Below are 115,098 nucleotides of genomic sequence, written 5' to 3' on the forward strand. Positions count from 1 at the left end.
AAATATTTGATTATTCTTTAATTAGAGCAATCAGCAAAAAGCTATTTCAGTTTCTACCAAACTGAGGTTTAACATCCATAATTTTGAGTAGAAGTGTCTGCACATCTATTTTATATTTCAGGTTATTTATATGCATTAATAATAAAACCTTTATAAAATAATTTAAAACACTGAACAATTTCATAAGTAATGGTAACGTGCTTCCTAGTGATAATATATAAACTGCATCAAAATTAATACGGAAATTATTAATATATAGTTGTAAACAGATGTATACATCAAAGTTAACAGCTGATATACTAGAAATTATTGAATATCTAAAATTAAAATGCCAAAGCTGGATCAGCTAAACAATGAGAAACTGATTGCCTCAATTACCTCAGAGGAAATGAGTTCAGCAGTATAGAAATAAGCAACTGGGTCGATGGGTATCAAATAGAATATTTTATAGATTTTTTTTGAGAAAGAGCAGCCTTTCAGATGAGGGGTATATTGCAGAGCTCTGCATGGCCAATGAGATGAACACCTACAGCTGTGTTTCCTGAGATGAGTAAGCTAGAACTTCATTCAGAGTGACGTTTGTCCCATTTAATTAATTAATTGTACTTCAAAATCTTATCAGGTAGCTTAAAACAGGTCACAGACAAACTAATTCATAGAGATCAGGTTGATTTCCTCCATGGCCAATTTATGGCTGATAATTTGAGTAAATTATCTAATCTAATACGGCAAGTAAATAAATTAAACATCTCCCCTACAGCAATCCCTGTTGATACACAGAAAGTCTTTAAAAGGCAATTTACTCACATTCCCCAATGAACTGATTTCCCAAGATCTCTTACTAATATTTTACTACAGTATTTTAATGTCACTGCATCTCCTTTTTCTAGCATTTGCCTATGCATATGGAATAGGTGGGAGAAGAGTATTTGACACTCCATCCTTAGACATTCATCTTGCATATAGATGGGATCAGCACTGACAGAAGCAGTCCTTCTCCCCTGTAGCAACTGTTTATTCCCTGTGTAGTTAACGGGGATCATTAGATGCTTCTTAAAGCCTTACCAATGCTGGCTGCTTAGCCTGAGATACCTCAGGTTACCCTGCCTTTTGTGAGTGGAGTTTGAAAGCTCTGCAATGACTGCTGCTCATTATTTCACACACAGCAGTGTTGCTGGGGATGGAGCCATCCAACGCGCCAATCCTTGTCAAAACAAGCCAGCAAAACAATAGCCCTGAAAAATGTGCTGTCATCCTGACATTTGCTCTCTGGAGGAAAAAAAGGAAAAGGAAATGAAAACAAACGGCTGGGCTCACAGCCTGCTGAAGGAGAGGGCACGCTTTCTGCCCAGCAGCTCAGCAGCTACAGGACCCACGCACAGACTGTGTGGGTCCCACGTGAGGGACTGGCAGGAGAGCTTCCTAACAAGCAAGCCTCTGACCCTTCTTGATAGGGTCATAATCCCTCCTGTTGGGGCCTCTTTTCTTTTTGTAATATTCTGATGCTCAAAGCAGATCAAGAACGACTGCATTACTGGATACTTGGTAAGAGGGGAACTCAAACCCCAATCCCCTCTCTAAACCAGATCTTTCTTGGCTGATATGTACAAAGGTACCAGCATCAGCAGAATAGGCTGAGGCAACACTGTCAGATGGTCTTTGTGTTTATCCCACATTCCTGGGAAAGAAGAGAAATGATAATTTTTAGGTACTGGAAGAAGGTGAACATTTGTCTGCAGCAACCTGAGTGAGGCAGAGATGCAGAGAGGCCAGTCCTGCCTCTAGTGAGCTAATGTCTGCTCTGAGGCAGCAGGTGAATAAAAACAAAACAGTGACAGAGAGAAACAGTGCTAAATGGCTAGATAAAATACCTTCAGTACTTAAGGGGGCTTATAAAAAAAAAGATGGAGAGCACCTTTTTACTTGTGCAGATAATGATAGGACAAGGGAGAATGGTTTAGACTAAAATAGGGGAGATTTAGATTAGATGTTAGGAGGAAATTCTTTACTCAGAGGGTAGTGAGACACTGGCACAGGTTGCCCAGAGAAGCTGTGGATGCTCCATCCCTAAGTGCTCACAGCCAGGCTGGCCGGGGCTTTGGGCAACCTGGTCTGGTGGGAGGTTGATCTTCAATCAGCTGATCTCCTCATCTAGTGGCAGGTGTCCCTGCCCATGGCAGGGGGGTTGGGACTGGATGATCTTTAAGGTGCCTCCCAACCCAAACCATTCTGTGATTCTATGATCCTATGTACCACAGCCTTGGTGTACCAGCCAACTCAAAGACTAGGAGGCTTCTAATCAGGATCTGAAGGAGGATAAAGAGAATAAGGTTGAATGACTAGAAGAAGGCAAGCTGCAGATGTATGAGGAGAAGAGGCAGCATATTTTTTCTTCTCTGGCAGTGGTGACTGTCCCTTTTTGCTCCTGTCAATATGGGAACCCCACACAGTCAACAAGTGTGAGGAACAACCATTTTGAAAATGTCTGACTAAACTCCTTTGCCTTTCCTTTATAGCTTGCTGTCACTTTTACATAACCCAGTCTTTTGGCAAAACTGAGACAAATATCATGAATTATTTTCAGCCACCTTGAAACTGTAGGGCTTTTTGTAAATACGTTATTCAGAGAAAAACACTTTGCCTGAGTCTAATCAGAAACTAATTAGAATCAGCATATGCTTTTCTGCACAGTTACTGTGTCATCTGCAGCAGCTAGATATACAAACCCCAATCTAATCAAACTGAGATGCTTTGCATTAGGAGCATTATCAGCTGAAGAGTCTTCTACAGTTGACAGAAGAAGAAATAACAGCATGATTCAACTTACCTAGTATCTGAACCACCCTTTAAAATGATTATTGCTCCCCCTTGATTATAGAGGGGGGTCTCAGAGTGTGATTTAGCTGCCTGAGCACTGGTAGCCAGTGCTATTTTAGGTGCCCCAGAGTACCCACCTGGCCTCCACCTGCCCATTTGGAAGAGCACAGATCTCTCTTAAGTCCTGTGGTATACCTGCCAGGACTGTGCAGGTGTCTTGAGTGCCTTACAGAGTCCCGAATGGCACCAGATACCTATGAGCTACACCTAACAACTTCTGCATGATTCTGGTAGGGCCTGAAGTCATTAAAGGTGAGTCTGGGCCCCTGGGGCACTGCCATAGCCAAGAGTGAAGGGTAGCAGAAGTGACAAAACTAAGGCCATGACGAGGCTGAAATAGAGCTAAACAGTGAGGGAGCTATCACAAAGTGAGCCGTGAGAGCGGCTTTTCTGATCCTGAATGAGGATACTATACTATTAGGAGGTGATTGCTCAGATATTATGGTTATGTGTCAAATAATTTGCCTGAAATTACTCCCAATATATATAAAGACATAATGCCATCACACAAAAACAGGTCTCTGCAGCATTTTTTTTTCAGATTTATTCATATTGATACAGTTATACAAATTACACTTAATGGGAGGCATGCAACCAAAGCACAAGTCAGCATCTGCAAAACTGTAGTTTTAGTCACCATAAAATTCTTTTCTCAAATTTTCCTGCCTATCTGATGAACTTCCCACTTGTAATTTTGTTTTTTTTCTTGTGGATAGAGCTAAATGTTTTCCTGTAACGTAAAAAATTCTTCAGTTTTATCATTCATCATAGAACTAAGACATTCATATGAAACAATTCATTTTGTGGCAGCACACAAGGCTTTTAAAAAGAGGTGTGAGAGGTTTTTCATCTTATGAGGATCAATGTCGTTGTACAACCAAGAGCAATTTTAGTCCATTTTTCAAACTATCTGAAGCCCCATGTATTGAAGAAAAATCATTCAGCAAGTATAGTTTCAACTCAAGCGGTAATTTATGATTCTATCTGACTGCAATGACATTTGTAACAGTGGCCACCAAAGTTTATCACCAAGACTTTGCCAAGAAAAATGTAACAATCTGCCATTCTAATTGCAGGCTTTCATTTAAACAAATGTGCGAGATTAGACAGATTATTTTCATGATTGAAAACTGTTACACATTTAGAGTAGAAAATAACATATCATTAAACATGTTTAACAACTGAATAACTTCGAATCATACAGTGAACTGTCCTATTCTGCTGTAACAAAATCCAGCTTAAGGAACACAACGCAGGTTCCTGAGCTGGAAACCAAGGCTGCCTGCACAGAGAAGCAGCCTCTTAAGTCTTTCTGGGCTGCCTATGCTGATTCCTAACTTAGGCACTTACATTAAATATCTAGTTAGATCACGTTGTAACCTCTACCATCTGTAATTTTGAGGCTGAGAGAGAGGTGGATGGAGGTGTTGATATTGAAAGAGATGTAGGAAATGTCTGGAGGGCTACAAATAAGTAAGGATAACAATAATTTGAAATTATATACTATGTCACTTAAGGATGCCAAATTACAAAACCCCAAGATGCAGAGAGATGTGCTGATAACATTCAAACCTTTTTTCAAGACAAACCATGACTGACTGGGAAATAAGCAAACAGACAGAGAAGACTTTCATTCATTTACCTCATGCAAATATACTACCATTTCTGTCTTGCATGTTTGGCAATGCCAAAACAGCACCCAGGTATTACATGCAAATCAGTTCAATTAATCAACAAGTGCTCCAGCATGTTCTACTTGCTATGGCCAGTACACATCTGATGAAGATGAGTGTGCTTTCTTTGCAAGGTGCATGGAAGATCATTTGTGCATGGTATTAAGGAAGTGGAAGAAATATTGTTTGTGTGCAGGTGGTGTTTTCACCCAGCTGGACAGCTGAGGTACACCACAGCCATTCTCTCACTCCCCCTGGCTCGGCTCTGGCCAGCAGTGGGTCCCTTTTCAAGTCAGCTGGAGCTGTCTCTGATCTGACATGGGGCAGCTGCTGGGCTCTGATCACAGAGGCCACCCCTGCAGCCCCCCCACCACCAAAACCTTGCCGTGTAACCCAGTACAGCCTGATATTGAACAGGCACAATCTGAGGAATCAGCCAAAGAACAATGGGTCTGTAGAGGTCTGGTCACACCCATCAGCATGTGATAAGAGAAACAACTGCAGTGCATGACTGGTCTTAAACAACAGAGACACTACTGATAGGGCTAAGAAAGAGTGTCACCCTTGATAAGGATGAGGGAGAGAGACACTGCTGAGAAGTTTCAGAAAAAGCAGCACTGTTGGAAGCCAAAAAGGAAGGGGTTTTGATGGTGAACATGTTGCTGGATGTGCATCAACAGATCATCCAAGCACGTTGGACAGAAGCCCAGTTCCACAACCAAGGGCCTTGGCTGTCCACCAAGCAGCACTGTGGACAACCAGGTCAGGTTAACTGCTGAGACTAAGAGAAAGTATGAGTGAATGCATAATTATCTGCTCACAAAGAAATTTCAGCTAATGAGAACGCTGATGCTCTTCCCCTTGTAACAGACACACCTAAAAAAAGACAAACTAAATACTAATAACTAACATGTTGATATATACATATATATAACTGTATAACATACCTTAATTCTCCTGAAGTGGACTTTTGTGCACCATGAATGAGATAGTCTGAGTAGATTTAGTTTTGCCTTTATAAATGTTTATAAAGTTATTCTAAAACTTGCCCCTTAAACAAACAGAAACTTAAGGGGAAGAAAGCAAGATCAATCCAAAGCTAACAAGAGCAGGAAAAAGAAATTCCTTTGACTAGACCTTGAAGTTGAATGATATGTTAGAGCTACTTACCAGTGAGATATGCGGTGCCTGTACTTGATGGCAATAATAATGCTGCTATCTACTTGGAAATGCTGGATTTAAACTTAATCTTTTCCCTGATAAACTCTCCAGCCCGAGGATTTATAGCGTAGACATCTAAAAGCATTTCAGACTCAAACTTGGGGCTAAATTGTGCATCTGTTTGTCCCAATTTCTGTAGGGATTGGAAGACAAAATATTTTAAATGTAAATACTTAAATTCCAGAAGCTAGGAGCAGAGCCAAAGGAGCTGAGGAGGCCTCCTGGGAGCCCCACTGTCTGTGTGAACCAAGCACAGTGGCTGGGCTGAGATCAGGCCCAGGGCTGAGCAGGAAGCTCGGGCTAACGGAGCAGCAAAGGTAGGGGTAACAGCATCCACCTGGCTGCAGCAAAATAAGGGAAATAAAAGAAATGAACAGATACTTGGTGCTCTCACAATATCTATAAAACTGTAAGGAAAATTAAAGCCAATGTAACAATTCTGAAAATAGAGGCTTGTTTGTGTTTGTTTATTTTTTTTAGAAATATGAGTTTAACTTCTTCCCAATCCCCTCAGATTAACATTAATTTTGAAAATCATAGATAACATGGATATATTTATGTTTCAAATGTTTACAGTGTTGGGGACACTTTGGTTAAAGAATCAATAATTACTGTAAACATTTATAGAAAGGATATTTTGGTTTTGGTGGTACAGGATGCATTCAAAACAGCTGAAATCAAAAGTGTGATTTTTCTACATATCATTTTCAGGAGCTTTTCCATTATTTCAGGGTATTTTCCTGTGCTTACCAAAGTGACAGACTCTTGTGACCAAAAACAGTGATTGGCATGGTGTGACAAAAGCCTCAGAGGTAAGCCAGAGCTATGGCGGGAGACACAAGGACAGAGAAAACTCTGCTTTCTTCAGATGGAGAGTCAGTGATCAAAGAATCAGTTAACCTCATGCAATGGCCATTGAGGCCTCAGTATATGCTTTGCACATGAGGATAGAGCAAAATTCACATTTGGATGGTAAGAGCCAAAAGTGAAAATGGTCACTTGGGTTTTGTTGTTGATTTGGCAGTAGTAACATCTGGGTTGCAACATGGAGCTTTATGATACAATAAACTTTACTTCATATAATATCTTTTATTAAAAACTGCCTTCCAAGTTGCTTTACTAAGTAATGGACTAGTCTCAGTTAAACAATAAATACAGTAGCCGGAGTGGAGAGCAGTTCAGAGCTTTCGGCAAAGAAAACAGTATTTCAATGCAGTTTGAGCACAAGGGAGGGTTTTTACCCTTCATATATTATAAGTGAGGTCTCCTTTCAGTGCATTTGTACCCATTGGCAAGCAATTAGAATGTGTTCATAGGCATAAAAAGAGTTTTCCAAGGAGAATTTTGCTCTCTGTGACATGTAATTTGCTTTGTCTCAAAACAGCAGATGTCATGTGTCACCTTCCACATAACTCGGTGCAGGAGAGGCCAAGGGAATCGAGAAGGAATTCGGAACCCCCCCAGCAGAGGACAGCAAACCCTAGCCTTCACATCACCTGCCCAGAGTCCACAGACAACAGGGCAAAGGGGAAGGACTGGTGCCCTCATTTCATAGTGCTGTTTAGTGCTCTCATCATGTGTACAAGATCTGGGATATCTGGCCTTCAGGCCAAAGTGTTCAGATTTATATCTTCCCTGTTCTTCTAGCCAAAAGTGGAAAAGCTGATCATTATCCCACATTCATGCTTATGGAGAAAGCACTTTGTAGGAAGAGAGCCTAAGTAATGCCATGTCTCTTTAAAAAAGTCCCCTGAAGCACACGGTATAAATCTATACAAATAAAAAGTATTAAAAAGACTCATGGAGCTTTTATGGACAGGTCAACAGATGTATCCAGTCCCATATAAACCAAAGAGACTTTCACTGCTACTTTCAAATTTGTCAGTATACAGTGCCTCCAGATATACACATAAAATGTTCCCTATGCATTTTCATATACATGTAAAATATTCACTACGCATTTTCAATTTCAGACAGAATCCCTGCTGCATCCAGTGCCAGCCATCTCACTACTAATTGCTGTTACGCTGAGGCAGAAAACATCACATCTCCTTCTGCTTATGTGTGTAAGAAACACACACAAGAAGAGAGTCATTTCCACTAGGAGCTCTCCATCAAGGTAGCGAGAAGACAAAGGAGGTCTCCATCAAAGCAACAAATAGGTGGGACCAAGAAGCCCAACCAAAGAAAGAGGCCCTCTTTTGATAAGTGTAATGCTCTGCACCTAGAGTCTTAGAGTGATTTTTGCTCCAAAACCCCCAGCTGTCCAGGCGCTCTTCCTCTCCACAGTCTCCCTCAGGCAAAGGAGACCTTCCCCCCCAGCCTGTGCTTCCTTCTGAGGGCTCCCAGCCACGCACATGCTTGTAGCATGTTCTCCGAAGAGATTTGGCATCAAGGGTATTTTAAAAGGTAACCTTCACACGCAAAAAGAGGCAGCATGGGAGAAAAAGAAGTTTCTTAATGTCATGTTTGTCACAAAATGATACATTTTTAATAAGATTAGAAAAATATGGGCATAGTCTCCATTCAAACTGATTCTATTTAAGAGGTGGTAATATTTTTTGTTGCTGTTGTTGGTTGGTTGGTTTTCTCCCTGGGGACACAGCCAAGACAAAATTTAATAGAGCATAGTTTAATTTTATTTGCAGTGTGTAGTCTTAACAGAAGCCGATAACAAACATTTCTTGTTTCAGTTCCTCTTATGGGAATACCCTTGACACGCCCCATAGCAAGCATGTTAAAAACAAACTAGGTAATCAATATATATGTCATCAACAGAGCACTGTTTCCACTTTATAAAACATCAAGGAATTCTTTATGACAAAACTCGATATTTGAAACTGTTTATAAGGGTTCCTCGCTTTTCCCTTTTTATTAAAAAATAATATATTTTAATGCATACATTGGGACTGCTAAGGTGAATAAAATTAAGCATTTGCGCAAACAGTCAAAGAAAGCAAGACCTTAGACTGTGAAATCCTTGGACACATGCTGAGCTCTGGAAAGTCCAAAATTAGTGACTATCAAGTGGCTCATGGTGCTCCCGCTAAAGCTAGCCTTCGTTTTCTGATGCCAACTACAGAAAAATAAGAACTTATAAATGGCTAACTCTGGAGGATAGATTAATAGCTCTGTGGCACTTTGAAGTCTAGATCCAGGAGTGAAAATGAAGTGCAGTTAAACTCTGAGTATCATGGAAGTCACCAAACATAATTCTTTCCCAGTTGTCTTCAAAAGCAAGTTTAAAAGTTGAAATGGGGAATTAGCTTCAGACTGGAGGTCTGTATTTAGACCTAGCAAGAAATCACTGAAAAGAAAGAATGGCAACCCTGAGACACAAATGAAATGAACTGCCAAGCAGATTTTTCACAGTCACGATAATTATTTTTGAAATCTCGCAGCTTGCTTTTCTCCAAGCATAAATCAATTCTCCTCACCATTCTCTTTCATGACAACTTGGGCATCAGCTCTCTCAAAATTTATTTTCACTTGCAGTGGTATTGTTAATTATTATAATGAGGTATGTAAGAATCTATGGCTTTTTAAAAAAAAAAAACATACGGTGCCTTATTATCTATTTAATTAGAACACAATAAAGTGTAGAATTTATTCTTTTAAATGTTTTGCAGGCAATTTTCACACATGTAGTAAGTCTGTTCAAATTTTCATGCATAGTTAGCTTTAAAGCTTCCCTGATGTTTGTCAGATACAGCTGAAGCAGTGATTTTGTGTTGTAGATATAATTAGGTGGCATATTGCCATAAGCTTCCTTTTTTTCACTCTTGTTTTCACCACTCAGATGTCAAAGCAAATTATTGATCAACTGTGAGATGTGAAAGGGCCCAACTATAGGAAAGAAAAGTAAGGTTAAATTTTCTTCTGTTTTGCATTGAAACTTGAAAGTTTCTAAATTATATTCTTATCTAGATGGACTGCGTCCCCTACTCTGCCCTTGCTGCTCTTTATTTCTAAGGCAGCCTGTCATTGAAATGTCCTCACCTGTGAAATACTACTTGTTTCCATCAAGTTCTCAGTGACCGTGTGTCCTCCTCACAAGAACTATCACCCTGGTTGGGCTGTTTGGATTCTCTCAACAACAGAAAAGCCAAGAATTAAAAGAACAAGAAATATGCCTGTATCATTTTTGTGAGCTGGCCCACAACCACACTTTACAAAGAGCCAAAGTCCTTGCAGACAGAAGGTGAAGGGCACCCCGGTGAGGAGGACAGACCCACCTGGATATAGCTCAGCACCACGTCTCTGCCACGCAGAGGAGCTGCCTGCCATCTGTGGGCCAGAGAGCCAAGTGGACCAAGATTCTGGGCAGGCCAAGGAGTACCTCATGCTAGCAAATGCTCTCACAGCCACTCATCAGAGATTGCGTGGACCTGACTGGAGAAATTATCACAGCATCACAGGATGGCTGAGGCTGGAATGCACCTCAGGAGGCCATCTGGTCAAACCCCTGCTCAAGCAGGGCCACCCAGAGCAGGCTGCCCAGGGCCATGTCCAGGTATCTTTTGAAGATCTCCAAGGAGGAGACCCCATAGCCTCTCTGGGAAACCTGTGCCAGTGCTCCAATACCCGCACAGCACAGAAGTGCTGCCTGAAAAATTAAATTGCCCCTTCTTCCCTTCTACATATCTTTTAAAATCCAAGGGCTAGAGAAAGTGGTAGGGTACTGGGAGAAATGTTGCACTGTCCTTTCCAACTGTGCCCGCTGTGTGGGGACTCAGAAAACAGAAAGAATGGGTTCACTTGAGCTTGCTGCATGAATTCCCTTCGCTGTTGAGCAAAAGAAGCAGACACCTCTAGAACATGGTTCCCCTCATCCATAGGTGGACATTTATCACAGGACGGGTGAAACACATTTCCAAGCACCTATTTTAAGGAGCTCAGGAAGTCTGCTAGATAGCAGACAATGTAGAAAATGATAAGATAGGTGTCTGAAACTAAGCAAGATAAATCCCAGTCCAGGATCCACAGATAGTGACCTAACCCTTTCCTGCACACACCATGCAAGTGTTTTGGGAAAAATACGTTCATCAGGGCATGCCATAATGGCAGACATAAAATGGAAGTGAAAGATAATCTACCCTTGCTCTTGTTTTAAAATTTTAAAGGTTTTAAACCCCTTTCTTGTGCAGTTTAAATCTTTGGTTCTTTCAGGAAGATGAATTCCCCGATCGTATAACCAGTGTAATTCTTTAAACTGTAATTAACACTGGAATTTGGTATTTCTTTCAATGCCTAAATCTGAACATCTAAATGCTTCTTAATATCTAAATGATATTGCATCCTATAAAATATATATATTCCTATATTAAGATAATTACATATATAATGCTAAATAATAACAATTCACTTAATAATATGTACATTTCCAATTCCCTGCTCAGAGAACAAATCCTTAAACTATTTTTGTTGCACCTCAGTTGATTGGACAGCTCCAGTATGCATAATCTGAAGGTTTCAGCAGGGCTAAAGCAAGCCCTCAGAACCCTGAGACTTGTCTAAAAAAGTAAAACGGTGGCTCTTCTTGTTTCCTGCATTTGAGCATATTGACTTGGACTTGAGCTGTTTCAAGGTGCACTGCACCAGACTAATCCTAATGTCCTTGCAGTAACCTATCTCCTGGTGTAACAACATCATCCAAATGTTATGCCCATTTCTGCAAGGTGAAGAGCAGTGCTGAATAAATCCTACAGGAAAATCTAATCACTAGATTATGTGATGTTTAAGCAGTTGCAGTGTGACACCACTACCTCTCCGAGCCACAGCTATCATTCCCTGCTCTGAACACGAACAGGGTAATGATTTTTCTCTTTACCTATTTCTTCATACATCTGCGGCTTGCCAGTGAATCCCGTAACGTTTCTAATATTACAACCTTCTTGTTCTCAGTCTCCCGCTGAACAACATGTCAGTAGGTGGCAAGCCATGGCTCATTAAGGCAGTTCTGTGGTGCTAAATTCATAGCAGAGTCTGGATTTACAGCTTTTTCTGTGGACAATTCATTATTTTAATGCCTTTTTCCTCTGTCTGTTATATCGGGAATGATGGAGACTAGCAGTAATGTGTCTAAATCCAAATTTTACTGCAAATTGCCCAACTTTGTTCTCTAAAATGTGGCCCACAGTCAGACAGTGTTATTTACTGTGTACAATGTGCAGTAAAAGATAGGCTGTAGCACCTGCCATGGAGGAGAGAACAGCAGTCCAGAATACAGCCCTCAGCAATTTTTTAACAAAACGAGCAGGAATATTTCTTCCGTTTGTTTGGTTCTGAGAAAATAAAGCAAAAGATGAAATTCCCTTGTGACCTTTTAATTCCAAGAGAGGAGCTTTCAGAAGCACGTCCAAAATTGTGCGTATTGCAACCAAATTTCCAATAGCTAGAAGCAAGCCCTGCTAATTGCCCACTCTCTGTGACTTAAGCAGACACAACACCATAAGCAACCAGAGAAAATGTCTCCATTGCCCACACAAGACGAGCAAACCCAGGAAGAGAGCTTATACCAGAGCAATGAGCTAAGCACAACATAAGGACATGAATGATTGCAAGTTATGTGTCTGTCTGCACCCTCTTTCTGGGTCTTTGTACACTCACTGCCACATGGCTGAACCTTGTCAAGGTGAGGGGGTGTGAATGAAGCGTCCTAACTGGTGGTTAGCTCAGGTGTAACAGCTGTTCATTTGGAGGTGTTTTTTTTTTTGATTTAAAAGCAAATAAAATTGTTACTTTTAAAGATAAGAATGGGCAAATTGCAGTAGAGTATTGCCACATTTCTGAGCTCATGGAAGAAACAAGTTCCAGCAGAGCAAGATCCAAATGCAAAAGAGCATTTGGTGGCTGAGAAAAGGCCCAGAGCCTCAGAATAGCCCCAGCAGGAAGGGGAAAAGGGGAGAAAATGGAGTCTGTCAGTGTGTCCTGGCAGGTCTGTCCTGCAGAAAAGGAGCCAGCCTTGGAGGGCAGAAGCACTTTTCCTTCTCTGGGTTTGTACAGAGCTGCTCTGACAGAAAGTCAGGACAGTCCTTCCACCTCTGCACGAAGCACAGAAACAAGGCCACTCTTACCACAGAAGCACCCTGGCAAAGACCATTGCAATGTTCCTGCATTTTCTGGCAGCGCTTCAAGCATCTGCAGCAGCCATCGGATCAGGCTCACCTATTTTGACAAGAAGAGGACTTCACACAGCCTTGTGTCACTGACGTGCCTGTCACCTGGAGCTGAGCTGAGCTCTGACTATGACCTCTCCTAGAGAACAGTGAGACCCCCCACAACCTGCCTGTGTTTCAAGGTTATCCTGGTGGAGACAACATACTCCCAGAAAGTTAGAAAGGAATAAAAAGAAACTACAAATCAAATTCCACAGGACTGAGCCTACTAAAGGGGAAGAGAAAGCCAGAGACTGAATTGTTCCTTTGAAAGGAACCTGACATGAAGGAGCTAAGAAAGGACTTAGTGACACTGTAGGCATGGATTGAAACATCCAGTTTGCACTCTCTTATGTCTTATGACCCATAATAGCTCAAGCTTTTTGCCAAACTGGACTCGTGGGTGTATGCAAAGATGACTTATTCTAATCTGCTCGTCCTTATCAGCTAAAGATTGGGTAGAAGTTACAGCTACCACGTCATTAAGATCTGTACTGACAGAAAATGCAGGGAGAACATGAGCAGATTGAAGCTACATATGAACAGGTCTTGGTTATTGCTTTCAGATGTGCTACCATGGTGAACACGGGTCCATGTGAAACAGGAGGTGCCACTCATGGTTGCAGAGAGTGAGACACATTGTAGGCTACTCAGGGCGATCTACGAGGGAAGGCAGCTTATGCCACAGTTGTGTCAGATAACACACTCAAACATATGGCAACAGGTCAAGACGTGGTTCTGCAAAAACAGAGGGAGGGTGTACATCATAGAGCTCAACAGGAAAACAACATTTGACTTATTGGAAAACAGAGGCAGGAATGCAGAGGCTTGTTCAAAATCACTGTCAGTTACAAATAATTAGCAAAGCTGAGCTCCAGGTATATCGGTCTGCATTCGGTCCTGCTTCTCTTAGAGAAGATGATGTGGTGTTAGAGACAGACTGATGGATAATGTCTTTAAGGTGCCAGGTGTCCTGTCTGAAGCATGGCTGCTTTTTATAGAGGTGTCAGCCACACTTTCTAATCAGCAGCTAGAGAGGTGATTTTCCAAATTACACTGGAGGTCAGAATGAAATGTTAACTGTTCTAAAAAATTTCCCTTTAAGAATTCGTTCTACAGTGATTCCCTTGCAGTGAATCCCCTGGAAACTACATTCTCTTCCTCCAAAATCCTGTTCTCTTTCTGATATTCAAATTGTTTGGTAGAAAAAGGATGCAAAACACTCTGGGGGAAAAAAAACAAAAACAAACAACAAAAAAAAAAAAACGAGTTGTCTGATGAGTTGTTAAGTGCATGACTTTCATGTTCTCTCTGGAGAGGAGTGAAGGAGGCTCCTAAATACTGAGTAGGGGCACCAGCACCCACCTCTTCTCAGGACTCTCTCAAGTGCATGGTGCTGCCCTTCTGCTGCACCTGATGGCTTCTTTGTCCCTTTTTCTCCAGGTCTGTCCTGGAAACCCAAGTACAGCATGCAGGCTCAGCCCTCCAACTTCATCCAGCCCAGCCTCCTTTTCCTGACAGCCCTCCAAGCAAACCTGGTGTCACTGCCCTCTACTTGTCTCCGATGGGCATCAAACATAGGTTCACACAGTGGAAGGAAAATTGCAGCCCCCAAATAGGTTCCCACACTTGACTTTCAAAGGAACTAACTCGGAAGACTAGTAAATCAGATCAAACTTCAAAGTCAGCATTTAAACCTCTCCAGTTCCTGCCAGCTGGAAGCAGCAGAGTACATACCTTGACCCTCACGTAGTGCCCTTTGTACCAGCCTCTCCCTTCTGTCTATAATCCTGTCAGGACAAGCATTGTGGCAGGCAGGAATTTAGTAACTCCTTTGTGCCAAAGGATCCTTATGGGTTATGGTGCCATTGCCCAGCAGTGATACCAACCAGGAGCTCATTCCCGTGCTTTTCCATTTTCCCCTGATGCCTTCTCGGGCATTTTTACACTACCTTTTGTACATGATGGGACACATGCAATGAACTGTCCTGGAATAGCATTTCTCTATCCTCCTTCAAACTCTAGCTCAGTATTCAATTCTAACGATGTATTGATCTCATTTACATGCATAGGAAAATGAAATATGTCAATATTAATGTACTAACAGCTCCTTAGTTGAGGAAGACATACTGTGGGAGTCCATGAAGACACCAAACAACCCTAGCAGATAACTTCAGCCTTAAAAATATGTGGCCTACGTGGCAATAGTCTTAAGGGAGTGGTCAACAGGACACTCACAAAAGCCCCATTCGCAATCAATCTGAGCATATCTAACTGGAAACAAAGAGGCTTAGCCACTTTTTGGACATTCTCTCAACAGGCAATGCACCACCTGAAATGGAAATATTAAAATCATAAGCTCTTTCCAAATTCATGGCCTCTTTGTTGAGATATGCTGTGATGCAGACATAAAACAAGCGGCTGCAGAACAGTCACAGACAGATTACGTGCCTACCCCAGGTACATCGTAGGGCTGTTGTTCGCTGTGTGAGCCCATTACAAGTGTGATTCACACTGGCTGTATGCAGGCTAAGTATCTGTGCAGACAGATGAATCAACAGGTTTCAATTGTAGGATTTAGTTGTCTTTTACCTTAACCCACAACATGCTCATCTTCCAAGCGTATTAGCCACACTTGTATTATTGTTATTTCTCTTTATTAAGCTGGATTGCTATGACCTCCCTCAGGAAAAGATGAGGGACTGTGGCTTCTCTCTGAAATGCAGCACTATTGTGATCTTTCCTTCCATTGGTTTGCCCACACGCCTAATTTACGACAAGCCAGTTCCCAGTGGATGAGGCAGATTGCTTCAAGCCACATCCCTCATGCTGCTGATTGCACAGCTCGTGGTGCTCATCACTGGGCACGACTGTCACCTAAAGGTGAGTACTTCTGTACCAGCAAGGTGTCAGCCCTCACTCACTCCTACTTTCTTCTGCACAGTTCAAAGGAGACAGAGGAAGAGAATCCCCTTAGAGCTAAATTACAAAAGGAATCTGAGGCGACCAGGCTTGTAGCTTAGGCAGGCAGATGTTTTAGCAAATGTAGATCAGTAGATGTAGATGTAGGTAGGTCCCTCTGCATTTTTTCCTCACTTGTACTTTTCATATGCTATATGTCTTTAGCTGAAGGCTTTTTTTTGAGGCAAATCTGTGTCTTCCTGTGAAAGAGCTCCAAGGAGCAGCTATTAGAGTACAAGAAACAGGATGTTTCATAAGCACTCTGGTACAAGAACTTAACAGATTCTGCATCTTATAAAAAGTTTTTACATTCTCCAATTCTTATGCATCATTTGAAGTCAGGGACACAGCTATGCCTGAGCATGAGCATATGCTAAAGTGCTTTGCTGCAGGAAAGCACTTTGTGTATCACCGCCAAAATTTCAGCATTCCTGGGCTGGCTCTAAGCTGGCTGGCTCAACTGCTGATGGCAGGACTGCTGCTGCAGCAGGGAGCTCAGGGCAGGATGAAGGCCAGAAAGTCTAACCACCTTTTCAGATAGGTTTTGCAGCCTTCCAGGCTGCCCCTACGTGCAGCAGGTAACAAGGTTAAGTTAAGGCAGTTCAGTGACAGCATAGCTATAGCCAGTTACTGTCTTCCTTAAGCATCGGTGATCAAGAGTAACAAAAGCTGCTTTTGTGTCTTGCCCCAGGAGCCTGGGTGCTGCAGGGCTTGCTGTGGGCTGAGCATGTCAGATGCCTGCTGAAGGGTACATACTGCACTTTACTGTCTGCAGAGGACAGAGAAGGACAAATGTGAAATTTCAGGGAATCCTCCCAAAAAACAGTAATCTACATTTCCTACATCTTCAAGCATAGGTCTTCCAAAGAGAAAGGTGGCCAGCTAATAGAAGCAGAGGCTTCAGACAGGAGTTGCAATGAGGTGGAAATATTTATTGATAGGAAATTTCCTTCTCTATGCAAAGATGAGGGAATGGACACTAGCACAGACCCTCCTCTTGTACACTGAGCACTTGAAATCACTACAGCACAAAGGGGACTCCTACACTATTTGCTCAAAATAAACCCTAAAATATGCACAGTACTTTTTTAAGTGCCAAAATATGTCACGTTTTGCAGTAGGATTTTATTGTTTTTATCCCACTGATTTCACATCGTAAACATACAAAATCCCACAACACTCGATCTCCAAACCCTTTCCTTGTCAGTCGATAATAGCTCTCTCCTTTTTGCAGAGCTACAGTGACCTCCAGTGGCCACCGTGAGCTTTTCACGTTTCTAAACTAGGGAAAAACTGCCCCAGATTATTATCTACGCGTAACAGATGGGTCCGGAAATGAAGACAGAAATTGAATCCATCTACTCCTGGGTCAAAGCTGAAGACTAAATATGTTATCCCGAATTAAGTAGCAAGAAAGAAGTAAAAAAAAAAAAAAATATCTAGCCATTTCTTTAGCAGGTATGCCTTTAATTAAATAATATATATATTGTTGTAAACCTTATATACTGTTATTATATTGTTATAAATTCTTCCGGCAGCATATCTTCACTTAGAGTTTACTGACAGATTTCATGTCCCTTATCAAAGATGAAAAGCATCAAAAATGTTTAAAAATCATCAAATTGTAAAATAGGGAAAAGCAAAATTCAAGTTGAAGAATGTGCAGCTAATACATGGCAGAAGAATAATGCAGAAATGTGTACACTAAGCAGCTTAAGATGCTTTATGATACTACAGTTTAAAAAGTGTTTTGTGTTTCAGATTCTGATAAGTGCAACAGCTTTGTTCAGGTAATGAACCTTTTCCATGATATATTGAAGAGTTTTTTGTGGGAGAAGGAATCTAACTGTGTAGTCCATTATATAGACTGCTATGACAACCTTATTCTGTTAAGAGCCCCTGCCATTTAGAGTCACATAGGTGCACACACACCACAAAGCCAGTAGGTTCAACTTCCTCAGGTTTGGCTTGAGATGGGAGCTATCATCTTACACAACACACATTTTTTGAGGTGGCACTCACGATGGTTTCCAAGCTACTCAAATGCTATCATCAAGATACTGGTTTTCAAGATATATTGACACAGTCAGAAATCTGATTGTTGACAGGCATAAATGAAAAAAAAAAATAAAATGTAGTTTTAAGAAGAGATCGAGTCATAGATCACAATGTTCTTCTCTTTTGCTGTATCTGTAGGGACCTACACAGGCTCTCACACCCCTCCACAAAACTACATGCAGTCATAAAAGATTTGTTTCATGACCCTCCATCTCAATCCTAGATTTCCAGGAAGTCCTTCTAGGCCTCATCAGGACAGATAGGACAACTTGCAGGGTACCTACAGACAACACATCGTTAAAAGGGGTAAATATTCTTTCTTTCTGCTTCAAGAGCTGGCCTACAGGATCATTCACTGTGCAGGTGACTCCCAGCAGAGCACACACCTGAACATGAGGGAGTTCCTGACTGAATAAAGCACTGAAGGACAAATGTGACAGAGGCAGCATCAAACTGGGAAGTTTCAGCAATACCACAAAGCTCCAGGTAGCACCCTGTAAATACCCAAAGGCAGGTACTAAAGTTGCCCAAACTCTGACAGAGCCCACTATTCAGTGCATTGGTTCCCTGCGTGGCAGAGAAGCCTGCCTTCTGGGAGGGAAGGACTACAGACACTGCGGTGTTGCTGTGCATCTCTGTTGACACAAGGTGGCCCCGAACATGCAAAAGATGGCCCAATTCCCATTTCTTACTTCCCCACACTTCAGCATATTCACATGAGGATTGTATCTCATAGGAGATCAGAGGCCATTAGTGGGTTGGAAGTAAATTTCTGGCTGAAGAGAGAGGCACCTGCCACTGTCAACCTGGATGGCAAGGAGCAGCAGAAGAGAGACATGAAGTCCAAATAGACAAGATCAAGTGAGACTTCTTGCACACCAAGGCAGGCATTGCCCTTGTGTTGTAGAGAGTTCTCAGAAGAATCCATAGGGTAAAATGAGAATGGGGGAGAGAGTTTGGGATTCTGCAGAGACACAAATGGCACCGTGCAACCCTGAGATACTACATCAAGTGTAGCATTTGTCTGTGATAATTAGTTCTTAGGCATTGCACTCCAAAAAGTGTATCACAGAGGATTCTGTTGTCAGAAAGGAGAAAAGAAGATAGCGTTAACAGCTCTTGATATGTTAAAGTGCTTACTTGGATTGAGATTACTTGTTGCTCAGGCAACACACCAGTTTGAATGCCTGTGGGAACTTCATTTTGGGAAGACAAAGATAAGGAAACCTGAAAAAAAAATAAAACAAAACAAAAAAAGATGGTCGAGGGATCAGGACAGCTGAAGTGAAATAAGGATGTCTGGAGGTATAAACATTGAGAGAAAGTTTTCTGTGGAGCACACACCTCCTTTGTATGAAAATTAAACGAGTCACTTCCTGGAAAAAAGGAGTGGTTAGCTTCACACTTTCCCTTGAAGACCTGAAGTATCCAGCTAAGAAAATTTCTTAAGTATCACAGTAGGAGAAAATATGCAGACTGAAGTTACTGTCTGCATCTAATGGAGCTTGCAGCTCTGCATGTGATAGTAAGTTAATCAGCAATTGCCATATAACCAAAGCCTATATGTTATGCAGTGAAAGTCTCACAAACATTGCTTAGTAGTCAAAACACTTGTCTGTATGCTAGGGAAAAAAAAAAAAAAAAAAAAAAAAACATAGCTGTGTCGATATCAGGAGCATCAGCTGCCAAATGTATGTCAGGTTTCAAGGATGCTTTAACAACAGAGTTTTTGGTATCTGCATCTTTCTAGAACAGCCACAGCTCATAAGCATAAGCATAAGGAATTTGCATCTCCCGTGGTGGTCTGGTACTTGGCCAACCAACCCCAGCAGACTGAACTCTCTCTGATACCAAAGGCAGAAGTGCTGCACTGCCTGGAGATAAATCCTCTGGAAATAAATGCTAATTATCAGAATTGACCTGTGCAGTAAATTCTTCTAAGGACGAAGAGAGATCTAACAGAAACATATATATGTATAAGAAGTTCAGTTCTCCTATTTTAAATGCTTGACTTAGGCATTACCTCCCTGAAATATTAGGTGCTTGCCTGAAGGAGCAAGCATAAATCCAGACCCTTCAGTGTTATTACTGAGACACCCCAGACAATTAACAGAAAGGCAATGCCTCCAGCAATCTGCTGAATCTTCAGAAGCACTTCACATCAGTGCCTCCATCTCTTCATTTACATTACACAAAACTTCCACACCTCAGCAATGATTTAGTCTGCTTAAATTAGGTATCTGCTTCTCCCTCTGAAAGTAATGGAAAAATGTCTCTTGATTCAGACTGAAAGTGTTGGTGCACAATTTTAAGTAAGTGCCTAGCAGCTGCAGCACTTATTTGGGAAGATGGAGACTCAGGTTCAAGTTCTCTTCTCATCCTGGAGCTAGGAGGGAACAATTTCCATTTTGTTTTTGAGGCTGAACTGTTCCATATCCAGGAACAAAAGAGGCACAGGGCAGACCCCAAAGACCCAGGAGTAAGTTTAACCCTGAATAGATTAAGACAAAGTGGTTTCAGATGGGAAGACACAGCAAAGAGTCTCCAGACCACTCTTCAAGAGCATAAGCATTTTATATCAAACTATTATAAGACAGAGAAAAATGGATGATGCCATATTCATGAAAAAGAATCACAGACTTATTCTTTGCTCCTCTTTCTATACTCTGTCGTCCCTATTCCCCAACCACTACAGCCTGTGAGAAAGAAATAAAATAAATAAATAAATAAATAAATAATAGATAAATAAAAAGACAGTCTGTGGAGAAATGGTAGAAACATAATTTCTGTGTTTGGTGTTGATGTGAGAGCAACAATTACAGATCGTTGTACCAGATTGTTGTTCTTCCTGACAAAACTGCAGATACATCACAGATAACCTATATCTTTTCCATATAGGTAGTGTTGAGATTACAAATGGGGATCCTTATACACTCATTAAACGGCAGATTTCTCTTCACAGGCTGTGTTAGACACTTTTTCTTATATGATTTTTTTTTCCTACCTGTATTATTCAACTGCTATGGCTACTATAAGGACTACCTATTAGGAGCTCACTGAAAAATGGACACTAGACTGAAAAAAGTAGTGAATACTGCTGAGCTATTTTACATCATTCAGCCATAATTTCCATATAATTTCTTATTTCTGCATCCTTTTGCACAGCTTGTCCAACACATTTCTTCACACTGCATTTTCCTAATTAGAATTAGCTGGGAATCTTCTGACAAAGCTGGTTTGCCATAAAGAACACCACTTTTGCAGAATGTCTCGGTTTCAGTGAATGCACTTCGAATGAAATTACTCATTTACCTATTGTGCTGCTAGGAAAAACATATTCCAAAAGTTAAAGAGTACACCATGTCCAAAGTTTATCAGGTATCTATGCTACAGTACTGAGTATCACCGATCATGGAAGACAGGACAGGGCTCCTCAGACATTCACTGTCGTCACCCAAATCCCAAATGGCTAAGTGAACATGTGAGGCTTTTCATCTTAATTCAGACTAAAACACTTCCCAGAAGCTTCCTTCCTTTGATGAAGGACCCCAGTCTGGAAGGGAGCAGACTGTCCTTATGGCATGTAGTTTGGAATATTTTAAAGTCATCTATATCAGGCAGAAATGGACAAGAAATTACTCCTTAAGATTACAGTCATTGTGGTCCTCTAAATCAGATTTGCCATCTACCTCCTTCTGTGTCCTCAAATTGTAAATCAAAGCAGCACTGTCCAAGATTCAATAAACTGGCATGGAACCATGCAATTTTCTCACCTTTTACAGCAGCAGGATTTCACTCTCAGGGCATCAGGAGCATTTTCTGTGATTGCTCACTGTTGTTCCCCACTTGGGGAACACTGTTAATATTTTTCTTTTGAGAGATCAGTAAAAGAAATCATGAGAAATCATGTGTTCCTAATAAAGATGGTCTCATCCAGTGTCCATTCAGTAACCCAGATGTTGTCCATATACTTCTTCCAATTAATACAAGAGTGCTAACGCTACTATAAGCTGATGGACTGCTGGCAGGAACACAGCCAATATCTAGAGATCATTTTACTCCACTGCAAAGGCTGAGCACCTCAGAAAGAAACAGTCACTGCCACACACATGGGTGTAATAATCGCAGGCATAAAGAAAGCAACAGACTTGTAAGTGTTCATGAACTGTCTTCCAAACTGAAAGAAATGTGAGCAGAGTCAGTTGCACAATGGACAGACGACCAATAGCTGATTAATAATAATAATAATAATAATAATAATAACAACAACAAGCTGATAATATACAATCTGGATAATCCAATAATGCAATAATCTAACACTAGAGATTAATCACCTTTAACAATCAGTGAGTAATGTTCTGTAGAAAAGCCCTGTAGTTATGGACCTCTCAGACCATGAGAGCACAGGATTTCAGTGTGCTCAGACCTTATGTTTGGGTAGCTCCTAACAGTATGCAGGATCTCTTGTCTTGATTCACTTGTCTCTTAATTTCCAATTACTATTCTTCCCCAGAGACAGTAATTGAGTCATGCTGGCATATTTTAGAGCCTTTTCTCCCAGATAAACAGCACAAATGCAGTGTGGTGGTCAACGGGTCTTTAGGAAAGGCAGGAAGAGAGGACAAGGGAATAGTCTCAGTGTATGTGAAGAAGAGACCCAACACCCTTCTAGGCTGAGAGTGCTGGGTTTGTTCCGCCTGAGGGGGAGATTAGGGGTGCGTCTAAAGGCTATCCTGTACTACATAACAAGAATGTTATAGAGAAGGAGCCAGAGGTGCACTACAAAATGATCAGAGACAGCTGCCCAGCTGGAGTAGGAGTAATTCCAGTTATATATATATGGGGGGGGGGGGGGGGAAAGGAAAGAAGGAAGGAAGGAAGGAAGGAAGGAAGGAAGGAAGGAAGGAAGGAAGGAAGGGAGGAAGGAATCATCCAACCCGGATGATTCTGGAATTCCACTGTAACCACTACAGTCTGTGTTTGGTATTGTTGGCATAACTACATGAAAGGGAAATCTGAAATTTTCTATTAGCCTATTGCTGAGTGTTTATACTCACAGGGTTTTTTATTATTTATTTACAGAGTGGCATGGATATAATTTTTCAAGAAATAATAAAATGAATTTAAATTTGCTTTCATGTGAGTAAATCCTAACAAGAAAAAAGCAAAAGAAATATTTTCACTGTGAAAAAAATTTTTGTACTCTACTCTTCACTGTGACTGTGGTTAAATTACTTGACATTTAGCTCACTTCTCTCTTTGCTCTACACCTGTGTAGCAGTATTTCCCTTACGTCACAGAGCTATTATAAGAATGAACGTATCAGTTTCTGAAGTACATCTATGGAGCAATGACATTCTGACAGCCTCTATCTTCCTTTCTCACTGACCTTATTTCAGATCACCTCATAGTTACCAGGGTAATATCAGTGGCTATGAGTAGGGAAAAATATCCTGTGCCTTTCAGGTCTCCAAAGTTTGAAGGGTGTTAGCTGAATCTGGGTTTCTAAACCCATCCAGTTTTCAGGATCCTGCGTTGTTTGGTTACCCAATGCAGTATTTCTTCAGATGATTATGTCACATCTGCTGACATACTCGGCTGATCTTTAATACTGACCACCATTAAGGAGGACACCCATGGAAGCCACAGTCTTCTTTGCTCACCTAACACTGACCAGTGATTGTACAATAATTAATACAAACAGTTCATCAGTCAACTGCCAGTTACCCATGGGTAGTTATTAGAATGATTTGGTAGTTGTATTTCTTAGGCTGGGCCTCTATTACTGGCTTAAAAATGAAAGCAGGATTTGCCGTGCCGATCTACCTGTCCACCTGAATGCTTTTTCTAATGCTTTTTGTGTTGTTTTTTTTCAGTGTCTATAGCTTTTTCTTACAGCTATTGTAAGGGCAGAAGCCCAGATCAGTGGGTTTAATAGATAAAAATACAACGCAGAGCTGAAACATCACAATTCAACATGACAAAAACTCATGGAAAAAAATGTATGGAAAAAATACAATGTTGAAGATGTTTACTACTTTAATGATGAGAAGCAAAAGGCAGTGATTTGTAAGAGACCTTGATGGAGATGTTATATAATAAGCAGCAAATAAATCTCTTTAATGTTTGTTTGTTTGTTGGTGTAAATAAAAACACCGGTATGTGAAATTTGTAGAGTTAGCATATCATTTGTGGAAAACTTAACAAATACTATCAAGTGGATGAAAAGTAGTTTAAATGCATTGTTGGTATTGTTGCTCAATAAGTTACTGGTAGGTTGGAGTATGGAAAATCTGAGGAATTGATTGAACCCATCCAGTGCATCCCAATTTATATCTTCAATTAACATAATTACAACAACATTCTGTAATATACTGTAAAAGTGTCAGTTTACACAGCCTCTCTAGCATTCCTCATAGGTGGAGCTTTGACTCAAAATTTAACTGACTTGTTTTTTCATCAGTCTTTCAAAAATTACGGATGCAAATACCACGTGCATTAGCAACATAATGCACTGAATGACAACTTGATTCATTTGAATATTAGAACAAAGAGAAAATGATTATTAAAATTGTGACTGACTTCAGGAATCTGTAATACTTGACATTCAACCGAGAGCTCTGTTCTCAAAAAGCAGAAAAAACCTCCCCAGGCAAATGCCACGTATAACCTCTACCACCCATTGGTCATGGCTAATAACCTGCCCATCATAACAGAGGACAAAAGGCCTCCACACAATAGAGCAGCCAGGCTCTAAAGCTTTCCCAGGAAGCCTCACGCAGCGTTGCTAGACAGACTTGTGAGAAAGAGGAGTAGCGTTAGGTTACACTAAATATCATCACGCTGTTGGGCCTAAAGAGCCCAGTTCTGAATCTGCTTTACAAACACAGCCCCTGTTGGCTTCAGCAGGAGCTCAGCAGGGGACAACCTGCAGACCAAAGAGAAGGGCTCATTGGCAGAACAGCTCTTTAAAAAGTGATCTCTTTACTACTTTGCTCGAATCTCTCTTCTCCTCTTGGCCTGCATTGCTTTGTAGTTCACAAGCTATTTTCACCAGTGGATTTTGGTGCACGCAGAGCCTTCTTACTCCATTCAATCCTTATCCATTCAATCCTAGTGCCAAAACATTTATCTATGAAATATTTGCAAACAGAGATGCCTTTTGGGATGCAAGGATTATAGTTTCAATTGCAGTGGGTTTAATGGTTGCAAGTGAGTTGGGAGGGAGGGGTTTGGAGAAGAAATCTTGAAAAGGCAGATCCATGTTTGCTCATTATTCATGTAAATTCTGAACTATTGGTGTTACCCAAAGTATGAAAAATATTATTTCTGTACTGTAATTGTGTTCTTCTACAGCTATAATGAACTAAGGTCATAAGCAGAATAACATTTGTAAGTACAGGCAATACCTTACACCAGCTAATTCTTAGCTAATTCTTATACCAGCTAATTCTTATACCATCTAATTTTCTAGCTATACTGGTTAATCTAATAAAAATTCTGCCTCTACCTACAAACCTTGTCACATGAAATTAACAGAAAGGGACTGCAAAATTTCCATTAATAATTTCCAAGCCAAAATCTCAAACATGGTCTCCAAGAAGAAGAGCCAGAAAGTCAATGTTCTTTGCTTCCTTTCTTCTCGGTCTGCTGTCTTGTGCTCAGACACACCGATTGCTCCAGTACTATCGCAGAGTCATCCTCTGCTGGCTCACAGAGGATGCCCCCTTAGAGTCAGTGGGCCCAAACTTTTTGAAGTCAGTCTCACTGTTGCGATCTCTTCTCTTTCTCTTCGTGCATCTCACCTTCTTCCTACAGCTACCTTTTCTTCTCAGTTGTCCCTCCACCTCCAGATCCCTCCCACCACTTTCTCTTCACCACCTCCTTTCAGATGTAGGAGCTACCTTGGAGCTCACTGGGGCTACCTTGGAAGCTCAGACTCCTTTTTGTACCACCTCATGTCCAACAGTGGGAACCTTTGTCCCCGAAATCCAAATGTTAGGCTGGGAGTAAGAGCACATTCCAGTTGTCACTCATTTATCACAGTTCTGCCCAATAGTTTTCTCCAGGCTGCAAAGTAAATAAATGACAAGTATCGGTCACAGGAAGAGTTACAAACGCTAGTATGTTCTGGAAGCCACCATTAAGAAATGCTCACATTTAATATTAAAACACTTCAGGAGGAAGTACAAGGGGAGATAAAAAGGTAGACTGACTGCACACAGAGCCCTCATACTGCTGAAAGAACGCTTGTTGCAGCAGAGGTGGTAAAGCTCTGCATGGACATTACCACGCAAGCTGGGTTTGCCTCTCTAGCCAGCAAGGAAAAAAAACTTGAAGTTTTTCACAGAAAAACTGAATCTGAAATTTTATGATGTCCAAAGAATCATTTTATCAATCTTCCCAAAAGAAAGTTATCCGTCTGGCTTCAAGCTCATTAATCTGACCACTGAAAGCAGGAACACACAGTACTGAGTGGTGAGGAGAAAAAATTTTGTTTGACCTGACAAAAACCCCAAGTCTGCCTATGTCTCAGCCACACCATGTCAGGCTGGTTTGATTTTCTACCTCTACTCACCACCAGCCAGCACTGCAAAACACTTCTCTTGATGGCCACTGTTGTTTTTCCATTGTTCCCTGAGCTCCAGATAATGGTCTATTTTTGGAGGGGCAGACCTCCAAGAATTTCAGATGCTTGCAAAGGGGAGCTGTGGATACGACATACTATTCTTATTCAATACCTTTTCGCAAGCAACAAAACATTTAACTCCCTGTTGCCTCATGTGTGCAGCTGTCTGTTGAATAATCCCTGAATCTAAATGTAAAGTGGAAGGGGAGGAAAGCATAATCATTAAATCAGAGTAACCAATATATTCTCTCGTTTTATTATGACAGTATTTCTCCCATTTTTCCTTTCAGTTAACTTAATGTCCTGTAAAGGCTCTTTAAAGGAAGGATTTACACACTATAGTGGGAGTGAGGAAAGATGAGATTTAACACCACAACTTTTAAATACAAAACTTAAGACTGTGGTAAATCTTCAAATGATTGGTTGATCTTGTAAGACACCGTTCAAAGCTGCAATTGAAAGACATTGGAAATATTCATTACACATCCCACAGATATAATAGTGAGACTTGTGACGGTTATTACTGCTGACAATTTAGCACATAAAAGTCAAGAAAGCATCAGAAATACATTTCTTCTGTGTATAAAACTAACAACAAGATGAATTTAGCAATTCTTTAGGGATGAAATCTGATATTTTAACTTTCTCTAAAAATATCATTCATACAGGTACTGGCAGCTGCTAACATGGAAATTATTGAAAAGAGAACAAGCTACAGAGGAGCTGAGACTGTCGCCCCCATGTATCTCTTTTTCAGACGGACAGTTTGGAAGGTCTGACTTTCATCCTGCCTTTCCTCATTGCCTTATACAAGGTAATGTTCAAACTAGGAAAATTAGAAAGCACCTCTAAGTCAAACAGTGTCTGAAATCTGCCCACAAATTGGTTCTCCTTGTCCAACCTAAATTTCATAGCCCACAGAATAACAGTGTCATTCTTGCACAAGTGATCAAAAGTTAGGAGGAGCTCATCCAGGAAGGGATGATGGTAAACTACGTCAGCAGCCATAATGTAGTCAAAGTGACACGAAGCTCTGGGAAAGTTCTTTTCCAGATCAATGCCACAAGACAACTCCTTTATACAAGGCCGGTGCTTGCTTTTCAGTTTAGTATTTTGGAGAACATTGTGCTGAAGGTTTCCCAGCAGTTCTGGCAAATCAGTGGCAGTCACAAGTGCACCTGTGAAAGGGAGAAAACAAATGCAATCTTTGAATATACTCCAAGATTGAGTAAAGCCCATTCTCAAAACACACAGCACGAGGAACTGATTTTAGTTGGTAGCTCTCACTGGGGGGAACAGAACACTGTAAAAGCTCCCAATAGCTCTTAGTCATCATGCTTAAAATAAATACTTGGTTTACAGTAGTTATACTCTACAGCTTGCCATCTAAATGCAGCTGGCCATGGGTGTGGAGAAATCAAACACTATCTGTGCCTTGATATCATTTTGGTTAGAAGTACAGTGAGAGATTAGGGATTGAAGATTACCAGTTACTAACTCCAGAAAGTCAACAAGAGATTTAGGCATTGCCTCAGGTTCTTTCCCTTCAACATATAAAGAAGCTTTCTCAGACTACTGAAAGCTAAAATTCAGTTAAAATGCAGGACTTACTGATTTGGATTACTCTACAGAAAGATCAGGCTACCATGAGAGAAAATACAACAGTGTCTGTAGCAGAAAAATCAAGGATCAGTTGCTCAAAGGAAATGTTGAACACAAATGCAAAAGAAGTGAGCTGGCATCAAAGAGATGTTTGATCAATGGAAGATGATGCATTGGTCATGCCTGCATCTGGCTTCATCCTGTTGCCTCTGACATCTTGTCAGATCACTAATTTCTTATTTTGGTCCCCTCCTTAACATTGCTAATGGCAACATCATCTACAGGGACCTGCTTTTACTGCACCCATGAATTTACAGTTTTACAGATGAAAATAACAGAACAGGTTTCCAAGCAACCCTGCTGGAATTCACTTTTTCTTTCTCTTAGATTTCAAACAATTGTGCCTTAGAGGAACTGAGCCCTCCGGTATTCATCTTAGAGATGTTTCCAAGAGCACAGGAGCAATGGCATATACTCACCCAATAAACTGGCTACGATGGAGACCAACCCAGTTCCAGCTCCAATTTCAATAACATTTTTGTCAACCAAATTGTATTGTTTAGAATTGGTTTCCAAAAAATAACACAGAACAAGAGCCTGCAGGGGAGGGAATCCATGAATATACTGAACAAATAAATGAAATAAAAACCTTCGCTAAATATGCATAGTAATTTATAAGCATGCAAAAAATGTTTTGTAATTTCATGCCTGCTCAAATGAGCAATATTCATTCAAACCTTGTCCTGAAAGGATCACAACTCACTATGATCTTTGAGCTCTATCGGCTGACAAAATAAATGCTACTACATGCTTCAGTATAGGCTTGCAAAGCATTACAGCCAGAAGGAATGACTGCAATTATCTAATCTGTCACGCTGCATAACATGAGCTGTAAAATTCCAGTCAGCAATTCCTGCTTATAACTGCGCTTACTTCTGGTTGAGTTAAAACGTGTCCTTCACAAAGACTTCTTGATATAAGTACTGCTTGTGAGAGAAAATCCACAAGTCTTGATAGACTTTTTCAATAGTTAATTATTACTAACAATAATTAATTACCAAAATGATTCAAAAGGGGCCAATAGATTTACCCCTATACTTTCAGTTCAATTTCTTTTCAGTTTTAATGTGTGTGCTTGTTAAGCATAACAAACCTTTCTAGCAAACAAAACCACATAGCTCTCTACAACTGATTCCTTACATATGCATTCATAAACTGTGACTAAGAAGCTTCTCCAGCTTTTCTGTCCTGTCTCACACTGACCAGTGTAGAAATAACAATCACTACTTTCATTCCTCTCTCAAAGATAGTTTCCAGCTTCCCCCTTATTGTTTCCCACACTTAGAAAATTTCATAGTCTCCATTGACAAATATGTATTTTGGTTGCCACATCATCTGGCAATACAGATGACCACTTGGGAAGACAACTATTAGTGGTTCAGTTTGGCACTGCAAAATTAAGCTCTTGGTTTTACTTTAACAGATTAAGAAATAGAAGGAAAGGAGCAGAAGGAATATTGATTCAGTAAGCGATAGAAATTCAAACTTTTTGCTTTCTACCTCAACTCAGACCAAAAATCAATGTCTTTTATATGAACTTGCAGATCTCTTGTAACCAGCAAAGCTTTCAAATAGAAATAAGCTTGTGAGTACCAAGTTCCTAAAAATTGTGTCTGATATTTGCCTGACTTTCTAAAACACATCCTATTAAGATTTCTTGTTAGTTCCATATATTAGGAATATCGTTTCTTCTCTCAGTTTCTTGCTATATTCTGCTGTTACAGAACCTTTGTAACCCAGCTTCCTTTCCGTGAATCATGCAGAAGCTTTATTTTCCTTAAAGTTTCTGCATTCTTGACAAATCTGGTTGACATTTTTCAGATTTCAAATAGTTCAGTGTGGAAGAGGAAGGAAGAATCTGAAGAGACACAGAGGGATTGCCTTCCTTCCACAGCAAAACTAACTAAACTTTCAGAGAAAAAAAAAAAAAAAAAAAAAAAAACATGCTTTTCAGAACAGCCTTGATTTTGTGAGAATATTTGACAGTCAGCCAACCTTGCCTTGAAGACATGCACTGAGGCTGCTAAGAGATACTGTGTAAATGACTTGTCCAGTTCTGCTAAGAGAAGAAGTGTTTGGAATTCAAAGCAGCAGGTTTTGTTAACTCTCCTTGGATGACTTATGGTCATACTTCTCAAAAATAGTACAGTGTCAGAGGCTGATATTGTAGGGTCAGCAATGAAGCCTCTTGGGTTTTAGTCCCTTCCATCCTATAGGAGCTCCCAGAGATCCTTCCCATTTCAGAGAAGTTCTCTGACTGATACAAGTGTCAATAGTGCATCATGGCACCTCCCTGACTGCAACAGTTTTTTTCACTCTTACTTAATTCTTTTAAATTAGCTATTCAAAGACTATTAGCTGCATTGCACACGTTCAAAACCTTAAAGAATGTTCTTTCTATGGTGGATATGTTGATAGTTCTTATATCTTCAAGGTCCCCTCCAAACTAAATCATTCTATGATTCTATGATATCAAGAGCCAAGAGCCTGAAGACAAGGGTTCACTCCCACACAGATGTCTTGCTGTTCATGAAACTGGAAGCTCTAAGTGGATCTCTTCCCATGGCTGCCTATTTACAAGGTAAATTTGTTTCTCACATGAGTAGGTTGAATAGCTTCTATGAGTGTTAATACCTTGTGAGCTCACATTGCAACTGTTTCTGCAACCTAGATCTGCTTGCTATATAGCCAATTATTTAAGAAACGTTCAGAAATGTAATTATCTCAGGACCACCATATTTCCTTCAAAGTTTGCTTGTAATTGTCCAGTGGGATCAAAAGTTTTTGGCAGAAGAGGGAAGGGACATCAGAGCACACATCTAATGTGACAGAGGCACAACAAAGAAATAAATATCATTTAAGCTTTGAAAACCTAGAATACACAGGAAACCAGGAATACATAGGAAACAAGGCTAAATTCAGGTTTGGGGGTTGTAGAATGGAGACAGAGAAAGCTTAGAATCTTTTCCTTGGTTTCACGACATGCAACAAAACGTTTATCATGAAAAACAAATTAAAAGTACTAGAATACTCCAAAACTGAAAAATAACAATACAATGTAAATTTTGTACCGATGGCCAGACAACTGCCCCATAACAGTCAGTGGCTTCTGTAATCCTTATCTCACGGCCAGCAAAGTGAAAGCCTTCCCAAGCCTTATGAGTTATAACAGTAGGAAAAAAACGTCTTCTCATGATTTCTGCAACTATCTGTTCATCTTCTTTTTCCCCTGGAAGCACAAATACAAAAGGTCAAATGGACTGAGAGGGCTGATAATGAAACTACCAATTTATATTTAAAAGCTGATCTGGAAGCAGGAATTTGAATTATGTTTGTGAATAAAAATGCATTGTACCATTAATGTTTAACATGATACATGGGAAGTCTCCTGAATTCCAATTGAAGTTTACAGTTTATGACTACATAAAGCAATTTTTTTCCATTTTGCTGAAGAAGCCAAGTTCAGAAAAAGTGAAGAAAAGAAGTGGAATGTTACCATATATTGTTTTCCAATTCAGCAATCCAACAAAAATTCTTTTAACTTTTTTCCACTTTGAGAACAGCTGCCTTAATATTTATTCTCATGGTCTCATGTGCCTGGATTTTTTTATTATTATTATTATCCAGGTCCTTTCATTGTTCATTTTCCCCACATTATGGTTCTTTTTGACAGTAAACAAAAGGAACCGCAATATCATTTAAAAGTCTGTCACAAGATCCTAGCAACACAAATTATGACAGACAGGAGAGAAAGCACTACTGTTGTCAGGAAAGCTTATCCGCACACCCCGAATGGAGCCTTGTAAAAGGGATTATTTCCAGTTGGCTTGAAATCCCGAATGCCATCCTTGTTGCTATGTGAAGGATATTTATGATAGCTAACATAATCCAGGACAACTCTTTTACAGGAGAGGATTCATTCGTTTTTAGCTAAATACCAAGCCAGCTTCAGTTTTGCCATCATCCCACAAAGCTGCACCACCACAATGTTGCAAATAACATGTAAATGAAGCTCTCCAAAGCATTTTCTTAGCAAACTATAGAATCATTCCAAGTTTTCATAGTAAACTTGCTTTCACAGCCAAATAAGATCTCTTGGTAAATTAGCTAAAGCAAAACATGTTTACAAGCTGCATCTCCTAGAAAGCACGCTAGAGATTTGATCACTGGGTTACCATCTTTTCCAAAGCAGAGTTCCTTCATCAAGCCCCCAGTTACCATCCAAATCACAGATATCAACATCTGGATAACACAGCACAGAAACAGCAGACCCACTGGCTATTAAAATGAAAACATTTGATTTATCATCAGCATAAAAAACATTGGTCTGCCATCCTTCAGAAAATTTACAGAAACCATTCAGTATGGCAAGGATGGCAGCTGTTGGCAGTACAGAAGACTCTACTCATTCTCTTCCCCCTCAAATCACTGTAGTCACAAGACATAATGGCCTTCAGTGCTGTCATTTGCTCTGCCATATGCTTTGGTATCTTTATTGCCATAACCACTGAAGAGAGACAACTCTCACTCTCACCCCCTTCCCTGGAAGTTTTGGGGGGGTTTGTGTTTTGTTTGTTTGTTTGTATTTGTTTTTAATAAATAAATAAAGTGATGGTATTCCAAGAAATGACTGGGAAAAAAATACCAGTCATGGGATACAGCAAAATTTAAAATAAGATTATATCTATACTACTGGAAAGAAAGTTATACAATATAATTTTATAAAGGTAACATAAATAGTCTTAACATTGAAACTATGATATTTTAAGATGTCAGGAACTAAGTAGCATGTGGCCAGCACATTACATCTTCTGCAAGCCTTTAATGTTGAGAGAAAGTGCATATGTCATTGTGCCTGCCAGCAGGAAACTATACAAACGTGAGTGAAGTGCCAGAGAAATGCTGCTCTGGGGCCAAATTTATCTTTTCTTACGAAAAAATAATATGAGGTTTTCTTATTACAAATATCATAAGTGTATTTAATTTACCATCCTGTGTCCAGGCATATTAGATCTAGACTGCTTTTAATCTTCTCTGACTGCTTAGAGCAGCCTGATCTTGTTCTGCGATCAGCACTAGCTGTGAAAGTAAAAAGCTATTTCTTCTCTTACCTCTCAATTTTATTTTATTTTTTTATTCTTCTTCCTTTCACATCTGTTTTGGATTCAGTTTTGCTGAGAAGCCCTAACTTATTAAGCCTCAACTTACAAAGCTTCTGCCAAAAGATCTATAAAACTTTAGAATTATTACAGCTACCCCTCCAGTGTTCAATAAATATTTCCCATCTATTTTTTTTATACTGTCAGTAATCTTTCTACTTAAGGTTTGCACAGCACCTACACTATTAAGAGTTTGTAAGCAACTGCTCCCTACCCAGGATAAGCTGTCCACACTCCCAAAAGAAGACTCCCAAATCCACAAATTAATAGCACCACTTAAATCTTTGGTCATATTATTCCTTTGGTATTTCCACAGGTGGGATATCTGGAGAAGTTTATGTAACAGTCACAATTCCTTCTCCCCTATTCCCCATCTGCCCCCCCCTCCCCAACCTCCCCCCCACACACACTTTTTTTTATTTCCTTCCCTTCAGGAAGGTATTACAAGAATGGCTGGAAGGAGGACCCAGGAAACTATTGGCCTGTCAGTCTGACCTCAGTGCCAGGGAAGCTCATGGAGCAGATTATCCTGAATGCCATCATGCGGCACTTACAGGACAACCAGGCAATCAGGCCCAGTCAGCATGGGTTTATCAAAAGCAGATCCTGCTTGTTGAACCTAATCTCCTTCTGTGACAAGGTGACGTCTCAGTGGATGAGGGAAAGGCTGTGGATATGGTCTACCTTGACTTCAGTAAGGCTTTTGACACTTTTTCCCACAGCATTCTCCTGAAGAAGCTGGCTGCTCATGGCTTGGACCGGCATACACTTCAATTGGGTTAAAAAGTGGCTGGGTGGCCGGGCCCAAGGAGTTGTGGCGAATGGAGTTAAATCCAGTTGGAAGACGGTCACCAGTGGTGACCCCGGACTCATGTTTGAACCAGTTCTCTTCAATATCTTTATCAATGATCTGGACGAGTGGATCGAGTACACCCTCAATAAGCTTGCACATGACACCAAGTTAGGCACAAGTGTTGATCTGCTTGAGGGTAGAAGGGCTCTGCAGAGGGGTCTGGATGGGACTGATTGGCTGACGTCAACTGCATCAGGTTCAATAAGGCGAAGTGCTGGGTCCTGCACTTGGGGCACAACAACCCCAGGCAATGATGCAGGCTGGGGGAAGAGTGGTTGTAAAGCTGCCCAGCAGAAAGGGAGCCTGGGGGTCATTGGTCGATAGTCAGCTGAATATGAGCCAGCAGTGTGCTCAGGTGGCCAAGAAGACCAACAGCATCCTGGCTTGCGTAAGAAACAGTGTGGCCAGCAGGGCTAGGGAACTGATTGTCCTCCTGTACTCGGCTCTGGTGAGGCTGCACGTCGAGTACTGTGTTCAGTTTTGGGCCCCTCACTACAAGAAGGACATGGAGGTGCTCGAGGGAGTCCAGAGAAGGGCAACGAAGCTGGTGAGGGGTCTGGAGAACAAGTCTTACGAGGAGCGGCTGAGGGAGCTGGGATTGTTCAGCCTGGAAAAGAGAGGCTCAGGGGTGACTTTATCGCACTCTACAGGTACCTTAAAGGAGGCTGTAGCGAAGTGGGGATTGGTCTATTCTCCCATGTGCCTGGTGACAGGATGAGGGGGAATGGGCTTAAGTTGTGTCAGAGGAGGTTTAGGTTGGATATTAGGAAGAACTTCTTGATGGAAAGGGTTGTTAGGCATTGGAATGGGCTGCCCAGGGAAGTGGTTGAGTCACCATCCCTGGAGGTCTTTAAAAGACATTTAGGTGTAGAGCTTAGTGGTATGGTTTAGTGGAGGACTCCTTAGTGTTAGGTCAGAGGTTGGACTAGGTGATCTTGGAGGTCTCTTCCAACCTAGATGATTCTGTGATTCTGCGAAATTCTTCACTGCGAGGGTGATGAGGCACTGCAACAGGTTGCCCAGAGAAGTTGTGGATGCCCCATCCCTAGAGATGTTCAGAACCAGGTTAGAAGAGGCCCTGAGCAACTCGATCTAGTGGGTGGCATCCCTGCTTATGGCAGGAGGGTCAGAACTAGATGATCTTTAAGGTCCCTTCCAACCTGAGCCATTCTATGATTCTATGATGAGGGAAATGATTGTCCCCTGTACTCGGTCTGGTGAGGCCTTACCTCAAATACTGTATTTAGTTTTGGGCCCCTCACTATGAGAAGCACATCGAGGTGCGGGAGCGCATCTAAAGAAGGGCAATGAGGCTGGTGAAATGTCTGGAGAACGAGTCTTGTGAGGAGTGGCTGAGGGAGCTGGAGTTGTTTAGCTTGGATAAGAGAAGGCTCAGGGGATACATTATTGTACTCTACAGCTACCTTAAATGAAGTTGTAGAGAGGTGGGGACTGGGCTCTTCTCCCAAGCACCAAGTGATAAAATGAGAAGCAGTGTCTTCAAGTTGCACCAGGGAAGGTTTAGGTCGGATATTAGGAAAAATTTCTGTACTGAAATGGTTGTTGGGCATTGGAATAGGCTGCCCGGGGAAGTAGTTGAGTCACCGTCCCTGAAGGTCTTCAAGAAACTTAGATTTAGAATTTAGTGGCATCGTTTAATGGTGGAGTTTAGTACTAGGTTAAAGGTTGGACTACATCATCTTAGAGGCCTTTTCCAACCTGAATGATTCTACAGGACTATTCTGGAGAATAAGAGTATTTGTTTCATCAGAAACATATGGAAGACAGGCCCTCATGAGAAATTTAATCAGGACCAGGAGACTAATTACAAAATAGATACTCTAAAACCTTTCGTCAAGTTTGGTTACTTCCACATAAGTCTCCCTTCACACTCCAAAAAGAACTCTTCTATTTTCTGCATTTTTTGTATAAGTGTTTACCCAGCAGTCAGAAAAGAAAAATAACAAACTAGCAAAACATGTTTTGCAAGAAGAAAATTGTTATCAGTGCAAGCAAAATCCAATTGAAATGAAGTCTTTTAATACCCGTAAACATTGAGAAAGTTCTGCTGGTTCTACTTGGATCAAACTTGATACCAGATGTAAATAGCAGATAGGAAGTTACTCTCCTGGAATTGTTCATCTGTGTTAGTCCCTATTCACTTGTTCAGGAAGGTAACTACCTGGAGTTATGACTCAATGATTTTAAATGATGTTTAAAGATTGCAAGAGCTGAGTCATCAGTAGAAAAAGGTCAGATGAGACGAGGAACCTTCTCTGACCTGTCTCTCAATTCTTGTATATAATGGGCATTTCCAGCAATATTACTCGAGCACCCATAACAAAATATTGGAACATAAAAGTCAGCTAGGACTGGTTTCTTCCTTCTTCATTTACCTGGATTTGAGTGGATTGCCCTCACTCTTCCTTTGTGATTTTGAAAGGCATGAATGTGTCTCTATAAACATAGAATGATTTTCTTCAGTCTATTCATCTCTTTGCTTATGAATGTAAGCACAGAAACCACTGGAATTTCAGGTACTAGAACCTATTTATATTTAGAAGAGACAGTTAGACCCTATTAATTTAACATAGAGAGACTGAGATAATTTTTGTTAATAAAACAAATAGCACACCTCCGGCCTTGAATTGTTCAGTTGTTTTTGTTCACAGAGAAATTCCTGCTTGTTCACAGAGAAATTCCTGTCTATAGATGCCCCAAATCCTTCTTGAAACAGTATCTGAACTATGTAGTTTCATAAGACTTTCTGCCTAATAGGTTAATGACTTAGAGTCCTTTGAAATATTTCAGGTATGTTTATCATAAAAGTCTAATGTCTTTGGAGCATGTTCTTTGAACTCCCTTGATTTTCAGTTGATATGAGGGCAGAAGGAGAGTCTCATACTGTTGACATACAATCTTGCGCTACATCAAAGACACCATTAAGAAAACAGTGTAAACATTCTCAAAGGCAAAGCAATCATCATTATTATAACTGAAATGTGAACATAGTTTTCCAAAGAGACATAATAAATCATGTGGAAGACAGGAGTTCTGAAGTTAGTAGCATGTTGGTTACAGAAATGCGTGACAAGCCTCAGAATCTCGTGTAGGGAACCAGAGAATTTTGCTGATGCATTCAAATGTCAAACAAAATGTTTCATACTTGCAGAAAACCTAAAGAAAGAAAAGGACATGAATTTTGCTGAGACTGAGATGGAGAAGTGGGGAAGGGAATGCAGAGAGAGATAACAAAAGTGTAGTCTAGGTCAGAATGAAATGAGCTGCAAATTACAGCATCTTTTTCTTTATCAATGAAGGAAATTACAAGAATGGGCCTTAGGCTAACTTTATCTGCACACTGTTTGCTTGGAATGAGTTGAAATAGTACTTATTTAGAAATATGCTACATAATCATCTATTCTGTTTACACCACTTTTACATAAAAATTGTACTTGGGTAGTACACAGCTCCATTAGGAAAAGTAATCTTAAAATTCAGTTTACAGATGGTACACTCCATCAATTATTAGCATATGTTAAATCTCTGCATAAAGAATGATACTCCCTACATTAATGCATTCTGCACTGAATAAAAAGAAAGCAAAGACAACACCATTAAATGGTACTTAAAATGCAGGAAAAGCAGTAAAGACAAAGGGGCTGAATTAAAATTAAATATATATTGATACCATTTGTCTAGATATTTGAATTACAATGTGGTTTTAAAACAAATGGAAGTAAAATGACATTTAAATATGGAAGCTGTGAAGACTATACTAGCGGTCAATATCTCCATTTTCCAACTCACAAATAGCACATAGAGTAACAAAACATCCTCCGAGTACTTTGTTAATGGATTAGGACAGCATTAATCTGTAAAAGAATAGTTTCGCCCAGTGATTCACCAAAAACAATTTACAGAGGGGAAAAATCATAGATTAGTTTCTTTCAAGTGCTGGCCTGACCCTATTTACTTTCTTAAGGTCAAATGGTGTCACAGCCCAAGGTGGTAAGTGTGTATGCAAAGGAAATAAGACCCAACCATCTTCTGCTTCTCTCCTGCTTTGATGGATCTTCTCCAACTGGCAAAAGGAATGAAATCCAAGCCTTCAGCATGAACTTGACCTGACAAAGTTCAGCCCAATGGCAACACATTCTCCCCTTCTTCAGAAGCAATATACTCTCACCTGTAGAGTTTAGATTTAAGATTTACCATTTTGATCTGTATTTACAAGTATCTTGACAACCTTGTATCAACAGCTGTGAAGACATGGTTACTCTAAGACTTCTCAGCAATTGTCTCTGAGTTTGATAAACGCAGGAGGACACCTGCACTGGCATACCTGGTACAAAGTACCAGGAATTCATGGTAGCCAGGCCTCCTCAGAACTCTCCAGTATGGACACACACAGCTGGAGACATCCAAAGTAAAAATTCCAGATGTATTTTATATATGTAGCATATACATTACGTGTGTGTGTGTACATATATAGTTTATATAAAAATATAAAATAGCTATATGTATATCCCAGTGCCAAGAAGACACCCACAGAAAGATCAGTAAGAGCAGATCTGCAACTAGTTCCACAACTGTAAGAGACGACTGGAGAAGAGCAACCTCATTATAGTGATGGGAAACCTCAAACTGTAGCCCTGTGAATTCATTTGGGTATTTCCAATGGCTCAGAAGAACTTTACCCCAAATCTACATTAGCTCCCACATCTCAGGGGCTCTGAAGCCTCATATATTTTACTGAGCTGTCTCAGGATCAAAGCCCTGGTCTCATAAACATTACAGATAGCTCCATGGAAACATACACAGTCCTGAATCACAGAACAGTCCCCAAATTCCAGGTGACATCATTTTACTATCTTCATTTCCTTCCATCTATTTCACTCCATTCCATTGAAGCCTAAGGACCCTTAAAGGAAAGGGACAGGAGGGAAATTTAACCATGCCCTTGACTTTTCATAAGTCAGATGTAACCTTGACCTTTCTAAGAACATAAAGCAAAGTACTGTTCCAGAAGATTCACTTATCTAAACTACATTATTTTTTCCTGTTTTCATCCCTACTTACAAAGACAGAGATGATCAGGTATAGGCACTCCAGTACATTAATTCCATGCTCAACCTGCTGAAGTGATGGCAATGACAAGGTATATTACATCGATTAATCTGAGGTATTACGTCAGTGTAATATAATGCTTGAAACTTCATACTCTGAAATGCAGAAATACAAAACTGCCACCCATGGGCAGCCTCATCTCAGCCAAGAGAGAAAATGCACTTTGCACAAGGAGACAAGAACAGAAGCGGGGTATACTCTCTAGTAACCAGTCTACGTATTTATCCATGTTTGAGAGGTGCCTTTTCAACATGAAATTTACACCACTGATATCCCAGCCTCATGTAAGTCACAGGACATCTAAAGCCATTAGAAGGCTGAAAATAGAAGTACTGTAGGCAGACTCATGAACACGTAATTAATTCAAATGTGCTGAGTACTTCCCATATCACTTAACCATGTTTGTCCATCATCGAAAACATCTTCAGGTCTATGCTCAGCAGCTATTTAATTGCTAAAGATAAGTAAATGATTTCCCTTTGACTACAAAAGCAGGCTGTCTTCTTAAGTTGCATGGTTTAACATACATTATAAAAGGCTGACAATTTCCTAATAGGTAGGAAGGATCTGGATGAGTAATTTAGATACCACAAACTGTTGTCTAGCCTAACCTTCCACATCCCTTACCTTGCCTTTTCAAAAGGGCTTTGTGCAATTGGAGTTCCTATTTTCTTCTGAAAACATGCCAGAAGACTCCACATACCATGGCCAGTGGAAGAGAAAGGACTCCAACAAAATGCCTGCCAATTTTCCCTGGCAATAACTTTGGGTTTCTAAAAAATTTCTTTTAAGAAAGGACCTAAAAGTAACCTAAAAACACCAATCCATGAAAACATATGACCTTTTTGTGAGGTAGTTGAGAAATATTTATTGTTGATACGCAACTACTATAAAGGGGAAAGATGTGAAAACCAAAGAGGGGCACGTGGCTGAGAGGGAAGAATACATTACAGACTTCTCTAAACAGTTAATTCATGCTTTGATTACTTGAGTGTTGCCACCAACTTCTGTTCTACCCACAGACATGAAAGTTTCTGTTCAAGTTTACTAACGCCTTCATTAAAAGCTGGTTTACTTGCTGGGGGGAAGAAAACGAACAGAGAAGTTTTAAATCAAATTACTACAGCTCATGTTTACTGTACTACGTGAATGCTGCTACTTTCAGACAAAAGAACTTAGAACCAAGTTTCTGCAAGATAGCAAAAGTGTGAATTTAGTGAAAAGGTATTTTAACATCATAGAATTATTTAATCCCAAGTTGGAAGGGACCCACAAGGATCATTGAGTCCAACTCCTGAGTCCCCAAAGGACTACCCAAAAAATCAGACCATGTGTCTGAAAGCGTTGTCCAGACACCTCTTGAACTCCGGCAGGCTTGGTGCTGTGACCACTGCCCTGGAAAGCCTGTTTCAGTGCCCAACCACCCTCTTGGTGAAGAACCTTTTCTGATATACAGCCTGACCCTCCCCTGTCCCAGCTCCATGCCGTTCCCTCGGGTCCTGTCGCTGTCCCCAGAGAGCAGAGCTCAGCGCCTGCCCCTCTGCTCCCCTCGTGAGGGAGCTGCAGGCCGCCATGAGGCCTCCCCTCGGCCTGCTCTGCTCTGGGCTGAACAAACCAAGGGACTTCAGCTGCTCCTCATATGCCTTGCCCTCTAGACCCTTCACCATCTTTGTAGACCTTCTTTGGACACTCTCTAACAGTTTTATGTCTTTCTTATACCGGGGCACGCAAAACTGCACACCGTACTTGAGGTGAGACTGCACCAGCACAGAGCAGAGAAGGACAATTCCTTCCCTTGACAGGCTAGTAATGCTGTGCTTGATGCACCCCAGGATGTGGCTGGCCCTCCTGGCTGCCAGGGCACTCTGCTGTCTCATGTTCAGACTATTCTGATTTTCTGTGATGGTGCAATTTAACTCTAGTCACTTCTTATGTGGGTTATTCTCAAGTCTTACTTCACATTACCTCTTTTCGTCTTTATTTGTTTGGAGATAGCTTGTCACCTAATAGGAGTAAAATTTGAGTTCTGATATTTCAGGTCAACCCTGCATTGAAAATATAAAAAAAAAAAATGTTAACTAATGGTGTTACTTCCAAACAAATTACTCATATATATATACATATAAAAATACACACACACGTATGTATATATTTTAAATGTTTTTTGATATTAGAATTAGAGTATTTGTTTGTTTGTTCAATACAGATATATAATTCAAAGCTAAAAAAGAGGAAGATGAAAGAAGGGAGGCAGGTGGTAGTAAAAGAGTCCTTAAACAAAATATAAATAGGTTGACTTTTTACCAGCACTCTTACTTGCAAAGTCCTCCATATAAAGAATAGTTTGGCATTTTAAACACTCAAAAAAAAAACAGAAATTGAATTTTGGGCCTTCTTCAGAAGGATTTGAATTCACACCTGGCTACCCTGCAGAATCAGGTGGACCCCCTTCCTTTCACCATCATTAAAGGTGGGCCATAAGGAAAAGAAGACTGCAAGATTCATGGCCAGAAGGACAACAAACAAGGAAAAGGCACACTCAGCTGTGAAAAAGCAGGTTTGGGCTCTATACTCTGGTCTCAGGATGTTTTTCCTATTTCATAGCAAAGTCTTTGAAGTCAGTGGAAAATGGTCAGCAAAAGGGGAAGAGAAAGTTAAGAAGTGTCCTTAGAAGTAACCCAGGAAATGGGAACAAGACACTAAGTCACTCCGTCTTCCCAGCTGAATATCTTAACTTCTAAGTTACAGGGTTAGGCTGCTTCTCACTGGCCTCAATTCCAACCACGTCCCATTTAGGGCATCTTTCTGGACTTCACCCAGAGACTTGAACTGATGGCAGGAATTGCCATCAATGAGGACATCTGTCAAGCAGGGGGAGGAGAGGGAGCATGTCTTTTATAAAACGCTGGAAGATATGTGAAGGTTACCAGGTCAGCATTTTCTCAGATATTTATGGATTAAAAACTGGGACCCAGCCAAGTGAATTGAGACCAAGCGTCAAGGACAAGTACGCCTTGCAAACTCTCTCTCCTCCTTTTGTCTCAGAGATAAAATTATTCTGGGGTGAATGCAAATAATACAACTGTTGCAAAGTAATTCATGTTCCCAAGAAATGAGGAAGGCAATGGTAGAATCTGATCTCAGAAAAGTTTAGCCAAGGAGAGTAAAAACTAGTGATCTCAAGAGAAATCATGAGAGGAAAGAAAAGAGATATCTAATGATGTAGGTGTGGTGGAGAACAGACTGGACAAAAGGCATCAGGAAAGATCAGACTGGGTGAGGACCTACCTGTAAATTGGGAACCGGTAGTAATGGGAACCATATGCAGGAATAAGGAATTTTAACCTAGAGAACTTGTGATAAGCCAATCGAGATAACAGGACACGGCTTGGGAAGGGCAGTGAATAAAAAGGTGGTGGGGGCAGGGATGTAGCAAATGCAAAGAGCTCAGACTCTTAACATGCAGAGAAACTAAACAAGAATCACAAAAAACAGAGATTGAGACTGGATGGTAAAGTTTATAAAATGGAAATGGAGAACGTGGAAGAGGAAAAGGATGAAAACAAGGAAGGCACAGGCTGAAGGATTGAACAGGTAAGTGTTCATGCAGCAGGTTCAACCCACTTCCCTCCAACACCTGGAATAGAATTTAATATGCCAAAGCCTGCTGTCATATTGAACTGTGAAACTGAAAAGATGTCCTATTTTCCAATGATGTCTCCTCATCTTCTTAAACTTTTGTTAAACATAGAAGAGAACAACGCTATTGCTGTCAACAGTTACTGATGGCTGAACAGAATATATTTCTGCATTTGATCTAAAGATTCTGCGCTACCAACTAATTTTGCGTACATTGATCTGATATCCCATAACTCAAGTTATTTTAATAATTCAACAGCTTAAGAAATGACATGCAGACTCACTCCTCCCTGTCCTAAATCCTGCATGAAGGAGGTATCAATACTACAATTCTGAAAGCCAAGCACACAGAAGCATAGCAATACCTGTGCAACTTTAACTCAGCCTCTTGTGTACTATAGAATACGTAATGGCAGTCATCAATATTTCAGTCTTTAATAGTTTGGCCTTAAATTTATACCTCTAGATATTTATTCCCCCCAACAATCATGCCTCATTGCATAGGATTAACTTGAGCATTTTGTTCGAGTCAGGATTACACAATAGTATGGGGAATTGCATTAAAAACTTCTCCAGAGTAAGGCACTTGAACAAGGCTTTGTGTAACTGCAATCCATACCAAACCCTATCAGCCACCTTCTTGTGTGATGTCAGCTTTCCAGAGAAGGTCACAATCAGGGGACTTAATTTTCTTAGCACTTCAGTCGTAAGATGTGTAAAGACTCAGGAAAAAGCAAACAAAAAGCCCTTCAGACAGCAACAGAAACTTTCTGGAAGAAAGGACTTCCCTCCCTGTGTACATGAAATAGTTGTTCTGGAAAAAGTAACATTTTTAGAGCTTTTTTTTTTTTTTTTTAAATTGCAAATCAGTTCAATCAACTCTCTTCTAATATTTTTTTTTAATTATTTCAAGGCTTACAGCACAAGGCAGTTACACTTCCTAAATACAGTGGGCTTATGCAGAGTATATGCATTAAATTCAAATTTGCCTCTTAACTAGGCCAACATTATAGGAATTCCAAATTAGGATAATGTTCATTCCCTATGTTTTTTCTTTAGAAGCATGAATTTCATCTTTATCTGCATTATCTTCTCAGGTCTCCAATGACATACTGCTCTGATAAAAAATTAATTTAATTTTGTTTACAAGTCAACAGGATCAATGTTTTCATTTTTCAAAGCTTAGTTTTCCCTCTTTTACAAGCACATTAACCATTATGAAATACGGAAATCTCTTAACATGCAATTTTGTGTTTCATTCTATTCAATTCAGAACATTTTTTAGTACTTTTATTATTCAAAGTAAATACGTCTAGGTAACTAGAATTCATGTGTTGCTCTTCAAAAAACAAACCTAACTTTAGTTTCAGTAAGCAAATAACTGTTTCTAAGCACTGCAGTTATGCCCCAAATTTTTTTCCTCTGCCTGAAGGAAATTAAATATATATATATATATATATGTATATTTACATTTATATTTAATATATATATGAATAGAAGTCCTCTTTCAAGGAATCAACACTTTTCAAAAAAAATTTTACAACTCTTTCTTAATATTTGAAGACCAAAGAGCAAAAGCCAGATCACTCAGGTCTAGAAAGAGCAACTTTTTTGTTGGCAGGGGAGATGAGGAGCGTCACAGAGGAGAGAGTGAGGGCCATCACTGCAGCGCTGTTTCTTAAGAAGGCCCCCAGGGCCACCTTGCTTCACTGGATAGTTGAGCCCCAAAAATTTAGCTCTACTTGACCAGGAAACAGCTGAGATCTTAATAATAATAATAAAAAAGAACAAATAAACCCTTCTTTTGCATTCAGCTGTAACGTAACTAGATCCCATCCCAAGCCAATACACTCTTGCCCTAAATGTTTTCTAATCCTGGTCACCCCTAAGGATGCGATTACTCTTGATGCTTCAGCATCTTCAAAATGTGCAACCATGAACTCACTTAAGAAAAAAGCTGCTAACTGTCCCTGAAGTTATTTGAAGATTAGGCTTGAGGCTGTCGAGACAGAAACCGAACTTGTAATAACTGATTCTGCCTAATTGCCACTCCACACACAAACCTCTTCTGAGTAGCCTGATCGTAGCCACAGCTTCATTCCCTGGAACCAGTCATAGGCAAATAGCTGGGGCAAGTTGCCAGTCACTGGTAGGAAACTGCCAGAACCAAAGTATGCTGGCATAGCAGATATTTACTACGTAGCTAGAATACTACAACAGTGCTATCTATTGCATTTTCTGTACAAGTGCCATAAACACAATTCTTCAGGAAAAATGAATGAGAAGATAGCTTGTCAGCAAGACACCTTGTTCCTTCTACTTAGCTAAGTATACCAAGAAAATATAGTGAAATAATAATGACTTTACCTGCTTGTCTTTCTAATTTTCTTATTAGTTCATTATGTAGAAGATTATGTTGCGATGATGTCAAATCCATACTATGCCACAAGACATGGGACAGAAAAACACAAGCCTGTCTACCTGGTAAAAATGAATAAAAATATTTTACTTCTTTTTCCCCGCGTAACACTTCACACACACACAACGTTTACATTTGTTATGCTATAATTTGCTTATATTAAGACATTTAGAAACACAAATATCAGTATTCAAAGCATAAAAGAGCCAGAAATTACAAACAAATTTAACTGCTCTACCCTTAGAGAGGGGAAAAAGCGAGTAAATTCAGAGGGGGATTGCACGCTTTGATAAAACTGCTTTGTGAGACTTTAACACTAGAATTAATTTAAGTCAAGTTAGGCTTATAATTGTTTGAATGGGAAGGTAGCAACAAATACCTGAAGGAGAAGAAAAATTACACCGATCTTGAATTAACTAGCCTGGAAGGGAAGGAAACAACCAGTTAGTAAAAGTGGCACATGAAAATAAGTAGGAAGCAGGAGCTGTTAGCAACATGGAAAACAGAATGCATATGTGCTTGTGTATAAATAGACACAGGACTCACATACTCAGTAGAAAAAAAAAGTAATAGGGAAAGAATGTCAGAAGGTAAAACTTAAACAAGAAGTTGCAATACATTATGATAGCAAAAAAGAACAATGTAATTTTCATCATATGCAGAAAAGCAGAAAACAAATAGCCTCAAATTCTTGACATTTTACTGCCAGAAAAACAGTTTACAGAAAAACAACAACAACAAAAAGGTGCTATGACAATTTTTAAGTCCTACACTCTAATATGGAAATTTAACTGATTTTTGCAGGAATGGTTACAGGGAGCATACAGTTAATAGTACAAAGATACAAGTAAATAAGGCAAGGGGTCAATGATTATATATATAATAAATAAAAAATAAATAAATATATATTTTCCTGCATACATATATTAAGGAAATAAAATAGTAAAAACATAGGCTGAATATCAAGGACACTTTCTCACAGTGCAAAGCCTTAGACAGACCTACCTCCCAAATCACGGGATGAAAGTGAACAGTAGAGAACAACACTATCTTGTTAGGGAGGATACACGATACTCTGTTGACTTTACCCTACAAAAGGCATCCAGGTTTCACCTTATCACTATAGTGCCAGCAGCCATTAACCTATCTGAAGGTGAAAAAATAACTTATCTAGTTTCTACGCATTACTATAGCATGTAAAACACACTCCTATTGTATTTAAGTCCATCTGTGAACTTAACAATAGCAACAATATTATGCGGGAAACAGAAAAGACAGATTCAGTAGAATTCAAAATCCTTGTATCTATATTCAGAATAGCAAATAGCATTAGAAACCAGTGGAACATAGAGCAGTAAATGTTACAGACATTCATCAGCTCGTCATCTACCTCAGCACTATATAAAATCAAATTTTCTTCCCATTAGAAGATAAAAGTAATAGGATAATAATCAGTCCCACAATGTTACACTATAAAATCACCTTTAAAGGGAACACCTTTGTTCTTCATGGGTTCTGTAGATGTTTTTTTTTTTTTTTTTCCTTCTAAAATTACCCTTTAAGGTACACAGCCTGTCTGCCTTCGCATATTAATTCAGGAATACTGCAGCAACTAAAAGCTCACAGGTACAGAACAGCTCAGTAACTGACTTACACAAAGGTAAAATGTTACAAAGTAATTTAGAGTAAAAGGCACAGGCCAGTCACATCTACTGTATTTCAGTCAACATTACCTGAATCTCTTCTTCTAGTTTTCCAATTATGGCACTCAAAACAAACAAAACAAACAAACAAAAAATCCTTACTTGCCAGGTAGTTTCCTTCCCAGTTTGCTGCCAGGCAGTCCCTGATAGAAAAGCTCTAAAGCGTGTGTTACATATTGCCAACATCCCCACACCAGCAGCAGTAATAAATCCTGACAGCTGCAGCAGGAACACAAAGTGGGCACAGGGCACCATGGCTCTCTTACATAAGGGAAGAGAAGATTTCATAACAGCAGCAGGTATCTAGTCAAGGGAACTCCAACCAATAAAGTAACCAACTTCCACATGAATTTTCTTGTGAAAACAAGACAGTAGCACCGTGTTAGTAACCTCTCATTGCCACTAAAAAGCAACTGAAGAGCAAGAAGTAGTTCTTCAGAGACAAAGGCTTCTTGCAACCACAAAAGGGCAACTTACCAACCAGCCGGGCGGGAATCTGTGGATACCTAAACAGACACTCTCAAAAAGAATGTGAATCTGTAACAAGGTATAAAACCTGAGAAGTTGTAGTCCACTTTAAAGCCAAATATTCGATCAATAGACAGCTGTCAATGTACATAAATACACATGCATCTCTCCTCTTGTATATACAAGATGTAGATTTGCTCAACAGATTGCAACCAGTTACTGCCACTAGAACAAATAGAGGTGTCCTTAAGACTTCTCTTACTTTAGAATGTCATATCAGTACAGGACAGGAACTCTTATTTTACCCATTTTTTTTTTTTTTTTTTTTTAGTAAAATTGGACTCCAACCTCAACTGGGGTTTCTAGGTACAATTGAAAAATAATTATTGTACAAGAATACTGAACAAGTCTTACAGAGAACTGAAGGTCTCTGTATTTTATCACACTCACCAAAAGAAAATAATGGGAGCTCTTCCACATTTAGAAGCTATCAAAAAAACCACCAAGGCCTGCTCTACCCTTTAAAGTAACATTCAGCAATACTTGAGTGATCTGCAAAACAAGGCTGTAAACTAGTTGTCCAGACAAAGAATACACTTAATTTTTTTTTTTTTTTTTTTTTTTTTTTTTTTTTTTTTTTTTACAAAAGTACTATCTAAAGGGATATTTTGGATAAAAGGGATATTCTGGGCCTAACAAATTGTTTCTCTCACAAATGAATCCAACGTGAGTGCTGCAGCCAGCGGATCTGTATGCCAGGTTCTTGAAGCACTAGCAAGATGAATGTTTCCCAGGAAGCAGCCCCCTCACTGTTATTACAAACCTCCTCTCTGATGAAACTGAAGCGAGGGTGGGCAGGGAAGGAAAAGTTGACAGTGTCAGGGCAGACTGGCGGAATCCAGCTGCATGGAGATGCAAAGTGAACAAAGAAAAAAATCTGGCTTTCATTCAGACAGTGACGCAGAAGACCAACAGAAAGAGCAACTGATACAACAAAGGGGTAAAGCAGCAAAGCAAAATGAAAAAGAGATCATTTCACAGATTATGCCCAGTGATGAATGCTCTAAGGTGAAATCTGAAGGACTTGAAAACCTCCATAGTATCTCTGAGCATCACTTTTGGAAACAAATTCTGTCTTTGGACATTCCCCATGTAACCAAGTTTCGAAACATGTCATTTACATTCAGAACATAAGCAATTATTGTTATAATTATAGATTATAAGAATTTACTGTGCTATTTTCCAAGACGTATTATGATGGCTTACGCTGTATTATGAGTGATTCAACAAGCAACATTACTTTGAGCACAAAACTTTCAAGGCAGGCATGATGAAGGGAATAAGGAAAACAAAACTAGTTGAACTGATTTTCCTTCTCTTAATACCTAGAAATAAACTAAGTCATGCGCAAAATTTCCTTGGAGTTTGAAATTCAGGAAGCAACAGATTGCATGGGATTTAAACAGCTGTCACACCTCAGAGAGAAGGAATAGATGCAGAGGAATAGATATTAATTTTTAGCTTAATTTTATAATCTCAAAACAGAAAACATATCAAGTCCAGCCTGAGTAACTGTGCTGAAAGAATTATTTTTTCCCGTTGTTTAAAATCCCTCCTATTTAAATTCTGGACACAAAACAATGCATGACAAATGCAGATAAATAATTTATTTTTTTATATACAAATTCATTAGAATACTTACAGAGTTTAAGTCATAAAAAACCCATACCCAATCTATCTTTAAGACTTTTTTTCTTTAAGGCTTTTTCTTTTTTTTTCCTCTCTTATTCTGTGGTTTCTGTTTTCTGCCCTCAAACACAGATTTGGCAGTCACCATGATCAGGTTTCCCAGTTCTTCATCCTCACCGCTTGAGCTACTGTACCCCTTTTTATGGTCTGCTTTCTCTACATTAGAGGCAATTTTCCTCCTTTTGCTCTCATCTAAATCTCTGCTTTCCACTTCCTCTGCTGAGGAGTCACTAGAAGTTTCTGAGAGATGCAAATTCCCAACAAAACCGCCTCCATATAAAGGTTCCTTTCTGAAATCTGAATGCTTCCTTCTTTTTCCACTTTGGATTTCTGTTGCCATGGCTTGATGATTTGAGCAGCCTGAAGTACTGCCCCCTTTCCGTTTCTCATGTTGTTTAAGTTCTTTCTCCATAACAGCAGTAGCTTCCCGAATTTCATCAGCTTCTTCTTTTTCCTTTCTCTTCAGACAAGTCACAGCTCTGCGTAGTCTCTGACTTTTAATAGCTTGTTTTTCATGCTGTGCTAGTCTGAAGAATGAATCAATTCGAAGCTGAGTCTACCAAAAATAAAACAGTGAAACAGCTTTGGAAGTTTTGTGACAGGAATTCAGTTGTTATCTAAGATATACTATAAAGCATCATAAATTAAAGCAGGACAAACGACTAATGAAATCAGTATGCATATGGATAAGATGTATTATTACAGTAATACCTGTACTTTTATAATAAATTATGCAGTAAGAACCTTCATAGAAACTATGGGCAAACTCCAGTTAATAAAAATTTCACATTGTGTATGTGATTATGGTTAGATATACATTGCTATTTTCAACCCTAATACAGGGAACCTTTGCAGTGTTAAGTACGTCCTTGCAAACACATCCTTAGCTGCAAGCCGTTAAAACACTAGAACATTTACTAACAAATACTGCTAACAACACATCTGCATATGCCAGTGCAACAAAATGCTGCCATTGAACTTGAGCTCAAACACATGCTGCTACAGTAGAGAGATTGAGAGTAGAACTAGAAGCAGTTGCACACAATGGGTCTGTTACTCAACTATAGCCAGGCTTGCTGTATAGACTATACTAGTCCTCTACAGTCTCCCTAAAATCAGCTAAGGAGACAGACACTTCCAAAGGCTGTTCCAGTCAACCTGAAAGCATATGGATCTAACGACAGTTTTGTGGTACCTTTCAAGCCTTTGACTAGAGACAGCCTAGGGAAATGGTGCAGGCTACATCTTGCTGGTAGCAAAAGGAGAAAAGAATCCTAGCTTAGGTAATCCGTTTTGCAAATAACTTTTAGAGTAGCACAGCACGCAACACTATTCACTTTTAAGTTGTATGAAAGCTGACAGTACGTTTATTTGTAAAGTTGAGTAATATTATAAATGGGCTCTTGGTCAATGGTTCAGTCCGTACTCCTTAAAGGATTGGTATGGTACCCAATAGTCCGTTTCACTTTGGTAAAGTCTTAGGGGCATTTTTATAAATCATTTTAAGAGACAGAACACAGCCTTTTAAAAGCACAAAAGGTACTTGAGGTACTTGTAGTTCCAGCTACATCTGGTGCAAACAGCAACTTGGACTTGAGGTAGCTGCTTGATAGATTATCAGTTTGTAAACCAACTACTGAAATTACAACCTTTGAAATTACATAGAGTGCCTCACAGTACACCCAAATCATAACGAAACAAAGTCTAGAGAACTGTTTACTGACTTATATATATAAAATTTGTATTTATTTATATATATTTATAAAAAAGATAAAAATATGGTCAAATTCCAGCTTCCAATAAATATATTTTTAGATTAAAGCCTCGCTGTTCATTTTAAAATGCATCTCTTACAATTTTCCAGCTAGGCTTATGCTATACACAGTTCTATACTTTACCTGCTGCAAGTTCAGCTGTTTCATCACAGGCAAAAGGACTTCATCTATCTTTGTCCTAGTCCAGCCAAAATGATCTTTACAGAATGTGCAGAAAGTTAAGGAACATTAAAAATGGTTATTGCTACTATTTTGTAAACACAAAATAAAAATTCCTCAAATAACTGATGTCTGGAAGAAGGCTACTCTATGTCAACATTTTTACTACTACAAAAACAAAGAAAATGCCTCAAGTTATTAAACCCAACTTACGTGGATGATTCTAATATTATTTGATGTGTGTTCATCATGCCATTACATCTGTTTGTTACACAGCTTCTCTAATACCAGCACTACCAAAAGTGTGCCTCCAGGAAGAAAAAGCTCATTTTGGCTACACAGTACCGCTGTAAAACGCAATACATGTAAATAAATTACTTTTACATTTGCACACCCTGAAATTTTCACTTACTGTTTAAAACATTATTAGTTCTGCACGCATTGCCATCTACTTTTCAACAATTCACTGCAGCTCAAGCTGCAACCGGTGCAAGAAACAGACATTACTGAAAGGAATGCAGTAAATAAATAGCTTTTGAAACTCACATGTGAAAGACAGAACAGTTACAGAAGCGTAATGTCACAACAAGCTGCTCAGTCCAGCTATGAGACTGGATTCAAAGTGAAGCAGGAGGGCAGCGCAGCCTCAAATGCCATATGTGCATAGCTACATTCTTTTCAATTCCAGAGCTGGTATCAGTGTAGGAGAGCGCACACAGCTGGGGCAAGGAGGCCCCTCACACCATGAGACGTTAAGAATTTGGCACACTGCTACCGAGTCACTACCTAGCCTTATGAACTTTAATCTGGATACTTTTAGCTAACAACTCCTGTCTCATAGTAAAAGGATATTCTCTGATCTGTTCTACATCAGGCTTCCCCCAGGTGAACGAACCCCTTGTTTCATCCACCACAGGCTTCAGGTACGCTTCTGCTACTGCTGGATTTGGGAAACCTGAAGAAAGCTGCAGCTCCCGCAACTTCTTCTTGACTTTGGTATCATGTGGATTAGGTCTCATTTTCTTATTTTTCTGAGCCTCCTGCCACCACTCACTGAAAAACAGAGGAAAGCATTCATTTGTCCCCATAAAATGTAGCTTGGAATGTCAAGAGCATCCATGCTAACTTAAATGGCTTTAATCAGACTCCCTACTTCAGTTGCTGCATGACATGAGGTAGGAAATTTTCAAATAAAAATGGCCAAAGGGACATATTAACCTGAAAGCAGAAAGGACGAAACATATACAGTCAATACAGCCATTGCCAGCCAAGGTAGCAAACGTCACCTGGATTCCCCCTAAGCAGCTAAACAGAAGGCTTTAAATTCAGCCTTATTCGGGAAGGACATACCACATGTAACAATCATTTTTGGAGGGTTTTTTTTTTTAAAAGGAAAAATTAAAAAGGACTTCTAACCATCCTCGTGATTGCCAATACAGTCGGCATGGCACTCTTCAAACCTTGTTCTTCCCCACAGCCTACCTGTCTGTCTCTTTCCAGGTCATCCATTCCTCACTCATCAAGTCTCTTTTCTCTATGAGCAAGCTACAGGACCTTCTCACATACTCAGGGAGAAACAACCTCCACTCCACTAGGGATCCAGCTCTGCAGTGAACTCAGAGGCAGTTGCGCAGTTCTAAAGCTGTTCTATTATCTTCATTAGTCTCGTGGTAATTGCTGTATCAACATATTTTATTTACCTGCCATTTCAAATACCGATACAACGAGTCACATATTTTATAGTTAACTTAGAGTCCTTAACGATGCTCATATGTTTTGTTGAATGCTTAAGCAGCAGCAAAGCGTATTTACTAACATTCATATTATAGAAAGACATGAAAAAAATACAACAAAGCATACGCGAATTTTAGGAGAGGTTCCAGTCCACGCCCAGGAAATTCATTTAAGATCTCCATCGCTGTTACAAAGCCAACATTTGGGATGCCCTCGGTGTAGTCACTTCCAAGCAAGTATGCCAAATTAATTAACTTGCTTCGATCCAACCCTGTGAAAGACAGTAAACCAAATATAACCAGTGCATTCTGCATCTGTTCTCTTCCAGAAAATTTAATATTTTTAATTCGTAAGACAAACGACAAAAGAAATACAGATGCATTAACATCAGAATTTGCTAAATTATATTCTGGAGCAGTGTCAATATGCTACTGCTAGCTCAAGCACCATAGTTGTATTTGCTAGCTTAGCATAGTTTAGCACATCTTGCCAAAATTAATGCATTACAGTGCAGAAATCCAGATTTCCCCTATGGTCTTCAAGAGCTAAGAGATAATATTTTACATATATTTCTCCAGTTACTGTCCTGTTCTCATCTAATGCCAACCTGAATTTAGCATCTCCTGAATCAGCAATAAAAATATTCAAATCCTCAGTTTTGAATTCTAGTCTATAATATCAACACCTCTGCTTCTTGAAAGGGCTCCCAAACTGGAAGTCATTTGCTCTGTGCTGGTGCAGTTACTCCAACAGACCAAAAGAGCCCCAAAAACAGCTAGAAAGAAGGAAGAACTCAGTTGACCTCTTCTTCTTGGTACATTATAAGATCTGAGGCAACCAGACTGATTTGCAGTGACTAGCTTCAGGAGTTTACATCAAAAATAAATATTCCTGTGGAGAAAAGAAGGAACATGTGTCTAAGCCCCCATCAGAATGCCAGTCCGGATACTCACTAACTGTCAGGCAAGAAGAACTGTTTAATGCATAGAAAGGGAGTAGCAGTAAAAGACTGCAGAGGAATGTGACATGAAGACAGATGATGACTATTTTTCAATAAATAAATAACATCTCTGGTTTATTGCATTAGTAGCAGCTAAAAATCATGTGTGCTTTTGCAGAACTTCTTTACAAGTAAACTACAGTGGCATACCTAAAATAAGTAGGGAAAGTTTCATTCAGCTTGCTGGGAAAATAAATCAAAAACATTTTTCACCACACAAAAAATGTGGAATTTTACATGCTGAAGGCACTAGAATATTATTTCAAAGACCATATCCCAAAAATGTCAAAGCTGAATTTAACTGAGTTCTGCCATTACATTTATGTTCAAGACAAAAAAAATTGCAAAAATTGGCTCATATTTTCCTTAATACACTTCAGACAACACTGAAGCTTAACAGTTCAATATAATTAGTAACAATTTGATCAGATAGGTACAAGAACAATCAAAAGAAAAAACTGTCAATACTAACTAAAAAAAAATGTTTTACAGGGCATATAAGTACACTGGATCCATTTTTAATCATTATGTGTCAGTATGTCCAAAATAAACTTCCATTTCCAGAATGTTACAAATCTGATGACATCAGAATACAGTTTTCCCACATTAGAAAAGTCATACTGACATTTACCCAGAACCTGGCACTGTAGTTCACGCCTCCAGCCTTCACTGATCATCACACTAACTCACTGCATTGAATGCAGGTGTACCAGGCAGCTGCAAATTCAGAGGGGTCAACTGAATTTGCATCATGCATTAAAAACAGCAACCCAATTGAATTTCTTTAGAGACTTTCCAAAGAACAGACATTTTATAAGCCTGTTAGGTAGGAATTCTGTAGGGAATTCAACTTCAAAAAGATACACAGCAAAGCTGTCCTATCAAAGACTGTATCTAACAGATCAACTGCTGAGCCTTACCTAGCTGGTTTTGAAAATCAATGTATTGATAATATTCCACATATTTGTTTTGACTGAAGAAATTTTTATAAACATGCCGTGCACCAAATAACCAAACATCGCTATCATCAGTGATTGTCCCAGAGGTCTGGTCAGTGAGGTCCAGTATAGCACATTGTGCCTCCGCTTCCATTGGAGCTTCGATGTATGGAATGCCAAACAGACGGAGGAGCTCCTGTAAGAGACAAAGCAGTTAATATTTCATCTGAAAAATGAAATTTTAATGTTTTTCTACATGACTCAAAACTGCTAGATTCACACCTGGGAGGTATTTAATATTTCACAGCAAATCTTAATTTCAACAAAAGAGCACTATGTACGGTTAAGTCGAAGCAGAAATCCCACTTACTCATCTCAGGAAGATAGTGCACCACTTGATCACACTATTGCTGCAGAGTTTGAGAATCTCCTGTATTAATTACACAAACAAGCTCAAGTGTTGTACTTTCCACAACCACTACTTTACCATGGAGAAAAGTCCATGCATTATAGTTAAGTGGACTCCAAGAAGGAAGAAATATAGAGGTTAAGAAAAATAAAATAAAATTAGTTTTCACCTTAGCTCAGAAAATAGCTGGAAGGCCTATGAGAAATATGTGTATCTGCTAACTAACAGCAAGCAGACTAGCCATCCTCTGGATGGTGGTTTGATGTACATGTATTTTGATACATTTTACACGATCTGCTTTTACAGAATACATTGCTTAACCTCAGTTAAGTATCTCATACACAAGAGGTTTACATACAAGTGTTACACAATTCTGGATTGCTTCATCTCCAGGAATCATACTTTCCATTTACACTCCTGCACCCAATAGAATGTCTATAGAACATATCTAGATATAACAATCTAGAATATATATAATCTGATGATATTGTATATGTTATAATATTATATTATATATAATCTGGATTTATAATAATCACTGCAAAAGCTAAGGTGTAAATTTTATTAAATATAAATTTAATATGCATATATATAGTGTATATGTTGTACAGTACCATTATATGGCACATGATACTACAGAAGCACAATCTCCTGGCCTTCAAAAAAATCATCTGAAGAAACAAGTATGAGCAAATATTTAACATAGGAAAGAAAAATTTCAATCACTTTACAGCCATCCAAATTATCCCTTTTACATACAAAAAAAAAATACAAACTTATGTATATGTCTCAGAATTTGTTGGCATAATTTTACTGCATCATAGATGCCATCACTACTCTACTATATTACAGTTGCATTAACTTACACTGTATTTCAAGTAGTCCTTCCATTTGACTGGATTATCCTTTCAATGTTAATACTCTAACAGCAGTTACAGGTTTACGCAGGTATTACTGGTGAGATTCCTTAAAAAGATCAAGCTGGCACAACCTTAAAAGGCTGATGCTTTAAAAATATTAATTTACTCATAATTTTAATATCATTTTATGGTGTTATAGCATTTATTTAAAATAGTTGGAATTGAAGATTAATCTCAATTATGTTCAATATTTAAAATCAAGCAGACTGAAGAAAACAAGCTTCTAAGAGGAAGAAAAGGTGACCCATAACTAAAGAAAATAACAAACAGCTTTTAAGAAAATGTTCAACTACAAGGGTGGGGGGACGAATCTTACCCTACAACATATCAAAATGATTCATCAAATACTACCTGGCTTTCCAAGAACATCTGTCCTGTTACAGAAGAAGCAACACGCTCCTGCTGCTGTTTTTGAGCCTGAAGCACATCCTGCTCAACAGAAAGGTCATCTTCTAATTCTTCTAGTTCTTCCTGAAAAACAAAAGATTTTGGTCATTTCAGCAATTTAGTACTTTACTACGTACTTTGCCTAAGGACACCTAAGTCCACAATTATCATTATTCTAATAGTATATGCTCCATTAATTCATGCTAAGAAGTTGTCATAGTTTCTCTAATGCAGTAAGTTACAAGACCATAGATAAGGCTTCTTATCAGAGTGCTAAAACCTTACATTTTCCCTCCAATTTCAGAGAGATTATGGTTAACTGTAATCTTTAAGGAAAAATCAGCCCCCATAAAATTAAAATGAATATATGAAAACAATGAAATGGTAAGGAGCTGCCCAATGGTTTTCCTTAAAAAGTATCTGGGGACAGAGCACTTCATTACCAGCTCAAAACAAATAACAAGGAGTTACCAAAGTGATGTCTTGCCACTCATCTGCTGCGTCTTTACCATCATTTTCTTGTTCAGCATTCTGACTGTTTGTCAGCTGCACTCCATCAGACTGCTTCTGCAAGTCCTGCGTGACAACATCTTGTCTGTCCTTCTCCATTTCTGAAAGTGCTGGTTTTTCACTCAGTCTCTCATCATATTTAGTAGGTGAATCACCCTCATTACTGATTTCAGCACCCACTTCGATAAAGCTTCCTATAAAATGAAAATAAACTCCTTAGTTTTGTCTTGCTAAATACAAAAAGCAGAAATAAGGATTGTGAAACTACAGAAACCAAGTAGTTGACCATTCCATACACCAGTTAATCACGTTCAAGGTACAGAACAGCATGCTGTCCTCCTTCTCCATATCGTATACTCAGGTTTCAACAAAACAGCATAAGCCCAAGGGGAAAATATAGCTCAGATTTTTTTCCCAATCCATACGTATGCAGGAATGGATGTGTTTTAAAGCATTTCTTAAAAGAGAAGGTTAAATGGACTTCAAATAAAACAAGGCCATATTTTCTTATCTTTTTATATGATTAAAAAACACATACCATCAGAATCACTGTCTTCAGACTGCGTTATGCCTTCTCTCTCCTCCTTAGGACCTTCTGCTGCTGGAAAAAAAATAATTTCCTTTTGTACCTCAGATACATTCTCTTCTGTTTGTAAAATTGCTTCCTCTATATTTTTAGAACTTTTCAAGTTTTCCTCAGTTTCAGAAAGGTCTGCTGCTTCACTGTGAATCAAAGACCCTATACTAGTTTCTGCAGGGGAATAGCTTGGCTTCTGAATGCACAAGTTTGTATCCTTGTTTTCCAAAGAATTTGAGTCCATTTTTGAACCATTTTCTTCTTTGTCTTCTTTTTCTTTTCTAGCATCATCAACAGAAGAATAATTTTCAGCTGTGGATATACTGGTGCCCTTGGGTGTAATTTGATTTTTTTCCAACTCCTGACTCTTTTGTCCAAATTCAGAGTCTTGCATAATCACTTGGTTTGATGAATGAATTGCAGACATAGGTATTTCTTTATCCTCCCATACTTCAGGAATCTGATCTTCCTCATCTGAGCTACTAAGCAGAAAATCCCTCACTTCTGACCTTTCTGTTAGCACTCTATCAGTTCTAACAGTAACAACTTCCTCCTCTTCATCATCATCATCATTCAGAGCTCGCTGAATTGCCCATAATGTTCTTGGAGACACGCTGCCTTCCTCTGTTATAGACGGGACAACGTTCAAGCGTCCTTCATCTTTGTACCCCAATTCTTCTTCCGAGCTGCTTTCCACCATAGCTGCCTGGATAGCAAGCAAAGTCTGGGGAGAGGGTGGTGCTGTTACTACATTTTTATCTTTCTCTGTCTGCAACTTGTCAGATGCAACTACTTCTGCATTCGCGGGAGATTCATTCATTTTATTCAACTTAGTAAATTCAAGCTTTTTTGATGAGGGTCCTGCAGTAGTTTCCAAGTCTCTACTAGCAGCTTCTTTTGCTTGAATACCTGAAAAGAAACATTTTACTAAAAGACTGTTTTATACTAGCATTCCACCTTACATGAGGAAAAAGTTCATTTGAAAGTTAATAAACCAGTTTTCTACATTTGCTGATCATAATTAATTATAGCTAACAGCATTGCAAATTTCATACATACACCTGTAAACAATATTCAATGCTTTTCTTAAAATTAATGGCTGCAGACTGCACACAGGAAATAAGAGATTTTATAAAATGGAGAGCTGACATACCTTTTATTAAGATATAGTGAGAAGTGTCTTCAGAAATTACCCTTCTAGATTCCACTTCTTTCACAAAACCACCTTCATTTTCGTACTGTTCTTGGATTTGACCTGAGTGCTGTTGATTCAATTCTTTTTCTACATTTTCTATGCACCGATTGAGGTTGCTTTTCTTAAGCAAACCCCTAAGCTGGTACTGGGAAAAGTCACTGGACTCCTTAAAAATAATAATAATCCAAGTAAATTTAAATAAAATGCCACCAGCTGTACCTTTATGCAAGTGCACTTACCACGCTCATGAGAGCCTTTTAATAGAAATATTTTCCTATTTCCTTTAAGCAGATAACATTTGTCTTTTGTTGACTGCTGCACTCCCAAGCAAAAGTGCTATTAGCATCGTAACACACATTAGAAGTCTAAAAGGTAAATAGTTTTGAATGCTGGCTAAACACAATGAGACCTAAGTGACGTGACCAACAAAGGTTAGCTGGCTAATGGGCCTGGTCCCCATCTTAAAAGCAACACGATTTTCACAGAATCCATACGTGGGTGGTTTTAAGACGTTGCCCACCACTAGATGCTCCTTAGCGTACACTTTGGCACAAGCCATCATTTCATCTGACAGATACTGGACTTTAAAAAAAATCTAACTGTGCTTTGAATAGCTGATCTAGAAGTAAGCACTGTAGGGTTCTCTGTCTCTGAACGGCTTTAGTATCACATCTGCCTGAGTTACAGCTATGAAGGTCTTTTCCCAGCTGCCAGCTTCCCTAACAACCTGAGGGTTTGGAATTCAAGCTGTGTTCATTCTGCCTGATTTATCCACATTAGTGATACGTTCTTGCAATTGGAACCTTGGGCTTAACGCTGCTGAGGCATGAGGCACAGCGTGATTTATTCGTTCTTGCCAAACTGAATTAGCTCTGCCAATTTTAGTAGAAATCAAGAGATAGGACACTGAATGCACACATGGGAAGGATCTGTTAAGAGTTATTACCTTGTTGTTTTTCTTTCCCCCTCAACATAACATCTCTCATTAAATAGGCTTGGGAGTAAAGCTCTGCAGATGTGATACCCTTATGTAGTCTTCATCTGCATTAATGCCAATAGCTCCATTCTAATGACTTAAAACTATTCTAAAAATATTCTAAGAAGTATTACCTCCGGCATTGCTTCAAACAATGTTCTTTTTCGTTTTGTAAATTCTTTCATATCAGTCAAGATCTCATGTTTTATTTCTGGAGGCAGCTTGTTAAAATCTTCTGACTCAATATCTACAGAATGAGGGTTTTCAAATAATTCTTCCTATAAAAATGGAAAAAGAAACATATATTTATTTTGTATTAACACCCATCAATAACTATGAAGTATTTCCATTATTATTTCAAATTGAAAAAAACACCTACAAAACCTTGGTTGCTATTTCCTATACCGTGGAAAAAAAAAAAAAAACAGTAAAGAAAAAACTAGAGCACCAAATATTTACCTAATTATTGACATACACTCCATAGGCTATAACTTAAAAACTTGGTTTTGTTCTTTTTATAAAAAGACATTTAGTATGAATCACATAAACAAGTATTACAGCCTCAGCAAGTCTGATTTTATCATTCCAACAAGGTTTTCTTTTTTGCAAACTACTTCAAACATTAACTATATTTGCAAAAGAATTTTTTATTTTTTTCATTTGCATGAAAAAACAATAATGTTACTGTTGATTATGCATTCTGCTTGAATGATGTATTTCTTTTCTCCTCTTCCCCTGAGATGAATGCATCAGAAAGGAATACAGAATTTATCTGTGAAAACTCAAAGACCAGTGTTTCAACATCAATTCGTATCTGGAGAAGTATGCAAATTCTGCTAAGGATGCTGTCTTATTTCATTTGCACACATCTCATGAAATGCACACATTCCATTTTGCCATTACAAAAAAAATTCTTCACATACCCAGAGAAAATATTAAAAAATCCTATTTTGCTGTATTCTAGTGAAGAAAATTTCATTTGCATTTTCTGATTAGTAGGAAAACAAGGCATCGTTAAAATTAACTTGTGTGCTTTATCAGTAATGCTTTAATAAGACCTATAACCCCAAACCCAAACACTTTTTTTTTTTTTTTTTAAACAGAGGATGTAAATACAGGATAGCTCTCAATAACAAGGGAATTAGAATGCATTTACCTGCAGTATCTTTTTTTGGCTCATTCTCACTTCCCATTCTTTTTCGTCTTCCTCCTCTGAGCTAAAAATCACAAGAGAAAAAAGATGTAGATATTTCCCTGGGTAAATGAAATACCTATAAAAGGCCATTAGTCTTCTCTTCACTGATACACAGAAAAATTCACACACAACAGCACACTACACACACGTAAACAAATATAAATAAAATTCAAAAAGGTATGAACAGAAGGCAAGAAGGCAGACTTCTCTGAGTTAAATTGAGATGAACACAATTTTTGCTTTGTAAATAATTAACTGATTCTTATTTGGTCAGCATTTAAATTATACGAAAGTATATAAAGGATAGATAAACTGTGCAAAGAGTAATCTAATGGATACGTTTCCACCTAGACTTATTTAAGATATCACAAATTTGACAAGTACATACAAAGTCTACTTTTGCTCAACACATCTATACTACTAAATGAGGGGACACAAACCAGAATCCGGCTGCCACACACGAGCTACCCCAACTTGAACAGTCGGGTTCATTTAGTCACATAAATGTAGTCACAGAAAGTGAGATAGCACTTTCAGCCCTAAACATGAATTCAGAGTAGAATACTAATCTGTGGGCTGAAAGCTCATTCTGTTATTTTCCAATAAATAATTAGAAGGCTTCTGAATCCAGAGCTAGAATCCTATCTGTCCAAAAAGAAACTGAAATAAAACATAAATATACTTCACATATTATGGAGTCACATGGGTCAAAGGTCTTTCAGCAACACTTTTATACTCTTATCTCAGTTTATTTTAGCCATTTTACCTATTTTTCTTAATTCTACCTACCTGTTCTTCTCTTCATTCTCTAAAGAAGGCAATACATATATATCATCAATTTCTTCTCTTCGAACTTGTGTTATACTGGGCAAAACTTCACTGCTTAGGGGGAAAAAAAAAAGCGATTAATAGATACATAAAATTTACCTGCCACTTGTAAACAAGAGGAAAAAAATGTCTGGGAGAGGGAAACATAACCCCCATTTTTAAAAGGGAAGAAAGGAATACCTGGGGAACTACAGGATAGTTGGTCTCACCTCTGTGCCCAGCAAGATCATGGAGGAGATCCTCCTGGAAACTAAGCTAAGGCACATGGAAAATAAGGAGGTGATTGGTGACAGCCAACATGGCTTCACTAAGGGCAGATCGTGCCTGACAAATCTGGTGGCCGTCTACGACAGGGTTACAGCATTGGTGGTGTCCTGGTTTCAGGTAGGACAGAGTTAATTTTCCTCCTAGTAGCTGGCAGGGTGCTATGTTTTGGATTAGAATGAGAAGAGCGCTGATAACATGCTGATGTTTTAATTGTTGTAGAGCAGTGCTTACACCAAGCCAAGGACTTTTCAGCCTCTCTCTGTCCTGCTAGCGAGCAGGCTAGGGATGCAGCAGAAGCTGGGAGGGGACAGACCCAGGACAGCTGACCCAAACTGGCCAAAGGGGTATTCCATACCATCTGACGTCATGCTGAACAATATATAGGGGGTGGCTAGCCGGGGTGGTGGGGGGGCCGGCTGCTCGGGGATAGGCTGGGCATCGGTCAACGGGTGGTGAGCAATTGCATTGTGCATCACTTATTTCGTACACATTATTACTATTAATACTATTATTATTATTATTATTGTTGTTATTCTTTTCCCTGTCTTAATAAACTGTCTTTATCTCAACTCACAGACTTCACTTTCCTGTTTCTCTCCCCCATCCTGGAGAGGGAGGGGGGAGGGTGAGCGAACGGCTGTGTGGTGTTTGACTGCCAGCCGGGCTAAACCACAACAGTGGATAGGGGAAGAGCACCTGACATCATCTACCTGGCCTTGTGCAAAGCATTTGACACTGTCCCCCATGATGACCTTGCCTCTAAATTAGAGAGACATGGATTTGACAAATGGATCACTCAGTGGGTAAGAAATTGGCTGGATGGCTGCACTCAAGGAGTTGTGGTCAACAGCTCAATGTCCAAGTGGAGATCAGTGACGAGTGGTGTTCCTCAGGGGTCGGTGTTGGGTCCGGCGCTGTTTAACATCGTTGCTGTTGACATGTACACGGGATGAAGTGTACCCTCAGCAAGTTTGCCTCCGACACCAAGCTGAATGGTGTGGTCGACACGCTGGAGGGAAGGGATGCCATCCAGAGGGACACAGACAAGCTTGAGAGGTGGGCCTGTGTGGACATCATGAGGTTCAACAAGGCCAAGTGCAAGGTCCTGCACCTGGGCCAGGGCAATCCCAAGCACAAATACAGGCTGGATGGAGAATGGATTGAGAGCAGCCCTGAGGAGAAGGACCTGAAGTGCTGGTTGACGAGAAGCTTGACATGAGCCAGCAATGGGTCCCTGCAGCCCAGAAAGCCAATCGTACTCCGGGCTCTCCTCTTGTGAGACCCCACCTTGAGCCCTGCGTTCAGCTCAGGGGCCCCAGCACAAGAAGGACAGGGAAGTATAGAATGAGCCCAGAGGAAGGACACAAAGATAATCATAGGGCTAGAGCACCTCTCCTACAAAGACAGGCTGAGGAAGTTGGGGTTGTTCAGCCTGGAGACGAGAAGGCTCCAGGGAGACCTTACAGTGACTTTCCAGTACCTAACAGGGGCTACAGGAAACCTGGGGAGGGACTGTTTAATCAGGGAGTGTAGTGATGGGACAAGTGGGAATGGCTTTAAACTAAAAGAGGGTAGATTTAGATTACATATAAGGAAGAAATTCCTTTCTTTGAGGGTGGCAAGGCACTAGAACAGGTTGCCCAGAGAAGCTGTGGATGCCCCAGCCCTGGAAGTGTTCAAGGCCAGGTTGGATAGGGTTTTGGGCAACCTGGTCCGGTGGGAGGTGTCCCTGCCCATGGCAGGGGGGATGGAATTAGATGATGTTTAAGGCCCCTTCCAACCCAAACCGTTCTGTGAATTTTTATTCCTACCTTTTGCCTGTAAGAGCAGTTTTGATAGCTTGTCTCTTCAAAAATGTTTTCAAGAGTTTCTCTGTAGTTGTCCTGGAATCACGCACGGCCACGTCCTTCCTGTGTCTTCGCTTAGCCTGTGAACATGAAATCAACATCAACAAAATTTTGCTCAATGCCAAAGACCAAATTACTCTAAAAATTCTGTGCGCTAAGCCTAAGAGCAACTCCTAACTCACTCTACACCAGTGGAGACACAGACTTCAGATCCTATAAATCCTTCTGGATTGGTGTCCTCTGTGGGACTCAGGAGTAGTTTTCAGCTTCTGAGTATAAATGTTTTTAAGATCAGGTCCATTCTGAAGCAAGACCCAGGCTTACGCCATGATGTACTTCTCTGCAATCTGATTTCTATGCAAATCAAACCTGAATAAGTATCTATCAAAAGGGAGCAGCTGCAAACTCCAAGAGATGACAAAAACTGGAACTGCAAAGAATATCTGCACAGCAGTGTAATGCAAGCCTTCCATCCTCATGGCTCAGAAGCATAAGCAGAACTCAAGGAATTTGAAAATTCTACTCATTAGCAACAGACATACATCCTATTTCGCATTGCAATGACCCTGCACAGGTACATACCAAGGTCTGTCTCTTCAGAAGTGGTGCCTCTCCATCAAAAACAAAGACAGGCCGAATTCGGAAAAACAGTAACTTGCAGAGTCGATTAAACAGAGTGAGGAGGTGAGCATTTTGTATGGAATTACCACGACGATCTCTGGCTCCCTTTATTGCTTGGTTTAACCAAATACTAATATCTTAAAGAATGGTTAAGAAAAAATAATGTGCAATCCTACACATATATCATATTAACTGTTTCTATAAAGCGCACATACTTGACTGAGTGGCTTTTGCTTGCTGGTCCAGGCTTGGCCTATTGAAGCCATGGTTATCCAAATACTCATGAACTTCGGAAAAAAATAAATTCTTCCCTCTGCCACTCTACACAAAGAGCAAAGTTGAAACTACCCCACAGCAAGTAGTATCTCCTCAGTTACGTTTACAAATAAATGAAAGGTAACTTCATCTGCATCTTTCTAACATATTTCCAGCATTTAATCAAGGGATGCTTACACAAAAGGATTTTAATTTTGTTCATCTTCTAGTCCTAACTAGTGGCACATTTATTTATAAAAAAAAAAACAAAATCCTGCAGCCTAACATTTGTGTTAAAAGACTTGTTGAAAAATCTTACTTTTAAAAAATATAAACAAGCATGAAGGTCTTAGTATCCACATATTATAAAACATAAAAACTACTCATCAAAATATTGTCACAATTTAATATGAAAATTTTAAAAAGCTAAACACAGTAGATCACGTAGAAGTAAGTGAAATAGTTAAAATAACCTCCCTCACAAATTTGGCTCCTCAGCCTTACTTTTAAAGGATACCAACAGCAAGAATTTTTCCTTCTAGTGTTTCTGGGTTTATAGGTCTTCCAGTGCATTCAAGCAGTTTCCAAAGTCCTTGAACTCCCATTGTTCTTTCTTAGCTACTTTGAGAGAGAAGAATCTAGGAGGAATAAATAAAAGTATAATTGAAAGGTTGTCTGAACCATTTATGCTTTATTAATGAAAACCCAGACCATTATTACTACAAGTAGAAATAATAAACAAACAAACAACAAACATCCCACATCAAGACTGAAGAGGGGCTTTATTAAAAACCATCTACTGAAGCAACTTGCCAGTCACATAATTGCAAGTCAAGGTCTCTGCTGAAATTATCTCACATTCAAATGTGAGATTTAAAATAACAGAAGTCTGATTTGTTGTGCTACAAAGTGAGAAATGTGGTAAAACATATTCCCTTCTGAACAGGTCAAATTTAAATCACAAAATCATAAGGGTTGGGAGAGACCTCCAAGATCATCTGGTCCAACCATCCCCCTGTCACCCACTGAACCATGTCCCTAAGCACCACGTCCAACCTTTCCTTGAACACCCCCAGGGACGATGACTCCACCACCTCCCTGGGCAACCCGTCCCAATGCCTGACTGCTCTTTCTGATAAGAAATGCCTCAGAGTTCACGGTTGTAGAAAACTACTCGCATCTCAAAAAAAGCTGAAGGCAGATGATCTTTCATATTCAAGAGGTGTATAAGGGTTATAGAGAGAAGAAAAAAAAAAAAACAAAACAAAAATAAACAAACAACCAAGAGATGATGAGTATAAACTGAGTTATGTAAAATATCGCCCTTGCTGAACTAGCTTATGAAATCTGTTGGGCAAGAAGGGGTTCTTTCCTGCCTTTGCCTGCCAAGTAAAGGCGAACAAGCAGCATTCAATCGTTGTGGCAGAAGAGAAGCGCTGCCAGCAGATGCCCCCCGTACCACGGTCTGCTACGGCGGGTACGCCGCCCCCAGCCGGCGACCCTCCCCCCGAAACCGCCCCGCCGAAGCCCGTCAGGGTTCCGAGGACCCCTCTGGGATAGAGGCAGACGCCCCCACCCCCTCAGCCGGTCACACACACCCTGACAGCCGCTCCCCGGCCCCTCAGCGCCCCCGGTGAAGCGATGACCGTTGGGGCGGGGACGACCGTCAGGGACGCGCGCAGGGCTCACCTGAGGGGAGGGGGAGGAGAGGGAGGTGGCCGCGTCACTCCGAGAACCCCCTCGCGGTGCGAGGTGCGCATGCGCGCTCACCGCGCTGCCCGCCGGGAAGTGTGGTTCGCGGAGCGGGGCCGGCGCCATGATGGGAGGGGCGGGGCGGGGCGGGGCGGGGCGGAGCACAAAATGGCGGAGTCAGCGGGGGACCCCTGGTGGGCAAGGGGCGGGCGGCGGGGCCGAGGCTCCATGTTTAAAATCAAGATTCAAGTCCTCAGCTTGCAGAAATAAGTATTTAAAATTGCTCATCTGAAAAGTATCATCTTCAACAGCTGCGGGTTTGCTAAGAAGGGGTTGCAAACGTGATCCCTCATTTACCCATTTTCCTAAAGAAATCTTCTAGTAACTGTAGGGCAACCACTCCAGAAACAAACAAAAGACAAAGTAGAAAACAAATTTTATTGAATGAGCGAAAGTCTGAAAGTATCCCGTTTTTGGTTTAACAAAAGCAGCAACCTACAAAAACCCTGCGTTCCATGAGAAATCAGTTTATGTCGAAGAAATGAATCCTTGAGCAGGTACGAACGTTCACACACACAAAGGTACAACTGCTGAGATGCGTTTGGGCAAACACCTGAATGAACCCCAAACCGGGGAGGGAAAAAACAAAGGGACTGCACGCGGACACCTGGAAAAACCTGAATCGTTTGCTGGCCCTCTAGAGGTATCACAGAATGACAGAATGTTAGGGATTGGAAGGGACCTTGGAAGATCACCTAGTCGAATCCTCCTGCCGGCGCAGGAACACCTACATCAGGTCACACAGGAACACGTCCAGGCAGGTTTTGAAAGTCTCCAGAGAAGGAGACTCCACAACCCCCCTGGACAGCCTGTTCTAGTGCTCTGTCACCCTCACCGTAAAGTAGTTTTGTCTCATATTTAAGCGGAATCTCCCATGTTCCAGCTTGCACCCATTGCCCCTTGTCCTCTCATTGGGTATCACTGAGAAGAGCCTGGCTCCATCCTCCTGACACTCGTCCTTTATATATTTATAAATGTTAATAAGGTCACCCCTCAGTCTCCTCTTCTCCAAGCTAGAGACCCGGCTCCCTCAGCCTTGCCTTGTAAGGGAGATGCTCCACTCCCTTAATCATCCTCGTGGCTCTGTACAGGACTCTCTCAAGCAGTTCCCTGTCCTTCTTGAACTGAGAGGCCCAGAACCGGATGCAATATTCCAGATGTGGTCTCACCAGGGCAGAGTAGAGGGGGAGGAGAACCTGTCTCGACCTACTAACCACACCCCTTCCGACACACCCCAGGGTGTCATTGGCCTTCTTGGCCACAAGGGCACAGTGCTGGCTTGTGGTCATCCCACTGTCCACCAGGACCCTCAGTATATCGTAAGGACTGCCAGCAGTTTTCGGCACTTGCATTACCATCATACAAAAGTAAAAGAGCAGCACAAAAACAACAGTTTTAAGATTGAACAAGGAAAAGAACTGCCAAGAGAACCCTGTGTTCAGCCAGCTCCTTGGGCTAATGGGAAATGCAGCTTTATAAAACTGAATTTCCCAAGCTTGTGTTAAGCGAGTCAGTGCTCTCAAGCTCCCAGGATAAGAAATCAGCTACTGTACCCACAGAGCAAAAGCAGCAAAGAATGTCCCATCCCCGAACCTTCCCTGGCACCAGTGATTCCCCTCAGCCTAAAACAGGCATCCAGATAAGGGAAAAGGAACTGGGAACTACTTGACAGAATATGATTATCTGACTGACAGAACTCTACTGGGAACTAGACTGAGAACATACATTCACTTTGTAAATCTGACAAGGTGTTTTTCCAACCTTTGTGATTTTTCTTTGCACTGCGTATCAGCAGCTTTAATAAAATGGACTGTTGAAAAGAAAGGCAATTATTTACTTTTATCCTTACACCATATGCAGAATAACCCTTTTTTGTGAAGCCATATTACATTTTCATGCTTTTGAGTATTAAGTATTTTCAATTAAGTCTGATTATTACATTGACTAATTTCAATCTGCTCTTTTGTCTTCACAGCTCAGGATATAGTACAATTATTTCAAAATAAGTGATTGGTTTTTGCTGTCATATTTGCTTTTGATTACAAAAGTACAACAATCTGTGCTTAATGTCAGTTTATGTATCAGATCTCATCCATTGCAACCATATAATCAGATTTATTCAATAATAATGAAGCTGTATCTTAATAATTTTTATTCGTACATAACCTAGGACTAATAAATCCCTACCATATCTTGATTAAAACTAACTTTGATATATCAACTCTATTATCTAAAGTTAATTTTAATCATTTCCATCATAATCATTATAGCTCTGATACCCGCTGTTCCTCCTCTCATGAAGATTAGATTTTTTCCACGTAGATTCCTGATGGAAACCGGCACTGAAAGATCGACCCAGTCGTCCATGTTGTTTTTTAGAGATATTGTCTTCACTCTCAGATTTGGCGATACCTTGTCCTTGTGTTTGGGATTGTTTATCCTGCCTGACATTTCCAAACGGAAAATTCCAAGGACCAAATCTTTGCCAGTTAAGTCTCTGAAAGGCAATGATGCAATGAAGATTTCCTCCAACCTAATCGAAGTAAAAAGGTTATTCATTAAATGCACATAGGCACTTTTGTAACATAAGCAGATATTTGAAATAAAGATCCTTCCGGGTAACAGAATTCTTAAAACAGAAAAAAAAAAAACCCTACAACCACACCGCCACTGTACCCACAAACAAAAAAAAACTCTATGCAATCAATTTTGATCAATTTCTAGATTCAGCTACTGTCTTTCTCATCATTTTAAGTTATCTATTTTATCTTTCATGGGCTAGTATAACCTATCTTCTGCTAGTCTTTTCACCCTCCAGCTATCTTCATGCAAATTATTTGTTCCAGTCCATTCTCATGTTGCTGACATAATATTCCATAGTGTCTCCACATTTGAAATCATCTCTTCAGCCTCACAGACTGAAGATCTGGATTTCTCATAGACTTTTAATCTGGAAATTAGATACAACCCCCACCCACAAGACATGGCCCTAGCTATTGGAAAGACAACTGTATGTATCACCAGTAACTACAAAGAGCAGATGCCCATGCGTTCTAGGTTTGATGCAACCCTACTGTATTTTCTTTCCAGATTACGCACAGCTGGAAGGTCATGCATCAAGAGGATGAGTCCATAATTTATCTGTAGAATACTGCTATACTTGCTGCAGCTATATTTTAAGCCGAAAAGGTTAAATATTGTGACCAAATATATGGTATACACAGACATCCTGGTTTACCCTAGCATATGCCAGGCTACTGCTATATCATATCTTGTCCTGCAAGAAAATATAAATGGCTGGTATTTGAGTATCCACATTTGACTTGTCTTCTGCATTACTTATTTTTTTAGTAAAGTTATCTTACACTGCTTAAGTATGAATAGGTTTGCCAAACTCTACCATGAATTTTCCTCCCACCTTAATAAGTTTACCTTACCTTCTTTGTTTTTCGATGCTGCAATCCTCTCTCTAGGTGTCGAATATCTAGATATTCTGGATTTTGGGTATTTAGGTCAGTGACAATATCTGTCCACCTGCAGAATAAGATTATTACTACTTGGCTGACAATATGAAGCCTCACCACCACCAAGACTCCTGTACACACGTGTAAATAGAGATCTGAACCTTTAAGTAGTCTTTAACAGTGATTTAAAGATAAACAACTGTATAAAGATATAAAAAAAAAAGTCTCAGTATTGGAGATATCAAGCTAGATATAAAAGCTTCACTTTTAATCAAAGCATTCGGGTGATTATTGCTGCTCTTGGCAAACAGCTTCCAAAATGAGTAAGAGTATCGTGAGTCATTAGTTGCGTTGCTTACCAAATCATCAGTTTGTAAAAGAGAGAAGCAAAGCGTTTTAGGCAAGGATAAACATTCCTTTTACTGTATTTAATCCTCTTGCTGTTTTAACAGTATTTCATTCAAACCCTTGTTTTGCTCATCCACTAACTATGTTCACCAGACAGCTCTCACCGTAACTCACTTTCCATTCTATTCAAGTCCCATTTGTAATAAACTACCGTTTACTCAGCTCTTCAAGCTTTCGTAGCTCCTTCTAGCCTGAAACAAATATCCTCACATTCTACACATCTTTAAGCCTGCACATCACCTTTCCAATTCTTTCAATGTCTAATTACTTGTTTCTCTTTAACATAACCTTCCGAGTTCAGAAAATAGATTTTCACCCCAACCTTTTTGCCCTCGTACCTGAAACATAGAACTTTTTGCTAGCTCTTGGTGGGACTAAGGCAGGAAGACAAATGTCTTCTCCATGATCAAAAATAATATTAGAGTTTGTATTCTATATTCAAAAAGCTTTTGCTGTGCCATCTGTAGCTCAAACACCACAGGACAAATGTCTGTCAGTATGCATAGTATTCTGTTTTTCAACCCAGCAACAACATGCATAATATGTTTCTTATTTTGTTGCACTCAATCTCAGTAGTCCAAAATATGCAGGTATTTACTGCTGTGAATATAGTCATATCACCAAAGAAAATTAAGTTTTAGGTACTGGATCGATCTGACTGGCTGTGAAACCATCAGATCAGCATGTTCAAAAATTTTTTCAACACAACTAGGAAAATAAAGAGGAAACAAAGAAAATTTTGCGTGGTTCTTCTCTCTCCAAACAGCTCTTTTCCCAATGTAGCAACAACAAAAAATCACTCCAGCATTAACTTGTGTGCATAGCAAGGAATTTATTTGGTAAAACTGGAACTGGTTTCCTGAGAAATACAATTCTTTTGTACTGTTCCCTCCTTCCAGGAATTAACATTAAGCATTATGAACCAGCATGTCAAGTAAAGCTGAGAAAACTGTTCAATTAATTTATCATGACAAATATAACTAATCAATGAGACTTCTATATAGAACTCTCTAGCTCTGTGCGTGTGTCTAATTTAGTCATCAACTTCTTAGGAGACAGACTTCACCACGAACATAAGTGAACAGTGCAGCAGATTACAGGCTGTACCTACACTAGGAGATGTTGAGATATCCAGTGCATTCCCAAAACACAGTCTAGTACTTCATGAATTGCAGCATAAACTCCTCCAAGGTTCGCATGGCCTATAAATCACAATTAGCATGATTGCAGGCACCCTGCGTGTCTTTTCTGCCTGACTAATACAAGCTCTGTCACACTCAAGAGAAACAGGCTTTGGCTTTCAGCAACCAACACGTCCTGCCACATGATCTACAACTGCAGAGCTAGTCTTGAGGTCAACAAGAGGTTTCTCATTAAAGCATCTGTTTCTCTTAAAACTGCATTATATTTGTTCTTTTGAACAAATAAGTCAGTCAGTAGCTCCAAGTAGATATATACAAATTGTTCTTAAAGAAAAAGCATTTAGAATTCTTACCAAGTAACATACCTTTTACAGTGTATCGTTGGATGTTTTCTGCTGGGCTCTCCAATTAAGATCCAATACTCTACTTCTTGCTGCAAGACACGACCTCTGTTCAACAGAGGATACAATCCTAGTAAGATTTATTGCGCATACTAAAGAAAAAATAGATTAACATTCTATACATACATGTATTCATTTTTTAAGGATTTTCTAATTTATTTTTTTTCTCAGCCAAACTAAAACCAGCTCCTATAGCATTTGCAATTGCCTACAGGGAAGATTTCTGTTTCACAAAGCTTGAAAGCAAGATAGAAGTGCTATTGCTTATTGTTCGGGAGAAAGACAAATCTTCTTCAAAAACAGTGTTACCCAGTAAGATGGTCTAATATAATACTAAACATATGCAAAAAAAATGTAAGTAAGAGTTGTGGAAAGCCACATGAGGGTGGAACAAACTTCTTCCCCAGTTCTGACTTCTGCCAGAGCTATGGAAGAGCCCCTTCCACTCTTTTCAAACTACACCCCACTTAACAGTTATTACTAAAAGCCACAGGGTAACCTGTATGAAAATAACTGGTAACTTCAACCGCTTCCTCCTAAGCATCCAACACAGTAAAAAACAAACAAAACCCTCAACTGATACAGATTCAAATTAATTAATTTCAAGAAACTTAAAGCCTGTAGTAGCTGGTTCAGGGAAAATTTGTGACAGACCTAAGGGCAGACTGATGAGATACAGAGGCTTGTTCTGCGACTTCCCGTGTGTAATTATCCTGTGAAAAACTAATTTATTTTCAACCGTGACAAAACCTAAGAATTTTCTGCGGTAGTAATTAGACAGCATACATATGGCCTTACCGCTTGCAACAATTCGTTTACTTATTCTTATAATTCCCTGTAAAATAACAACGTATGCCATCATTCTACAGGTGGGAAACCAAGACACAGGATAGATTAATTGACTTACCTAAAGTCACACTGGAAGTCTGTGGTTGAACTGGGAACTGAACCCAGGTCTCCCGAGTCCAAATCCAGCAACCTAAGATCATACAGGAAGTCTGTGGGTGACCTAAGAACTGTCTACTAAGCTCAGCCGAGCAGCCTATCTACCCATTTCTTTTTAACCTTAAATGTTCTTAGTTTTATTTTCGAATAAAAGCTTTTTCTTATAACTAGAATGCAAAAACAGGTAAACACGAACTGCTGCAGAATCTATCGACTGTGCTTCTGGAGTCTAAACATAATTATTCCCAGTAAGATATCAGAAGATACAAAGAGAACAGGATGCTTCCCTAGTTTGAACTCAAGCCTAAAAGAAGAATGTAAAAGCTCCTTGAACTCATTACTTCATGTTACATTTTTAGGAGAGAAAGCCTTTTGTTAGGGGAAAGAAAAAAAATCCAATACTGTCTTAAAAATAACATCACTAGTGCCTGCCAATACATTTCCACCATAGGTAAAGTATTCAAATCCTTGCTCTTGTTCATTTCTAACCAATATAAATTCAAACTAGATATATAAGGCATCTTAAGTTTCCACACATTGGACCACACTACTTCTTTAACTGCACTTTCAATCTAGTATATATATGTTGTTTTTTTTTTAAACTCCTTTTCTCTCCCAGTGCACATTCTTAGTAAGTGATGGAGTAAGCAAGTCATGAACCTTTTGGTAAACTTAAGCAGATTGATGTGTTGGGCGTCTATTTGGGGCACATTTTCTTAACTCTTGTCACTCAAATGGCATGTCAATGAATGGAATCGTAATTAAAAAACCCACACCTTCTGTATTCTTTTGTTCAACCCCTTGGTCACAGCCTCACACTGGGAACAAATGAGATTCATATGATTAAGCTTTATTGCCTCCACATAAATACCACTCTGAACTTTAGAAGCAGAGCTAGCATTCTTCATTCCTTGGTGTGACACTACAGCTTTCAACACAGCAAAACACAGACTGCTTGGTAAGAAAAATGCAAGAATGAGGCTCACCTTGCACAGCAACTATTCTCTTCATGGCTTAGTACTCCATGCTATCAGTATCTGCTAATTTTGCCAGAGATTTTCTTATGCTTATTGATAATATTACTAAATATTGACCAACAGGTGAACCTTGAGAGTGCAACACAAACCTGCAGTACATGCTGTGCTTGCAAGCACTTTGAGACAGGAAAAACAACTTAATTGAATATGATTCTGTGAATGATGCAAACCAAACTACACTCAACATAGCAGCAAGTAAAATGCCTTACAAAATCTCACATAAAATTTGCTAAGGCTGAAAATGTTCATAATCTTGAGGCAATTTGTGTTTGTTTTTGTTTTTTAAACCAAGGGTATCCCCTAAATTCAGTATGAATACCAATGATAATACCCTCATTTTAAACCTGTATTTAATTGAAATCTGTATCAACTATCCCATTATTTTATCCTGAGTAATGTCACCCTGACAAATCTGAAATTATTCAAGTTGTCATATTTTCATTCTAAAACAACTGGCAAATCAAGTTTCTCCTGGTCTTTCAAAAGTACTTCATCATTTCAAGGGTTGTTTAAAAAAGACAAACATCCTATGATAGTTCAGAGATCCCTTCAAGCTTCTACCCCTCCCTCTTTTCAAGATTCTTGGTAACAAATTATTCAGTTAGTTACTTTCCTAAGCCTTAAATTCCAGTTTTAACATTCTATCATCTTTCTTAGTCAACACTGAAAAAAAAAAGTACATGATCACCATACTGCTACTGCTGGCTGTACTACAAGATCCTGTTCTCCCCATGCACAAACACTTGTTTATGCAGTTACAGATTTTATATTTACTTCACAATGGATTAATATCACTGCTAGGCTTTTTGCTTCTCATTTATAAAGAAAGTCACACACACACTCATCTGCAGTCACCTTACTTTTTTCGGTATACGGGGTTGTATTTTTCAGGCTAGCTTTCTTCATTTGCCCTTCAGGTAGATAACTACCTTACTTACATACACATCTTTCAGCATCTTCTTAGTACCATTATGGTTTTCTGTTTAAGTTCTCTCAATCTAGCTTGCTCAGTTGTGTTTAGTTTTGTTAAGTCAATCCTTTCAAACTACAGTAGTGTTTTGCTATTTCAAACATAAATGCTTTTACAACATAACATGAAATGTTATTTGGGGGAAAAAAATGGTATCAACTTGCAGGAATTTCTTTTTGTACATTTCTCCACTAAGATAAGCATAAGCATATCATCTTACCTATATGCTTTACTAGCTTTTACTGGGGTTGCTTCAAATCCAATTGGACAAAAATAATGGTTCTGGCAATGGTAGATGTAGGCCATTGATTCCTCTTTCAGTCCATGTGTTAGCTTTGCGAGGGCTCCCAAGGCTACAAAAGAAAGTTAACGTTACAGTCCACAGTGCTTTAATCCTGCACATCATATTTAGGAAAAAAAAAAGAGAGAGAGACTTATTTCCTAATATGAAATAGTTACACCTGTTTTTTTGTTGTTGGGTTTTTTGTTCGTTAGTTTTCCAATTAGAGGATGTGATCTAACAGCACACACAAAATACAGTGTTCATTTAAAACTTGTAACCTAGTTTGTTTCCTGCCTGGTACAAAAAAAGTTAACATCTGCCCCATAGACTTTTCTAGAGAAATAGAATATACAGTATGCATTATATGTAGATCAAAAACATTAAAAATTACTTTTTTCTGCAAAAAAGAAGCAAAAGTATCTCAACTTAGGAAATAGACATTGCAACATAAGGCAATCCCACTGCTCTAGTCAGATGAAGTGAAGTCAGGTAGCAATGACACTACCGAAACACCTGAAAGCTTTTCAAACACTTAGATATCATAAGCTTCTTAATAGTCTCGGGATCGCCTCCCATATTTGAGGATACCATATTCTGTAACGTAACTACAGTGCTCAGTTTCAGGGAATGTGAGAAAAGACGCTGAAACATGGTATCCCGCTTGAGAATTTCAAAAAATAGCTGAACATACAATTGATAAGTGAAGAACAGTTTGCTGGGATTCCCATTTCAATGATCTGCCCCATAACTTTTCATCATGGTTTTATCCTTTTAAACTACCCTTCCAGTTAGAAGACAAGTAACCAGACTGAGCCAAAGGCTAATAAACTGTATATAAAACCGTAACTTCTCTTTAGATAGCACACTTTAAAGCATGCATAAAAATGCAGCTTCAACAGCAAGTTGAAAGTAATCACCTAACATTTAGAGTCAGATGTTAGCTAATGGCAGGTATAACAAATGAGTGCACTAACTTGAAAATATATTTTTAGAAGTACAAAACATATAATAAAGGTATTACAATAATACTTTGGTGCTGTACATTCTGAATTTTTATAAAGAGATTTCCAAAACGTTGAAATAAAAATGTGCTGCTCCCCCAGTATTACAGTAAATACCTCTTCCAGGAAACCTGGATACCTTAAAATTCCATCTTTGTGATTGAAACCACACAGAATCAGAGAATGCATCTTATTTTTTAAACATTACAGATGAAAGCATTAGCAAAATAAGGGAGAAAGTAAAATTAGAAAAATCAGGCAATTTGGAGTTATTTGATACCTTATCTGAAACTTGAAACAATACTAATTATTTGTCCTGTCAAATGCTGCACGTTGTGGGACTTTTCACTTTATATACTGTAAGATGAATGCTTTAGGATTAGCTGCTTACCAGTTTCTCCAGCTGTCTTGTTCTTCCCATGAGGTTTATACAGAACATATGAGCATCCCTTGATATGGAAGTGATCATTTATTTGCCTAAACCATCTGAAACAATAAGCTTAAAGACTGTAGTAACCCAATAGTTATTAAATTCAATTTTCTCACACTTCTCTCTGCTTGGCAGTTTAGAAAAGAAGCCTCAGTGTGCTACTAAGCACCTACCACACTAGCATACAAATTGCAGATGACCAGGGTACATAACACAAACAGATCATTCTAAGAGGGTAAATGAATATTCAAAACCTTTCCTTTCATTTTGCTTTTCCAGACGTGATATAGAACCATAATAAACAGAAGGCTAGATTTAGAAATGTTGGTCCTATTCTGTTCAGTTCAGTCACATCCAACTTTCAATTACTCAGCCTTTAAAAAGACACTCAAATTCTGAAGTGCCAAGCTTCAGCCATGATTTGTAAGGTGTACAACAGAAATTTTCTAAGACATTAGAAGGCAGGAGACTTCAGTGGGACATTCTGCATCGGGCTTCTATCATATAAATTTTACATTCCCAGAGCATCACAGAAGTCCAGTACCAGAACTCCTCACAGCAAAAAGTGACAGCAGGTCTGCCAAGAGGATTTTGTCTCAGATATTTACTTCACAGCATTACAAGATTCAAATTTACCTCCCCCAAGGTAGTATACCTCAATCATAAAACTATGTTAGGATGGGTGTGTCTCTCAGCCCTCCTGTTTTACAGTCTGCCAAATGCTTAAAGTGGTTTGAACAGCAAGAAAAACAAATAGATAAACGAGGGTAACTTCTCTGCAGCACGTAGGGCACTCACTGGGGAACAGGAAGAAGGATGCCAGGTTTTACTTTTTGCTGTACAGACTGTTGCCATAAAGAGACAGAATATTCTGTCGGCTTGTTCTATAATGGCTGACATACTCCTAAGAGATGCAAAATCTGGATCTGAGTCTTCTAAGGCACAGAAGGAAGTTTTCATGACAGTCTTCAATGATCTAGACAGTATGCTACTATTTAAGAACAGACTGCTCCCACATTTTCAAATCCAGTGCCCACATTCTATGCCAAAACATATATATTGCATTCAAAAAATACTAACTAGATCAAACGTGATTCACACGGCTTGTAAGAAACAGCAAAATTTTTGAATCTCATAAACGGGTAACACATCAAAGCCTTTTTAAGATGTTCAAACCTCGAGGCCCTGTTTAATTCTAAAAGTTTTTATGAGTTTAGTAAAACAAAGAATGGACAAAGATTTTAGACCTAACTCCTCAAGATCAGGAAGCAATAGAGCAGAAAGGAAAGAATTTGAAAGTTCAAGCCTTCTGTGACTCCAGCCCCATTTTCACCTACACACCTCATCCTGAATAGCTCCTTTGTGCAAAGGTGCAATGAACTCATTATTTCTTTTTTTTTTTTTTTTTTTTTTTTTACATAAAGCTACCAATGTATCAAGAGCCATTTCAGGCTTTCTTAGTGACATTAACAGGCATTTAACAACAACAGGAAAATAAGGGTAAAGAACAAAATGAGGGTAAAGAACAAATTTCCTAACCAGGAGATGGATTCATTCATACAACCATTAATCAAACTGAAACAAAAAATTTAATTCGATTTCATGTTCTCATGATCTAACAACACCTGCACCATACATAATGGCTAGCGTAAAAAAACCTTTGAAAAGCTGTGTTGGACACTGTCAGAGCACCCAGATATGCTCTGTTATTTTAAAACTTAAGATGAATAATTATTTTTTTTAAAATAAATGAATTAATTTTTAAATGAATTTTAAATAAATGAATTTAGAGATTGTATGATCTAGTTTTTATCATGACAGTTTTGCATCTATTAACTATTTGGCTTCATCAAAAGAATCAAGCATACCTCATTAAAGTTGTATTTCCAGTGAATGGACCAAACCTAATGTCTTCAAATGGGGGTTGAAAACCCAGTATGTGTAAAGCTTCTTCTTGAGTAATAGGTGGCAAACTGAAAAAAAAAAAAAAAAAAAAGAAATTGTTTAATAAAGAAATTAACACCACATTTTAGACTCTTTAGAGGCAAAAGGGTATGTAAGTGTGATTTACCTGCCAGCTCCCAGCGTACTATATAAGAAATTCCAGCAAGATACTAATGAAGAAATTCCACAAGAAGTCTTATACTGAGGTCGGCTAATACAATACCTAAAACAAGAACAACAAACACATCAGTAAGAATTCTTGATTTGGTTACGTGAGCAACCTGAACTTCTTTTCTTTGTGTCATGCCCCTGAAGTGACAAGCTCTACTACAAGTTTTCACTCTTATTGTATAAAAGAATGTATACTTAAACAACAACAACAAAAAAAAGGAGCAAACATACTAATACATTTCTTTATGCTTGTCAGATATCACTACTCACTATCATACAAACAGGTCAAATTTCTAACAGTATCATAGGGGTTCTGTAAAAATGATCCTGTAGGAAAAACGGTTCTATACTAATACAACATAGTTTGATCCTGTCTCTTCTAACATACGAACTTTCAGTCAACTGCATTTGTGACAATCTAACAAAGAATGCTGTCCGGGCTGCAGATTCTCTAGTCTAACTTCCTTATGTCATAGACATATAATAAGAACCAGAGGAGTTCATTGAACTGAGTGAACTCATATGATATACATTCAGAGAACTGACAGGTTCTGATCTAGTATTTCCAACTTAAAAGAAAAATCAGGAGCAATATACATCAGCTCTACACTTAATTTTTGCAAGACCATGCTAGTGAACTTGCAACTTTTTTAAACACTGAACCCTCACATTTTTTTTCCATACTGAAAGAAGTTCTTTAAAAACAAAAATGTTCTTAGAATTTCAGCAGATGGGAGGGAAGATCTCATTCTTTCTTCTACTCTAGAAAGTACGAGATTTAGTGTGCTTATGTTTAACAAACCCATACAGTAGTTCTGTTAAAAACGATTAAGATGTAACTAAGGAGTCTTAAATAAAATAACCAGCAGTGGTGTCTACCTATAAATTTTATGGGGATAACCTGAAATGCATTTCATAAATACTACCATCTCCGGAGGTCCAACACTTTCCTCTCCTTCACATCCTCAAGAGCAGAGCGCTGAGGACACTCCCTGTATTGTTTGCTTTTTTTTTCCACAGATTTTTTCTTTGTCACTTGTTTCTTCATATTGCCTGCAAAGCAGATTTCAGAAACAAATGAATACCTTGTTTACCTTTTATATCTTTCTCCATAAATATTTTTAGTAATAGCATGCACCTCAAATAACAGATGACGGCTGCGTTAGTACTCGCAAACTGGGACTAAATATTAATTGAAGGATAAAATAACCAATCAAGATTTTCAACAGGTCTGTAAAATCCCAAAGCACCCGTTAGGTACATAAACAACATCGTGTTTTTCTGAAAAGAATTAATGATGATCTCTTCAACTGTTCAGAGAAAGCAGTCAATCTGAAAACTTCCTGATGAGTTTTATCAGCTGTCCCAGAAACACATTCTTTGAAGATCCTAAAAGGCTGAAAATATGCTGCCAGACTAGAGAAACCAACATGAACCTCCCATCACAGAACATTAAATGCACAGAAAAACATAATTGAACATTTGCTTTTCAAAGGTAAGCTGTGTAATCAGCTACTTTCTGACGAAAACTTATACACCAATTCAGCAAGAATAACACACCCCTAAGGTCTTCTCATTTTTAAGCCACTGAGGCAATGGAAAAACAAAAAGAGTTAGACCATGTGTTAGAGTGTTTGTCCAATTTTGAAGCCATCATATCCAAATAAAATATAATACATATATTTTAGAAAAGCTGACTATCCTGTAAGATGTTATCATTCCTTCTTGTATTTAAGGACACTGCCCATACACATGAAAAAAACAATGGCAATTTTCCAAACTCCTATTTAAGTTTTGCTAAACTGGTCTCACAATAAGAGATATAAAACTGCAATTTGACTAGCTAGCCAACACGTTAAGAAAAAAAAAAAAGCTACAGACAGCTGTAGATAAGCAAAGAATTACAAAACAAAACCATGCGTGTATGTGAGCGCAATTCACAGCAGCAATCTGAGAAAGCACATAGGAGGCAGCAAAGCCAGCTGTAATGAAATGGGCCCCCTAACACTGTAAACATACAGCAAATGAATATATACAACTTCATTACAGAAACCAACTGCTCTCCTAGATAACTAATGATTTCACTTGCTGTCATGAATAAAGCACATCTTTATTTTCAAAACACATCTATGAAGTACCCTCAAACACTTCTGCAAGTGACAAAACTGTACTTAACAGGTAGAAATAATCGCTGCATAACGCACCGGGTTCTACTACAGAAAAGTTTTTAAAAGCCACCAAAAACAAAAAACCAACCCACACAGTAAAGCACAAGCCAGTCGTGTTTTAGAGCCACTTATCCAGGCAGCTACATTTGGCTTTCACTCCTCCTACCTCACTCTCCCCTTTGCAGATTAGGAAGTTGTTTGAAATGATGTGCAGGCTCTCCTACAGCACTCAAGCAACATGAGTGCTGACCTTCCCTCTCCAAAAGCGAGCTCTGAAATAAGCTTTCTCTAACACAACATCTAATGTTCACCACCTCACCTGCTTTGTTCTTATGGTTTGTGGTCATGCTGTTGAACTCTGACTTGTCGATTTCCCATGCCAGTGGAAGCTTTCCAAGACTGCCAGACAAGTCTTCCAAGTTAGGATCTTCACCGTAGATTATGTCTGAAGCACCAGTTTGAACGCCCAGCAAGCTAGGTGTGTTATTTCCAACATTTAAGGCAGCACTGCTCGACAGGCAGGCACTAACTGAAGCACTTGGGCTTTTACAAATAGATGTTACTCTGTTTAAAAAAGCATAGTCTGAGCAAATGGTATAAAATTTCTCTCGTGTATGAGTCACAGGACATCCCCATGGGTAATGTCCATCTCCCCTAGACACCAGTGATGCAGTGGAGGTATCTGACATGCAGTATGGCTTTACAGAATCATGAAGAGAAGCTTCCGGGGATTCTTTTCCATGTTTCTTTCCAGTGTTTCCATTGTTTCCAGACCCATTCTCCTTTTCCTCTTCTGAAATGTTAGGCATTGAATTGTACTGCAAGAGTATTGTACAGCCAGGAATATTTTGGTTTATGTTGCGATTACCACACAGTCTGCATCATTGCCTCCATTGCCACTGCAAGCTATTGATGAGGTACCTGAAAGGAAACAAGAAGTTAGGACAGGCATCTTAGTCAATCTAAAAATACACACAAAGCTTATTTCTGAGCTCACATCCTAATACATTGAAAGACCTTTCAAAATACATCAAAACACACACATAAGCATCTCTAGAATTCTACAAACGGCACTTTTTATTATTTCTGAAGTGCCAACCACCATAGTGATACTGTGATGGAAACATCATGAGTAAACACCCTCATAAACCTGCATAGGAGCTCAACACGGACTGTAACAGCTTCCTACGCTTATGTAATTGTAGCTGATTACTCCTGCCCCCTTAAGGTCACAATACCTTGCATAGATAAAGCATAAAATAATTTATACAAATTAACAGACCGCTAAGTCGCTTAATTTTGAAGCAGCCTGCGTACTTCTGCTGCAGGCGAAGTTCAAGCTGACAGAAAATGGCAGTAACTCTTATCTCTGCTCACTGTAAATCCACAATGTTACATTCAGTCTGTTTCACCGCTTTCCTTAATAGGCAGCCAGGGGCTCCTTCATATTTTTGCGTGACTCTTATTCTACAAAATGGGTGGGGGAAAAAAAAAAAGAGAGAGCAGCGCCCGGCAGCACCCCCGGGGTCCGGCCGGCCGGCCGGCCACCCTCTACTAAGGCACTAAGGCCCCTCACAGGCGGGGGGGGGCGTTAAGGGCTCCGCTCCACCGCCCCCGTCCCCTGCCCTTTACCTGCGCCCGCTGCGCGGCGCCTCCCCGCGGCGGCGGAGCGGGAACGAGCGCGCGCCGGAAACGGACGCGGCGCGCGAAGACGGGCGGAGGGAGGGGGGCGCCTCGCTTCGCTGACGCTCCTCAGTGTCTCCCCCCCCCGCTGCTCCCTCATGGTCTCGTCCGGCGGGCCGGGCCTTGCGGGGGAATGTGGGGGAAGGCGGGAGGGAAAGGCAACGGAGAATCAGCGGGGGGGAGAAGGGTGGCGGTACCTGCATGGTGGCTGCCTATGTGGAGAGGCGGGGCTGTGTGGGAAGGGAGCGGGCTCATAAAGCAGGCGAAGGGAGCTGGGCTTCTCTGGGTGTCTGTGGGGCCGCAGGGAGAGCAGCGCAGCGCAAGCGTAGCGACGGTGCTTCAGGAAAACTGTATGAGGAGACAAAAGATTGTTTCAGAAAATAGCGTCTAGAGGCGCAGGAAATGTTTTCCGCCTCATCCTTGCAGTTATATTTTCAACATCAGCAAATACGGTGACTGAAGACATGAGTGGGGTGCTTTGGGCACTGCCACAATTATTTAAAATCTATTTATATTAAAATAATCGGATTTGTAACATTAAATAATCATTTATATGACTCACTGTAGTTATTCTAGAATTAAAAAAAAAAAAAAAGGTCAAAAACTTAAAGTGTCCTGCTGACAGAAGATTCAGCACTAGTACAGTGTAGTGCCCTCAAACCCCTTCCCTCAAATGCATGCCCTAATCCGAGCAAGTTTCTGTGAACAGTGCTTCAAACAATGGAAAGAAAAATTAAATCTCTTTAAATCTCTCCTCAAATGTTGGAGTTGGTTGGTAGTTTTCAGTGACTAGCTTGAGCAAAGCGGCAAAGGTCCTTTAGTGCTTGTTGGCAGGGCCAAGTTTGCCATGCCGTGGATACAAATACGACGAGCCCTATATCAAGTTCAGGATTTTATGTGGCTTCCTCCTAAAGCACCCTTCCTCTCAGATGGAGAACAGAACCCCTCCTGTCTTTGCCAGCTGGAAGCCTGTTGAGCCTTAGTCGGCCAACAGCCTTTGAAGTAATTAAACAATTCTGCCTCCAAAGCATTTTTCGCTGAGCCAAATTACAAGCATTAGGATAGCAACAATGTTGGCTTTGCCAGCCAGAACTAAAATTAGGTTGCGTGATTTATTTTACAGCTTGTTTGGGTGCTGACAAACAGTACCAAATTTGTACACAGACTCCCTGAGCTGTATTTATGTGGGGGAAGAAAAACTGGAGGAGAAAGACAGGAGCGTAGAAGTGTGTCACCTTTATTTCATCGCTGATGCGTTTTCCTTCATATGTCAGTGCCCCCCTACTAGGAAGAGCTAGTACACACTTGGATTTCTACAGCTATGAAGTTTATTTTTAAACAGAAACATCTTTAAAGTTCTATTAAAGGAGACTAGCTTGTTTCAAACAGCAAAGCATAAGCTGAGAAGGAGTGTGATTTCACTCTGTAAAATACATCCAGAAAGTAAAGATGGGGGAGAGAGAGGAGCTAAAGGATCACAGATATAAAATATGGCCTGCATAAATTTTTAGATTGGAAATTGGAAGTCTTCTAACTTCCATACTAGTGGAATGCTGTCCTGAAAAATCATGCCAATAAGAACAGCAGGAGGCAAAAAAATACATTTTAAAAAGTTGGAACTTGACAATTTTTTAAGGCATTTTGTGATGAGGTTGCTCATTGGAAAAGATTAAATTTATGGACACATTTGGCCCTTTCTCAGCCTGTGATTTTCTGAAAGCAATTGATTTCTTGTGTGCTTTTTATAAATACATTTGCAGGATTTCAAAATGCAAAGTCTCTTCAAAATTCAAGATTCCTTGATAATGATGTTCAATGTTTCTGTATCATTTGCCTTAACAAAAGAAAAACAATAAAGAGGAAAATTGGAAGTGTCTCGTGGAATTGAAGTTCTCCCACAAAGAAGCTTTAATTTTGAGAAGGTTTCCATAGCTATATGACAAAGAAAAGCATTTGGATATGTGTACATACACATCTAAGAACAGCGTCAGTGTCTGATGCTCCTTCTGCCTTTGCTCTTCTGTGCAACAGGAGTTGCACTGCTTTCAGTCTGGTAATAGCCATGATCAGTTTCAAGAAACTGAGGGTTCCTTTTAAACCTCTGTCCCTCAAGCCTCGTTTCAAGTCTTAAAAAAAAATTAAAAAAAAAAAAAAAAACTGTGATTGATAGGCTTAATACTCTGGTATTTTCCATGCTGTCTTCCTAATTTGGAAATCCAGATCTTCCTTGTTCAATGTTTCTTAAGAAATTTTCATAAGAAAACTCCTGATGCTACCAGATGAGGGGAATATGTCAAGTCCTCTCCATTTAGCTCTTAGAAAACCTGTGGATCCAGGTCCTAGGAGGATGTAATTAGCAGTCAGGTAAGCAGTACACACTACACCCACAATGCTGATGAAACCCAAGCAGTCGTGCAGGAGCCACCAGGATCTCATTTGTTCCAGACACACCTGCTGCACTGCCTGTGCCTCATTACTGCGTTATGAAGCACAGGGCAGCTGCCGAGAACTTTCCCTAGCACGGCTGTCCTTGTCCACGCTGGACGTACACAGGTCCCATGCCTGGACGTTTGGTGCCTCACCAGCACTCGCAGCTCTGCAGTGCCATCCCACCAATGCACATCTTGTGTAGTGCGCCAGCTCGTCCACCCAGAGTATTTTCTATTTCTTTACTGAAGTTCAGGGTCTTTGGTGGTCTTTGAACTTCCTTGAAGCCAATCCTGAAGGTTTCTGGTGCAAGAGGGGCTCTGGGGTTTGCACAGAGCTGCAAAAACAACTCTTCAATCTGGATTTCTTTCCACCTCCGCTGTGTGTTACATCCCCACTCAGAAAAGGTGATTCGCTCTAGTTTTCACAATTTCATCCCACTTTTAAAAAACAAACAACAACAAAACAGATTTATATATATATATAATCATTCAGAAAAGCAGAACTTTATAGCAAAAAGCAAACATTGTCGAAAAAAAAATATCTAGAAACACCTAGATGCATAATTGCCATTTGTCCAACTTAAATTACCTTGTCTTGCTTGCTTCTTGATAACCTAGAAATTCCAGAGTTTCTGGAGTGAATACTAAAATATGGAAACGCTGGATGGTTAGTAGGAGCAAAATCAGCATATTTATGGTGTGAGCTGCTTCAGTAAACCTTGTATCTTTTAACCCTTTTTATCTGCTCACTAGGTCTGGGGACTTGGACTGTTTTATGGATGAAGACCCGAACGTACAGAAGGGGGGACTGATTGTATAGTGGGCACGGAGCCTCCCTCAGGATCGCGGTGATGAAGGTGGCATCCCAAATGGCGACGCTTCTGGAGAAATTCAGGACCATGACCTCAGTCACAGGACTTTGCGTGGGGACGATTTTACACACTTATTTTCCTGACCATAAACTCATTTCTCACACCACTGTTACACAAACTGCGCCAAGCACTGAGGGGACTTCAGCTCGTGACATGGCTGCTCCATAAAAAACACAAAAACTACATGGACCAAGCCGGCTTTGCCGAGCTTCTTTCCACTGAGGTGGTCTCGGGGGCTGAGGGGCTTTGGGCCAACGGCCGCCAACGGCCATGGCTGAGGGGACTACATCTCCCAGCAGCGCTGCGCCCGCGGGAAGTGCGGCACCGCCCGCCCCTCGGGCAGCCGCCGGTGCCCGCTCCGCTCCGCTCACCCCGGTCGCTGCGGGGATGGCGCGGTGAGGGGCCGAGGAAGGTCTCGGCGGCTCTGTCCCGGTCGCGGCTGAGCCGCCGCCGCCTTGCCGGGCGGTCCCTCCGGCGGCTGCCCGGCGGTGTCCCCCCGCGGGGGGAGGCGCCGTCAATGCGTAGCCTGTGGCTGCTCGGCTTCGCGCTGGGGGTCGCCGCGGCGGGCGGCGCGGCGGGCGGCGGGGGCCGGGTGAGCGCGGAGCGCAGCGCCGTGTGGGGGCCCGGGCTGCGGGCGGCCGCCGTCCTGCCCGCCCGCTACTTCTACGTGCAGGCCCTGGACGCGCAGGGCCGCAGGTAAGGACGGCGGCGGCCCCCTCCCGCACTTCGCAGGGCGAGGGGACGGTGAAAGGTGGTGGTCTTGGTCTCCGTGCGATGCCCGCCTCCCCGCTCCCGGTAGGGAGGATGACGTGAGTTGCTCTGAGGGAAACGGAGCTTTCTGCTTGCCCTTCGCCAGGGTTTGCCCCCCAGAACAGACGTGGGGGTGTGGGCTTGCCTCCAGTTAGGCAGGTTCTTTAGGATTTGCTGAACTACCTCCACCTTTCAGCAAGCAACTTACTCGGAGTTTCTTGTAGAAAGGGAAATTGCTGGTGCTGAAGGCTCCCTGTGTGGCTTTTCTTGTACATCACTTAGGAGAAGCCAGTTAGTCTCTTTAGGGGTATCAAATACTGTGCAATGGGATGAGAGAAGAAAATGAAGAATCCAGAAACGACAAACAGTAAAGCATGTATTGGTCTAATCAACAGTGTATGATTTCTTCTGCTTTGTCAAGTACTTAACAGTAACTTTATTTAATTTATAATATATCTGTTTGGGCATCCCGCTTGTTTCTGCTGTCAGGAATATCAGCATTTCAAACAGGTAGGCGCCAGATCAAGAGTCATTTAGGGTGTACTCTGTAGACTTTTAGGTAAACTTTGTAGGAATTAAATAGGTAAACTTAGTTTTTACAAGAAACTCATGGTTTTGATTTCATCAGCATGGCTTCTCATTTCTTCCCTAAGCAGGTTTGTGTGGCTTTATTCAGGTATCCTTACAGGAATGGACTCCATGTTATCCATTATTCATATCCTGTGGTGATTTCTCCAGGGTTAGGGAGCATTTCCCACTTCCTAGGTCCAGGTAGATGCCTCAGCCACATCTCAACCCAGTGTTAGGGTGCAACAAGGTTCTCAACATCTCTTCTGCGGTTTTCTACAGGAAAGAAATCCTGACCTTACAACTAGTTAGGATGTGCTTGCAGTGCTCCAACCGGGTTGTCCGGATTAGATGTACTGTGGCACATGCAAGTCTGGCAGTTGCCAGTTCAGCTTATCTTGGGCAGTAAATATTTCCTGTATTTTCTGACAGCTCTCCAGTATGACTGGACAAGTATACATTGAATTAAATGATCCTACTATAATATTTTTTCCCTACCAAAACACAAGCATTTGTAATAACCTTTTTTTTTTTCTCCTCTGTATGAGCTACCATAAAGATTAAGGACTGCAAAAATGATTAGAAGTTTAACTTCATTTTTCACTGTCCTAAGTAGTACCTGGGAAACAAAGTAAACTGGAAATACTTTGCTTCCATATATGTAAAATAACATTATTATTAAGCTTGTCAGCTGAAGCTTGTTATGCTTTGTTGTTGTTGCTGTTTATATATATATATATCCACCAACACCCAGTTATTTGCATGCTCTCTACCTCCCCATCACTACACTTGGGAGCTCCAAGTGTAAATAACCAAAAGCCCCACTTGATTTTTAAAGGTGCTCTGCTCCCAAATAGTCGAAGCAAAGACTCTAAAACACTGTTCAACATATAGGACACCGAGTAATTTCCAAGGTGTGTTCGTGGATATATGGGTTGAAATGCCTTGATACCTCGTGCTTTTAAGAGCATGAGACATTTTAGGTAACCTGACAAAATTCTGTTTGGGAATGTCATGCCTGCCTTGTGAACATTAGGATGTGTTCATAAAGACCTAGCATGGCTTAGTGAAGTCACTGGAAATCTGTTACATTTTAAACAAATGGATAAAATGAAGAGAACTTTTTTGTGTTTACTTTTTAACTCAGCTCCCTCTTATTCTCTGGGTAGGTTCACTTCATCACCGGGTGAAAACACATTCCAGGTGAAGATCACTGCTCCTGATGAACAGTTCACTCGGGTTGGTGTGCAAGTATTGGACAGGAAAGATGGTTCCTTCATTGTGAGATACAGGATGTATGCAAGCTACAAAAGTCTGAAGATAGAAGTCAAAACCAGAGATAAACATGTTGCAAAGTCTCCATATATTTTAAAAGGTAAGAAGCAGCACTGTGCACAAAACTCATATCGTGGCTTTTTGTCAGAAAGCATATCCTACAGTGTTTTCAGGGAGTAGCGTAGGATTCTGCAGGACCTCAGTACTTATCTGGAAATGCTGAGGACCTTCAACTCCCATGGAATAACAGACTATTTATAAGTGTCCTGCAATACTATTCAATATAGTAAAAAGGAGTTAAGTGCTATGAAGCTAATGCCAAGCGAGTACATGCAAAGGGTTTGCACAGAAGCTGATGTAGCTTGGTGTGATGCCATTGGACTCAAAAAAAAAAAAAATACCACCACCAAAAAAACCCTTGTCTGGTAAGAGTTGCTGGAGTTTTGGCCCTAGACAGTGAATGCTCAGTGCTTGACCCTCTTTTCTGATCTCAGTGGCTTGATAGTGTGACTCATGTAATAATGATTGCATTCCTCATAGGACCGGTTTACCATGAAAACTGTGACTGCCCTCAGGAGGAGAGGAGCGCATGGCTGGAAGAGATGAACTGCCCTCAGGTCATTCCACAGATTCAAAGAGACCTAGCAAATTTTCCCATTGTTGATCCAGATAAGATTGCAAAAGAAATCCCACAGAGGTTTGGACAAAGACAGAGTTTGTGTCATTACACCATCAAAGATAACGAGGTATAGTATGGGTTGATCTGAAGTCCGTATGGAGATTTGGTAGCGAGTGATAGAATTTGGCCTCTTGGCTATTCCAGCTGAGAGGCTTGTTGTTGTCTGTTCTTTGAGAAACTTCTTTGGCTGGCTTCTGTCCTTGAAATTGAATACTTTGCAGTTTGTGTATGAGCTCAGTAATATCTGTCTTGCTTTATAAACTGCTTTTCATCCATGTTACAACTGAAGCAATTGCAGCACAGTGAAGGCACATTACCTTCCAAGCAATCAATATGAGTGTTGGGAACAGAATCCAGCCTCCTAAATGCTTGCTCAGTTTTCTGTTCTCAGAGTAGTACTGCTGTGGAGTGTCACGATCTTCTAATTGTGACATGCATCAGTGGAACTACATTGTGCCTAAGGCCGAGGTGAAGAAATACCACTTAGCTCCACTGAGATCAGAGCAATAATTCTCTGCAATAAAACTGTAGTGACTTCAGTAGAGTTTCATATGGAAATGAGAACAATGGAACACAATAGAAAGAGGCAAACAATTTCTGTTTCCATGAGACAGATCTAAAATGTCTACAAATGCAAGCAAAGCTTGTCTCCCCCCACCCCTTTCCTATCATGAATGAGAGATTTCTAAAGCTTCCCAACTGATTCATAAATCTATAGATAAAGCCGTACAATCTGACTAGTTACTGAGTTATTTAAAAACTCGAAATTGTGCCAGCCGTTCTCTGTTATGAAAACACCAGACCACTAAACTATTTGGGTTATTTTCAGGTTTATATAAAGACGTATGGGGAACACGTTGGCTTCAGAATTTTCATGGACGCTATACTTCTTTCTTTGACAAGAAAAGTGAGTACATCTGTGTAGTCATTTATTCTGTATGTCCTAATTTATAGAAGCCTGGGCTTAACAAATATGCCTCAGTGTATTTGTTGCTATTTCTGTTAAAAAGTTGTTCTTGTTCTTTCATTCGTAACAGAAAGATGAGGTGGATTTTTCTTGTTCAAAGTTGGGATGTTCTGGAATGCTATCTGATGCATGTATGGAGTGTCATTGTTTACCAGGCCTTTGTAGGAGAGCTTGATAGAGTTGGACAGTGTGTTTATTATTTTTTTTTCTGAAGGCTAAATAAATCATCCTGTAGTACCTAATAGGCAATTCTCTCTGCTGAAAAAAAATGGGGAATTTATATCTTTCTTCATTAAATTCCGTATGTTGAAAACAAGATGCAAAGGGTTGAGAAAGCACCAGAAGCCCAACAGGTAGCTTTTGAGGGAACTGTCTGGATGTACAAGCAAAAAGCACTGCACAGACTTCTAAAGGACCGCTGGGAAAAAAAAAAAAAAGACATTATGCATATAGTGACAGAATATAGCAGAGCTGAAGTTTCAGCACACAGAATTGTGATTATTATGTAAAGAGAGTAGCAGCAGAAATACTAAGATACCCAAATTAGGCAATATCTATTTTTTACCGTAAAAAGACAAAGCTTATAGCATCACAAATTTAAAATGAGTCAATGGTGGCATGCTGTTGGAAAAAAAAAAGCGTTAACAGAATAAACACATGAAAGAAAAGTGAAGTAACTTTTCCACTATACCCAGGATCAGTAATGGCTCAGTTATGCTACTGTGTCTAGCTTTAGGCATCGTGCTTCAAAAAGGATTGTTCAATTATTGACATTTTATGGGAAAATGGTAAGAGGGGCCAGGCAGTCATATAAGTGGGGGTTATTTCGTGTAACGGAGTCTAAGGGAAGACATAAATGTAGCTTCAGTTATATTAAAGGTTGCTTTATGGAAGTTGGAAGTAAGCCTTTCTCTCTCAGCAGCATTGGACGAGAAATAATGGAATAAATTCTATCAGAGGGATTTAGATTAAGTGTTAGATCTGCTAGTTACAAAGGCAGAATCCGTTTGCAGTTTTAGAAAACACAATTAGCCTCATCCTCATTAAGAATCCTCACAGGAATTTCTGTTAGATAGTGTCAATGAGGGACAATAGATCTGTTGGGTTGGCTGTCACTGCGTATGTAGATAAAATACAATGTATAGCTTTCCTATGTCCATTATAACCATTAGATGGCACTCTACTAATAAAGTTAAGTGCTGAAGATCAGAAGGTGTAGCCAAACCCCCTTTGAAAAGGAAGGCACACAATGAAACCTTCTCTGTCAGTGTGTATACTGAAAACAAAAAGTGCTGCTCTGGGTCTCTTCAGAATTTCTGGATGTCTCTGCCACAAGTTTTCCTAAATCATCAGGTTAGAGAAAAATAACTTCAACCATTTAGGAGAGTGTTTTGATTTTCAGCAAATGATTAATGTCTATCTTTGTCCATAAATTAAATTAGAAACTTAATGAAAATCTCTTTGGGCCACAGAAGAATCCTGAAATGTTAGACTGACCAACCATTCAGATTTGAAGAGTAAGGGGGTTTGAGAGAAGAAATGCTTATATATGGTGGGGACTCAGCAATAGGCTTTAAATATTTTTACATGTATATGCATATTTTGAGAACTATTAACATATTCAGAAGCGTTCTTTCTTCAGAGAAGGTAATTTTCCATACAGTCAACAAGGTGGTCCAACTTACCTTGGAATTAGACAGTTGCTTACTTAGGGCCCAGTGCTAGCCTGGAACAAGGACTGTATGGCCAGTCATCTAAAGTATAACAAGCTGGGAGCGAGACCTCCTAGGTGATTTTGTGACATTCTTATAAATAAATAAATAATCTTACAGAGTAAGAGTATTTTTAACGTGTTTCTAACTTTACGTATTACAGGTACATTGAGTATTACTACAGAACAGGCTATTTTTTTTTCTCTTAGTGACATTTTCTCAAATTGCAAGTTTCCACCAAAAGAATGCTGCTTCATATTGAAATGCATTTGTGCCTCCTTTGTTTCTGTTCAGGTGAAAATGCCAGATGTAGAATTCTTTGTTAACTTGGGGGACTGGCCTCTGGAAAAAAAGAAACCTCCACAGAACCTGCACCCTATCTTCTCATGGTGTGGGTCCAGTGAGTCAAAAGACATCGTCATGCCAACATATGACTTAACAGACTCGGTTCTGGAGACTATGGGACGGTAAGAGATCTCTTATTTTTTTCACAGAGTCCATAGTAAGTGTTCTTCCAAAAAGGTACTTATGTTATCAGTACATTAACTTTTATTTATTCATTGAGACATTGGCACACTATAGGTAGGCAGTAATTATGTAATTGGTATTTTAGCATGAACCGATTTGTACATCCTGTAACATCTATGTTACATGTATGAAAACATACTCCACCGTTTTATTTAAAAAATCAAAATTTATCTAAGTGCAGTCAGGTCACTGAAAACAGCACATGGAGTGAATGCTACAAGGGTAGGTGTTTTGTTTGTGCTTTGCTTCATCCCTATGAACGTGTTGACAGCTGGCCAGGACTCTCTCTTCCCGAGTTTCCTAGAACATTTAAAGGCCTTTGGAGCCAGAGTGCTCAGCTGAGGAGCTACCATCTCCCACTTTGATTACTGGTACCTGGCCTTGGTAACAGCCCTGCTGCTGTCTGGGAACACCACTAATTCAGCTTCTAAGATATCTTCATTACTCATTTCGAACCCATATATCATTTCACTGCATTATGTTCATGTTTCTAGCCTTTATTATCAAGACGTTTCCTAAATGTGCTCCTCTTACCCACAGTTACTTGCTTTAATATAGCAGGTTTTTGAGGAAGTAAATTATGCTCTGTTAAGCCACTTACATTCCAGCCTTGCTTTGGACTATTCATGGCTGCCTCATCACCATTATCAATTATTCCTTTACCCTGCATCACCCATGGCAACCATATCCACTTTTAGCTGCTTTTTACACGACAACTGACAGATCCTCTTTACACACACAATGCTGTCTTGCCACAGGTCTGTGGATTTGACATTCCCTATCTCTTTTTATCATTGTAAAAATACTGATACAATACATACAAAACAGGTATAATCATAACTCACCTTCATCTTTGATATTTTCCTATTAGTACTGTAAATTATTTCAAGTAACTGCACTTAAATAAATCCAAATCACATGTAAAAGAAATCCAGTGGGCGTCACAATTAAATCACTTTCTTTTCCTGCAGGGTTAGTCTGGATATGATGTCAGTTCAAGCAAATACTGGCCCATCATGGGAAGACAAGAATACCACGGCGTTCTGGAGAGGACGTGACAGCCGCAAAGAGAGGCTTGAACTTGTAAAGCTCAGTAGAAAATATCCAGAGATCATAGATGCTGCTTTCACAAACTTTTTTTTTTTTAAACATGATGAAAGCCTCTATGGCCCCATTGTTAAGCACATTTCATTTTTTGATTTTTTTAAGGTAAGCCACTAGTCATTTATATTTTGTAGAAATAGGTTCTCAGTGTTTTCCATTATCAAATAACTTTGTATATATTATTTATAATGAAGTGATTTTGGTTTTCCAGCACAGCAACGACAAGCACGAGTCGCATGCTTCTCTCCGCTGGGACTAACTGCTGTGTAGCTCTTAGATTGAGAATAATGATGTCTGATTTACATCTAAAGGTTCTGCAGAACCTGGTGTAATCTAGTAACTCCAAGTTCCTTTTTATTTCTTTTTCCTGGTTCAGTGATCAGGACTACTAACATAACTAACATAGTGGGAAATCAGTGGATGAAGTGGCACATCAACCCTCACATCCCAGGATGAGCGTCTAAGAATTTCCAGAGAACTTAATTGATGAAGAGGGCATCTGTGTACCCTGCACTGTGATGAATTCCAAACTAAATAACAAAAGCTACTTAAAAATTGATGCTTGCCTAGCCAATCCGACATTTCTCAGTATCGGCAAGTCAGTAATACCGGTGCCCTCAGAATAACAGGAGCTAACCAGGCTACTTAGGTCTTGTTTGTTAATAACCTCTGGTCATTTTCTTCCCCAGTATAAATATCAAATTAACATTGATGGCACAGTGGCAGCATATAGATTGCCTTATCTACTAGCAGGAAACAGCGTCGTGCTAAAGCAAGACTCCATCTACTATGAGCATTTTTATAATGAGCTGCAGCCGTGGAAACACTATATTCCATTTAAAAGTGACCTGAGCGATCTACTAGAAAAACTACAGTGGGCCAAAGAGCACGATGAAGAGGTAAATACACATTTGGCAATGTTTCTTGAAAAATAAGGGAGCAAAAAGTACGTTTCTTTAAAATAAAATCTGTTGTTTCCTTCTGGAAAGACTTCAGAATGAGCATCATCAACTTCATAAATAGAAGCAGTTTTTAAGAGTACATAATGCTGCCCTTTGCTTGGAAATTAATAGGAATTTTGGAGACTATTTTCATAAGAATGCCTTACTTTTACAGTTAGTAATGCTTAAATTCCTAATCCCTTCCATGTATCAGTAAGAGATTTATGTTACTGTTTTATGGACAATTCAGTGTGGGGGCATGTAAACACTAGATAAAAATAAATGATGAATTATCCTAAACTATCAACTCTCTAGAATCAATAGTAGCATCCTGAAATAGCTACCATTTTTAGAGAATTAAAAAAAAAATTTTTTCTTTGACAGGCCAAAAATATTGCAAAATCTGGACAAGAATTTGCAAGAAACAATCTCATGGGAGATCACATTTTTTGTTACTACTTCAAACTTTTCCAGGTTAGTGTATTTTTAACTTCTACTCCCACAGAAATAGAAATCCCATAGAGAGAATTCAGGGCAACACAGCTGCTGGAAATTGGCCAATCCAGCACTTGAAGCTGGAAAGCAAGTGGCAGCAATTAGGAAATTCAGTTGGTTTATAAACACCACATGCTGTTGCTGTTGTTTCCTGTGAAACCCCTTAAGACTCTGAGGGCGGTTTGAGAGAAGCGATCAGATCCCATAGATCTTAACTTAATCTGCAAGAATACGTTGCTCACAATGATCAAAGAACTCCCCATCAGACACACACCCTGTGAACCACAGCTGAAAATATCTCTGCATTAGCACCAGGATATCGAAACTCCAGTGAGGCACCCGAAGGGGCTCCTGTCAACAGTTGGGTATCTGCTTACCCTTAAATGGCACAGCATGGACCGAGTAGCAGACTGTGTAGCCCCAGAGTTCTTACAGAATTATTCAACTGAGCTGTTGCAGTATTTACAACATAATGAGTTTATGAATTAACACCACCTTCCTTTTTTAAAACAAGGAATATGCCAGTTTGCAAGTGAGCGAGCCAAAAATCAGAGATGGCATGGAGAAAGTGCAGCAGCCTGATGATGACCTCTTTCCGTGTACTTGCCACAGAAAAAAGGTACAATATATATGGTGTTACATGTAAAGTGCTGAATGTCTGCAGTTTGTACTCAACCAAATTGGAACAACCATTGCTCGATACCACACGTTCTGTCACCAGACTATTAGTGGCTTAAAATCATTTCTTAGTGTGTTTGCAGGACTAGACTTTTCAGTTAATTGGAAACTCAATTTTCAATAATGTTTCTTCTTTCTTGATTACAGACCAAAGATGAACTTTGACAGAAAGAAATAAAATCATTTTTTTGAATATTTACCTACATTCAGAATCACTTCTTCGGGACAGAAGGAAACCTTGAATTAGACGGTTATTTTGAAGTTTACTCTATCATGATCTACACATGGAAGACAACCAACCATTGCCTGTTTCCTTTTTATCACGGAGCAGTCACAGAGCCTTGTTCAACACACATTTTATAACTTTTTTTAAATAAAAAACATGTTTCTATCAGTTATTTGTTACTGTCCTGAGATACTTCTCAAATGCAGATACTTCTTACGCACACAAGATGCTTGGGATACTGAGTCTAGCATGTTCTGCAAAAACGGCCAGATAAGAATTATAAACCTGCTCCCCAGCATGCCTGTCAAAAGCAATCATTCTCAGACCATAATTTTGTTCCTTCTGAGACAGTCAATATTCTCAAAGACAATGATGTGGGGTTTGTATTCTTTAAGCTGAAGGAAAAACGCGATTCTATTGGACACTTATCTTAGATAAAAACTGATTTTTCACAGATGCTTTGTCTGTGAAACTCAGTCCCTTCGGAAATATTAAAAAAATAAAGTGGCACTGAGCAGTGACTATTGAAAATAAAGCAATCATTCTTTTACAACTTGATTCTGCTCTTAAAATACCTATTTTCCACTGGTATTAAGTAACTCAGCTGCTACTTTCTGAACATATCAACATCATCACAAAATGCTACACTGGTGGATGTAAAGTTGAGTCTAAATTCATCACCTTCTAAAGTCTGAACACACCTCCCCAGTCTAAAGTGAGGATTTCTTTTCTCTGTAAAACAGTCAACTTTAAACCTGTGTGGCTATTTTCTTTACATGCCTTTTGAAATTGGCTGTGAGCATCTAGATGCGTCCCATGCATATTAAACAACATTACTGATAAGTGATAAACATTCTTGAGGCACCTTGTAAGGAAAGACAATATTATATCCGATTTTTAACTTTCATCTGCCTATTGATTATTTTTGCTATGGTAAAAGCAAGACTAAAGTATAGTTTGTTCGATCACTTGAAAAGCGGTGTAATTTAATTACAATAACCTACTCGTGAATAATTTTTTTTTTTTTTACAGTAATCACCTGACCTTTTACACTACAGCACCAGAACAAAGCTAGCAGATGCAATCACCTGACCAAATCCTCAGAGAAATCCTCCGAGCTCACCACAGCTGACTCTGTGCATTTAAGCAGCTCTGCGCTGCCGCACACAGCAGTCACTCCCAAGAACCACCTCCAGACTAGAATAGGGAACTGATTGCGCAGCAGCAGCAAGCTGCAAGCCATAACGATGCAGAACAACCAGAGGAGGCTGTAGGGAACTCTTGGCAGCAGAGATGATCCCAGTGTCTCAGAAGACAATGTCAAGGTGTTTGTCTCAGGACCAACCAGCCATTTCAACTCAGGTCATCACTCAGCCGATACGTGCTGATCATTGGCTGAAGGCAGTTAGCCCTTTGCTACAACCTAGTTATACCCACAGGTCAAACAGCCTATAATGGGGAAGACAACACCTGCAGGCACCTATGAAGTATTTAGAATCATAGAATCATTAAGGTTGGCGGAGACCTTCAAGGTCATCTGGTCCAATCTTATCCAATCTACTCCCATCACAGTTCATGTAGCACAGCAGAATGCCCCAATAGGGCACCAAGGTACCAGCAGTAAAACCCTCACTGTCCAGCCTTGGGGGATATGCGCACAGAATACTACAGATCAGTAGGTTTTAAGTTCAAACAAGAATAGCATCAGTAATAGACTCAGAAATAAAAATGCATCTGAAGATTTGGTGTCCAAATAATATTTGAAGTAATATACTGAAAAAAACCAAGTCAAAAACCATTTACTTGGTAATGCAGAGCATTAAGTGTTGCATATAGTTTTTGCATGGAAATACTAAAAACAATGCTGTCCAGACACTGAATATTTGATGTTTCCCATCTTTCTTTTCAAATGTTTCTTATTGTATTGCATATTTTTGTCCATTCACAAAAAAAAAAAAAGTTTTATTTACATTTACCCTTAGACTTCTAAAATACTTGTTTTCAAAAACACACGTCTCAAACTGATTTGTTGCATTTAGGAAAAAGCTGATTGAAGATACTACTTAACCACTGCAAGTCATTTGTGCTCCAGTTCGATGTTCTCTCTAAGCCAGGAAAAAACTTGTGTGTTTATTTCTTCCATGACATCATCTTCTCCTCGTCCTTTAACAGCCATCCCATGGTTTGCTTTATCAATCCAATGGATTTTTTTAGGGGCTTTCATTTTGCTTGCCACACCTTCTAACAATTGCTACAGGGAAAATAAGAGTATGAAAGTTAGAGAATTAGCTGCTACAAGTTGTAGAACACACACTCTCACTTTGCCTATGCAACACATAATAGGAAGCTTTTAAAAACAAAATGGATTGGCACTTACATTAAAAAGACAGTGACAGAAAAGACGTGATGATTCTATATTCAGTAACAGGATTTGCTCAAAGGCTACCCTTTATTGTCAGTCACTCACTCAAACACTGACAGTAGAAATGTAGAACTTCACAACCTTGTGAAGGCTCCTTCCCCACACAAAGACGGAACGTGCTCCTACTGTCAGAGGAGTACTGCCTACTGTACAGCAATGAAATGGCAGAATTTAACTCAGATGTGTTTACAGTGCTGGAGTATCAGCACAACCCCTCGGAAACTAGCTCTCTGTTCAGCTGTCTCAGAAATGTAACCAGCTCAGAAGGGCTTAAAGATTTTCCCCCATTAGGAGGGCACTCCAAGTATTTGCTGGTTGCTAACCACACTAATTTCAGTGACAACTCCTCGTGAAAGTGTTCTGACTCCTTAGAAACTGTCCAAGCATGGAAAATTGTAGTTGCACACCATCCCAAACTGAAGCCAAACTGTTCAAGAACAACAGATAACTGCTTTGCAAGAAAAAGTAGAAAAACATATTCTGATCACTGCACACCTGTTCTTCACGTCAACAAAAATGCTGCTATCACAAAAAGTTTAACTTCTGGGTAGAACTGCTTTGCTAGAAGAATGTCATGAAAATTTGACAAATGTGGACTAGTAGCATAGCAGTGCTTAGGTTTTCTAACTTGAGCTGGTGAAAACAGAACAACAAATAACTTGCTCCTTCTACATGCCACTTAATTTGTAAAATGTATCCTATCAAAAAAAGAGAAAAAAATACATTAAAATCTGGATTATTTATTTGCCAAAAGACAAGTTTCCTAAAGCAGATGATCAAACAGGCTCCAGGCATGTGAAAAAGCAAAAGAAATCAACTCAGGTTTCCCTAAATCTGATGAAGTTTCCTACCCAAGTCTTCCTTCAGAAGATTTATATTCATATTTATATTTACATTCATATTTAGAGAAGGCTGTTAATCAAAGTCACTGCTGTGGATATCGGTACAAACACCACTCAGACTCATTCCTACTCCTCCATGCTGCCCTTTGACGGAAGGATTTACAAAGATACTCACTTTTTCACACATCTCATCTGCTGATCCCGAGACAAACAGCACCGGACACCTGATAAATAATAAATCTTCATCCCGGAGCTTGGACTGCAGTTTCGGTCGATGCAGCGGGTAAGATAAACACACTAGACCTTGAATGAAGCCATCATCATCATCATCTTGGCTGAGCTGACGTATCACTGAGACAGCAGCTCGTGAGCCCATGGAACGGCCTTTCTCCCATGTTAAAATAAAGGAAAAAAGTATATCCACAATCACCTCACCTGCATTCTTAGTGTGCTCAACTCCTAAATACGTTCATATGGCTTGTTTTTAAGGGTACAAGTAGTACAAAATGCTAGGTATACTTTTACTTATCCACTCCATGAAAATTATGAATTATAATTTTAACATTTTTCTACTAAGATAATTGTATGGTTATGGTATGTTTCAAAATACCCAGTTAAAAAAAGAAAAAGAAAAAAGAGAAACTGACAAGGATCCTTTGCAACACTGGAAGGACCAAGAGCTCATCCTATTGGGGGGGTTGAGGGAGGGGGAAAGAGGACAGGTCCTGCACTACAGATCCCTGCAATTCCGAACAGACCTTTACAATTTGAAACAATGCAATTAACTTGTATCTGTTCTTTCATGCAGCCTTAATCTGCTCATAGTAAAAAACTACATTTTAAGCTCCTTGCTCCCCAAACAAATCCAGCAAGTGTTTATGTACATGTCAAATTTCGGCTTAAAAGTAGAAGGGGAAAAAAATAAAAATAGAGTGAACATGCAGCATGAGGTTGGTTAGTAACAGTGAGGGGATATCAAAACGCCTCCTCAAAGAAGCAGCATATGAGCTGTCAATACTCTATAATTGAGTGTTAGAAGTAGTTGATTCCAGGGGGATTAACTTGCCTCAGGGCAGATCTGGTTTCGCTTAGTGGGACAACATTTTAAGTTTCCAGTATCAAGTTGTTCTTAGTTACCCCCATCCATTTCCCTTTTCACACAATGTAACTGATTTTCTATCTGCCACTAGGCTTATGTACCAAAACCTGCTTAGGCAAAATGGCTATTTGCCAGAAACCAGAATTCAAGACTTTTAGTTAAAAAGTACAAAAGGACTATCAGAGAACTTGTGCCCTGTCACAAGCCAAGCAACTTCTCCCAAAGTCAGACCCAAAACATGGTCTATTGCTCTTTCCTTCATCCTTCTAAAGGATCTACAGCACCAATAGGACAACAAATAGATCCAGATGCTTCCAAAATAATTCTGTGAACATGCCAGGCCAGTTATTCTGACTTGCGATCCAAGAAGCAGAGCTGAGCTATACGCCCACCTGGCTCATCCCCCAGCTACACAGCTTGTAGGATTCAGCTCCAGGTTGGGACACTCAAATGCAGATCTGTAAACAAGCTTGGCACCCACGTTCTCATTGCAATCCGTGGGCTTCTAGTCAATTTATGAAGATTAGAGACCATTCAACACTCTGGAAAGAAGACCCTCCTAGCCTATAGCTGAAATGCTCTCACGAAGCAGTAATGACCAGTGTGATTTTTTCAGCTTGTTTCCACACAGGACAGTGAGCTTTTAGTGTGTACCACCAACTGAAACCTGTCAGCCACATCCAGTCTTTCACTTCTTACTAAAGCAGGACAGACTTCAAAAAATGGAGCAATTGCAGATTGTTATCATTATAGCCAGAGTAAGAGAGAAAACTATAAATAATAGAAACAGTACCTGCAAGGAAGACACCTGAAAGTTTATAATCACCAGAAAGCTTTAAGTATTCCTAAAGAAATAAGAAAAGAGAGAAACGTTGCAAGTCAGAATTGTGACAGCTGAGAGGCTGAGGATTTTTTTTTGTCTGCTAATCACAAAATGGGAAGCTCTTACAGCACTGCAGATTAAACAAAGAGCACATATAAGAGTTACTTTTTTTTCCCCACACAAATCAGCTCATCATATTTTGCAGCAAAAATGTAATAAAGAAACAATTTCATATTAGTTCTCAGCACATCTAAAATTTCAGACACACCATCAATTTATTAAAATGTTAAGTGATTACTGTGTATCAACTTAGTTATAGTAACAGATCATGCACACACTCAGCCCATCAAAATACCGATTAAGTTAGTACAAATATCTTTCACTGAGATTTGAGGTCACGTATTTCCAACAAAAAAACTTTAAGACACAGCCAGTTATGTCTGACAGAACAGAAAAAATTAAGCAACAACTTCTTCAGTTTTAGGAGGTAACTAATTAGATGCTGTCTTAATAGAGGCCTTTAAATCACCTTTACACAGCAGCACATTAATGTAAGCTCACTGACAACACTGTGTTTCTTCAGAAAAGAATGGAAAACAGACCCACATTGAAGTTACCAAAGCCTGACTTAAAAGTAACATGCATATAATAAAACCACAGTATCGTGCATATGAATTCCCTTAAGACCTCAGCCTGATGCAAAGTGCTCAAGCCACCTTTTCCATTTCCATTCCTTCCTGTGTGTTCCAGAACAAAAAGAGACTAAGCGGATATTACTATAGCGAAACATTGTTCATTTTAACAAAATCTAGGTATAGAGGAACATCTTAAATACTGTAGCAGCAGAAATAGATAAACACGAGCATAAAACCAAGTGATTCTGAAATCAAAGCCTATTTCTATGTTCTAAGGCTCTCCTATACTACACCCAATCTCTTTTGCCTCAGATCTTCCTGCATCCCAGTCCCCTACACTCTCCCTAAGGTCTTGTTCTCTTGGCCCCAAAATTTGACATTCAGCACAATTCAGCTTCCTTCCTCTGAAAACCCCTCCCGAAGCCATATCCCTTATTCCCCTTCTCCTCACCAAGCCTTCCCAGAACACCAACCTCTCATTTCCACCCCAACTGAATTATTTCACTTTTCCCAGCTATAAATTTCCCGACAGAACATCCATGCTCTCTTCAAATCCTTTTCTCAAGCTTTTCTTTCTCTCCCTGAATTCAGGGCGACCCATTTACTGCAACTGTTCTAGCTATTGCCAACAGAAGAATTGTTCCTGCTCTTTTTGCGTACAGACACCACTCCATTTAGCTAACCATCACTTCTAATTTTCTCATTACTGCTTGACTAATCTCTGCTGGTAATATAGGAAATCCAGAAGCAGATAGAAGATAAATACATATGTTAAATCCTGCACATCCATGGATATAAGCTTTGGCAAAATTTGGTCTCTTCTTACCACAACTGCTTTGTAAGCTTTAGTCCTATAAGCAATGTTAAGGCCTTTACAAGTAAACCGCAGGCACAGAATTCCATAGGATGCAAGATAGGTTGCCAAAGAAACTAAGTGAGGGAAATTCATATCTCCTCCGGCTCCATGGGTAAGAATCACTCCGTATCTTAACTTCTTCTTTGGAACAGAAAAGATGGCGTCAAGGTATTTGTTCCCAAAAGGTATTTTCACTCGAACCTAGAAATGAAACAGAAAAAAAAAATAAGATAAAATTTTCCAGGCTGCACATTATGATGAGGGAAAAAAAAATTACAAGTCCCATTCTATTCCGTTTGTTTAAGAGTACTAAGTGAGTAATTACCTCTGGCTCAAAGATCTTCCATGCAATAATGAGCAAGTTACCTTACCACTCCTTATTTTCTCCATCAGAAAATGAAGCATCCCTAGCTTCAAATGATGCTTCAAGGCACAAAGTGAACTGCTTCTTACATTCTCTATAGGCCTATTTGAGAGCTAACTGCCGTAATTGATTTGAATATTAAGTCTTTCACAATAAGAAATGCTAACTTTTCTACAAGAAGAACTACAAATAAATGAGATTAACTGTTTAACTGCAGGGTATATAGGGCTAAGAGAACTCTGCACCAGCAGCAACTGTTTAATCCTGTAGATGTAGTATCCACATACAAATGATTATACAGGGAAAAGACTGAAAGAGTATTATGAAAAATAGTTTTGAATACGCTAGTTTTACATATTACAGGCAACTATAAGAAAATAACACAGGAGTGATTTTTTTCATTAAGTATTCAATAATAATTGGTGATGAGTATCACAGTACTTAATACATTTTTATAATCAACGTTCTAAGATGAACCTAGGCACTTACACTACACTTTGACTAGCTGCCAAATCCACATTAGTACAAAACACGATGACACATCCCAGCAAGTGTTTCCAAATTACATGTCAGTAACTGCTCACCAGAGTGGTGGCATACCTACTGAATTTTCCCCAGGAACAGCAGAGACAGCACAGATGCAAGACAAAATCAGCATCACATTGGCAGAAGGCCCCCAGTCATGACATGCTGGACAAGCTGAATGAGACATGAGGCCAGCTGATGTTGAGCTGAATAAAAGGAGTCTGGAGTGTGTGTGTGCCACCATATATGCTAAAGCTCTTGAAAGCAAAGGAAAACAACTCAGGGTCTGTTCCACACCACCACATCTCAAGGAACATGCTGAGTCAGGCAGAATTTGACTGGTCACCACCCATGCTTCAAATTTCACCTACAAAGGCAGAGGTAGCAGCACAGATCTCAGAGCTTATGAGGCTCTTAAGAAGGGAAATGCAGTTGCCATGGACTGTACAGCCTTCAATTTCTAAATGTAAAATAGGAACATAAACCAAAATAAGTTGTTGCTATGCCTTCAGCCACAGCTGTTAAATCACAATGAGCGCTCTGCAACCTTCCTAATGAAATTACATTGCCTCCTTGGAGTATGAAAATACCACCACCCCCATGGGGAATTCAGGCATGTGCAGACTAGGTGACTTTTCCAACAATACATGGTAAGGCTGTGCCTACAGAGCTGAAACTAGACCTTACAAGTGCTTAGCTGGCCTACTACAGAGGACAGCAAACAACTTTTTTGGTTTCCTTCGAAGTCAGCAATAAGTAAAAATAAATAAAATTTTGGCCTCCAGTGCAAATGTAAATGCATTTTCCAATGCTTGCATGAATGCAAAGATGCCACGTAGCAAACACAGTGTTGTCTGAAATACTTCCTCTCCTGTAAATATCTGCTGAACTTAAAACTATGAACCAAATCTTGCCAGGAATTGCTCTGAGTTTCTTCTCAAGCCAACACCGTGCGGTTAAGGGAAGGCAGCTTGAAAAAACGACGACAAATCCCCAAACTGCTGCACTACCTCAGAGCTCTTGCACTACAGACAGCTCAACCGCTGGCAAAGCTTTCTCCCCTCCTTTCAAAGGGCCACAAACCAGACCCACCGCCACCGGCCGAGGACTTCCCGGCGCCGGAGCGAAGGAAGATGAGAAGGAGGCCGGCCATACCTCTGCGTGCCCGCTCATTGCCCCTCAGGGGCGGCGGCCCCGGGCTGCATGCAGAGACTCACTAAACCCGGAGAAGCGCCCGAGCCGGGGTGGGGAGAGAAGGGGGAAGTTCCGTCCCCTCAGCCACCGCCCCGTGCCGTTACCTCAGCCCAACGGCCGGGCGCGCGCAGCCCAACTGCTGCACACCTCAGAGCAACGCTGCCGGGCGGCGGCTGCGCATGCGCGCGTGAGGCAGTCCCCCAGCTGATCCCGCCCCCTCCACCCCGGGACTCTGGCTGAGTGACAGCCCCGCTGCCCCATCGCCTTCCAGGTCCGCGGCTCTGCGCTGCTCGATTGGCCCGCGCCTGGACAAGGCCCCGCCCCGCAGCTCTGGTACCGGCACGGAGCCTTGCCCCGGCCTCTGTTTTGTGCTGTGACTAAAACCAAACCAAACCAAAACAAACTAGTCACTTAAAATAATCAGAGCTTTTGGCTGATGGACCATAAGCACGGATATTCTAGCACAATGTTTGCAGCATTTATATGTTGGATGTTTCATAGGTCATAGAATCACAGAATCATTAAGGCTGGAAGAGACCTCCAAGATCACCTGGTCCAATCATCCCCCTACCACCGATATCTCCCACTAAACCATTTCCCGAAGCACCACGTCCAACCTTTCCTTAAACACCCCCAGGGACGGTGACTCCACCACCTCCCTGGGCAACCTGTCCCAATGCCTGACTGCTCTTTCTGAGAAGAAATGGCTCCTCATTTCCAACCTAAACCTCCCCTGGCACAACTTGAGGCCATTCCCTCTAGTCCTATCACTAGTTACCTGTGAGAAGAGGCTGACCCCCAGCTCCCAGATATGCTCCAAAATGTTTTCTCATATCCTCTGTCAAGTCAGTGACCATCGATCTGTTTGCTGCTATTACCAGTGTATAAAATGCATACTATCAGTGTATAAAATGCAGGGAAGTTAGGACACCCTACTGCTCGCTGATTCAAGGCGCCATCCCAAATGGAACAGGGCTTCTTCCACATTCAAGTTCTGGAAGACAAAATGTGCTCTGCCCTGTGTGCTGAGCGTGTCACTGTCACACTGCTGGCTGGATTTCATCCAACACCGATCCAAACCTTCAGGTCCTATGAGAAGTTCAGCTGTCATCAAGCTGGGAAAGGCAGGGAGCCTTAGTCACCTAAACTTCTACCTGAGAAGTGCCTAAAATGCAAAGCAAGAACAAGATGTGGACGCATAAAACTGAAGGAAAGCCTCTGCCACAACCTACAAGGGTTGTCTGCCATTGGAGACAGTGGGAGGCAAAGCACAGGCGGTGCTGAGGCAGCCGCTGTTTGGGCCACCAGTTGCATTACATTCAGGGCCTCCAGTAGACTGGGGGAAACACCATGCCTCCAAGTAGCACCAAAGTTACTCATCTTGGTTGGAGATCATGCTGTTCCCACTGATACTTAGCACCAGGGAAAAGTTCATAAATGAGATACTTAGCTAAAACTGGGATTGGGAAGCTCTGTTCTGAAGCAGCTACAATTCAACTCTCAATCCACATCAAGGGAATGCAAGAAAAAAAGAAAGAGCTGAAGAAAAGTATTTGCATTTTTTTTTGTTTGTTTTTTTCTTCTTCATTGCTTTCCTTGCTGCACTTAATGGATGCTTATGTTCTCTAGTATAGTTTATATTTTTTGGCATTTTGTTTTAATTCTTTCTTGATCTGACTTTTGCTTTTTTTTCCTCACTCTTCGGTCTACCTACCAGACGTCTCATGCTTTTGATTATTCACATACTGTTTTAAAAACAGTCCAGGTTTAACCCTTTCTCCCGGAAAACTATTTTCTTATGCTTTTCACATACACTGGTAAGCTGCTACCAGTTCACTTCTTATTTTCTCTATTCACTTTCTTAGCCCCATCTTCCTTACAATACTTAAAACTCTTCTCTGTATAAACACAGAGGTAGGCTAGCTATCCAGTACAGTCTTGAGCCATCAAAATGAGCTTGTGAATGTACTGAGGAAAGAGAGACATTGCTATAGACTCTGGTCCATGGAAATACAGTCAACCTAATTGGGTTACGGTTGGGTTAATAATACAGTCAACCTAACTGGGTTTTGCTGCACTTTTCCTGCAATTGCTTTCGTTCTGGGAGATAAGGTTCCTTTACTGTGACACACATATTGCAAATATTTGAAACATTAGGAACTTTAATTAGAAGTATATTTATTAGATTCAAACTCATGGATATGTTTTTACTCATGGATGTATTTTTTATATATTTTTACATGGATATATTTTTTATGATGGATACATTCATTTTTATGAAATTCTGCATATGTAATGAAATATGTGGATTAGAATTACGTTCAAATATAAGGAATTCAGGATTTATTTTTTTTTTAGTTTTGTGACATAATGCAACTCTGTCATATCTAGCTACTCAAAATCAGGTTTCAGTGTTTTTAGGAGGCCATGTAAGTACACTGCGGTTGATTTTGAAGTGTGCTGAGTAGCTCCTCTGAAATCCAAAAGTATTCACTGCCATGGGTCTTTAAAATCAGACTATTTTTCTTTGCATGCTTAAATATGAATTAAGAGTCTAACTGTAAACTCCCACATTTGAAAATGTTGATTATATATATTTTCTGAACTGCTGAAATAATGTTTTTAATTAAACTTCTAAGAAAACATGGTTTGCATCATTTCATAACTTTAACCTTACATCAGTCCTGGAAATAGAAGTTTATTCTCAAAATAATATATGATACATAATAATCTAAATTTATCACCAATTATGAAAATTATGAAAGATATGTGATTTGACATGTCTCATGGAGAATGTGTTGTGTGTTATAAAAACCTGTATGCTGCTGTAGGCACCTCTGACAGATTTGATATGCCAAAGCCATCTGAATTTGAAGTGGCTGTTTATCAAAGAATGACATTATCTACAATCTAATTTTTGCTGGTGCATCAGACAATCCCTGCTCTTTTCCTAGGACTGTAAATACAGCTGTTCATGCCACACTCAGATTTATATGCAATAGGAACAACAGAGATGATCTCATGATCTCCCACTTTTTCTGAATAGACTTGTCTAGAAAAAGTGTATAATGTTTGTTTGTTTGTTTGTTTGTATGTTTTCAGTGCAAAATAACTAAAGCTTGGAGGGCATGGTGTGTGTGCATGTCCTCAGAAACAGACCATTTGTGTCTGTTTAAAAAAAAAGAGCTCCTTGTTTTTACGGTTTGGTTTGGACCATCAAAATGAATTTTTTGGCTTGGTTTGGTTTAGGCTGAAGCCATATGTATATTTTTTAAACCTTCTGTTCTCATTCTAAATTACTGGGTATACAGTAAGAAGAACCATTATAACGTGAACCCAAACAAAACAAACAAACAAACAAACAAAGATTTTAGTGTGGCCTGTGTAAAGCCTCATTTCTTTACAGAATCCAGAGAACTTGGCCTCTTGTACTGAGTGACTTTCTCTGGGAAGGTGAAAGACCAAGACAGATGCTCAGATGCTGTAGACACTGATGTCAGCCAGCAAGGTCAGCCAGCCGGCTTCATGGTTAGAGCTGCATTTGGGAGCTGATACTAATCAGAAGGTGAATTGCTTCCAGCTGAACTCCAACCTTTTCCACCACTGTAATTCTGTCTCATAATCTGTTGTGTTTACTGGATGGTTTGTTCATTTGACAGTGATAACAATGTCACTGTTTTATTGTTCTAGTTTTCGCTGTGATCTCATTTTATGAAACCATGACATGCAAAGGGAACCAGTTTCTTTTGTAATGTTACTTTGGTCACAAACTCCAAGAGCACAGATAATGCCAGGTAACAAAAGTGCAATGCACAAAACCTTTCTCTCCCTTTCAAACTGCACAAGACTCTTTGGAAAGATTTTTGGCTTTGCGGTTGCAGTGCTAAATGGAAGTTCCATGCTTTAATTAAGGAAGGTGTCATCATAATGCGTGCCTCTGGATGGTGACTTTTGGATGCTATGCATTTCTCCCAGTCTTTGTCAGGGATTTTGTATTCCCTCATTGTTTTTGATAAATGCAACCACTTCCATTTCCAAGGAGCAGCTGCTACAATTCATTACTACTCTGTGCTGGGGACTGTTGGCAGGAGGGAGTTGTGGCTATTCTCTCTCCCCTTGGCTGTCAGTGAAGTGACCTGGCTGGGAGCCAGTGGAACAAAGCTTTCTGCTCCCACTGCTGCACCAGAAGAATTAATACTTTTGGCATGCTCGGATAATCTGTGAATGCTAAACTCAGTTCCATATATGTTTTTGCTCTGAAGTTTCACTCCATTTCTATCTATTGCTTCTTCATCAGACAGATAAGCATGTTCAAGGATGGTGACCAGCACTGCTGTCACTGCTAGGATTACCTTTATTTGAACTAAGAACATTGTGCTAAGATATGAGACCCTGTAACATTTAATTCTCAGTCCAAAAAACTGATACCCTCTGCAGACATGTCATCAGTCACCCAAGTGCATTACTTATCTGGAGATTATTGCTATTTATAATTACAAACACCATGTTACAGCCCCTAAACATGAGAACTCAGTACATTTTGCTTCTCATCGCAAGTTCCTAGGCCATTTTCAGTTTCACTAATAAATTGTTTTTCAGCGTCTAGATAAATCTAAGATGCAGAAAACGACGTTGCACCTCTTTACCTTTAACTCACACAAAATCCCACAGATGAGAAAATGAAGTCCTTTATTTATTCATAAGTTGTCAGAGTACAGGCAACTGCCATGTAATCCTGAGCACTCTACAGATGTCCATCATATCTTCCTTATCATTTCTCCAGGTCATTTATTTCACTTATGAAAACCTTTGCCTTCTTACCCTGTTCTCTGAAGTACTCTAGCAGTCCATCTCAGTATCTAAGTGTCATGTCACCCGTGCATTTAAGAACTACGTTATCTACTCCATAATCCAGGATATTTCTAAATGTAGTGAGTTCCAGACAAGAGACCACAAAACCCTGATTGTTTTATTCCTCTGTTCTGATAGAATATCACTCATATCACTGAAAAATATTTTCTGGCTTCACATGCGTGCTGTTGGGAGTTTAATCTATATTATAATTCTCTAGTCTGATAGAAGGAAACAGCAACAAATTTTCCTAAAGTAAACATATGCTGCTTTTCACAAAATCTGCTACAGGGGTAGAAGAAAAAACAGTTTGGTTTAATACAACTTAGCAAATACAGTCTGGATATTAAGCATTTTTAAGTAGATTTAAGAATACACAAAGAGTGTGTATTTGCTTTAGTAGTATCTAGGTACTGAAGTTAAAGCAAAAGATCTAAATATTGGCTTCTCCTTATTCTCCTTGTTTAACTTACACAGCGTCATAAATTGACATATGGAACGGGATCTAGTTTGCTACCAGCTGCATACTTCTGAGTATAAGCATCTACATTCATACATACTTGCATACGCACTAAAAGCATCATCAAGCAAGGAAACAAGCCTGTAAATATCTGAAAACTGATTGACAGATGAAGCTATGGATGGCCCCAAACATAATTTTTAAAAATTCTGGTACTTCTAAGATCCTTCTAGCTTGCAGTGTGCCCAAATGACAGTTCAGTCATGACCTAACTATATGTAACAAGTCTTAGGCTGCATATCTTTGAGGCTAATTAAAGAGAAGTTCTTAGAGCCTGTAGTAGATTTCTTCTGTGTGCAGGCAGCAAGGATAAAAGAGAACTTGCTCCAGTAGCAGATTTCACAGTGGTGAAAGACTGTGGGTAAAAGAAATCTGGGGTCTCATGATGCTGCCCTCAAAATGCTTGCAGGCCTGTCCTCCATACGTCTAGTGGCGAACGAAGTATGCAAAACACAGTGAACCGGTGAATTTCCTGCTGGGGGAATGCTTACATGACTAGCAAGAAGTTAGAAGAGGACAGGGCAGCGGGCAGACGAGCAGGTAGAGCATGATTGAAGTCTGCCTGCTTCAGCACTCTCTTAGAGCCATGAAACACAGGATCACTCAGGCTGGAAGCAACCCAGGAGGGCTCTACTCCAACCTCCTGCTCAGAGCAGGGCCAGCTGTGAGACCAGGCTGGGTCGTTCAGGGCTTTGTCCAGTCAGGTCTCAAAAAACCCACAGGGATGGAGCCTGCACAACCTCCCTGGCCATACTGTCCCAATGCTTGATTACTCTCACCGTGAATTTTTCTCCCCTTACATTTGCAGCCCCATAACCCAGCAATTACGCTGTGGTTTCTTCTTGTATTGGGTCACAGGCTGTGTATTAATTTACCAGCATAGGCCTCAAGACCTGTCAGGGCTTTGTATGGACTTGTCTTGACCTACCTAGACATCTGTTTTAGCAGGTAGCACCAAGCTAAATCTCATCTAATGAAAGCTAAATCTATCTGATGAGCGGGTGATTACTAATCTGCTCTGTTTCATCTTTTGTTTAGCTTCGTACACTTGTGTGGTGTAAATTTATTCTTATTACATTTTGGTACTAATACAGCAATAACAAGCAGTCTTTTTGCATAGGATGAGCTATGACCCTTCATTAAAGTGCAGCATCCAGGAGTACAGACCTGACAGCAGAGCCCTTGAGAGTGCAGGCAGGACGATGCTGGCGGTGCCAGGGCTATAAACAACTCGCCCATTGCAATTACTGGTCATCAGAGGAATGCTGCTGGGTACAACACCATTCAGAGATAACAAAGGCAGCAAAGGCACGTATAAAACGCACAGTAAATGGAAAATTTAGGCATACTATGCAATAACAGACCTACGAAGAAAGAGTTTACAGTGTGTTAGCAGACATAAAAATAACCTTGAGTGGATCCTAACATGAGGAAGAAGAAGCCATCAACATCCTTCTGAAAGATTTGGGATACTGACATCTCATGGTACCTGTCTTGACTGAGTCAATGTTTTCACTTAAAAACCAAACATTGCCTCTTTTTAGGATTTTTACACTCCTGTTTGCTGGCACAAGTTCAGTTTGCGGCACTATCTCATAACCATAAATATTTTATATCTCTGTTGTATTAAATGACTTTTGTAGGCTTTTTTTAAAGCTAAAGTTGATCACACAGAATGGCAGCAAAAATATGCCATGCAAAACTGTTCCGTCAGCTTCCAGAGTGCTAGTCTCATGTTGTTTCACAGACACTGTATGCCTGCTTACAAAATTCAAAATGGCACAAACTTCCTAGGAAACTGTCCACTGCCCATCCCCATGTGATTGCTGGCATTAGAGGTTTTCCAATATCCCTATGCCCATGAGTATCCTTTTGGGATTAATTTTTCATCTTGGATCTCATATTGTTGGTTTTAGGCCATTTTACTATGCTTTCTGAGTCCTCTTTAGCATTTCCTACTGTGCATTCTTTTTTTCCCCTATGTTCTCCAGCTCAGCAAACCACAGACATAAACCACAGATGTATTGTTGTCCACATCTCCCAGGTTAGCAGAGATTTTAGATAAAGCTGAGCCTCAAAGCAGTTTCTCTGATACACCATTGAATGTGCCCTGACCTATTTCTTTTCTGAGCTTATTGCTATGTGAGGTTAATCATGTCAGGTATTCTGACATCTACTTTAAGTTATGGGATGCCTGTCACAAAATCTGCCTTCCTTTTACAAGAACTCGCTTAGTGCCAAGAGGAAAATCTTCCGTGGGATGCTGCAGGGGCAACAAATTACCAGAGTCCACATGACAGCTTTTAGCCCCAGACGTGTCTGGCACTTGTTTTCCTCAGCACTTGTAAATCAATAGATTATACGACATGAATGTTTAGAAGAAAGATGAAACACGGGACTTCATCCACAGTGAGTACTTCGAAGATCCTGTAGCATCACACGACTTTTATTTATGAGGAACCAGTCATCCCAGTTTTAACCTCTGAACTTTTGGACTTGCGGCCTTGCCTTGATCACCTGGTTACGTTAGCAAGCAAAGCCCAGTCGTTTACTTTGGAGATTGTGTCCAAGATCACAGGTTCCCCACGTCTGTTCTGCAATTAATCCCAATTAATTCCCAAAAAAAGTTCATTGCACTTTAGCCTTCTGGGAAAACGCTAAGGATAGTAACATTACCCTTAGAAGTTAAGAGAACATATTGCCATGGGGAATTCGTAAGTCTTTGCCAATGGCAGCAAATCAGAGGATGTCTGAGCAGTGACATCAGGCAGACTGTGCCTGGAGTCAAGAGGCAAGCCGGAGATAAAATCAGAAGGAGGCAGGCTTGGCAAACCGCATCATGCATGAGCCAGCTTGGTCCGGTGCACTCAGCAAGGTTTTGACCTTGTGCTTGGTAGCATGATGGACAGGAGCAGAACTAATGAAAGGGGTGCTGAAAAGGGGACCTGGGGAAAGACCATCTGCAGGTTGGAATTTATGGTGCTATTTGTTTTGTGGTTTAATTGCTGCTTTCAGTCATTCCAATTTTATACACTCCAAAGGGAGTATTTTCTCCTTTTTTTTTTCTTTTTCCTTATTTTCCAAAATGAATAACTGAAAGGTTTCTGAGCAGTTAGTTTATAATGTTGCTTCTGAAGAACTGAATCACTTCCAGATTAAGTGATATCTGTTAGCCCTCAGTTTGGATCAGGATCAGAGTTAGTCCAGTGTTGTACTGTGGCAAAATCAGTTTTAGGATCCAGTGGTGGCAGACTGTGCTTGTAAACTTGTCATTCTCTTGAATACTAGGTTCTCCTTGAGCTCTTAGTCCCATCCAGATGCTGGGCTAAGATTACAGACCCCCACATAGTCTGTACCCTGTCTGAATCAGAAGACGGGTATGAATTTGTGTCAGCACAGAGGGAGGTCAGGTCAGTCAATTGGTGAGATCAGTCAGTTGAGTTGTCAAAGAAGAGCTGAAAAACCTAGTGCTTTTGCATCAATTTTGCATCAATGCACCAATCTATTAAAATTTTTAATATTTTAATTTCAATCTGTTTTAGTGGAATCCAACAGAAGGAGATGCAGAAAAAATGTATCTCAGCAGGTGCTTTGACATCACGGCAGCTAAGTATGTCGTAGGTGGTAAGGCATTTTCCTAGGACCACAGAGTCAGAAGCCAGGTAGGTCATCTAGTCCTATCCCTGCAAGTGCAGCATTGGCCTGTTTCAGGTCTGAATATTTCAAAGCCTAGTACTTCCAGCACTAAGTTTGTAAATTTTATTTGTAAATGTCACTTCTACAGCACATTACCAGATTTTGCTTGTGGTAATCAGGTTGACCTGCCTTGGCCATGCCTCTCCTTTGCTGCAGTGTGCTGCTGGCATCTGCGTTTTTCAAAGATGACCAAAATTGCACTTTCCACAGTGCAAGAGCTCTTGTCGGAGAGCTGTGACATTATTAGCTGTGAATAACCTGCAGACTACACATTGTCTAAATCCTAAATACGAATGCTTGTTTTCACCCAGCGCTAAACATAACAGCGTATCAGATGTGGCACATTCCATGACTGTTTCCTTTGTACCATTCACTCTTTCCCATAGTCAAACTGGGCTCTGCACTTCTCTCTGGAAAGTATTTGCATGCCCCTCTTTGTGACTTTCCTGGGCAGCAAAGGCCTGCCAGAATTTGCTGCACAGATGTGTGTGGCACTGGGGAGAGGTGAGTGCAGAGAATCACCTTTGTGCAGTGCAAGCAAGAATGCAGAGGACCCCAGGAGAAAAGCAGAGAGACCGTGGCCTTTTATATCAGAGAATAGTGTCATGCATCAACCCTCCATGCATTCTAGCTGCATCCATTGTGAATTTCCTGTGTTATGAAGACTGACAGGAGCTGTCTCCTTCTTCCTCAGACAGAAGGTCACAAATGCTGATCAACTCCTTACGAGGACAGAGTATAACCCTCTCTCCTAATAGCAGGATCAGTTGGTGTCACAGTACATTTCTTAAACTGAAGGAAAGTTTGAGGCTCCACACTGACTTCAAACCATGCTGTATCACGACATGCTTGTTCACTCCTGCACTGATCAAATCCACTTGCTATTTTTGCAGTGGATAATGAGAACATGTGCTGTAAGTACATGTAGCTGTAGAGTCATAAACATACCATTTCCCAAATAAAGTCACCGCAGAATTGCATCTCCTTTTAAATGAAACAGACAAATAATTAAATGTTACGACTCTGACCATAGCACATTGTGTCAATGTACCACAGAGAATTTTAATCACAGAAATCCATGCAATAGCTCTGTTAAAATACCTTCCTATACCCTGGGCTGTATCTTTATCAGTAAATAAGACAGTACCAGGGCATACCCTCAGGCTGACGATCATCCATACCATTTAACTGTTGGTGTGCTCCCTGGTTCAGTTTTAGCTGATGCCAACTAACCTTCTCCCAGCCATACCCTGGGGATGAGGTTACCTTGTTTTTTGCAGAGAAAAAGAGATGAATGC

The 115,098-nt window shown here is 39.9% G+C and overlaps 5 protein-coding genes across 21 annotated transcripts; 1 reads left to right on the forward strand and 4 right to left on the reverse strand.

The window, feature by feature from the left end:
* Positions 1–26,694: 26,694 nt before the first annotated feature.
* On the reverse strand, positions 26,695–46,058 carry LOC121060112 (protein-lysine methyltransferase METTL21E-like). Its single transcript, XM_040537591.1, has 5 exons — positions 45,818–46,058; positions 45,387–45,500; positions 31,310–31,467; positions 28,658–28,775; positions 26,695–27,754 (listed from the first exon to the last, which is right to left on the reverse strand). The coding sequence occupies exons 2-5, from the start codon at positions 45,454–45,456 to the stop codon at positions 27,330–27,332; spliced, it is 771 nt and encodes a 256-aa protein (XP_040393525.1). The 5' UTR covers positions 45,457–45,500; positions 45,818–46,058; the 3' UTR covers positions 26,695–27,329.
* A 3,204-nt stretch (positions 46,059–49,262) lies between these two features.
* Positions 49,263–66,761, reverse strand: LOC121060120 (DNA repair protein complementing XP-G cells-like). Of its 4 annotated transcripts, none has more exons than XM_040537630.1 (16): positions 66,641–66,761; positions 65,469–65,589; positions 64,658–64,833; positions 64,040–64,155; positions 61,923–62,012; positions 61,095–61,155; positions 60,073–60,216; positions 58,921–59,128; positions 57,729–58,676; positions 57,152–57,384; positions 56,645–56,764; positions 54,947–55,160; positions 53,153–53,297; positions 52,145–52,345; positions 51,257–51,341; positions 49,263–49,914 (listed from the first exon to the last, which is right to left on the reverse strand). In XM_040537630.1, the coding sequence occupies exons 2-16, from the start codon at positions 65,554–65,556 to the stop codon at positions 49,366–49,368; spliced, it is 3,378 nt and encodes a 1,125-aa protein (XP_040393564.1). In that variant the 5' UTR covers positions 65,557–65,589; positions 66,641–66,761; the 3' UTR covers positions 49,263–49,365. The 4 variants fall into 4 exon arrangements, with proteins under 4 accessions (XP_040393564.1, XP_040393545.1, XP_040393537.1 ...); XM_040537611.1 differs by having other exon boundaries at positions 61,923–62,015; XM_040537603.1 differs by lacking the exon at positions 66,641–66,761 and adding an exon at positions 66,294–66,605 and having other exon boundaries at positions 61,923–62,015.
* Positions 66,762–67,062: 301 nt separating this feature from the next.
* Positions 67,063–83,188, reverse strand: BIVM (basic, immunoglobulin-like variable motif containing). Of its 7 annotated transcripts, none has more exons than XM_040537691.1 (11): positions 82,948–83,188; positions 81,387–81,988; positions 79,826–79,952; positions 78,856–78,951; positions 78,653–78,757; positions 76,746–76,840; positions 75,291–75,423; positions 73,026–73,097; positions 72,083–72,166; positions 70,141–70,237; positions 67,063–69,236 (listed from the first exon to the last, which is right to left on the reverse strand). In XM_040537691.1, exons 2-11 carry the CDS (start codon positions 81,874–81,876, stop codon positions 68,946–68,948), a joined length of 1,590 nt encoding a protein of 529 aa, XP_040393625.1. In that variant the 5' UTR covers positions 81,877–81,988; positions 82,948–83,188; the 3' UTR covers positions 67,063–68,945. The 7 variants fall into 7 exon arrangements, with proteins under 7 accessions (XP_040393625.1, XP_040393608.1, XP_040393617.1 ...); XM_040537674.1 differs by lacking the exon at positions 82,948–83,188 and adding an exon at positions 82,700–82,900; XM_040537683.1 differs by lacking the exon at positions 82,948–83,188 and adding an exon at positions 82,445–82,626.
* Positions 83,189–86,220: 3,032 nt separating this feature from the next.
* Positions 86,221–96,141, forward strand: POGLUT2 (protein O-glucosyltransferase 2). Of its 3 annotated transcripts, none has more exons than XM_040537642.1 (10): positions 86,221–86,747; positions 88,538–88,743; positions 89,184–89,389; positions 90,152–90,229; positions 92,296–92,468; positions 93,501–93,738; positions 94,323–94,532; positions 94,959–95,048; positions 95,584–95,688; positions 95,895–96,141. In XM_040537642.1, the coding sequence occupies exons 1-10, from the start codon at positions 86,236–86,238 to the stop codon at positions 95,910–95,912; spliced, it is 1,836 nt and encodes a 611-aa protein (XP_040393576.1). In that variant the 5' UTR covers positions 86,221–86,235; the 3' UTR covers positions 95,913–96,141. The 3 variants fall into 3 exon arrangements, with proteins under 3 accessions (XP_040393576.1, XP_040393584.1, XP_040393594.1); XM_040537660.1 differs by lacking the exon at positions 86,221–86,747 and adding an exon at positions 86,841–86,860; XM_040537650.1 differs by lacking the exon at positions 94,959–95,048.
* A 1,605-nt stretch (positions 96,142–97,746) lies between these two features.
* Positions 97,747–104,930, reverse strand: TEX30 (testis expressed 30). Of its 6 annotated transcripts, XM_040537740.1 has the most exons (6): positions 104,695–104,927; positions 103,619–103,906; positions 102,621–102,851; positions 101,130–101,181; positions 99,413–99,621; positions 97,747–98,224 (listed from the first exon to the last, which is right to left on the reverse strand). In XM_040537740.1, exons 1-6 carry the CDS (start codon positions 104,710–104,712, stop codon positions 98,051–98,053), a joined length of 972 nt encoding a protein of 323 aa, XP_040393674.1. In that variant the 5' UTR covers positions 104,713–104,927; the 3' UTR covers positions 97,747–98,050. The 6 variants fall into 6 exon arrangements, with proteins under 6 accessions (XP_040393674.1, XP_040393692.1, XP_040393682.1 ...); XM_040537758.1 differs by lacking the exon at positions 103,619–103,906 and having other exon boundaries at positions 104,695–104,930; XM_040537748.1 differs by lacking the exon at positions 103,619–103,906 and having other exon boundaries at positions 104,632–104,923.
* Positions 104,931–115,098: the final 10,168 nt, after the last annotated feature.

Source organism: Cygnus olor, chromosome 1 (genome assembly GCF_009769625.2).
Source record: "Cygnus olor isolate bCygOlo1 chromosome 1, bCygOlo1.pri.v2, whole genome shotgun sequence".
Classification (NCBI taxonomy): Eukaryota; Metazoa; Chordata; class Aves; order Anseriformes; family Anatidae; genus Cygnus; species Cygnus olor.

Bases quoted from the DNA above. Each gene is read 5' to 3' on its own strand.
- LOC121060112 (XM_040537591.1), bottom strand. From the start codon at position 45,456: ATGGATTTGACATCATCGCAACATAATCTTCTACATAATGAACTAATA. The intron at 31,468-45,386 runs GTAAAGTCATTA...TTGTGCTTCCAG, and splicing joins AAAATTAGAAAGACAAGCAG to GGGAAAAAGAAGATGAACAG. The intron at 28,776-31,309 runs GTACAAAATTTA...CCTCCCCTGCAG, and splicing joins GGGCAGTTGTCTGGCCATCG to GCTCTTGTTCTGTGTTATTT.
- LOC121060120 (XM_040537611.1), bottom strand. From the start codon at position 65,556: ATGGGAGTTCAAGGACTTTGGAAACTGCTTGAATGCACTGGAAGACCT. The intron at 64,834-65,468 runs GTATCCTTTAAA...CCATTCTTTAAG, and splicing joins AGGAAAAATTCTTGCTGTTG to ATATTAGTATTTGGTTAAAC. The intron at 51,342-52,144 runs ATATCCTTTTAC...AACTTTCTGCAC, and splicing joins GATGTAGAACAGATCAGAGA to ATTCTGTAAAGATCATTTTG.
- BIVM (XM_040537691.1), bottom strand. From the start codon at position 81,876: ATGCCTAACATTTCAGAAGAGGAAAAGGAGAATGGGTCTGGAAACAAT. The intron at 78,758-78,855 runs GTAAATCACACT...TTTTTTTTTCAG, and splicing joins AGTACGCTGGGAGCTGGCAG to TTTGCCACCTATTACTCAAG. The intron at 69,237-70,140 runs GTAAGGTAAACT...TACTTCGATTAG, and splicing joins AGCATCGAAAAACAAAGAAG to GTTGGAGGAAATCTTCATTG.
- POGLUT2 (XM_040537642.1), top strand. From the start codon at position 86,236: ATGGACCAAGCCGGCTTTGCCGAGCTTCTTTCCACTGAGGTGGTCTCG. The intron at 90,230-92,295 runs GTGAGTACATCT...GTTTCTGTTCAG, and splicing joins TTCTTTCTTTGACAAGAAAA to GTGAAAATGCCAGATGTAGA. The intron at 95,049-95,583 runs GTTAGTGTATTT...TTTTAAAACAAG, and splicing joins ACTACTTCAAACTTTTCCAG to GAATATGCCAGTTTGCAAGT.
- TEX30 (XM_040537740.1), bottom strand. The intron at 102,852-103,618 runs GTAGGTATGCCA...TTTCATTTCTAG, and splicing joins CTGTTCCTGGGGAAAATTCA to GTTCGAGTGAAAATACCTTT. The intron at 99,622-101,129 runs GTACTGTTTCTA...CATGGGAGAAAG, and splicing joins TTCAGGTGTCTTCCTTGCAG to GCCGTTCCATGGGCTCACGA.